At 47.7% G+C, this 144,179-nt stretch overlaps 1 long non-coding RNA gene and 1 other non-coding gene across 2 annotated transcripts; both read right to left on the bottom strand.

Moving 5' to 3' along the window:
- Nucleotides 1-33,543: 33,543 nt before the first annotated feature.
- Nucleotides 33,544-92,222, bottom strand: LOC125945947 (uncharacterized). The gene is made up of 3 exons (XR_007467252.1): nucleotides 92,124-92,222; nucleotides 65,804-65,915; nucleotides 33,544-33,666 (listed from the first exon to the last, which is right to left on the bottom strand). It is a non-coding gene; the product is annotated as an uncharacterized LOC125945947 (long non-coding RNA).
- Nucleotides 92,223-122,959: 30,737 nt separating this feature from the next.
- Trnap-cgg (transfer RNA proline (anticodon CGG)) lies at nucleotides 122,960-123,031 on the bottom strand. The gene has a single exon. It is a non-coding gene; the product is annotated as a tRNA-Pro (tRNA).
- Between the last annotated feature and the right edge of the window lie 21,148 nt (nucleotides 123,032-144,179).

Here is a 144,179-nt window from a genome sequence, read left to right on the forward strand (position 1 = left end):
CGCCGGCCGCCCCGCTCGGACGCGGCGCCCACGGTTCCTCGGCCTTGCATCTTGTCGGTACCGTGCCTCTCGTCCCTAGTCCTTAGGTCATGGATTCACGTCCCGTCTCTATGGAAACCACTTTGCCGTCAAGGGACGCTGTACACGCTCCCTCGGACGTGGATTCCACTGCCGCGACTCCAGCGCCTACTGCATCATCGGTGGACGCTCTTCGTAACCCCTCGACTGCGGCCTCCAGCGAGATCACTACATTCACACAGGCCATAGCAGCACTCTCCAAGCGCCTGGAGGACGTCACGGTATCCGTCACAGCAGCCCTTGCACGATGCGCACTTCCTTCACCATCGCCCCTGGAAGTTCCAGAGTTTCGTGGGTTCGAGGACGATCCAACCTTGTGGGTACACGCAATTAATTCAATGGCACGTAGATACGCCTGGCCGGAAAACGTGACGATGTCGCTCGCCGAAAGCCGGCTTCGTGATGCCGCCAAGGCGTGGCACAGATATGACGGCTCTGCGTACTCTTCCTGGTCCGACTGGAGTGCGGCTTTAGTGACTGCTTTCAGCCAGCTCCCTTCATCCTATGACGATCGCTTCATGCGCATGCGCTCACGCCGACAAGCACCAACCGAAGCGGTGGCTCTTTACGTGTATGAAAAGGTGAAGCTTCTCGAGGACTGCGGCATCACATGGATCTCTCCTGCTGCTCGCCAGTATGTGGTCGACGGGTTGCTCGACTCTACGCATGCTGCCATCCTTTCTGCTCAGCCTCCAGAGACGTCACCCTACGTTTTCGGTCGAAAGGCAGCTGAACTGCAGCAGCCCACTCGCCGTCGTATTGCTGTGGGTATGCCGGAGGCTGCACTTACACCGCCCGCTTCTACACGACGCGGCTGCTTCTCTTGCGCTCGTATTGGTCAAATGCCAAGGATCGCCCTCAGTCGACTAAAACCCGGATCCATTATCAGGCCTGCCAGTCTCCCGTGTTACCGGTCTTTGTGGAAGGGATAGGTGACCTGCTGGCGCTTGTGGATACCGGTGCTGCGAGGACGGCGCTACCCCAACGTCATGCTCCTGACACCATCCGCCCATGGACGCAACCCCCGCTCTACGGACTCGGAGGCAGCGCTATGCCAGTGAGCATGCTCGACATTCATGTCCGGAAAACGGCCGGGACAAAATTTCTCTCAGCAGTTCCTGTTTTCGAGGACCTATCTGCCGACATGATTCTGGGGACGGACTTCTTGCTGTCCGACGACATTCGCATCACCATCGACCACGGTTGTGTTGAGCTCTGCCCTTCTACAACCCTGGCCCAGGAAACCACGGCCACTTCTACGCCAGTCCCGACACCGACAGGTCCGCCTGCACATTCGCCTACCTTGCCCTCGGTACTCGCTCGCCACGCTTCATTGTTCGCCCAAAGCACGGCCGACCTCCCAGGCACTAATTTGTTGGTGCATCGTATACCTACGGGAGACCACTCGCCGATATGTGTGCCACTGAGGAGGTATGCGAAAGGGAGCGCACCGTGATCGCGGAACACGTGCGTGAAATGCTCGACGCGGGCACCATTCGGCCCTCTTCAAGCCCGTGGTCAGCGCCTGTGGTGCTTGTTCGGAAAAGAATGGTTCTTTAAGACTTTGTGTAGATTACAGGCAGCTCAACAAGTGTACGACGCCCTACGCGTACCCGCTACCTTGGATTGATGACGATATTGATACAATCCGTCATTCCAAGTTCTTTTCATCGCTTGATTTACGCGCGGGATACTGGCAAATCAACGTCGCCGAAGAAGATAAGTGCAAGACTGCCTTTCGGACTCCTTCAGGCTTGTACGAGTTTAACCGCATGCCGTTTGGGTTGCGCACGGCACCTAGTACCTTTCAGCGCACCATGAATAGTGTGCTAGGACCTCTTAAAAACCAAGCTTGTGTCGTATATCTGGACGACATCTTGGTCGTTGGCGCAACGGAAGAACAACATCTGCGCAATTTGGACGAAGTTCTACACAGGCTCTATGAGGCGGGGTTTCGGTTGAACCACGACAAGTGTCAGTTTTGTCTCTCCAAGATCTCATACCTAGGCCATACTATCTCTCCAAACGGCATCCAGCCACTCCTGGAGCGCATTGCTGCTGTGGCGGAATACCCTACACCAACTTGTCTGAAACAAATTCAGTCGTTTGTGGGTATGGCTTCGTATTTGCGCAGATTTATTCCCCACTTCGCGTCGACTGCCGCTCCCCTGACCAATTTACTTAAAAAGGGAGCTTCCTTTGAATGGGGCGCCCCACAAGAAATCGCTTTTTTAACTTTGAAGCAGCAGTTAACTCATTGCCCCGTACTTAATCGCTTCAATGACGACTGGAGTACGGAGGTGCACACAGATGCCACCCAGATGGGCCTTGGAGCAGTACTAGTGCAACGTGACCCTGATAGTATTGAACGTGTTGTCGCATATGCGAGCCGCAAACTTTCAGATACAGAGCGCCACTACCACTCCAATGAGCTGGAATGTCTAGCGGTGGTATGGAGCGTGGATGATAAATTCCGGCACTATCTTTTAGGCCGCAAGTTCACCGTTGTGACCGATAATGCTGCATTAACATGGATGTTTTCAAAGCAGCAGCTGAAGCATAAGTTTTCCCGATGGATTATTACGCTGCAAGAGTAGGATTTTGACGTGCGCCATCGTGCTGGGGGGCTCAACAACATCGCCGATGCCCTCTCAAAGAACCCCCTTGACCGCGTGTCCCAAAACGAGGAGAGTCGCATTTTCTTCTCGCAACAAGGCTTCTCCAAAGCCCAACAGGAGGATAAAGATTTAGCTTCAATCATTGCCTCAATCGCTGCTACGGGAAAGAATTACACACATGTATTACGTGATGACACACTGTATCGGCGGCAGTGGCACAAGGACCACGCAGAAGAACGTCACCTCCTAGTGATCCCCAGTCGTTTTAGGTCGGAAATATTACGAGCCATTCATGACACTCCGGAAGGAGGGCACATCGGCCAGCGAGCCACGCTCCGGAAAATACAAGAATGCTTCTGGTGGCCGAAGATGGAAAGCAATGTCCGCTCCTACGTCGCCAGTTGTGAAGTGTGTCAGCAATATAAACGACTGCCAGGATGCCAGCCTGGATTACTGACACCTATTCCGCTGCCAGAAACCATTTTTCACACTGTTGGCATTGACTACATCGGACCATTACTGATCACTACAGCAGGAAACCGCTACATCATTGTGGCCGTGGACTATTTGTCGAAGTACGTCGAAGTGGCCGCTGTTCCATCTGTCGCGTCCGGCCACCTAATCGATTTCCTGAAGCTACGATTTGAATGGAGACATGGCCTGCCAAAAATTAATATCAGACCGTGCCACGACATTCCGCAGTCGCGAACTAAGAAATTACCTAAGTACGGCAGGAGTGCAGCACCATTACACGTCCGCATTTCATCCCCAGGCAATGGCCTTACGGAGCGAACTAACCAAAGCTTCCAGGCATGACTCGCTCTGTATACGAAAATAGGGAAAAAAGGAGACGCCGACAGGGACATTCACCTTCAGTCAGCGGCGCACGCCGTTAACACGGCGCTGCAGACGTCTACCGGGACAACGCCATATGAAACCGTCTACGGGAAGGTGCCCCAGCTGAAAGCGGTCCTTAGCCTAGACACTCCAGTTACCATCGCCAGCTCCGCCGACCGAGCGTCCGCCTTTAAAAAGATTAGAACAGCAGCGATCAGAAGAGCTTCACAAGCGCAAGAAACGCAGAAATGACACTATGACCACCGACATCCACCTGCTCCGGTTTATAACGTCGGTGACGAGGTGTGGGTACAAATGGGAGTCAGCGCACCAGGCCAGACGTTACTACCGAGGTTTGAAGGGCCCTTCAAGATTACTGAACTCATAGGAGAGAACACCTGGCGCGTGAACACCGCAATTGCAGGTGCCAGCCTCGACAGGCGTAAAAGGAAATAACTTCGCCGTGCACGTGTCACGCCTCAAGAAAAGGTTCCCGCGCTTGAACTGAACTGTAAATTTTAAAATGAACCGTCGATCCTTTATTTTTAGGTCCGCAGCGTGGCCGAGTGTGAAGACAAAGATGCGCACTAGGGCTTGAGCGCTCGGACCGCGAGCGAGGAAGAAGAAGCAGAAGTAAACGAGGCGTTCTGGCGGACGGCCGATTGTCTGTGCTTCTCTTCATTACAATATATATATATATATATATATATATATATATATATATATATCATCATCGTATAACACTGATCATGTTATAGTTGTTGCTGTGGCGCTTTCAAATATTAAAACATCGAGCATGTGCTTCCATCTTGAACTTTGACGCTCTGGCAGATCTGTGGCTATGCGTGCTTCCCCAGCTTGAATTTATACAAGCAGATAAACCACATAGCGCTTGAAAGAGACCCCTGCACAGCGCGACTATATATACAGGGTGTTTCAGCGAACACTTTCAAAAATTCTTGAAGGCTGCCTGTGGCACATAGCACAATTCTTGTTCATGAGCTGGTGTCCTCGAAGAGGCGGACAACACTTGCACGAGAAAATGTAATGCATAATTGAATAATTAAAAAATGACTAATTATGTTTTAACTAATTACCCAATGGCCGATATTACAATTTACAAATTGTAGTCGTGGAGTTCGCAAGGCGGATCCACTTGGAACGAATTCTCGGGATGACACCAGTTTCGATATATTAATTCCCGAACTTTGCGGAGAAATGTATTGGCGTTCCAGTAAATTTCTTAAGAAAACGTTGCTTTACGCATTGAAGCACAAAATTAACTGGAACACCAATGCATTTTCCCGCAAAGTACGGAGATTAATATGTTCAAAATGGTGTCATCCAAAGAATTCATTCCAAGTGAATCCGTCTTGCGAACTCAACGACTATAATTTGTAAATTGCAATATGGGCCATCAGGTAATTAGTTATAAACTTAATTAGTGAATTTTTGTTGATTAGTCGAATATGCATTTCAATCCTTTGTGCAAGTAATGTACGCCTGTTCGAGTAGACTAGCTCAGTAATTAGAGTTGGGCTATCTGCTACAGGTAATCTTAAATAAATTTGAAAGTGTTCGCTAAACACCCTGTATATTGGCGCTGTGCAGTGGACTCTTTCAAGGGGCCCTCATCTATTAAGCTCATTCCTCCGTGATTAAGGTGCCGAATAAGTGAGATTTGGTAATAGTCAAGAAATTAAAGAGAGAGATGAATCCCGGACGGCGTCCTCTGAAACAGCTTTCCTTGACGCCAACATTCACCACTCTTTAGTTCCAGGGTCTGTATGCACTAATGATACAAGCTGTACAGGTTTTCTGTAGTGAGGTCACTCCTCGGAATAAATTGATCAATAATAATATGGAAACAGCAGTCGACTTGTGCAATGTTAACTTTTTGAATGCTGCTTGTGCTATATTCTCAGCGACGTTATCGAAATTGCTAAGCCCATATCTATAGAAAGATATGAGAAGGGAAAAATAAATAACAAAACTCAAGTTCTGTTCTCGGTATATATGGCATAGGTTAGGCCTGGCTGCATACTTCGAATACGTTTTCCATGCGGTGCTCTTCCCTTGTATGCTGTTTAGAGGGTACTTTAAATAATTCCCCAGAGAAGAAGAAATCGAAAATTCGGTGGAATCTCTATGTGCTTTTTATTGTGCCATCGAACCAGGCGTTCTGCGCATACCTGCATTGACAAAAAGCACTGTGAACAACTACAAAGCTCCGTCGCTTTACAGCGTGCTAGAAATTTTCACACACACACACACACACACACACACACACACACACACACACACACACACACACACACACACACACACACACACACACACACACACACACACACACACACACACACACACACACACACACACACACACATATATATATATATATATATATATATATAAAGGGTGTTTCAGCGAACACTTTCAACAAGTCTTAAAGGTTGCCTGTGGCAGATAGCACAATTCTTTCTAGTTCATGAGCTGGTCTACTCGAAGAGGCGGACATTACTTGCACAAGAAAGTGAAATGCGTAATCGCATAATTAACATAAATTCACTAATTAGGTTTTTTACTAATTACCTGATGGCCCATATTGCAATTTACTATTTGTTGCCGTGGAGTTCGCAAGGCGGATCCACTTAATTGGAACGAATTATCGGGATGACACCAGTTTCGGGATAATAATTTCCGAATATTGCGGAGAAATGCATTGGCGTTCCAGTTAGGTTCCAAACAAAACGTCACTTTTTGCATCGAAGCAAAAATTTAACTGGAACGCCAATGCCTTTCTCCGCAAAGTTCGGAAATTTTCCGCGGAATGGGGTGTGGCGACAACGCTCAGCCTTCGAAATGTCAACGTGGCACGCAGTTCAAATTTCCTTTCGGATGTTGACGGAGACACCACTGCTTCCGACTTTGACGCCTACGGCGCACAAACGTGAGCCAAACGCGGTTGTCCTCAGCGAGCCGCAGTGCGCTTAGCTGGACTCGTGGCGGCACACCGCGGTGGCCGCGGTGTAGCCGACCGCAGCGACCAATAGGTGACCCCTAAAACGAGCAATTGCAGGGAATTGTGGGGTGCGTCGTCTGCTAGCAGCTTCCGGTTCGACGGACGACGCGGCGGCATCGGCGGCATGCCCGGCGCACGTGTTTTTCTACGCGGTTTCAACTGTCAGTCGTGCGAAGCTTTCCGTCCGTTCCGGCCATAAATATCGTACCATTCATGCAGCTGATTTCTAGGTTTCGGTTCACTCTGGGCGCGACGTACGATGACGAGCCAAGAAAGTCAAGGATACGCTTTTATTCATAAAGGAACTCTGGTTTTCGTTTCGGCGGCCTTTTTTGTTACTGCCAGGTTTAGCTCTACGACATTTGCCGTTGCTTGGACGCACCGTCACTGACTGCTCCGCCTGCGGGCCAGTCAGACAGATGAAAAAGTTATCGTTATCCGATAATTTATCAAGCGTATAGAAGCTTTACTTAGAAAATCGGGTGCTGAGGCGATGGCTACACGGGTGCATGCTGTTCTGTGATCGTAGCTAGAAGCCGATATCGTCGGTATAACGACGCAGCTAACGCTGAAAATGATAACTTTGAGCTAGCGCTGAAAATGATAACGGCATTTCTTGGTCGAAACGCTAGGTTCATTTGAAGTGGTACGTAGTTAGACGTTCTCGCTTTTTTGTCAACAATGGCCGTATCGCCGTCATATTACGGCTGCGCATTATCTCTATCTGTGCTGAATGAGCTAAGGAGGCCTAGTTGGTTACGGGTATTATGTATGTATCTCGCTGCGTCCCGCCTAAATTCGCGCCGTAACACCTCGTTTCATAATACCTCTATATGTGCATGCGAGTACGGACATAGTTCTGGTTGTCTGAGTCAATGTTAGAGAAAGAAATATCTTGGGGAATCATTTCGTGTCGGCCCTTACACAGCTAATCGCCGCCTGATAAGTGGCACTGTACGTTCATTTTCTTTTTCTTCACGGATGGTCTCTGCCTTGTTACAGTTTTGGAAGCGGCAGCCATTCCTCTGTTGCTTGTGCACAAATGAATCAGCAAGGGTTGCTGCAAGGCAGTAGTTACATGCGATCACCTTTAACGCTTGAATTTGAGCAGCCAACGGCTGAACAGCCGACGATGGTTTTGCTAGGCACCTGCAACCGGATAATCTTCGAGTGGGACACACCGGACTGCAAGCGCAAGTGGCTCAGTCAGCTAAGGCGTTGCGCTGCTGAGCGCGAGCTCGCGGGATCTAATCCCGGCCGCGGGGGCCGCATTTCGATGCAGACGAAATGCAAAAACGGCCGTGTGCTTGCGTTGTAGTGCATGTTAAAGAACCCCAGGTGGTCAAAATTAATCCGGAGCCCTCTACTGCGGCGTGTCTCGTAGACAGAAGTGGTTTTGGCACGTAAAACGCCAGAAAGAAGAACGGACTGCAAGCGCATCAATGGAATTCAACGGCGAAGCGGTGGTGGCGGCTGTGCTAACTCGAACCGGAAGCAGCTAGCAGACGGCGCGTCCCACAATCCCTCGCTATTTTATGGGTCACCTATAGCAGCCACGTATGGGACTGCGCACAGAAAAGAGTCAGGATCATGGCTTCTGTTGTAAAGAGAACGTTTGAGATAAAGGTGATTCACGCTCCGCTTGCGAGCTCCACGCACAACGTACGACAGAAAAACTTGGCTGAGATGTTCACAGCAGCGTATGCTACCCGCTAACTATGTTTTTTCACCAAGACCGAGGGGTGGTTCAAGGCCCCTTTAAATACATACGTTTTGTTTACAGCCGGGCTCGTTCTTCTAGCGATGGACCTCGCAAACGTGCAAATCCTGTGAGCGGTATTGGCGTTGCCAAAACGCTGATTTTGAAAGATTTTTACGCCAAAATGTCTTAGTAAGTCCGCCTACTGCATTCCGCCTCTTAAGGATATAGTGTGGCAAAAATTTCATTTTCTTTACTTAAACAGAAACACTTGAAATATTTATGAAACCCTTGTTTGTACAAGGTATGTGTGATTCCAGGTTCACAGTACGTTTTTCCGTTGTCGTCGATGAACAAAAAAAGCGCATTGTATATATTTAGCTAAAATAAGGAACTCGTCTTTTATTTTTTTTTCATTACGGCCGCCATATTTCGCACACAGTGTCAACCTGGTATGCCATACGGCACCATTAGTGTGTTCGTCTGCTTGAAATGTTACTAAGAATGATAAGGAGCCCAATCAGTGCACACCACTTCATTTCGGCCATGCAAAAATACCGGCCAAAAACAGTCTCGTTGGTCCGTCAATAAGCAGCTGCCATCCGGGACTTTTTGAAAACTGCTTCCTAAGTTGGATGGACCATCCAGTGTCCTCCAGAAAACTTATCTCTAAAACGATATTCAGCCACTCACGTCACCTTGTGACTTCCGATAAAGAACCGAGTCGGCACGTGTCCAGCACGGCCAAAATAAAAACAAATCAGACGGTTGTCTTCCATGCGCCAATGGTCTTGAGGGCATGCATGCTGTACCACTAGCCGGGCGGGAGGGGATATAGGGGGCGCAAAGGCGGGTGAAGTGGCCCGTTGGTCTGCAGTACAGGCCTCGCAGCGACTTCGGCGTACGTCAGGGGAGCGGCAGTCGGAGCCTGATGGAGAAAAGGCGGAACATGGTTGGCTACCTGCTCCTTGATGACATGTTCCAGAGCGAGCGCCAATGGAGAATGCGACTGGCCGTGGGTAACCGGCATCAGCGAAACCTGACGAGCAACTTCTTCACGGGCGAACTCCTTGATCTGTACTAGCAGCGAAGTGTTATCCGGGGCAACAGCCAAGCTCGACAATGGAGCGGCCCGTGGACGCGTTGTTTGCGTAGTTCATCGAAGCTTTGGCAAATACTGATGAGTTGAGACACTGTTGCTGGATTTTTCGCCAACAGCATCTGGAAGGCGTCGTCTTCAATGCATTTTACGATATGCATAATATTCTCGGCCTCAGCCATAGCGACGTCAACGTGGTTACACAGGTCAACATGCCCTATATAACTGGTCTCCCCACTCTATTGCGCCCGAATACGCAAGCGTTGCTCGGCGCGAATCTTGCGAACGGTGGGGCTCCCGAATACCTCAGTTACGTTAGCTTTGAAGGCCGCCCACATCGTGCTATCACGTTCGTGGTTTCGGTGCCACACGCTGGCGACACCGCTTAAGTAAAACGACACGTAATTCAATTTTTGGGTGTCGTCCGAGTGGTTGTGAATGCTCACCCAGTCGTAGTCAGCGGGCCAGACTTCTACGTCATGGTCTTCTGTACCACTGAAGATGGGTTGGTCGGGTTGACGTAACGGTCCAGAACAGACCAAGGTAGTCATCGGGGCAGCGGGTTGTGGTTGGGGGGGTCATCCTTCCGGCATAATGAAGACGGGCGGTACTGTCCGGTTCATAAGTTCCACATTTCCTGTTGTACCCAGCGGCTGCAACAATTGTGAAGGTGGTTTATTCTTATCGCAGAGGAGCAACGGGGCTGTTCAACGTGCCGATCTTCGTCCTCTTACCAGGAAGAAAACGAAATGTATCCAAATACTATGTTCGGCTTTCGGGCTTTACTCTCTACTCAGGACGTTACGCTGTAAATCACGAAGCAAGTACTAAACGGTAAAACGAGGTCCACCAGATCTATATTAGGGTTGGACCTTAAAAAAGCATTCTAGAAAGCAGCACATTCAGCCATATTCAGTCGGGTCAGCATCCTAAACCTAGGAGAAAGAGACAAATACATCCGAAACTTCCTAACGAATAGGAAGGCTACCCTCACTATGGGGCAACTCAAGCCTGAGATGAGGAACATATCGCCCATGCTATTTAACCTCATTATGATAGGATTGCCGGAAAAGCTCGACGACATTGAAGGAATCAATCACTCGATCCTTGTACTCGGATGACATTAACATATGGATATTGCAAGGCAGTGATGGAGAGATAGAACCGAATTTAGAGAAAGTGGTAGTTAACGTGGAAAAATTCTTTACAGGCACGGGCTTCATTTCCTCCCAGACAAATCATCCCCTTTCTGGGGTTTTACGTGCCAAAATCAATTCTGATTATGCGGCACGCCGTAGTGGAGGGCTCCGGATTAATTTTGAAAACCTGGGGTTCTTTAACGTCCACTACAATGCAAGCAGACGGACGTTTTTCCATTTCGCCTCCATCAAAATGCGGCCGCCGCAGCCGGGATTCGATCACGCTATCTCGTAAAAGCTTATCCTTTACAGTCCCACCATCAAGGGCAGGCCCCCGAAGGGGTACATCAAGAAGATAGAGAACAAGGGAATACATATTCGTACGAAGAATGGCGGGGCCAGCCCCATCGTTGAACTAATTAGGGTCGTGGGTCTGAACATTGAGTCGAAGGGAACTAACGGCGAAACGGTTAGAAAGCTCGTTACCAAGGTCACTAACGCAACTACGCTGATCAGGAGAGTCGCGAACAAGTATCAGGGGGAATGAAGGAGGCTAGCAATGTTAGGCTCATTCACTCTTTTGCTATAAGCTGCATCATTTACGTAGCTGTGTACCTTAAGTGGTATGCAGCTACCAAGGCAGAAAAGGGCAAATTCAGTACACTAATAAGGAAAGATTTTAAGCAGTCCCTAGGCTCGACCGACAGCACCAGTACAGAGAGATTAATGCAGCTGGGCATGCATAACACCTTAGAATAACTGATTAAAGCTCAGGAGAAAGCTCAATCGGAAAGACTCGCCAGCACCAGGACTCGATAAATTACTAATAAATTAGCATAACCAGCAAAAACAAAAAGGTTAAGTTGGCCAGAGAGATCACAAGCAGGATTCAAATACCCAATTTACCCAAAAATATTGTTACGACGCGCGACAAACGGTGTTTATTGAACAGGCCTCAGGGTGAGCCTCCGACGAGCAAGAAGAGTTCTCTTCTTCGTCTTCTCCGCTAACACTCCTCCTCTTCTACTAATGCGGCTACATTGACTGTAATATTCCTCCCCTCCTAGACGAAGCCCGCCGGGCAAGTCAGCTAAGTTCTCGGTGTGAAGGGCTTGAGACGAGCGACATGCACAACCTCAGTCTTGGCGGAGCGCCGTCCAGTTGCGGTGAGACGCACCAGTCGATAATTCACTTCACTGAGTTGGTCAACAATAACGTACGGGCCAGTATAGTTGGCAAGAAGTTTATGACACAGGCCACGTTTGCGCACCGGACACCATAGCCAGACTAGATCCCCGAGAGAATAGGTGACATCCCGATGGTGCCTGTCGTACCGTGCTTTTGACCGCTCTTGCGAAGCCAGAGTACGTATGCGGGCCAAGCGTCGAGCTTCTTCAGCGAGACACAGAGTCTCGGCGATGGTGAGATCGTCGTGGGTGGAGAAAGAAAATATGGTGTCGAGTGTGTGACGCGGCGGACGAGCGTAGAGTAGGAAAAACGGGCTGTAGCCAGTAGTCTCGTGCTTTGCTGTGTTAAAAGCGTATGTAATGAATGGCAAAATGTCGTCCCAGTTTTTATGGTCCGATGCGACGTACATGGACAGCATGTTCACCAGTGTGCGGTTGGTACGCTCGGTCAGTCCATTTGCTTGCGGGTGATACGGTGTCGAGTGGCGAAAGCTGGAAGCGCATAATCGAAGAAGCTCTTCCACGACGCCAAATTCCACGAAATAGCCAAAAGTTGCTGCTAGAAGGCGATTGCGCCATAGAATGCCATTGGGCGTTGGGGGCTGGGGCAGCAAGTTGATCGTACGGATACCTTTGGCGTTGAGGACAAAAACGGGATATATGGCCAAGGACGCCGCAGACGTAGCATGTCGGAAGCGGACGGCTTCTGCGGTAGTCTTCAGAGCTGTCAGACACGTCTGCACGCCTAGGACGAATGACTGGGTCGTAACGCGGAGCATTACCAGTGGTGGGGCATCCAGAGGAACGTGCGTAACGAGGGTGAGTTTCAAATCGGGTATCCGAAGAGTAGTGGCCTCTCGATGCCGGTGCGTGTCGGTACTCTGACACATTCGCGACGCTGACCGACGGTTGCCATCCATTCAAAGGTGGTGAAGTCGCCGGGGCTTGCGAAAAGGAGGCATCAGAGACATCAGGCAGGCGACGTGTCGTCTCGGTGTGCCTGTCTAGCTCTTCGCGGACGATCTGTCGTATGGTCGACGCCAAGTCAAATGAAGAGCTCCTATCGATGCTGGCCACAGTGGTAACATTGGCCAATCGGCCAAACTTTGGCCTTATTCGGCGCATCTTCAGCGCCTCGAACGTACGGCAGTGCTTCATGACATCAGACACTGAAGCGAGACTGTCCTTACCGATCAGAAAATTGTAGACATCCGCTGCTATGCCCTTGAGCAAGTGCCCGACCTTGTCTTCCTCGGACATTCTTGCGTTCGCTTGCTTGCACAATTTCAAGATCTCTTCGATGTAGGCAGTGCAAGTCTCCCCTGGTAGCTGTGCTCTCTGTGCCAGGGTATGCTCTGCGCGTTTCTTTTTTGCGTCCGAGTCGCCAAAGCATTCCTTTAGGTCATGAACGAAACGTTCCCACGTTGTTAATAATTCTTCGTGGTTCTCAAACCACATCAGGGCAGTGTCAGTGAGAGCGAAGACAACGTTGGTTAGTTGGTCGGTGGTCTTCCAGTCGTTGGACTTGCTTACCCGTTGGTAATGTCTGAGCCATTCTTCTACATCTTCACCTGCTCTCCCGGCGAAAACCCGAGGTTCTCGGTAGTAGCGCCACGTACCAGCAGGCATTGATCCCAGAGCGGCAGGCATCGGTCCCCGAGCGTCTCCTTCGTTGGTCATGTTAACAGGCGCAGGGGGTAGTCCGGCGAGGCGACGACTCCGGCGAAGAATAAATGGCTCCGGGTCCGTCGTTACTTGAAGTACCCAGCACCTCCACCAAAAACTGTAACGACGCGCGACAAACGGTGTTTATTGAACAGGCCTCGGAGCGAGCCTCCGACGAGCAAGAAGAGTTCTCTTCGTCTTCTCCGCTAACACTCCTCCTCTTCTACTAATGCGGCTACATTTACTGTAATAATATGCACCCGGAATTCAATCAGGGCAGGAGAACGAGGAGAGCTAAAGCTCTACTCAAAGCCTATAGCAATGAAGAGGAAGTGCTATTCGTGGACGCCGCGGAATATTCATATCACCAAGCTTTTGCAATTATTACAAAGGAAGAAAGCGTACACACGTGCTCAATCAAAACCAGCGTCTCGGAGGCTGCGGCGGAGGTTGCCATCGCTCTGGCTGTCGCTTCTCCCTAGTATAGATACATTATTGGCGACTCTCAATCTGCTATACAAAATTACGCCAGAGGATGGATATCAATTAAAGCTGTAATAATCCTCAACAGTAAAACCCAACTCATATCATCTGAGGAATTTAAGAGAAGGAAATCATCTGGTTCCCAGCTCATACAGAGTGCCAATCCACCGCCATCCGCGACCGTAACGAGACTGCCCATCGTGTTGTGCGGGGACTCATTAACGGTGCTCTGGCCAAGGAGATGGAACGGAAGGATAGGGCTAGATTTTTCTCATTCAGCGACATTACTTAATTCTGTCCACAGTGGAGGTGTATATACACCTCCACTCTTTCGTAATAACTTCGTAACAATACGTAACAAACATCTCTCGTAACAATATCTACACCTCGACTATAAGTGGCATACATACGCTCTCATCTTTCTGTGACATTCAGTTGAGCAGTTTTAAGATTTGAAAGTGTAAAACAAAGAGTATCGCGCATTCTTTATCAAATTCAGACTCCCACTTACACCCTCAACGGCACACCGCTGGTAACGTTTTACTCTTATAGATATCTCGGGATGTACATCCCACACACCATTTTTGGAATATATATGTTGAGTTTTATCCAAACTTTTCTCCTTGGGAAGCTTATATTTTATAAACCCATGGTGAGGTAAATCTTTGAGTACATCAGTTCTCTCTGGAATGCAGCAACTACTATACCTGATCGCATGCTCTCGAAAGTGGCCAAAACTTTGCCTGTAGCCAGTGCGTCTTCTATAATATTGTTACGGGGAGTATTTAATTACCAGTGAACGGCTAGCGCTTGTCTAGTCAAGACTGCACAGAGCGCACAGGTTCCAGCAGGTTTCAGTCGGACAGAAGAGCCTCTGACCCAGGCCCACTACAACGTCTTTGTCTTTGCCATGGCTCGTGACATTATCCTCGGCCGATGAAGCACCGTCCCGGTGCTTGTTGTGGTCAAAATGGGTTATAACAGTTGTAGTGTTTGAGGCGGTAAACATGTACGATGTCACTTCGTGGGGCGGCAGTCGATGAGGTGGATGCCATGGGAGATATCTCATAGGTGACAGGAGTGACCTGGCGCAGCACGCGGTAGGGCCCGACGTACCTCGACATTAACTTTTCACAAAGGCCGACACGACGAGATGGGAGCCAGAGGAGGATGAGAGAGCCCGGTGGAAAATCAGTATCCCGGTGTCGACGATCGTAAGTGGCCTTTTGTGCGGTCTGCGATGACGAGAGTCATCGCAGACCGAGGCGACTGTGCGCGCGACGAGCGCACGCGTGATGGCATCTTGCGCATAGGAAGTCGTGGACGGGGAGGCTGGATCAGAAGGGAGCAAGGTGTCAAAGGGTAGTAAGGGATGACGTCCAAAGAGAAGATAGAAGGGTAAGTAGCCGGCAGTTTCATGACGCGATGAGTTGTATACAAATGTGACGAACGGGAGCGCAACGTCCCAATCGTGGTGGTCATCGGAAACGTACATGGAAAGCATGTCGGTCAGTGTACGGTTTAGGTGTTCGGTGAGTCCATTGGTTTGAGGGTGATATGAGGTCGTGAAGTTGTGGTGAGTAGCACATGATCGAAGTAGATCGTCAACCACACGAGAGAGGAAGCAGCGACCGCGATCTGTGAGCAGGTGACGTGGAGCACCATGTTGGAGGATGACGTCATACAGTAGGAAGTCGGCTACGTCTGTGGCGCAGCTGGTTGGCAACTCTCGAGTAATTGCATATCGAGTGGTATACTCCGTAGCGACTGCAATCCATTTGTTGCCTTTCGTGGAAATTGGAAAGGGACCGAGCAAGTCCAGGCCCACTCGATAAAACGGCTCGGTTGGAACGTCAATTGGCTGAAGTAGACCAGCAGGTTGGGTCGCAGGTTTCTTGCGACGCTGACACAGGTCACAAGATGTTACGTAGCGGCGAACGGACCGATAAAGGCCCTTCCAGAAAAAACGTCGTCGTATGCGATCATAAGTTCTCGAGACGCCTAAGTTCCCGGAAGTGGGGGCGTCATGAAACTGGACGAGGACGTACGTGCCTGCGCAGATGATGCGGGACAACGAGCAGGAGTTCTGCGCCGTCGGGGTGCACGTTGAGGCGGTAAAGAACGTTATCCTGAAGCAAGAACGCTTGGTCTACCTTGTCTCGAATCACGCCGTATGTGATATCGCTTGAGTTCGCTTATTAAGATTTACTTTATTACTTCCGCTCCTTAAAGGACAGTTTCTTCTACCTCCCACCAACGTTTGAAATGAAGGAGGGGCCCTTGGGCTCGCAGCGACCACGAATTCAAAGTGGTACATGCCGTACTAACAATTTCACCACACACGAGCAGAGACTGGAATCACCTCCCTCCGTCTTCAAAAAAGCTGCGTTTAAAGCTTTTTTGTTTATGAAAAAAAAACTGCCCACTTCTTTTATGTAAAGCTTTCGGGCTTTGACACTATACTAACATGAGTAAATTAATATGGCCAACTGGAACGAAATCCCTGTGCCCGCGTTTTGCGCATCACTTATACGTTATCCGCCGCGCAAGGTTTTGAGCGTCGTTGTCTTCTTCCACAACTGACTCGCTGGCGCCCCTCGGCGCTACCGCGCGAACGTGCCATGTGTCACTGCTCACGCGTTCGTCGTCTTCGTTCCGAGTGTCAGAAAGGCAAGCACCTTCAACATGCAGTTAAAATATAAACACTGCAACTGGCTATGCGCAAGAAATAAATACAGTTATACGTGCCCTAGTTTTAGCGCAATTTATATGCTGGAGTGTTTGTCTGGGTAGATCCTGTGCTAACGTGTTAGTGAGGGATACGTGTTTGTCTGTAACAGGCGAAGGGTGGTGGCCTGTGCTCTGTTTACCTTGTGATGAGGGATGGGGAAGGTTCTTCTTTCGAAATAGAATGATTTCGTAAGGTCGCTATAGCTGGTGAGGCGATCGCTTTCCGTGGGTGCACCTGCGCTGACTCCGGCACGGTTGACAAGGCCTCGTGCTATTTAGTGACAGACCTCGTTGAGGTTTGTGAGGTGCGGACGTACGTCGCCGGCGTGCGCTGGGAACGAGACGAGAGCGATTTGGTTTTCGGGTGACTGATGGGCTTGGTGTAGGATGCGTAGTGCTTGTTGTGAAATACGACCCTTGATGTAATTGCCGATTGCCTTGCGGGAATCGCTCACGATGGTGTGACAGTCGGGATCGAGGGTGGCCAGGGCGAAGCCCACTTCCTCGGCCGTCTCGGCGTTTTGGATTAGGATGCTGGCGGCATGTTGGGGAAATGACAGAGCCTTGTGGGGTTCCCGCGCATCCGAGAGTGAATTTCTCCGATTGAACATCTCCAACCCACAGAAACACCTGTCGGTTGGATCTAAGTCTCGTACTTAGTTGTAGGCGCTCTCGTCGAGCTTGAGCAGGGAAATGCGTTTCAGGATGGTAGAGTGCGCCACGTTATCGAAGGCGCGCTCGAGATCGAGGCCCAAGATCGACTTCGTGTGTCGGGATTTGTCGTCGAGGATTCGATGCTTGAGTTGGAGCATGGCGTCCTGGATTTAGAGATGCGCTCTAATGCCGATGATTGGTATGCGGACGGGTCTTCGAGGCGAGAGTTTACGCGGGTAAGGAGTGCATTCTCCATTACCTTGCCGACACACAAGGTTAACGATATGGGGCGGAGATTGGCAAGGCTAGATGGCTTGCCGGGTTTTGAAATAGGAATTACTTTGGCAGTTTTTCATGATGGGGGAATCGACCCTTGGCGCCAGCAGTCTCTGATGTACTCGGTGGGCTGTTCCTCCAAGGGGTCGTCTAGGTTTATCAGAGTTTTGTTGGTGACTCCGTCCGGGCCCGGGGCTGAACGGCTGTTCAATTTGCGCAGAGCAGCGTGTACCTCAGTACGAGGACCCCGCCTACGGTCCGGGAGGCTTTGAGGGCCCGGAGGGGATGTAGATTGGGCATAAGGTCTTGGTTACGTGGTCCTGGACGTGCGCCTTGGTTTCTGTGAATAGGAGTTTGGTGAGACGATCCTGTTGTTGTGAATGGGTGCTGGTATTGTCAAGATGTTTAACGATTGTCCACGAGCGGGAGTGATGGAGTTGCCCGTGTAGAGAATTACAAAGCTCCGCCCATTCCTGTTGATTAAGGACTCGGCAGTGTTCTTCGATATTCTTATTAAGTAGTGCAAACTTTTTCCTGAGCCGTTTGTTGAGTCGTTGACACTTCCACCAGGGTAAGAAGGACGTTTTGGTTTCAATGAGGTGGGCAAGCCGACTGTCCATGCGTTTAGTCGGGGTGTCGGTTTTGATAGTGCGAGTAGCTAATTGGGTATCTGATTGAAGGTCGCGCGACCAAGATTCTATATCGGTGATAGAGGTGTCTGTCGTTTCTGGCCTGTGATGTTTGCGAAAGGCGTCCCAGTTCACCCATAAGAATTACCATGAACGGTAAATTAACCAGACATCGCGCCGAAACCACAATTAAACTTCGCAAAGGTGTCGCACAGTATTTAAACCTGCCAGATGTCATTTTACAAGTGCTTATGCTTAAAATTCTGCACACTTTTCTTAGCAAGGACGCAGGAAATATGAATAATGTTTCCTTTCAAAGCCTGAACCACTTCAATCAACTGTATCAATGTTTCAGAGCAAGCTCTTGAATTTATTCTTTACATCAATGACACCAACATAACCAGAGACACACGTTCTTTGTGCTCGCTCCTATTGACGCACACAAACAGTTGCTCCCGGGTAAGAGAAATTTGTGACTGTCACTGCGCTTTTGTGGATTTCCATATTGGAAAAATGTTTCAGTATGGACAACGCCCAATGTGTCTTGTTTCCGCGGTCATTATTTCTTTATGACGGGCTGTGATTTGCCTATATTGATGGGCAATCATACAACATTGCAGGCAATTGTTTACGAATTTTTGCTCACCACACCCCTGCCCCATTTACGATACACTAGCTTGAACATTTCCACAAGTGCTGCTTCTTTGTTCTGGTCATTACACGGACAAGAAGACCTTTAAAAACAATACCCTAATATATCACAAGCTTACCCATATCCAGGGAGGAAGAGGGAGCGCATATGTTTTTCGCGAATCACTCTATTTCAGTCATCGGAGTTCCCACACTTTGCCAAAAAGGAATTAATCTATTGTTGTCATCCAGTAGGCCTTTACCCAAGCCGAATCTTCGCAGAGCAGAGAGGTTTGGCCATGGTAGAGACGAAGCTGCAGACACTTGTCTACTGCATGCACAGAATATTTCGCTTGTGAATATGCCTTCCTCATTATCTGTCATTGTTATTCTAAGTAACTGGAGTAAGAGGAGGACCGACATAAGATATAACAACGACAACTCACGGTGCTGTCCACCGTGGGAGGTTGTTATTACATTTGTTCTTTGGTTTTAGCGATCATCGGCTACGCTCACTGATCTGGTCAAAAAAGAAAAAGAAAAAAAAGGAGTAAGGGGGGGGGGGGGGAGGGACTGGATGTGTTCCTGCTTCACACTTATGACACCACACAAAGTAAGAAAGAAAGACTTTTCGCACTGGAAAACCTAAGGTTGTCGTGTACATGCGAAATTTCTCGCTTTCGTCCATGCTTCCCTACGTTTGAAAAGCTGACATGCATGTACTTCTATCTTTTCAGTTCGTCCAAGGTATTTAGAGTTTTCGTGAGCACACCAGTTCAGAAACATGCGCATTGTGAACTCCTTGAAAAGGCCAATTAAAGTTTTTTTTTATTTTTCTCGGTGGATAAAAGAAAAGACAGACTCGTAAGCATCTCAGAATCTTATACAATCAGCAAGGGCCGCTCTGCTTACACATAAACGACCAAGCTAAAAAAAAGACGCATTCACGTACGCAAATTCGAGCCCCCCATTTCCTGCCATCTAATTTCACATCAGCTAATGTTTGCCGCAAGCACACAAGACAGCTTAGAGGTAGCGTAGAATAAGTAGCTTAGAATGAAATAGACACACGTAGTGTAAAAAAAAAAAGATTTGTTTTACGATTTCAAAGCGAAACCGAAATCGCAATAACTATCACCGACAAGTGTCGCCACTGTCACGGCATAGTCTCGTCTTAAAGTTGTAATGTGTTTTTGGCTCTGTTTAGTTGCAGCATCTGGTTGTTTTCTGTACTTTTGCGCTCATCGACGCAATGTGAGCGTCAGGACTGAAGGCGACGCGACATGCGTGTGAAAAAAAGGCTGTAGTGGCCTACGACATCGGCGTGGTCGGTGTCTCTTTGTGACTGTGCGCCTACTATTCCTACGACGGCCGTGATTCGTGGCAAAGGAGAAAACCGCTTCCAATTGGCCTGAACAGTGAAGAAGTGCACGTGTTTTTCGGCGTAATCCATCCTTGACATCCTTCTCCACTACGTGATGAATAGGCGTGCACTGAGTATATATACACATCGTGAGAGCGCTTCGCCTTCACACCTAGGGACATTCGCAATGCGCATCGACTGCTCATATAAAAGGTACGTAGTACATTCGTTCAACGTCGCGTTTTTGTGGGGCGTCATTGGGGTAGTAATTCGCGTAATTTCTTTAAAGGACTTCACAAGGTGTTTTGGGTGTAAGTGAATTATGTGTAGGTACTTCCGACGGAGCCCACGGGTGCTAAATGTGAAAAAGAAAAATAAATGTAAATTTTCGGTGTTCACGTGTCCTCAACTAATCTGTAACCGCACGCAGAGTTGTAGAGCATTAAATTCTGCTATGCGCCAGTATTCGGTGCAGGCAGGTAAATAATACTTTGGTTTCGCTAGTTGATTCATTCTGTAACTAAAGATGGGCGCAGACTTAGTTTTATACCGGTGTCACACGGCCACTTCCGATTGCGATCGAGCCCGATCTGGATCGAAATTTTCTACCACGATTGGCTCTCTTCTGCAGATTGAGCAAGGAAGCCAATCGCGACCAGAAATTTGATGCCGGTCGGAATCGATCGCGATCAAAAGTCTGCCGTGTGACACCCGCATTAAATGGCCCGTGTGTATAGTTAACTAGAATATACTCTAGTTCACTATACCCGTGTGTATTCGCACTCTTAATTGTTTTTTAGGTCGGAGGTCAGGTGGTACGTAATGGCGCAGGTAGCTTGCAGCGCTTGTGCTTTCATCGCAATAACTAATACAGAACAAAAGGAACCACCACCATCCCGATTGTGTACTTATGCTTCGTTTTCAGTTTTGCTCGTTCGCTCTAGAAGCTGTCGCGCTGTTGCACATGAACTCGCGATTACGCGATTTCTTCATATATTTATCTTTATATAAGTACTCAGAGCCTAATCAAATGGTTTTCTTGTCCTTGATTTCGTGTCTTGGCTTCACGCAATTCTTATTACTACTACCATTTGTGTTTTCTTTTATGACCCACTCCTGACTAAGGCATCGTGTCAGAGGTCGGAAGTATTTCTGAAATAAATTTCAGTGAACGTGTTACGGCTACCGTATACGTTTCATGACTTTATTCTTATGTCTGGTGATATAAAGCTTGCGGTTATTGCAAATATTCTTGGCCTTTATACATTTATATCAAAGTGGGAAATGCTTAATTATATTTGTGGCTTAGAAAGGCTATTTTATTTCATGGTCAATGTCAGGTGGTATTAACGGAGAGTTGTTTTCCTAAACCCATGCAGTTACAATCAGAAGCAGCAATTGCATGGGAACCCACTGACCTCCTTGGATCTACGCATTGCTGAAAAGACAGTGAAGACATCTGAGCTGACAGGTATACATTTTTCAGCATAATCGGCCTATATTTTGTTTTCCACTGGAGGACGAAGCTTACGAATGCAACAAATTTTATTAAAATTGGCTCAGTGGTTATCTCAGAATAGCATTTCTGCGTTTTACATGTTTCTGAAAAGGCGGCATCGGAGTTGGACCCGAGATAAAGCTTCCGCTTAAAGATGTGCATGATGATCTGAGTCTTTTGGTGCTTGTGCCTTGAGAGATGTTGCTGCTGTTCCTCATTTGTTTCTCAGTAAATTTTATTTGGTGGGTCTGACTTTGTATCAGAAAAGTTCTGAAGAAACCATAATACCCGAGATACAGAATTGTCCTGCGGTTGAAGGTCAAGTTTCCTTTTATGAATAAGTTTTTTTTTCAGGCTGTACTAGTTCTTTCAATCAAATGCGATAAATTAGCGCCGTTGCTAACTTTTTACATAGCAAATTAGGCATCTTAAGTGCTTAATGAAATAGTTGAAATGCTTGTGGTTGATTACATGCTTTGACGCCACCATAACCTCATAAAATATCTTCATGCATGGAAAAAGTGCAGTTGCGCAAGTCATGTGCTGGCCTGACGGGGAGAACAAACCTCGCAAAAAGTAGAGCACATGCTCTAACTGGTTCTAAGCAAGACTCGCATAATTTATTTGCTTGGTAATTATCCCAGTATAGTCTGATATTTGCCTGCAGGAACATTAATCATCTCAGCTGCTAAAGATGCACTGGACACTGTGAGCAGTAAAATAATCTCTAATTGTGCAGTACCATTTTATTGAAGTCATGCGACATTGTGTTGCACGAATAGCACCAAACTGTCAGGGACGCTAGCTGTTATAAAAAAGACTAATTTCAAGAAAATTGTGCACTCCTAAATTTTGAAGCTAAATGCACTATGCTTATAAGCAACAAAATATTTTCAGAATGACCAGGCTAGCTACGCCGGCCATTGGCTGATGCAATAAAGCTCACTGAAACATGTCTTTTAAATTCAGTGTCTCTCTATAGGATGCCATTACTTTGCTAAACAGCCAGCAGCCTAATTATCACATTTCAGAATGTGGTAGCAACACTGATAAGTGCACCAGCAGTTTTCTGCATTGCGCAGGTCGGACATGTTGGCCACTAGCAAATTTGATCTAAACATAGCTCAAAATCGGATAACCAGCAAGGTCAACTGAAAGCACGTAATGGCAAATTTAATTGAGCTTCATACATCAAAGATTTTAACTGTTCTTTAGTTAAAACAGCTAAACTTTTGTTAAGCATGATATATTTATTTTTTACAGTTGAAAGCATCTAAATGATCAGATGCTAGACAGTTCTTGTTTGTAAGGTCCGTAGTGAAAACCTCAGTAATAAAATTACTAGCTGGGTTACGTGCTTGCTTAGTGGATATGTCTCTAAGATGATGTCAGCAGCTGTAGGCAGGGCTGCTTTGAAATAGAGATGCCAAATAGTTATGACAAAGCGGTTGTTACCAGCCACTGTGTTGGTCAGAGATTAAGAACTAAATTCAAGTCAGCTTAATGATGCTTTGCATAAAGAGAACAGAGAAAAATACAAAACAATGTACTGATAACTTGATTTGGGCGAGTTCGTTCATCTTGAGTATAACTCGAAGTAGCGAGAAGAAGACGACACGAATTGAAAATAAACACAACAGGACGAACGCTGCACTGCCAACTGGAAATTTTATTGAACGAACAACCATCTTTATAACATAGCAAAAAACACCAACAAAGCAAAGTTGAAAGGCAAGCGTACTGTTTACAAGTAGAGGTGCTTAACTACAAAAATGATCTCAAGTTTTGTTAGACTGAGTGATGCTGCACTTACACATTTATCTCCTGCTTTGATGATGTAGTAAGCTTCTACTATTTCTCTTTTTTTTCTCATTGCATGCTTCAGAAACCTAGTGTCACCGAACAATGTGGTACATGTGCATTTATTGCAATGCGCAGCTCAATTGGCTGCCGTACCTGTTTTTACATTGTTCTTATGCTGCCTAGCTAGCTCAATCATTAAAACATTGCCCGGTTTCCAGGCATTGTATAATCTTACATACACTCGTCCGGATTTTAACTGTAACTTGTAAACAACGTCAGAGGTGCACTTGAATTTTTTATCGTGATTGGTGGTGCATTGCTGGCGTTTCAAACTTTTCATAGCATTGCATAGCTTAAAGAGTTTGCTGGGAGTATAAAACATTAGGTTGCTTTGGTGCCTGTTGGCCACTTTCTCAAGATTCTGGGATAACTTGTGAACATATGGTATTACGTGAAAAGGTATCATTTGTTTTTCCTGCTTTTCAATTTTTCTTCCTGAGGACTTTATTTATTTTTTGCAGGAGTGTTTCACACACAGCTGCGATGATGAAAGATGGCTACCCGGCTGTTTTAAGGCGTTCTATCTGCTGTAATAGGCTGTTTTTCATCTGGTGCTCACAGGACTTGTTCGTTGCGGCTTGAATAAATGAGATAGCTATTCCCCTTTTCAAGAATTTTGAATGGGCACTGTCATAGGGACGCAATCCTTTCTTTGACCTGGGTTGATAAGTCCAGCAAACATGTTGATTTGATGAAAATGAAATATTAATATCCAAGAATGGAATACTACTATTATTTGGCATTTCAAAGGCGATCTTCCCCACCGTGCATACTACTAAATATTCTCACAATATTTTTCACTTCTTCGTCAGAATAATAGTCTGGTCAGTGGTTTAGAAGAACGGAGCCCCAACGAACAAGTCCTGTGAGCATCACATGAAAAACAGCCTCTTACAGCAGATCGAAAGCCTTAAAACAGCCGGCTACCCATCTTTCATCATCACAGCTGTGTGTGAAACACTTCTGCAAAAAATGAAGTGCTCAGGAAGAAAAATTGATAAGCAGGAAAAAGAAGAGACCTTTTCACGTAATACCATATGTTCACAAGTTATCCCATAATCTTAAGAAAGTGGCCAACAGGCACCAAATCAACCTAGTGTTTTCCAATCCCTGCAAACTCTTGAAGCTATGCAATGCTATGACAAATTTGAAACGCCAGCAATACACCACCAATCATGATAAAAAATTCGAGTGTACGTAGGACAAACGGGCCAATGTTTTAATGACAGAGCTACCTAGGCAGCATAAGAACAATGGAAAAACAGGTACGGCAGTCAATTAGGTGCGCATTGCAATATTTGCACATGTACCCCAATGTTCGATGACACAAGGTTTCTGAAGCATGCAATGAGAAAAAAAAAATAGACATATAGTGGAAGCTTACTACATCACCAAAGCAGGAGATAAATTTTTTAGTTAAGCACATCTACTTGTAGGCAGTATGCAAGCCTTTAAACCTTTTTTTTTGTTGGTGTTTTTTGACATGTTATAAAGGTGGTTGTTTGTTCAATAAAATTTCCAGTTGGTGGTGCAGCGCTCGTCCTGTTGTTTGTTTTCAGTTCTTGTCCTCGTCGCCTTCGCGCTGCTTCAAGTTATACTCAAAGTAATGCTTTCAACTAACATTTCTGTGTAAAACATTTTAAGGGAACCATGCTTGATAAGCATTTGTAGAGCAACCATAATGACAACCAAATGATCGAGAGCACATCTGTGAAGTGAATTTAAAGACCTAAGATCACTACGACAGAAACCAACAATAGCAGCAATGACAATCTGAGCCCTACCTTTTCATATAGTTTCTTACACTTTGTGGACAGTAGTGTCTTGGCTTTGTTTTCGTTATGTTAGTTTCCTACAAAACTGCTTTTCACATACTCTTTTTTGCAGGAGTGTTAAATTAGACTTGCTTGTTGGAAAAAGTTGCAATGAGCTGACGTGGCTTCTCATTGTCACCTTATTGTGCAAGAAAGGATTTATGTATTTGTAAGCGATTCATTGCGCTGAAAACGAGCATGTTTATTAGTCTACATGCTAAATTGTACTTTTGGTTTCTATGTCGGAAAGAAAAACACCGTCCAGTCCTATTGCTGTAATATAATCATGTAGGCTGTCTTTTTTGTATTTAATATGTGGCATTATTAAATGCTTTATCGTTTCCATATCACAATTTCTTGGAAGTAAACACTATCTGGGGGTGCATCCGTTCTCTCTATCCTTGTCTTCATGGGAACTTGAAATATTAAAGTGAATGATGCAGAGAACCCCTACTTGTATGTTGCATGTACTTTTCCTGACATAAGCTGCAACAAATCATTTCGCAGGTAGAAAAGAAGCAGACGGCTCAAGTGATCAATGAAGAAATGGCTTCATCAATGATGGCTCGTCTTTGGACATTGAAATCAAGCTACACAAAGGCATCACCACCATCACCTGTGCCCCGAAACATGGTTTTGGATGCAACTGTTCTTCGACGTGGCATGGCCAGAAGATTCGTCACCACATACAAGGCTTAGTTCAAAATCTAAAATTGCACAGGAGGCTAGAATAAATGACCTTCCGTGCAGTCCATCTTTCTGTATCTCTGGTAAAAGTGACCATGTCAGGCAAAAGACTCAAATGTGATTACGTGTATTCTCCGAAAGTTGTTAGGCTCTGCAATTGGAAACACATTACCTATAATATGCATGCCATACATAGCATTCCCGTGTGTTAGCCTGACAGTAGACTTACGAAACATACAATGAAGTGCATGTGTACCTGCTACAGCATGCCATACTTCAACACCCCCATAGCAAGGGTTATTATAATGCTCATTAAACCCGCTAGGTGAAGGGGTAATATATTGCTGATCACACCCTTACACCACATAGGTCAAAGGGCAATGAATTGTTCAAAACACCGTCGAGGGATAGGGTGTTATTGCAAATTCGAAGAACCATCATAAGGATGTAATTTCTTTTAAAACTCACCTTTTTCAAGGGTGCTAGGGGGTTAGTTATGGACACTCAAAAAAATCAAGCAGGACATAGATAATGTGGAATATCGTAGCCGGCGTCTAAAGGTCGAAATACATGGTATCCCTGCTAGGTAAAAATGAAAATCTCATGGCGAAAGTGAATGAAATAGCGATGAAACTTAAAGCGCTGACGGTGACTCGAAACGACATAAATCTACACAGGCTACGTGCCAAAGTAGGCAAGACGCCCAGTGTAATAGTGCGATTTCAGACCCAAGAAATGTGTGATAAATGGCTCTCAAAAAAGAAATTGCTGAACCACGGAACTGATAACTTATATGTATGCGAAAACAAGACGAGGCACTCCCGCAATCTACTCACCATGGCAAAGGAATGGGCAGCCGTGTCTGGCTATGCGTTTGTATGGCACGTTAATGGAAAACTGCAACTGAGGCGCGCAAATGATTCTCTAATGCATTCTGTAGCTGTCTTGGGCTGAGTTTCAGCATAATGAACCAAAAAAAGCAGTGATAAGTGTGCAGGTGCAAAGTATGTTGACTCCCACTTTTTGCACAAAAGGAGTATGGCAGCTGCCAGTCTGCACTTGAACTGACGTAGTCATGGCAAGTGCCCAAAATTATACTGGCACATCTGTGGTAAGGGAGTTGTGATAAAGCTCCCTTTAATTAAAGCTCGGGATGTTCATGTGAGAAGTAATTTTATTTGCTTGTCACTTGGCAAGTAGCGTGCGAAGAGTACTTTTCATAGTACTTTGTGTAAATTTGTATTTTATACAGCTTTCAGTTGTGTACTTCCAGCAGCTAATTTTTGTCATTGGGATGGGTTAGTCAATATCTATTTGCTATAACAATTTCTCAATTGTGTGTCTGCAGGCTCATTTGGCCAACAGGGTTTTCACACCAAAGACCACGTATGAACAGCTGATGGGTGTTCAAAAAGACTCTCACTTCATCAAAAGATCGCCGACGGCCGTAAGGCCGACAGAAGCAATGGAGCAGCGAAGTTTCACTGAGACATTGTCAAACCGATTTGTGGCGGAAGGTTACCAGAAGCCGACACAGCAGTCCTTGTCGCCTCACAAAGTGGACGCACTGAGGGGTCAGGTGCAAGGTTGCAGCACCTAGCTCATTATAAGTATGTCAACCACGTGTCGTGCATATTGTTTATAACATGTTACCAATTTAGTGACTATCATGTCCAGCTCCTGCGCACACCTTAAAGCTCAATTCGCAAGCGTAGTAGCTCCGTGCACGCAGTCGAAGTTCTGAAATTCTTCCGTACTTGCGTATACTGCGTACTAAAAGAGTTCAATATAGTTAAAATTGTCCTAGAGGGGTGTACTACTATGTCCTTCGTTGTCCAAAGCACAGTTTTTGGGACATTCAGCCTAAATAACTATCCAGCATGGTACTGGAATTCCAGCTGAGATAGGCCTTCCGAAATTTTGTGTGCTATGTTGCAGTGCTACGTGTGATGTTTCACAGAACTTGTTGCACTTTTGTTCAGTATACTTGTTCAGTTATCCATTGAGTAAGGACGAATTGGTGCGGCCTTTTTTGTAATGTGGCGCCTGCGAGCGTTGTGCCGATTATCCCGTGCATTTGTGTGTGCAGTCAAACCCACTTATAACAATATTGAAGTGCCACGAAAATTTCATTGTTATAACCGGGCTGCATGAAAAAATCAAATTAGGAGGATGGCAGAGCTGTTTTGAGAAAACCATACTAGTGGAGACGCCAGTGCTCCTCCCCACCACCTTCGCTGATTCTTGATTCTTTTGACCGTTATAACCAGCGGGTTGCGATCATTAACGATGTTCAGCTCAAGTGCCGCAGGGCCATCCATATTGTCCACATTGCGAATGACTCCTTTAACGTAGTGTGCGGGGCCATCTCGTGCGAACTGACTTAAAAATCCTCGCCCGCAACTGATTTAGCTGAGCCACGTATCATTCAGCTTTGCTCCTTTCTGGCGTACTAGCCACAAAGATATTTTGCATAAAGTCAGGGCAGATAGCATCTTCCTCAGTCTGCTCAATACTGAGGCCTGCCGCCTCTACGATAGCCCTGCCCACCGTTGGAGGGCTTTCTCCAAATTCAATGCACACCATAGGCGAATGTCTATTTTGATGTGTTCTTCTGTCATCGGTGGCATACGCAATGCATTCAAAATGCGATTTCTGATTACCATGTATCTGCGTGCAGACTGAAATTTGATATCATCGGATCTGTGAAGACGAGAGGATTCGGCGGATACCTAATTTTGAGGTGGGCCACCCTTTTTTGGACTTTAATGGAAATTTCGCGCTCACGCCACGCTGGCTGAGAGCTAGCGTCTGATAAACCTAGCGCAGCGGGACACGCGCGTCCGGCGTGACAGCAATGCAAATCGAAGGGGAAATGCTCCTGGCGAACCATTTTACTGAAGACCTGGGATGGCAGACAGTGTCCAGCCAAAAATCTAGAGTTATGACGAAGCCTGGATTGGGTGGTGGTGGTACAAGAAGCCAGATGCCTGAACGAAGGGGCACAGGTGATTGGCGTGGTTGCTTGGTAATAAAGAATCTTGGTGGCTAGTACGCCAGAAAGGAGCAAAGCTGATTGATATGTGGCTGAACTCAATCAGATTTGCGGACAAGGATTTTGAAGTCAGTGTGTAGGAGACGGCCCCACACACTACGTGTAAAGGAGTCATGCACAATGTTGACATTCTGGATGGCCCTGTGGAACTTGAGCGGAACATCGTTGATGATCGCAATATGCTGGTTATAACTGTCAAAATAATAAAAATACAGTATCGGTTATCATTGTTTTCGACTGGTTAAGAGTGCCCAATATTGCCAGATAAGGGTCACCCCTGGTCCGCTGTTTCCTGTATCGAAAGCAGGTGGGTATATGCTATGTGTGTGCAAGCTTGAGCGTATGTCTGTCTGTATGTCTGGCCGGCGCCCGATTGTCTTGAGTGCCGAGGATGCGGGGCTCGGAACCATGAAGAGGGTCATAACTGTGTGCCTTGTTGCATGCTTTGTGGCGACCGACACCTGACAGCGCATAAACAATGCAGACAATGGTACCAGCTTGCCTACGTGGCGCGTGTTCGACGACAAGAGCCAGGGCAGAGCTAGCGGCGGCGGCAGCCGAGGCGGCGCTAAAGCGGGGCAGCTGGCGAGCGCCTCCCAACGAAGCCCGAAGAGGCCCTCGCGCTCTCGGAGCCATTCAAGGTTGAGGCAGCGGCCCTCGTTTGGGACTCCACCCACCAGGAGCCGCTCCGTGTCTAGGGAGGCGAGGGTGCGCTTTCATGCAGCTGTTGGAGATGGCGGCGCCGACCACCTGGGTACCATCTGGGCTGACAAGGCATCAGCAACGGCCGAGCGCGTGAGCAGCCCCAGGAGCATGCGTGTGGTAATAGGGATAAAGATAAGATGGCTCAATTGGAGACAGATAATCATAGCTTAAACGCAGTCGTTGACGGGCTTATAAAAGAGCAAGCTGAACTTAGGAGGGGCTTACGGTCCGGTAACAGCGGTAGCTTAGGACAGGCTAGCAAAAATTATGACCCGGTTGACGTACCGAGGTCTGTGGAGGCTGCAGAACGGAACGTGGCTGACAAGGAGACGCCGGAGATCCGAAAAAGAGGGCCCTCTACCCGATGGCGCAGCCTCAGGGTAAGGTCCATTCCGAGCTTAAGGAAATGATGGCTACATTGGAAGAAAGTGTAAAACAGGTGATTAGTAGACTGGAGTGGATAGAAGAGCGGGAAAATACCACGGATCACAGATTAGGCAAAATTGAAGTATATCTGTTATGGATCATGACTCCTCTCGGACGCTGGCCGATGAAGGTATCGTCGAGTGGAATGAAGCTCAAATTAAGTAAACCGTATTTAGTTGGCGAAGATGCCTCTAATAAATAGTCTATTTAGTATTTGGCATTGGAATTGTAGGGTGTTCAATCAAAAGACGGCGTCCCTGGAGCAGTTTGTTCGAACGCATGGTTTGAAACCTCAAGCTATCATGTTACAGGAAACTCTGACGTCTAGCGTGACCTTCACGAGTTTCAAAGCAGAGGTTAAGGATAATGAACAGGGCAGAGGACTCGCCACTGTCATTAATAGGAGGTTGGTGTATGTTAGGCATGATCTTCACATGTCAGATTGCAGGATTGAATATATTATGTCTAATAACCGGCTGCGACAGGCAGCAGCACAACGAGACGCTAGCTGGTGGTGGAACAACATTTATTGAAGGCACCACTGCGATATATATGTCATAGTGGCGAAAGGGTTTGGGAAAGGGAACGCAGAGAATATCTCGGCACATGAGCTGGAGGGAAGGGGCACACGAACGAGAGGGGCATAATCCTGCGCGCGCACAGCTGGCTTGGCTGGTGCGCAGCAACGTCAACACACCAAACATAACATTCCTGCCCATTTAATTTAAAACCGCAGTATCACCTTTCGAGTTCTTGTCGCCGTAGTGGAGGCTGTGCAGGGTCAGCCATTTCCGTGGTCGCGTCGACGTCAGGAACTTGCTGCGTCGGTCGAATTGGTTCGTCAATGTGGCCTGTCGGTGGCTGTTCAGCCACGGTCGTTTCCTCGTCTACTGCGCGAGGCTCTGGTGCTGCCGGGACCGTGCTTGTCACGCCAGTCGAAGAGGCAGTGCCAGTTATGTCAAGTAGCCGTCCAAGTGTTGGCTTGCAATGGCGTCATAACCATTCTCTCCAGTGGTACCTTCATGACGGTGGCGGACTTGGTCGACATGGCGCCGCACTACTCCGGCTGGAGTTTCCACCTTTACCATCCTGGCTCCAGACGTATACTGCACGAGCCCTGGTGCCCACTTTGGGCCGGTGCCATAATTCCGCACATATATTCTGCTGCCTGGCGAGACAGTCCAGTCGTCCCTGCCTGTCGCTGAACATGTGGCACTGGGCGGCAAACACGTGTCCAGGCGCGAACGTAGTTGCTAACCCAGGAGCAACTCCGAGGGATACTTTCCTCCCCTTTGGGGGGTTCGCCTCTAATTGAACAACAGTCGCATGAGGTTATCTTCCAGCGCCCCTTGTGTCATCTTGCGCAACCCATCCTTTACGGTTCGAACCGCTCTTTCGGCGACTCCATTCGACTGAGAATGGAACGGCACTTTGCGCAGTTGCACAATATTATTTCTTCTTACAAACGTGGTGAACTCCTGACTTGTGAATTGAGTGTCATTATCAGACACGGTTGTGTGCGATACTCCGAAACGAAAAAACATGCTTCGCAAACAGCGAACAGTACAAGCTGTGTTCGCGTGCCTCATGGGAACCGCCTCAATCCATTCAGTATGCACATCCAGCGCCAAAAGTATCATCTTGCCTGCTATTGGCTCTGCAAAATCAATGTGGATCCTAGACGACTTGTCATATGTCTTGAGCCAACTTACTGGCTGGGCTGCTGCCGGCATGGGTTGATTCGGCACGCATTTTTCCCACTGTGCCGACACGTCCTCTATGTCCCTGTCAACACCCGGCCACCAGAATAACGACCGTGCAACCGATTTCATGGCCGATGAGCCCTGGTGCGTTTTATGTAGCAGCTGTAACATCCTTTTTTGTGACGCACACGGTATCACAACCCGACTTCCCCAGTAGACTAGCTTGTGGGCCCACGACAGCTCGAACTTTCGGTCGAACAACGGCAGCAGCGACTTCTCCATTCCTTAAGCCATTCGCGGCCACCCATGCAATATATAGCGTGCGACACGGACGAACACTGGATCCTGGGCGGTCAGCTCTTGTTCTTCGTGGGTCGTTACAATACATGACAAGACGTACGCGGGTGGGTGGCCATCCAACGCTAGCTCAGTCGCCTCTACTGGAAGTCTGCTGAGGGCATCTGTTGTCTGCAGTTCTTTCCCAGGCACGTACTGCAGCTTGTACTGGTAGCCGCCCAGGAACAGTGCCTACCGTTGAATGCGAGCTGCCGCCATTGTTGCTGTCTGGCGGTCAGGCCTCACTAGCTTGAGCAGCGGTTGATGGTCGGTGACCAGGGTAAACTGCCGACCTAGAAGATAATCCCGGAAACGAGATACGCCAAAAATATGCGTCAGTGCTTCCCTCTCCAACTGTGGATAATTCTATTCCGCCTTCGTTAGCGTTCTGGAGCGGAATCCAATTGGCCTATGATCATTTCCTTCCGAATGAAACAACACTGCTCCTACGCCGTAGGGAGGCGCGTCGCATTCTAGCTTCAGCTCTTTGTTGTGGCCGAAATAGACCAACAGTTGTGGATTCTTCAGGCTTTACTTGGCTTGTCCAAATGCAGCCTGATGCGTTGGCAGCCACTACCAGCGCGATTTCTTTTCCATTAGCCGGTACAATGGAGAGAGAAGCGAGGACATATTCGGCAAGAATCGTGCATAATAGGTGAGCATGCCCAAGAAGGAACGCAACTCTGTGACATTAGGAGGTTGTGGCGCTTGCAAGATAGCTTCTACGTTCTTCTTAATGGGATGTACTCCTTCACGATCTGTTCGATGCCCAAGATACGTAACTGAAGGTTGTCTGAACGTGCATTTGTCGGGCCTAAGTATCACGCTGGGGTTTTGGAATTGGTCTAATACATCCTCAAGCCTCCCTCCGCTGTCACCGCTACGCTCCGACATTAGCACGTCGTCAAGGTAGGCTTGGACGCCCGGTAACCCGCAATGTATCGCATCCATCTTCCATTGAAAGATAGCTGGCGCTGAAGCTATGCTGAACAGGAGTGCGTTATAACAATAAAAACCGCAATGGGTGTTAAGGACACACAACTTGCGGGATGCGTCGTTTAGCGGTACTTGGCTGTATGCGTCCTTCAAATCACCAGACCTCTCTTCACACTTTCTTTACAGCTGTTCCGCTCGACGGAAAGAAATGAAAGGTCAACGCCGACCTCAAGCTTCTCAAGCTAAAATAAAGTACTAAATCACGCTTTTCCAGCAGCAGGCTTGCAACAATATTGTTTAGTTGCCAGTTAAAGGGTTAATTATTAGTGAAATTTATTTGAACCAAATTCCAGCGCTGTATTTGAAGGGTACAAATGAACAAGACCAACACGCTGAAGCATGGCTGCGCAAAATTTATTTCAATTTACGTGCACTGACGACTTTTGTGCCCTGGTGTTGTCAGGGCAACAATATGGATACGAGTCGTTGCTTGTCCCGTTTGGCGGCGTGAAGTTCTTCGGAGGCGGGCAACTGCAATGTAAAGAAAATAATTGAAAGGCTGTTAGTCCAGTGACGTTTTTTATGAATCGGTCATTATTGTACTCTCACCCGCCGCGGTACCTCCGTGGCTATGGCACTGAGTTGCAGCGCCCGAGGTCGCGGGTTCCAACCAGGGTGCTGCAGCCGCATTTAGATGGCAGCGGACACATATACGTACACGCTTGTTCAAAGTGCATTCGGCGCACGGTATGGAACTAAGCCTGGTAAAAATTGATCCGAAGTACCTCACTACTGCAGTGCCTCAGAATCAGCTCATGGTTATGGCTCGTGAAACCGCTATTCCAAATAGTGTGCTATGGTCGAATGCTCTACGTACGCCTGACGCACATGTTTTTTTTTTCATTTCAGCATGCACTTTTCAGCTCCCTTTCGTTTTGTTGCCCTTTGAATGTCGCAATTAGGAGCATAAAGTAAAATTTCCTAACCAGGCTTGGTATTGTGGCTTGTTTCCCAGGTGCGTCTAGTATTCAAGCGTTTAACTGATAAACCAATAATGGCGCGGATATCAAATGAGATGATTCATTCTCTCCTTATAAATCGCGCAATGTGTTGTCACCTACCTTTTGTCCTTGACCACTGGCACTAAATATGCTTTCAGTTAACAACACGACCAACATATGGCAATGCTAAAATAGTAATAAAGTGAAAGCTAAGAAATCGAGAAAAATGTAAGCCTACGGATCACCTTATTTACATGCGGCGTAAGCTTTAAAAGAAATTCTCGAACTTTACGCAGCAAAACCACGAGTTGATTATAAGGCACGCCATAGTAGGGGACTACGGATTCATTCCGACCGCCGTGGATTCTTTAACATGCACCCAATGTGCGGTATGCAAGCGATTTTACATTTCGCTCCCATGGAAATGCGGTCGCCGCGGCCGGGATTTCATCCCACGTCCTAGGACTTAGCATCGTAATGCCGTAGCCACTACGGCACCACTGCAGGTGCAAGGGAAGGTAATTATAACCTTATCAATCAGTCCACCAAACGGTGTATTCCAGCTAATATGGCCCAAGCTATTTCAAAACAGGATAGGAGATGCGAAGATAGGACCAACGTTGCTCCATCGGTCCGCGTCCTTTTTGAACTGGTGCCTTTATGCGGTTATTGATAACTGAACTGTTATCCGATATTACCAAAATAATTATAACTGGTCTCATGTAGTAAGTTTAAATGCCAAATTGAACGTCGTATTTTAAAACGTGATATTTAGGAACGGGCAAAACATCATGCGGGCATATAGTTGGTTCATAATTACGGACTGATACTTACTGCGCGATGTAGAGCGCCCGCCTCGGCTGCAGGTTCGATTCCCAGTGCCGCCGAGCACACACACGCAGATTCACATATCCACAAGCGTACCTCGGCCTGACATTCGGCTTTCTGCAGTGTTGACACGCTTGGGAAATGAGACCGCGCTCTTAATTCCACAGAGATCCTAGTGAGCCCTCCCCCCGAAGCAACGCTTCCGAATGCCGTATAAAAAAAGTAACTTCACTAAATGGATGGCTCATCGACCTCCTGAACATGACAGGGCGTTCCTGCGAGGGTGGCCGCTGCTAAGCGCCATCGCACTTCTATTCACCGCCCTAAGCTGCCAGGCCGTGCTCTAGGTAACCGTGTCACGTGGCTTCATTTATTTAGCCGCAGCCGCAAGTTAAACTGCTGCTTTGTTAATTTTAAGCGGTTCCTGAAGTAGTCATTTAGTAAAGTGAGGTGTTTTAAACCCGCATCAAGAGGGCTGCTTTTGCGCACACGAAGCGCGCTCCTTTGATTGTTTTCCCTCCTTTTTTGTACAATCTTGAAACACGCCAAATTAGCTATCAATATGTTTCGCGCTATAAACGTTTTAATATGATGTTTTTGAATACTAAGAAAATTTTCTCACCATAATTTACTTGAATATACTAGTCAATTTTTCGCCCTAAACGATACCGGTTAAACGAGTAACAGAAAAATTACCCCGCTAGGCGAAAGACGTCTGCTGATGGAATAACTGTGTTCCCATCCTCATATCTTCTAGCTGTTTTTTTTAATCATATCAATCGTGGTAGCTTTCCTGTGCATGCATCTAAAGGTGAATTGAAGAGCAGGAGCAAAACGAACGCTGGACGACTTTTTACAGCGTAAGCTGTTATGGGCTCATTCCAATAGCCGTTTCGGTTTGCGATGATGCCGCCGCCACCGGCGTTTAGCCGCCGTAACCGCTAACGCTGGAAATGCGAAAAAAATACGCGTTTCCCACCTGGATCAAACCCGCGCCTGCTGCGTGGGAGCCAGATACTCTACCGCTGAGCCACGCAAGCGCTTGCTATCGGCCAGCTGAATTGCCCTATAAGGCAAGCGCGCAGGGGCAGATGACCCGAGCCTCCACCAGTATGGTGGCGTCATGTAGGTAAGGTGCCTGCAAACGCAGCAGGCGCAGACGACGATATGCGATTCAGTCGAGGCGCGCAATGAACTCGCTCCCCAGCTGCCGAGCCTCCACAATTATGGTGGCGCCATCTAGTTAGGGTGCCTGCAAACGCAGCGTGCCCGACAAGTAAGTTGGAATTGTAAGGCTTGATCGGGCTCAGCAGAATGGCGTGCAGAAAGCATTTCAAGCCGCAGCTCGCCGCCAACGCCGGGAGGACAGTTCAGATCGCTCTCGTCAAAACGAATCGAACAGACTGCCGCGAAGACCCTGTTGTGCGTTATGCCCAAATTGGAGCTGCTCTTGAGCCGCTCCACCAGCTTACGCTGTGACTGCGCCGCACACGCCTGTGACTTTTTCGTTTTCTTTCGTTTTTGAGCTAGATTCATCCACCTGACCCCACCGCCCCAACAGTCGTACACCAATATCCCACTTCGGTTTTAAGGGCAAGGAAATCAAAGGCATTGCCAAGGAGTGCAGGAAGCACACGGAATTACAAGAAAGTCTCCCTCCATTTCACCCTGTGTACGGCGAAGCTGGTGCGGACTGGCATGAGACATCACACAAGCACCGCCCCACAAGCGACAAACGTCACGCGCGCACGCACGCGTGCAGAAGTTCAGCATACATACTCATTCTTCTAGACCATCCGCCAAGCGCAAGTGCCTTATTGAGCTAAATTAATGTTTCAAAATAAGCTGCATCAGAAAATGCGTAAAGTACGACTTACACACAAGCTGTATACATGATAGCTTCTCATTCGTCCTTATTCCTGTTTATTCCTGTAGGCCCTCCGCTTGGCGCAAGTGCGTTATTGGACTAATTCAATTTGATAGGAAAGGAAGTTAACCAGATAGAAAGATTCGGTATGCTACCCTACGCTGAGGAGAGAGGGTAGGGGAGGTAAAGTGACAGGAAAGTAGAGATAGAGAAAGAAAGGAGCACAGACACACAATCACAGTCGGTCACTGTCACCGCATACTGTCACCGCACAGCACAGTAGCACTAGCAGCACTATAAATATCTGTTCAGGCTACAGCCGCTTGTCCAAGCCTGTAGCGCTTAAAAACTGCAACAGTGCCCTCGTTGCCCTCCGCTGCGATGGCTTGTGATGTCGGCATTCTAAAACAAGTTCCTCTGTTAGAGGTCTTTGGTCAAAGCACGCTATCGCGATTGCGAGGGATCGTCTCTGTAAATTATAGCAAGGACAGTCACAGAGAAGGTGTTGAAGTCTCCTCGCTACCAGAGTAATCACATGAGGCGTCGTCGGCCCATCCGATTAGGAAATCGTGTAGTGCCTTGGTAAAAACCACTCCCAGCCATATTCGGCAAAGCAGGGTAGCTTCGCGACGACACAGTCCAGCTGGGATGCGAAGGCGTAGAGAAGAGTATAGGTGGTGCAGCCGGTTGCTTTGAAAAGTTCCTGTGTTCCACATGGAGAACGTGATATCACGGGTGAGCATTCGAATATTTCTAGTGATATCTGTCCTCGATAACGGTATTGACTCCTCTTCGTCGCCTTGAAGGGGCGACTGAGCAGTGTTATGAGCGTGTTCGTTCCCTATGACGCCGCAGTGACTTGGAAGCCTCTGAAATGTCACGTGTTGTCCTTTCTCAGTCAAGGTATAGATGAGTTCTCTAATTTCGAATACCAGTTGTTCATGTGGCCAACGCCGCTGGGCTGAGAGCAAAGACTGCAGTGCTGCCTTCGAGTCACTAAATATTGACCATATTTGAGGCTGTTCTTGGCTGACGAGACTAAGTGCAGCGCGAAGAGCTGCAAGTTCCGCAGCAGTCTATGTCTTTGGGTGACACGTCTTGAAACGGATGGTCGTGGCTTTCGCTGGGAAGACCATGGCTCCAGAGGAACACTGGAGAGTTGCTGATCCATCAGTATAAAAATGTCGCAGTTTCGCCCGAAAGGCGAAGAATTAATTGCGATAGCAAATTAGTAGAGAACTATTCGGAGTAGGGATAGTAGTTTTATCGGCTGCATAAACTTGGGCACATTCGCTTACTAACTGAATTAACAAGCGTGGTGTCAGCGCGAAGCAAACATGAATAGATCACACTCAATGACCACAGACAACGACTGTCAAAACGCTGGCAGCAAGCGCAGCCGCCGCAGCGAGCGAAGGTTCGTGCGGTCTATCGCTTCAACGGAAACTGAGCGGCGAATGCACAGCGCATACAAAGATCAGAGCCGTGTGGAGATCGCTCTTAAGAGATGGTGCGGGTGACCGCCACAGCCGGGCAAAGTACAAGTACAGTTGCTTGCAGAGTAGAAGCTCCCCCCCTCCCTCCCGCGCTGCCTTCCCGCTTTCGTGTGGGAGATTGAGTTGCCAGTTCCCCTTGCGCCTGGTTGCAAGATACGCATTTGGAGCCGCAGTACAGCGTCGCCCCGCCTCCCTCCCTCCCATACCGCCACGGCCTTTCGCGCGACGGAAGTCGCGTTTGCTTTCCGCCGCGCGTTCGCTCTCCGTGATAGCGCGCATCCCACGCGCGCTTTCACTCGCGCATACGGTGCGCGGTGACGATTTTATTGCCCTTGGACTTTATACGGAACCTCATGGCGACGCCGACAGCAGAAATCCAGTTGAAGTGCCCATATAATTGCTATCGCAATAATATGTACGGGGTCAGCGCACCTCTCGTGCAAAAGGAGCAGAGTTAGTTGTTTAAGAGCAGGTGATGACAGCTCATATTTTTTCCTGATTCCTGGTACGGTTAAGTGCACTGCAGGTCGAGCCAAACACCACGGAGGAATCGCTGGCTTAGTTGCGGGGGTGAAGCCTGATGGAAGGCGGGTGTAATTATCCGAAACCATAACACAGAATGATGCCAGCGGCCTTTCTGACAGTAGTGTTGCGAGATGATGCGAACGGGCTCGGGCAAAATGTCTAATGTGCACTCTCAGCACTTCCACCGCAATGTGTGTTTGTATTGGTTGGTGACGGCGATTGCAAAAGTCACCACTGTTAATCTGCATTTTGGTAAACCCATACAAACCCTGACAGCCCTAGCTTGAATAGCCTGTATAGCATGAAGATTGTCTTGCAATTGTTGGTCAGTACGGGCAAACTGTATCTCAAAAAGCCCAAAAAAAAGAGCCCTGTAAAATTCCAACATTGCATGCACTGACATTCCCCAAGTCGTTTCGCCCAGAAACTTGAAAAACTAGGAGATTGCTGTCAGGTGCTGTTTCAAGTAGGTCACGTGCGGGCTCCATGAGACATCTCTATCAATGATTATGCCAAAAAATCTGTGAGTCGTCTCATAAGAAATTATCTGGGCATTTATAGAGATGGCATAGGGTGTCATTGGTTTGCGAGTGAATGACACCAGTGCACATTTGTCTGACGAGATCTCAACACCTTGGTTTCAGAGGTACACAGTTGTCAGAGTAGCAGCTTTTTGAAGTCTTGCACGTGTATGAGGACGTGTCACCCCTGAAGTCCATGTACATATCGCCTGCGTACATTGATATCTTGATCGCTGCTGGCAGACGTTCAACGAGACCAATGAGGGTGAGGTTGAATAGGGTGGGGCTTAGCAATCCGCCTTGAGGTGTAGGTGTAGTGCCGTTTGACCATTGTCGGTACACACAAAGAAGGATCTCATAAATAGGTAATGAGAAATCCATTAGAAAATTCGACCCCCTAGGCTAGCATCGAGGATAGTCTCGTGAGATATGTTATCGTATGCCCCCTTGACATCTAAAAACAAAGCTGCAGATAATCTTTTACTTGACTTTTGATGCTGAGTGATGCGTGATCTCGGCGAAAACCAGCCAACATGTTGTAGTGTTCCAGGTACCACTCCAAGCGGGCAAGGATCAACTTTTCCATTACCTTTCCCACACATCTGGCCAGCTCTACTGGGCAGTATGAGGTGAGTTCAAGTGGGACCTTGCCATGCTTCATGACGGCGACCAAGCGACTTGTCTTCCATTCTTCGGGAACCATGCCATCTTGCCAAGATACGTTGAAGATATCTAACAGTTCTCTCCGTGCGCATTCACTCAGGTTCTTCAGGGCGCGGTAGGATATTCCATCTGGTCCCGGGAATGAAGAACGCCTGCATAGAGCAAGAGCGCCGCTTCAAGTTCCTCAATTGTGAAAGAAAGATCCATGCGGCAGTCACGCGAAACGGGGATGTCACTGGGTGCTGTAGAGCCTGGACCGTGTGCTTGGCCAGCGATCGTTGCACACAAGTCTTCTGCAACATTAACATCCAGCCGCCTCTGGAAGAGAGCCAGCGCTTTGAACGGGAAGTTCAGGGAGGGAACGCAGACCACGTTGTGGGATGCGAGTCCACGTTGTGGAAAAGTGGCTTCCGGGGGTCTAGTGACTGGAAAAACATTGTCCAACGTCGAGATGCTAATCTATTCATGCGACATTGAATTTTGTTCTGTAGTTCTAAGGGTCATCGATGGATTTTGTACGCCGGTATCGCCGCTCCGCACGGCGACGGAGTGCACGAAGCCGCTCCAACTCAATATCGAAATCTGTGTGCTTCGACGAAACCGTGAACGTGCCTGCGGCGTCTCGCATTGCACACTTGATTGTTTTCTCTAAACCAGAGCACAAGCCCTCTCGACAAACAACGTCCATGGCAGAGGTAAAAGTAGTCCAGTGAATTAATCGAATGGTGTTCCTTGGGAAGGACCTGGACATCCCTTTGATGATAAGGTACGTGGGGATGTGATCACTTTCGTGGGTCTCGATATCCAAAAACCATTTAACACATCTTGTGAAAGCTGGAGACGAAAGCTAGGTGAAGACAGCTGCCATAATTGACGCCTCGTAGAAACGTTGGGCTGCCGTCATTCAGGAGTGAAAGGCTGTGGTTGTAGGCGAAATTTGCTAATCGTTGTCCTCTTGCATTTGTCCTTGTGCTTCCCCATGCCATATGGTGCGCATTAAAATATCCGATGATGACATATGGAGCAGGACACACCGACAAGATGGTCATTAATCTTTGCGAATGAAAATTACTTGAAGGCGATATATAGACGCCTACAAGTGTAAACATGACTTTGCCCTTTTTGATTGTTAGGCAAACATATTGATTGCCATCGTGAGGCGGAATCCGCTGGCGAACATAGGTGAGTTCTCGACGAATAAAAACGATTACTTTGCTGCATGACCAGTTGTTGTGGACATAACAGTATCGTATCCCGTTAATCTCACAGCTTTTGACACGTTAGGCAATATGACAATGATTGGGAAAAATTAGCGTATATAAACTCACGAAAGTCTGAAAGGCGTGACTTTAGTGCTCTTGCGTTCCACTGGATGATTGGCGCTGCCTTGACTTCTTCTCAAAAGGATGGCTGATGGTTGGCAATGTCTCTATTCGAGAGATTCAAGCACTGGGCTTAAGGCGTCGAGTACTCTCAGTGCACTTCAAACAGATGTGGTTCCAAAGTTCGACAAGATCACTCGAATGGCATCTATGAGCGGACGAAGCATTGAAATTACTTGACGATCTGCTTTGGGCGTGTCATCAGCGGCAGGAGCAGGCTCCCGAGTGGTCTTCACAATCCGATTCTTTGAGAAGTTGCTAACTCGGTAGCGCAGGCCGTTCTTCCGGAGAAAGATTCCTTTCGGCTGACTTTCTTGCACTGTTCTGCCCTCTTGTAGTCTGACTGGAGAATGTGGGTGCCACAATGGAAGGGCCGCGCTCCTTTTGTGCCGCTGCCTTTTTTGAGGACGTTTGGTGACGCGGACGCCGGATTGTTTCAGCAGCCTTCCTTTGTGACGAATTGTCCCGAACTATTTGCTTGAGAAGTGCAAGCTCTTTCTTGATGCGAGGGCAGGCCTTAGACGAGGCAGCATGACAACCATTACAGTTGCCGCACTTCAGGAGCATAGCCCGACAGGTGTCTTCCGCGTGAGGTTCAGCACACCGGAAACACAGTAACGAGTTTGAACAGACCCCCTTGACATGTCCAAGCCTAAAGCACTGATGACATTGAAGAGGCTTTTGTATGAATGGCGGAACAGGTTGTCGGAAGTGACCGACTTTGACGTGAGATGGTATGCAATCTCCTTTGAAAATTAGTTTGACGCAGCGCGAAGTTCCAAGGCGGCTCACATGAGTGATTACAACCCCCTCAATATCTGGTTTGACAAGGATAGGCAAGTGTGCGTTGGGAATGGCGACATCAATGTCATAGATTAACCCGCTGTGGGTGCATCGTCCATCGGGATATAGGAACGCACTTTGATGCGTCGTAGCTCTGAGATTTGTTGCAGTTTTTCGGTCACACTGCCGTTGAAAACATCGATTACGGGGACATTTTTCGAGTATTTACTTGAATGTCCCTAATATCATTCGGCTGACCCCTTCCAAGAAAACAGATAGTCCTTGCCTGTTGAGAAATCGCAGGTTGCTTGAAGATTCCTCGGGCACGAACACCATGGCGTGAGGCCAGCGCCCAGGCCTTAACTTCAGAGTCGCCGTGCTCACTCGCGTTGACGCATTTGCGTTGACATTTTTCCTTTTGGCCCTCTTTCTGCGGACAGAGATGAAGCTGTAATATGATGAGTCTTCGTCCGACACGGAGTACAGCTCACTGTCCTCGGTGGCGCAGAGCATGCTTCCTCTCTTCTTCGCGAAGGACGGCCGTGATGACTGCTGGCAGGAAGGCCTTTGGAAAGCTCCGCGTCCGTGGCCACAATACAGGGAGCCGAGGAACCACAACATTCAGAAGATTCGCCAGAAGCCAGAGAACACAAATAGAAGCACTCTACCAAGAAGCAAATGTGCCAGAAAATTCATACAGTAAGGCTTACACACAACCTACAGATATGATAGCATCGGACTGCAATTTAAATTAGCAAGAAAACATAATTTTGTTAGCCGGAAACTCAAACACAAACCCCGTTTTGAGCAGCCGTGGTGCTACTGTTGTGGGACAGTGTTTGCTATAATGTTGATTACGGTCGCAGCGCACGCTGTGCGACAGATGCAACGGCCAGAACACCCGCTCATCAAAGACTGATACATTGTTTGCACCAGTTCGTCACACACGCATGCACGTGTGCGGAAGAGCTGCATAAATTATCATTCTTGTAGGGCCTTCGCCTGCGCAATTGCGTTATTAAACTAGTTGAATTTCTGAAAGTAAACTGTGTACAAAATTAGTAAATTACGACTTATTCACAACCTAAACACAGGGTATCACCGGGTTGTAATTTGAATATTGGAGAAAACAGTTATTTAACGCGGGAACTCAGCCCTTTTGCCTGTTTTTGATGAGCACGCCATGAAAAATCCCAACCAAGTAGGCACCAACAACTAGGGTGTAAGAAAAGACAGATGCTTGCATTAAGATGCAGGCTTGAAATAAAAAGCAGGAGGTCGAACAGTGGGCACCTCAGACGCAAACTAGCGTTTAGGCCAGGGGATACACCTACCGGAATATCTTATAATTCCCCAGCGAACAACAAATTCCACAGAAAAAAAATCGTTGGCCTTTTCCCTACCATAAAATATGGGTAAGCGAAGCTTGTCCTGTGTGTAACTTGTGTTTCACCGTTATGTTTCTTGTCAGTAACTTGACCGTGACTAAGGGAAGGTCAGGTGATCTGCTCGGCGTTGGCGGAGTGCCGCAGTTTCAGCGGCTCGCACGGTAGGATCGGGCCGTCGACGACGCGCCCTTTCACGGGTGATCTCCCGTCGGCACTAGGCGAGAGCTGCCTGTTGTTCGGGGCTACGCACAATGCACGACCGTCCCATCGGTTTTCCGAGACTGAACTGAACAGAAACGAAGCGGGCGCAGCGCGCGCGATACCCTTTCCTGCCCTTCCCAGCGCGTGAGCCGCCGCAGGAGCCACGTCGCCGGCGCAGACTAGCGTATACAAGCTTCGCTTGAAAAACAGACAAATGCCACTGAAGAAGGGCATAGGTCAAGGAAACATAGTTTCTCCATTATTATCATCATATATGCTAGGAATATTCAAGATGACTCTTTGGTAATAGAGACTTTTAGTATTGCGGAAAATGCTTGCGTTAGCGTTAGCGTGTTACGCACGCTAATCTTTGCGGAACGCTGTTCGATAGAGTTTTAGTATAGCGTAAGACAACGATGCGCCGCTAAGCGCAAAACCATCTAGCTGCGAGTAGTAAAAGCAGCAAACTGAGCAGCTCGACAACCAAACTAGCCGTGTGGATCCACGCCAAGCCATGAAATGAGCCTGCATGTGAAGCGCTCGGGCCGAGGGTGCCACCATGTTTGCAACCCTAAAAACTTAGCGAGCGTTTAGCGTCTCCGCTATATTTCAAAAATAGCGGACTCACGCTACCCACAAAACTGAAATAGCGTTCTGAGCATGCGCAGTCTGACCCCGCTATTCTTTTGCGTTTAGCGTGGTGCCATTTCCGCAATACTAAAACTGTCTAATGTTAAGCTGTAAGGATCAATCGGGAAAACAGCAGCACACATTGGTTTCCAAATTACATTGTCTTCAAAATTAGCAGTACGGAGAGCGATCTGTAAGCAATTATTCAGCAGTTCACTAGAGAGTGTAAGGGCAGGTTTTAGTATTATTGTGCAATGTGCTGAATTTGAATACCCCATGTCAATACCGTTGCCAGGAAGAGAGACCATGCCCATTAGTAGTCAGCCTCCTTTAGATCCCCAGGAGAACTTTTGTTTAGGCTAAAGAGTAAAAATCAGTCAATTGTATTGTGTCTTGTGCCTTACATGAGTATGTTTCATTTTATTGTGCTTGTCTTACAGTGGATGCCATGTACATATTTTAAATAATATTGTACCGCCTTACTCTTTCTCCTTTACTTTTCTGAATGTCTCGATGTATTCGCGCCAACCTTGCTTGAATGTCCGCACTGCTAAGTATTGTTTCATTTATAACGTAAAACATTACGCGGATGCCACGTGATGTGGCTGTATATTTTCATCATCATTATCATCATCAGCCTATACTTACATCCACTGCAGGACGAAGGCCCTGCGATCTCCAATTACCCCTGTCTTGCCCTAGCGTATTCCAACTTGCGCATGCAAATTTCCTAACTTCATCACTCCACAAAGTTTTCTGCCGTCCTCGATTGCGCTTCCCTTCTCTTGGTATCCATTCTCTAACTCTAATGATCCACCGGTTATCCATCCTACGCATTACATGGCCTGCCCAGCTCCACTTTTGCCGCCTAATGTGAACTAGAATATCAGCTATCCCCATTTGTTCTCTGATCCACATCACTCTCTTCCTGTCTCTTAACGTTAGGATTAACATTTTTGCTTCGATCGCTCTTTGTGCGGCGCTTAACTTGTTCTAGAGATTCTTGGTTAACCTCAAGTTTCTGCCCCATATGTTAGCACCGGTAGAATGCAATGATTGTACACTTTTCTTTTCAACGACAGTCGTAATCTCCCAGTCAGGATTTGATAATGCCTGCCGTGTGCACTCCAACCCAATTTTATTCTTCTGTAAATTTCTTTCTCATGATCAGGGTGCCCTGTGAGTAATTGACTTAGATCAACGTACTCCTTCACTGACTCTAGAGGCTGACTGGCGCTCCTCAATTCTTGTTCCCTTGCCAGGCTATCGATCATTATCTTTGCGTTCTGCATATTAATCTTCAACCCAACTCTTACACTTTCTCGGTTAAGGTCCTCAATCATTTGCTGTAATTCGTCCCCATTCTTGCTGAATCGGACAATGTCATCGGCAAACCGAAGGTTGCTGAGATATTCGCCATTAATCCTCACTCTTAAGCCTTCCCAGTCTAAGAGCTTGAATACTTCTTCTAAGTATGCAGTGAATAGCATTGGAGAGACTGTGTCTCCTTGCCTGACCTCCTTCTTGATAGGTAACTTTCAGTTTTCTTGTGGAGAACCAAGGTTGCTGTGCAATACTTGTAGATATTTGCCAATATATTCACGTATGCATCCTGTACTCCTTGGTTACGTAATGCCTCCATGACTGCTGGTATCTCTACTGAATCAAATGCTTTTTCATAATCTATGAAAGCCATATGGAGAGGTTGATTGTACTCCGCAGATTTCTGTATTACCTGGTTGATGACATGGATATGATCCATCGTCGAATATCCCTTCCTGAAGCCAGCCTGTTCTCTTGGTTGGGTGAAGTCAAGTATTGCCCTAATTCTATTTGAAATTACCTTGGTGAATATTTTGTACAATACTGACAGCAAGCTAATGGGTCTATAATTCTTCAATTCTATAACGTCTCCCTTCTTATGGATGAGTATAATGTTGGGGTTCTTCCCTCTTTCTGGTACACTTGAAGTCATGAGGCATTGCGTATAAAGGGCCGCAAGCTTTTCAAGTATGATATCTCCTCCATCCTTGATTAAATCGACTGTTATTCCATCTTCCTTCTTCTCCATCTCTGCCGGGTAGCAGGTCTGACCACCGCCTTGGTCAGGTGCTCCGCAGCTGCTGGGGACTGAGGGCCATGGGCTAATTGTAGGAGTCATGAGGGAGGTAGTGACCGAATACTGCACCAGGGAGGCCAATTCCTGTTCTGATGAGGGAGAGACATTACTGAAGCCTAGTGGGCCTTCCTAATTTAGTGAAGATTCATTTGATGTTTACGACGAACGTCGTTCTTGTTCAGCAAACATCATCAAATATAGAGCACGCAACCATGTTGTACACAGTTTCACCTGAAATCGCCTTGCTGGATTAGCACTTTAGGCGGTCAAACACGCGGATTGCACGCATGACGTGGAAGTAATGACAAAGATGAAATGGCAGAAAAAGTATAACGTAGCCGTAAGACGACGGCATGATTCTGGAATAAGGACGGTGGTACGATGTCGATGGCATAACGTCGATGGCATGACTATAGAATGACGATGGCGCTGCAAAGATTACGGCGGGATGACAGTGACAAGACGACTTGAGGAAAAACGATGATGAAATGAACGCGGTGAAATAATAAAGATGGAGTGCTAGAGCCGATGTACAAAGATTTATGGTGAGCCGTCAGCGTCTCGACGACGACGACGATGTTGCGCCTCGGCTGCTCCGCACGTTCGAGCTGAGCGCGAGAGTAGAACGGCGACAAGACGGCAAGAACGGCGGCAAGGGCAACAGCGTCTGTGATAGTGCAGTGTCGCCCCTACCAGGGGAGACGCTGCGAGCGCGCGACCACATCGGTCGTGCAGCACACCGGCTCCGTCGATTTTCGATCGGAACCCCGGACTACCAATTCGGACCACCACGGAAATCTCACCACCGTCACCGGAATGTGATCCGGTTCATCTGGATACCTTATTCCGGCAAGTGGCCCACTTCTACGTCTTTTACGGGCGATCTACGTCTTGACGCCGGAGGCGACACCGCTAGGCTTAACGGCCATGGCACCTCCCGGCAAAACGGGCGGCCGGCCCCGCACCGCGACCGCAATCGTGGCGGACACCCAAGTTGGATATGACCCTCACAGCATGATGTGGACCACCGTCCCGTCCTCGGACAGCAGACCGGAGCTGCCCCAACCCTTCAAGAGCGCCGCGCTCGCTGCCGCGGTCGCTCGCGGAGAGCAAGCGAGCAACGCATTAACGGCGGCTTCCGCCAACGCGGCGTCCCCGGACGCCGCTGCTGACGCCAAAGCTCGCACATACTCCCAACGCTCGCGCCGCCTGCGCCGCGCTCCGCGGGCCCGCAGCAGGGGAAGAAGCGGCCTTTGTGGCAACCTCAACCCCTACCGAAGCCGAAAGCAAGACTTGGTCGTTGTACTCAAACCCTGGACACAGTTATCCCTCGCCACCGTTTTCCCTGAGAACGGGGCTGGTCGCGCGCTCATCGCCCACCTTGGAGCGACCGCGACTCGGCTGGTCACAGTTGTGATGGTGCGGGAACAAAATCTCATTTTGACTTACACTTCGAACCCGCAAATTGCGGACAAACTTATCGGTGAATTTGCGGTTCCATCACTCGTCGGACCAGTGCCCCTGTTCGGGTACCTGCGTGCGGACACTCAAGACTGCTGTTATGGAGTAGTGACGGTGCGCAGCTCCGACACCAAAGCCACTCTTCTTGAAAGCCTCTACTGGCCTGAAGGCGAAATCTTACACGTCCGGCGATTGGGCACCTCGAATAAGGTGCGTCTCACCTTTTCCGGCAAGGTGAAGCCCTGGTACGTCTCTTACGACGCCCTGCTGATCCCCGTGCAGCCGTACAGGAAAACTGTACCAGCCTGCGGTCGGTGCGGTTCTGTTGGGCATCGGCCCGACGCCTGCCCCGGCCCCAAACCAGACCTCTGCGGCATCTCGGAAAAGCGGTGCCGCTCACGGATAGCGCCCGCGCCACTCACGAGTGTACGCCCAGGTGGGCTTTATGTGCTGGACCCCACGTCACCGCGGACCAGTACTGTAAGGAGCGCTACAGGACGCCGCCACCCAAATCGCCCACTCCTCCACCGGAGGTGAAGCCGGCCCCAAAAAGCGAAAACGTCGACGCCCACGGAAACCGAGGAAGACGGGCCGTCGGGCTTCACCGCAGAGGGCTCAGCCCCCTGCCACCAACCCTACCCCACCCCCGCAGTCTGACACGGGGGCTATCGATCCTTCCCTGCGAGGCCAAACTCCGGATGGACCGCCAACCAGGAAGTCCACTACGAGGCAGGTTTCGCCCACCTCACCCAAACCACACCCGCCGTCACCTGAACCCAAACCTACTGCCCAGGGGGATCTCTCGTGGGCGTCCCGCGTCCGGCAAGGACCCCTAGTGAGTGCCTCGGACGGGGCAGCCTCTCCGCCCCCACTATCCATGATCCCTCACCCCAAGCCGCCGACCCCTTCCACTCCCAGCCGGGAACAAATTGGAATCCGTCAGCTACAGGCCCAGGTTGCCTCGTTAACGCAGGCGGTGGAAGAGCTCGTGAACCGCTTGACCTCAGCTAACCCGACACCGTCCGGGCAGGCGCCTGAGGCGATGGATAGTGTCCCCTCTGAACACAGGGACACCACAGTACTCCTCGCCCCGATTGAGGTGCGTGTTAGCAGCTTAGAGGCCCATGTGGCATCCATAGTGACCACGATTGAGGACCGATTGGCCGCCGCCCTCCAAACCGTTGTCGACCGCATCCTGGGCATGATAGCTGCCCAGTTGCCCCAACACGCTTTCAGCGCCCTCCGCCCCAAACTTAAACGGATATCTAAGTCACGAGCACCCCGACCCACCCCCCCCCCTCCCAAGGTGGCCGCGGTTGACAGACAGTCCAAAGTTTCGATCGCAACCTCGGATGTAAGCACCGGATCGAGCAGCGGAGCTCCTATGGACCTCTCTGCTCTCCTGGAGGCCCCCCAAATTTCTAGCTCCCATGATGGCGGCCAACGGCTCTAGATCGCGCCGCGGCCGCGCAAATTCGGATCCATTTACAATCCTACAATGGAACTGCCGGGGATTTAAAGCACGCACTAAGCGGGCTGCTCTCCGGCTCCACTTGGAAAGCTATTCACATCTGCCCGCGGTAGTGGCTCTTCAGGAGCCGGGCGAGCACGTCGCCCTCACAAATTATACGGTATACCAAAGGGATGCGCGAACCGCACTACGTGTGCATCGAAATTACACCGCCAATTCGGTGGATCTCGACTGCGATCCGGTTTACTCGTGTGTTATGGTGACCCTCCTCCTGCTTAGGAAACAGGACCTGTCCATACACATCCTCAACATCTACAGTTCACCTAAACAGCCTACGTTACGCCGACGTTTTTAGCAACGCCCGAACAGTGGCAGGCAGGGAGCCGCTCGTCATAGTAGGCGATTTTAGTGCCCCTAGTCCCCACTGGGGTTACCGTAAGGAGGAACGACGTGGTAGGAAACTGGCGGAACTTATTTCCACCATGGGCCTCACCATGCAAACGGACCCTGCACATCCGACCCGCATTGGTAACTCCGTGACTCGATACACATGTTCCGATCTCACACTCACCAAAAACATCAGACATGCAAAGTGGCTCAATACCGAGGAAACCCTCGGCAGTGACCCCTCCATTCTTCTCATCACAATCCGAACGCACCCCCTTACCCGTCCCCACCACCAAGCGAAACTTTCGGACTGAACCAAATTCCGTTCGCATTACACGAATTCGACTTCCATAGCTCACCAGGGCTACGTCACTTGGTCTCAACACCTCGTGACGTCACTTCATCAAACCCAGCAGACGGTTCAGCTCTCAGAGGCCACGCCGGCGATGGATAACCATCTCCTGCATCTCTGGGAGGCTCGCCATAGCCTAGTCCGCCGATGGCGCCGACAAAAGCATAATCGTCAGCTCAAAATCCGCATCGCAGCCCTCACCCAGGAAGCGGATGAGTACGCGGCCCAGCTCGCCGACTCTAATTGGGTAGAACGCTGTAACACTGCCGCCAAGCAGATATCAAACCGCAACACGTGGCGTCTCTTCAGGGCCCTCATCGACCCTAGCCAAACGCGCACAGAAACGCAAAAACATCTTCAACGCGCGTTTCACGCCTATGCGGGTGACGCGGATAAACTAGCAAAGGCTCCTAGAGATAGATATCTCTGCAGCCAACAGGACCCCCTCGGACTGGCGTACTCCTATGCAGGCTCGGAGAACGCATACTTGGATCGTTATTTTCAACTCCCCGATCTGAAGGCGGCCCTGTCCAAAATGAAGCGAGGAACGGTGCCGGGTCGGGATCGATTGACTGTTAAGCTTCTAGCCAACCTCCCAGACCCGGCATACTTTCGCCTTCTCTACTACTTCAATCAAATCTGGGAGGGGCGCGAGCCACTACCGATTGATTGAAAAAATGGCCTTAGTCACTTTCATTCCCAAACCAGGCAAGTTTATAAACATCGAAAATCTCCGACCCATTTCCTTAACCTCGTGTGTGGGGAAGCTTATGGAAACAATGGTTAGAGATAGGCTCTCCGATTAGCTCGAGGCCCGCCACACCTTTGCTGACACTATGTACGGCTTTCGTCCACATCGCTCTGCTCAGAACATCCTCTTGCAACTCCATTGTGACGTTATAGAACCGATCGAACATCCCAGTGACGACAAGGTAGTCCTCGCCTTAGATCTCAAGGGAGCCTTCGATAACGTCACTGACGACATCATTCTCACCCACCTGTCCCAAACGGACTGTGGCCACAATGCTTTCAGGTACGTCCGTCAGTTCCTGATGGAACGGCAGGCGTACCTCCTCATTCAAGACAAGGAGCATGGCCCGTACCCTCTGGGTACACGAGGAACACCACAAGGAGCGGTCCTCTCTCCTCTCCTGTTTAATCTCGCCATGGCTCACCTCCTCCCATTGCTAAAGGATGTACCAGGAGTGCAGCACGCTCTGTACGCCGACGACATCACGCCATGGGCAACCCAGGGTTCCCTTGGTAGTATTGAGGCCTGCCTGCAACAAGCAGCATCGGTCGTGGATGACTACCTTCGACGTTGCGGTCTCGAATGCTCGCCTACTAAATCAGAGTACGTGCATCTTCGCCCAAAACCAAAAGACACGAACTCAAATTGTACTCTCACTGCATACCGGGTCTATTCCGGAACGCGACGAAATGCGCATCCTGGGGCTCTTCAGACACGAGAGTCGAAAAGTCGATACAACCCTGCGCAAGTTACGTACAGTCAGGGATTAGGTGGGCCGCATGGTCCGCCGGGTCTCGAACAAGCGGGGGGGGGGGGGGGGGGGGGGTCTTAGAAGTCAAGATTCTCTGCGCCTCGCCAACGCTTTCGTGACCAGTCGAATCCTCTATTCGACACCCTACCTGCGTTTGCGCAAGTGCGATGAGAACATGCTAGAATGTATTCTCCGCAAAATCTACAAACGCGCCCTAGACCTCCCGATCTCGACTTCTAACCAGCGTCTTGCAGACTTGGGTATGACCAACAAGTATGGGGAGCTCAAAGAGGCCCATCTCAACAACCAGTACCTGCGACTTACTAAGTCACACGCTTGGAGAAACCTCTTACACCACCGCCTCCATATCTCTCAAACCTATCAGACAGAAGAGCGAACCACAATCCCTGAGGACTGGCGTGGTGCTTTGATCATCCAGTCTCTGCCCTACAACATGGCTAGGGGGACTTACGAAGGCATGCGAACTGCGCGGGTTACCGCCTTGCAGGGACGCTATGGGTCCCGCCCTGGAGTCTTCTACACGGACGCGTCCGGCCCTAACCACGGCGGGTGGTACATGGCAGCCGTAGTTCATCAAAACGTACCCGTTCAAGGGCTCAGCTTCCGAGCGCCACACATTACTCACGCGGAAGAAGTCGCCATAGCCCTCGCCGCTGCGGACCCCGCATCTCGGATTATCATCACCGATTCGCGGAATGCGTGTCAAAATCTTAATAAAGGTCGCACCATTATTCGCGCTGCTCCTATCCTCAAGCGCTGTGAACATTTAGACCATCCAAATCCACGTGTCGTCACCTGGACTCCCGCCCACGCAGGGCTAGGTGGCAACGAGGCTGCCGATGCCTCAGCCCGAGCGCTTAATTCCCGGGACCCGCCTCGCCCTCAATCGCCTGACGTTCCAGAACCTAATCCGGTAACTTCCTTTCGAGACATCACGGATATGTACAAAACGAATAGGCTCCGATTTCCGCCACCGGCACCGGGCCTGACTAAGACGGAGGAGCGCTGGCTCTTACGTCTATACACCAACACAATATTGTGCCCGGCGATACTTGAGCATTTCAATCCGGCCTTCTCCTGCGAATGCCCGCACTGTGATCATCCGTTCGCGGATCCTTTCCACATGGTGTGGGCATGTACCTCAAACCCGGCGGTCCCGCCAATCCCCTCCCCCCCCCCCCTCCTTTCGAGACATTACGGATATGTACAAAACGAATAGGCTCCGATTTCCGCCACCGGCACCGGGCCTGACTAAGACGGAGGAGCGCTGGCTCTTACGTCTATACACCAACACAATATTGTGCCCGGCGATACTTGAGCATTTCAATCCGGCTTCTCCTGGGAATGCCCGCACTGTGATCATCCGTTCGCGGATCCTTTCCACATGGTGTGGGCATGTACCTCAAACCCGGCGGTCCCGCCAATCCCCTCCCCCCCTCCTTTCGAGACATTACGGATATGTACAAAACGAATAGGCTCCGATTTCCGCCACCGGCACCGGGCCTGACTAAGACGGAGGAGCGCTGGCTCTTACGTCTATACACCAACACAATATTGTGCCCGGCGATACTTGAGCATTTCAATCCGGCCTTCTCCTGGGAATGCCCGCACTGTGATCATCCGTTCGCGGATCCTTTCCACATGGTTTGGGCATGTACCTCAAACCCGGCGGTCCCGCCAACCCCCCCCCCCCCCCCCCCCCCCCCCGCTACCCGAGAAAGCTGGGAGGCTGCCCTGCTCGGCTGCTCGACCTTGGAGGGCCAGAGAGCCCTCGTGTCCAGGGCACGCGCCGCTGCGGAAGCCACAGGGGTCACCGACTAGGGACTCCTCCTAGAGTTTGTAAAGGGTCGGCCCTTAAGGCTGTCCCTATCTCTCACCTGTAAATACAGCAAATAAATGTTTTTCACCACCACCACCCTACCAGCTGCTCACAGAGATCGCTCCTTCGCACACTCGCTACCTCGCTAAACGGGGGGGGGGGGGGGGGGGGGGGCCTTATGGCGAGCCGTCAGCGTCTCGACGACGACGACGATGTTACGCCTCGGCTGCTCCGCACGTTCGAGCTGAGCGCGAGAGTAGAACAGCGAAAAGACGGCAAGAGCAACATCGTCTGTGATAGTGCATAAATGAATGTGGGCAACCAAACGCCATCACGTCTTCTCACAGATTCATGATTGTGATGGCGTCACGGTGACTCCACAGCGACGTGTAAATGAACACGACGGAATTACGACGACTGAGGTAATATCATGGCGTGATAACGACGACAGTGTAGTATCAAAAGAACGAAGATGGCAGCTTGAAACTACCTTTCAAGCTGCCATCTTCGTTCTGTTGATACTATTGCGGACGATGGAAAAAAAGGCGATGAAATAACGATGACGGAAAAACGACTAAGGCAAGACTGCGACGGTGTGCTTGTGTTAAAGGTGACTTCTGCGCTTACGCATATACCCTCTCGCCCTTGTGCGCCTCGCGTTTTCGGGTTGCACGACATCCGGTGTCGCTTTGCCTATTAATGGGAAGAGACCATTATGAAAGACAGCCGCAGCGAGCCTCCGTAATGTGGGCAAGGGTACATAAACTTTGCATTAAGAAAGTCGGCCTCCAGTAGTTTCCATGGACCTGAAGTAATTACTATCGTAGAAGCTGCTGTAACAAAGAATTTCACTCTGTAGCGCGTCAAAGACACTTCAACCTAGAATGTTCAACATCTCCGTGAGTCCTACTGCCACGGACAAGGACGACGCGGCGAGTTGAATAAACAATGTATATTTTTCTTATGATAATATTTGTTTATTAACAGCAAAGCTGTTCTAACTAACCATAAAAAGTGGCGCCTGCTGTCGCAAAACCTCGCCGAGCTATGATGTCACTACGCTGCCTAGCAACCATCTCGCGGAGCGGCGTGTGTCTCGCCTGCTCTCCGTGCCCTGCAAATGTTTCCTTGACATGGGACGTTAAAGAGAGAGAAAGAGAGCACGCGCGCGGCGCGCGCAATGCTCGGGAGACGGAAAGAGAAAATGAGAGTGAGATAGAGAGAGAAAAAGAAATTGTAGTAGCACCAACGAGGCAACGCGCAGAGCTGCTGCGGACGCCGCCCGCGTTGCCTAGACGCGCATGCAATGAAGCAGTAGCGATGACGTCACCTCGCGCTGCCTAGTAACTGCCGGCGCAGGTGCGCGCTCACTTCGCCCGACACACACACGGCTTCTGTCTGCCTGCCTGCGTTTGTGCCATGCCAGGATCGCTGTCGCTCGTAGGCGACGACGCGTCCAGTGCTAGTCATGCGAAATGTCGCGAAAGGGAAGGTACCTCCGAAAATGATCGCCCGAGAATACTTTCCCTACATGCGTAGTTGTGTTAAACCAAGTTAAGACCTTGCAGCAACCAAGTTAATACCTAGCAGTAACAGCCAGTAAGGCTTGAGTATTGACACTTTCGCTGTGCCTAAGCTTTGCACGACCGAGTGCAAACTTGCCCACTTTTTTATTATTGCGAAGTTGTAGTCACGGTGAAAAATGGCATAACGAAAGGCTTAGTCAAAGACTGAGGTGTTTATTGAGTGAACTTGAGCTCGGAAAAACAAACACTCAAAGCACAACGACCGCGGCGCGCCCAGTCGTCGGTCATATAAATGTGATCTAATTGTTCAAAGTGTAGTGGAGAAGAAGAACAGGGAGCAAGCAGTAGTGGGGCGCTTTCATAGATGTAGGGCGTAGCGCAGATCACGAGCTCTTGGCGCCGAGACCGTTGTTCTCTTGAGATTGTACTGGTTTTTCGCCTGCCGCTGCCGTCAGTAAATCTCCGCATCAAAGTGGTGGAGGCGCTGGGTATACCTCTTCAAACCTGGAACTCGGAAGCCGGACGTTGCCCACCTCTGCTCCGACAATGCCTGATGACGCCACCCAGCAAGACGCGGCCCAAGCTCCATCGGTCATCGTGTCAAGCATGCTGCGCCAGCGCGATCCCGCTTTCTTTAGCGGCACCGATGACCGTGACGTAAAAGATTGGCTATCGTCGTTTGAAAGGGTGAGCGCGCACAACAAGTGGGACGACGCTACCAAACTACGCAACGTCCTGTTCTACCTAACACACGTAGCAAACCTCTTGTTTCGTAACCATGAGTCAGACTTCGCCAATTGGACGACTTTCAAGACGAGCTTCGCGGAAGTGTTCGGTCGCCCCGCAGTGCGCAAGCTTCGCGCTGAACAGCGTCTACGCGGACGTACGCACCAGCAGGGCGAGAACTTCACGAGCTATATTGAAGACGTCATTGACTTGTGCAAGCGCCTGAATCCTTCTATGATTGAGCAAGACAGGATAAAGCACATCATGAAAGGCATAGACGACTACGCTTTTCAGATGTTGCTGGCCAAGGACCCACGCACCATGTCTAAACTCGTGACCTTGTGCCAGAGCTTCGACTAACTACGTAAGCAGCGCGTCCTAGCTCGGCGGCAGACGTCAACAGACGATTCCCTCGCTGCGTTGACCATCGGCGGTGACCACACGGCGCTCCTGTCACAGATTAAGGAGCTTGTGCGTGATGAAGTTGCTCGACAGCTTAAAACTTTTCCGACCACGCAAGTGCCTACGCCTAGGCTGACTCCAACCGGTGATAAAGGAGCAGGTCACCGAGGCTTTGCCGTCTCCCTTTCAGCCGACTGCTGTCACCGCGCCGCTATCCTTTGTGGTGCCGTCTGCTGCTCCTCCGACTCCTGTTGCCGCGCCTCTGACGTATGCGGATGCCGTCATGAAGCCACGTCCTCAACCAGTACTGACCCCTCAACCACCAATTCGACCCCCAGCGACGGCGCTTTTCGGGGCGCAGCCATAGTGCGCAAATCCTTGGCACACTGCAGACAACCCGCCCGATCTGCTATGCTTGCGGAATTCCGGGTCATGTTGCGCGCTTCTGTCGCCGACGCTTCGCGGCGACTATTCCTTCCGACCTCCTATCGCACGCAGCCAGAACGAGAGCCTGAAACATGTGCCCGTGATCACCAGCCCACTTCCGATGCCCAACCTTTTGCGGCTCGTCGGTCCCCCTCACTGCGCCGCCGTTCTCTTTCGCCTATGCGTCGCCGGTCCAATACTGGTGAGGCGGAAAACTGACTACCGCAGCTTCTGAGGCACGAGCTGCGCCGTCGTCAACCTGCCTAAGTCCTCGCTTGTCCCCCGCCAATGTTATTGAAGTGTTTGTTGACGGTGTACGAACTCATGCGCTTGTGGACAACGGCGCCGCTATTTCTGTAATGAGCCATACGTTTTGCCGTTCTATCCGTAAAGTTACGACGCCACCTTCAGGATTTTCTCCCCGTACTGCGAGCGCACAATATATTCAACCCGTTGCAGCATGTACGGCCAGGGTGCTCATACAAGACGTGATCTACAGCGTTGAGTTCCTTGTGCTGGCCTCGTGTTCCCATGACCTGATCCTCGGGTGGGATTTTTTGTCCCGTAACCACGCTGTTATCGACTACGCTCGTGCTCAGGTAGAGCTTGCTGTGTTTCCTGACACGCTTTCCACCGATGTGGCCGGTCCTGAGGATAGAAAGCTTGTCGTCACCGCCGATATTGACCTGCCACCTGAGAGTGCCGTCATTGTTCCCGTTTCCTGTGCCGCCCATTCCGACGCCACCGTTCTGTTCACGCCATCTTGCTTGTTTCATCGCCGCCACAATACGTCACTGCCTTTTGCCATCGTCACGCTTCATCAGGGCAATACCGGACTACTTGTTTGCAACCCCAACTCAGGCCCTCTGACTTTGTACCGAAATGAAATGCTTGGCCACATTCAGCCTGTAGACGCTGCTGTTATCGTACCCCTTGACCCCTCTGAGCCTGAGACTCAGTATCCGCTGAACGCCCTGACCCCTCACCTTGCGTCCGACGCCGTGCTCCCGGATTCTTTTCACCGTTCCATCGACAGCGACCTCGATACGGCTACACGGACGCAGCTTAATCTTGCCCTTCTACACGAGTTCCGCACTTCGTTTGACTTACCGCAATTGCGACTAGGCCGAACTAATGCGGTTGTTCACACGATTGACACTGGGCCTCACGCTCCTTTGCGACAGCGCCCCTACCGTGTGTCACCTGCGGAACGTCGTGTCATTACGGAGCAGTTTGACGACATGCTTCAGCGCGGAGTCATTACGCCTTCTTGCAGCCCCTGTTCCTCTTCTGTTGTACTGGTCAAGAAGAAAGATGGCTCTATTAGATTCTGTGTGGACTACCGACGCCTCAACAAGATTACAAGCAAAGACGTCTATCCTCTTCCTCGAATAGACGACGCCCTCGATTGCCTTCAAGGTGCCGAATTTTTTTCTTCCCTCGACTTGCGATCGGGATATTGGCAGGTCCCTATAGCGGAGTGTGATCGTCCCAAGACGGCGTTCGTCACACCGGATGGCCTGTATGAATTTACCGTGATGCCTTTCGGACTTTGTAATGCCCTCGCAACATTCTAACGGATGATGGAGGGTATTTTACGCGGTCTGAAATGGAAGATATGTCTGTGCTATCTGGATGACGTCGTCGTGTTCTCTGCCGATTTCGCTACACATCTCTGTCGTTTACGCACAATTCTACGCTGCCTTACAAACGCACGCCTTCAACTGAACCTGAAGAAATGACACTTTGGGGCTCGCCGGCTAACCATCCTCGGCCACGTCGTCTCCAAAGATGGCATTCTCCCTGACCCGGAAAAACTATGTGCTGTTGACGAGTTTGCGAAGCCTTCTACCCTCAAAGAACTTTGAAGCTTTGTCGGCTTGGCCTCGTATTTTCGTCGCTTCGTCCGAAATTTCGCCTCCATCATCGCGCCGCTTACGAAGCTTACACCGAAGCTTACACCGGCCGGCGACGACGCATTTGCGACACTGCGCCGCCTACTTACTTCGCCCCCCGTGCTACGCCATTATGACCCTGCTGCGCCAACAGAAATACATACTGACGCCAGTGGTATCGGTCTTGGTGCAGTTCTCGCGCAACGCAAGCCCGGCTTCCCTGAGTATGTTGTGGCCAATGCAAGCCGCGCCCTCACCAAGGCGGAAGCGAATTATTCGGTCACCGAAAAAGAGTACCTCGCGATTGTATGGGCGTTAGGAAAATTCCGCCCCTATTTGTACGGCAGGCCTTTCGACGTTGTAACCGACCATCATGCACTCTGCTGGCTGGCTTCCCTCAAAGATCCCTCTGGTCATGTAGGTCGATGGGCTCTTCGTATTCAAGAATTCGACATTCACGTCGTTTACCGATCCGGGCGCAAGCATTCTGACGTGGATGCGCTCTCTCGTTCTCCCGTCAAATCCGAAGCAGGGCCTCCTTCAGCGGTCGACTTTTCCCTGGATGCTCTGGCCATCACCGACATGCCTTCGGAACAGCGCAAGGACCCATGGATCGCGTCCCTCTTGAAAGTTCTCTGCGCCTCTTCACCCGCTAGCCAACCCAATGCCCTTCGTCGACAAGCCAAGTATTTCGCAATACGCGATTCACTTTTGTACCGCCGCAACTACCTGGAGGACGGACGTAAATGGCTGCTGGTCATACCCAAGCACTTGAGAGCCGATGTGTGTGCATACTTCCATGCTGATCCGCAACATGCCCATGCTGGCGGGCTGAAAACGTATCAACGGCTCCGCCAATGCTACTACTGGCGTGGGATGTACACATTTGTCCGTAAATATATACGGTCTTGTTCCGCATGTCAACAACGGAAGACGTTTAACCATACACCCGGTCAGCTGCAGCCTTTACCATGTCCTGCCCGCGCTTTTGAACGCATTGGAATCGATCTTTATGGACCGCTTCCGTGCTCTGTTGCTGGCAATCGCTGGATAATTGTCGCGGTGGACCATCTCACGCGATACGCAGAAACCGCTCCACTCCCTGCGGCTGGTGCTCGTGATGTCGCTTCCTTCATATTGCGCCATTTGATACTCCGTCATGGAGCCCCACGGGAACTGCTGAGCGACAGAGACCGTGTGTTTTTGTCCAACGTGAAACAAGAGCTGCTCCGCTCGTGTCGTATTGTTCATCGCACATCAACTGCGTACCATCCTCAAACAAATGGGCTCACGGAACGTTTCAACCACACGCTCGGTGACATGCTGTCGATGTACATTGATTGTGATCATGCCAATTGGGACGTCGTTCTCCCCTTCGTGACTTATGCGTATAACACCGCGACACAGTCTACGACGGGCTTTTCACCATTCTTTCTTTTATATGGCCGTGAACCATCCTCCACGCTCGACACAATTTTACCGTACCGCCCGGACGCCTCCGAATTCAGTGCAATTTCTGCCGTCGCCCAGCATGTAGAGGAATGTCGTCAGCTGGCCCGCTCGTTCACTTCCGACAGCCAAGCCCTCCAGAAAGATCGCCGCGACACCGATGAGCGGGTGCAGAGTTTTGCCGTTGGATCCCTCGTCTGGCTCCGAATACCTTTAAACTCTCCTGGCCTCACTCCCAAGTTTGCTGCCAAGTACCACGGGCTATACCGCGTCATCGAGCGCCGGTCTCCCGTCACTTATGAGCCGGTCAACCCGTCCTCGGACAAGCGCCGTCTCGTTCACGACACGGTCCACGTCAGCTGCCTCAAGCCGCATCACGACCCTCTCATCTTTGCGTCCCCTTGAGTCACCAGGATGGCTCTCCTTCGCCGCCGGGGCTATTGTCGTGAAGAAGAAGAAGAGGGAGCAAGCAGTAATGGGGCGCTCTCATAGATGTAGGGCGTGAGCGCAGATCACTTGCTCTTGGCGCCGAGACCGTTGCGCTCCTGCGACTGTACTGGTTTTTCGCCTGCCGCTGCCGTCAGTAAATCTCCGAATTAAAAGGACCAGCTATTTACACAGGTCCCATATTACATTCAAGCTTGATTGCTGATGCTCACATAGTTCCAGAATGTGCAATACCATTTTTGTGGAGCACGAAATATCATTAGGCACGATTCTCTGCTATAGAGTCGGCGACAACACTTGAGAAAGTTCTCATATTTGAAGGCGCGGCTTGGGCCGAGCGACGAGATCATACATATGTTAGCCGGTGGAAGACAATGTACCTGTGTCAAATACTTAGCAGAATCAACTCGCGTGACATGACGCATGAAGAGTTGCGTGACACAACGACTGTGTCACGCGACTCAGTCAAACCATGACCAATTTTGACCCCTGAGCACAGGCACGTTGGATCGCGTTCGAGTCTGATCCGGATCTGGTGTCTCTACAGGAGCACTTTAGACTACGTTTTGCTGGGGACCCAGATGATCCGGACCCAGATGATGTTAGTTGTAGGATGTCGTCGGTATCTCATGCTCGGTGAGTTCAACCAACTCGATACGGACTGTTGAAGCATGCGGCAGCGACCCTTATTGATTGCGATAAAAAGATTTTCTCCGCATCTGGCTTGATCGGAGTTGAAAGTACTCGTTTTACGCTGGTATTAAAGTGCAACTGAAAGCCAAAGCGATTCAACCGCCTCCTGCCCTTCTCTTGCAACACAACTCGTCGCGTCAAGGTGTCACACAGTATAGGGACCGCATTCTTTTAGGAAATGGGCTACCATAATCATACCCCTCAATCATAACCTAAAGCGCTCAACTGCATACAACTTGGTACACCAGAAACGTTACCAATCAAGACGCTTGTCCAAACAGCCCCTGCGCGCTGTTAAGCAAACGCAAGAAAGCACAATGTGCTTTATATTAAAATTATATTATGGGGTTTTATGTGCCACACCCACGATCTGATTATGAGGCACGCCGTAGGGAGGACTCCGGAATAATTTGGACCACATTGGGTTCTTCAACGTGCACCTAAATCGAAGTACGTAGTTGTAACGTGCGCTTAAATCTAAGTACATTTTTTTGTGGACGGTGGTAAGTGAGACTTTATTTACCCTCTGGAAATGTGAGGTATACTTGATGACTGCTGAAACATATGTCCCTGTGTCCGAATGCAGATGTCGCGACGAAGATACAGGGTAAAACGAAGCTTGGCAGATTCTCGACGACACCATTGAATGCTACATTGAAAAGCGCTAAGGCTCTGTATTCCGCCCCGGCGGTGTCCATGGGTACTGTAATACTGGGGAATTGTACTATCCTTGATGAAATCGTTGAAGGATCTCTTCTGTGCGTAGCTATAAATCTAAAGATAAACCTTGTCTCTTTTCGGCTGCCTCCACGGTGAACGCTACCTTCTTCAATCGCGGCGTCCCGACAACTGACAGGCGTTGCCGCATACCTTAAAAACATGCACTTTATATTTACCTGAAAAATAAGAAGAAATTGGTCGACTTTTTTACCCAGGCAAAGAAAATATACTTAACAGAGTTTTTGTTAGCACGGAAAAAATGCATATTTTTTATTCTACAACGTGCCATCTTCGAAACTGTATAACAAAATACAATGATGTACAGCAATTATGACTTGATGCATGCTTTGAAGAAATACATGACGCATAAGAAATTCAAAACAGTTTCAGAAGGGCCTTAGGTGACATCTAAAAATACGCATATCGCTCGTTACACGCGCACAGTAAAAGTAGATTGCGCTTACCGCTAACTATTAGAAAGGTTGTACATTTCGCAGAAAAAAGAAAAACAAGCACAAAATATAGATAAAGTAGCTATTAGTGCTATTGTTTTTCTGGAACACAGCAATAATTTGTGGATTGAGTCGGTAAATGTTTAAATTAAATCAGTAGATCTATTCACACATCAGCTGTGTAGCAACACTGCCTAAACTAACGTGGTGCGAGGCGGTTACTTGATAGCATATTTATTGGCTGACCGCAGCGAGAAGCTCGCGTGACCTTGCACATTGAGCAGAGGTTGGGCGTACGCGAGCGTCGCCGCCGTCAGAGTCCAGTGACGTCAGCGAGCACACCAAGTCACCTTCTAAGGTGCAGCGTCTGTCTAGGCCACGGTGTAAGAAGATAGGTGCTCCGACGGCGCGCCCACGGCGGCCACTTCGTGTGACCGGAAGTGAGCGCCGCCGCTAGCGGCAGCACGTGTTCAGGAGGCCTTGCAGCAGCGGCGCAAGAGTGGATAATTTACGACCTCCGTCAGCATTTAAACACCCATACCTAAACATGTGTAAATTTTCGTTAATCAGACGCCAAATCCTGAGCAGGTAGAAGGTTTCATGCCACTTACTGTCAAAATACCGTCATTTCCAACACGAGAGAGACGCGTCGTCTGTTCGAGCAGACGGCGCGCTGCACTTGCCGGTGCTCGCCGCATCGGAGTCAATCGGAATGTCGGCAGAAATATAAAGGGACGTTCCTCCAACCGAATAGAGTCGTTTTAAGCAGTCTAACGACATATATGCATCGAAATAAAGAACCTCTGCTGCGCGTGCCCATAAAAGCGCCAGCAAAGTGAGCGAGAAAGTGGCCCCCAGAACAGGTGCTGCCCCTTGCGGCAGCCGCGTGCATAGAGTCACACTAAATGGCCGCGCCTCGCGCCGCCGTCGGATCACCTATCTTCTCCACCGTGGTCTAGGCGTACCTATCAGTCACGGCGCACACTATTGGTCTAGTCCGTCATCGTACACAGTAGTAGAACAAAATGCCTTCACGAAGGTGACCCTGTTCACTTCGGTGCGGCGTTCCCGGTATGTATCCCCACCCGTCCACTTTGTTTATCCTTCCGCAAGACTGTACTTGCACAATGTTGTCCTCAACTATCGCCGTTGTCCCTCGTAACCGAGCAAACGAACACAGCGAGCGTTGAAAGAGCGAGCACGGAGCGCAGCGGTGGATGAAAGCCGGCGGTAGCGACGAGAGAGCTCGGAGGAAAGTGGAGGAGCATGGTGCAGAGGGACCATGAGGCGGAAAGCGGAGGACGAGGGTATGGCGAAAGCGTGAGAAGGAGAGCATAGTGCCACGCAAGACCGGATTTGTGGCGATGATGACTGCGAGATGGCGCCGAGTAGCGCGCGTCTTCTGTATGGAAACAAAGCGCTCCATGAGCGGAGGTCCTTCTGCGGTGGCTGTTGTCAATCGCGCCCACGCGTCACCCACGCGCCGCGCCTCGCGATCTCCCGATTAGCGAGGCATTCGCGCCCACACTTCGCTCTGCTTACAACATGCCCCACAAGGCAGATTGTCCGCGTCAGCCATTATATCGCGAAATGGAAACACCTATACAGCTGCGGTCAAATTTCGCATTAGGTAGTATCGTAATCGTCGGTGAATGTTTTAATACTACCAGCATGACGCAATGGAAGATAAAAATCAAGGGAAGCGAGGGGCGCTCGGTGCTCACTGTAGATCAGTTGCCAAAGCAGCTCAGAGCATCGCACGCTCCTTGCGGTGGATGTGGGTTCGGCGCAAACTCGTGGCATATTATTGTGGGCTTTTTTGCCGTTGTATTTCCCTTTACCGCTTTGCTTCGACATTTAAATTACAAGCACAGTTAACGCCCCCTCAGCTTTCGCTTGCTTAATTATCTGTTGGCTTCCCCAATACTGTACGAAACGTCACAATCACCAATAACTAAAAGAAATGAACGGCATATTAGTATTTAAAAAAATTAAATTATGGGGTTTTACGTGCCAAAACCAGTTCTGATTATGAGGCACGCCGTAGTGGAGGACTCCGGAAATTTGGACCACCTGGGGTTCTTTAACGTGCACCTAAACCTAAGTACACGGGTGTTTTCGCATTTCGCCCCCATCGAAATGCGGCCGCCGTGGCCGGGATTTGATCCCGCGACCTCGTGCTCAGCAGCCCAACACCATAGCCACTGAGCAACCACGGCGGGTATTAGTATTTCCCCAATGACGATAGTTTAGTAGACTGCAGGCTTTAGATTTACATTATTCCTGCGATAAATTTACTCCTTAAGCATAAGACAGAAGAAATTTTACCTGACATTTCAGAAATATTCTAACATCCTGCAGTCACCTCCCCGCTCAATCGCGCTTCGGTCACAACCCTGTTGGTAAAAGCCCCTCATCAGGTCCGGCCATTTCGAACTGACTAACGCAATACATACAACGCGCGCTAACGATCGTGCCTGCAAAGTATTACAGCATTACGCGTCGTGAAAAGAGCTTAAATTTCAAACCAAACGCCGTTTGCACGTCTCCCGGGCGCCGCCCTCCCAGCCGGAGAGTGACGTATATGCCGCAGGTGCGCTATTTACATCGCCATGCTGTGACGCAACTCTCAGTGACTCGTGACTTCAAGAATTAATCAAGGCAACATCAGTTATTTGTTTAATCTGTTGCTTCAATAGACGAATTAAAGTTTGGAGAAGTAAAGAAAGCATACATAGCGAATGTCGGCGCGTTCTTGTTTTACTTCATACCGCTTAGCAAGAGAGATGTATACTTCCCTTTTGTAGGCTTGTAAACACGTCGTGCAACTGCGCCCGCAGACCACGAAACTATGTAATTTTCTACCGTGTTCCAGCGCGCGATCATGCTCTGTGACCCGCTTGCGTCTGCCTCAGCGTTCGTGTAGCACTCACTTATACCGCTAGTCAGGTTTTCTCGCACCCAGCGCGCAAAATCGTGGGTAGCGCGAAAGTATACAAACGCAACAGCTTGCATCGAGACCGTCAGCGGGAATGTGCCACGAAGCAAAAAAGCTAAAAAAAAAAGACGGCGACGCCCGTGACGTATGTGTCATGCGATCCTCCAGCTCCGGTTTGGGAGAACGCCGGGAAGAAATTTTACTTGCGGAAGCTAGTGGGGGGCAATTGTAGAGAGTGTATATATAGGCGGGGACGCTTGCCTCCTGAAATCATGGGTTCGTGGCACTGAAATATTTATATCTCGGCTGTTATTGAACTAATTTGAAACATTCTTACGGTAGAGCGCTCCCTAGAGCGCACGTAACAACTTCCAGCGTATAAACAAAATTTGCTATGCGACTTCGTGAGGGCCCATGTAATATCACTGACAGTTGGCTCTGGACCAGTTTTCAGGATCGACAGTTCCTCAACACATTTAAATAGATCTTTTAAACTCCTAGGTACATCTGACTGTGCTGTGAACGTTACTCGGAAAGTTCAAATAAGATTATGATTTTGGATGCCCTTAATTCTCACCTCATAATAAAAAGCACCTTATTGTCCCCGTCGCAGTAGACCTTTACACAAGGCTCTTGCATCATCCCTTCGGTGCCATTGCAAATTGTTTGATTCTGATAGATGCAATGACCTGTAGAGAACAAAAGCACAAGCCATAATTTGGATCATTTCCTTGCCGGTGCTCTATTGTAGCAGAAAGTATACGCACAATGTAGCGAACTTGCTGCGATATGGACATGGTAGCTATCTCTGTAAGCTATCTCCACTTCCCAAAACGTACAGCCCGTTGTGGTCCGGATCAAATAAAGAAGACGCTACCAAAACGTGCTGCAATGCTCGTCACTACCGTAAAACTCAACATGCACACGGGCACGCACACGTATATAGAGGGGGTCGTTTCTCTCTCAACAGATTTTTACAGAATTGCAACGGACATGACGAGAATGGTGTCTTTGTTGAGAAATAGTGAGGCGAAGTCGAGAAGCTTCGTGCTAATACCTTGAGTTTCAGAAGACTAAATCAAACAAGTACGTTCAGAACTTTTTTTGGAACCCTGAGGCAGTCCTTTAAAGACAAATTTGGAGGTAGTTTCATTTAAACGCACCAATATTTTTGGAAACTATTGAATACCGCACCTAAATGAACGTGTTCGTCATCGCATTTCAAAGTAAAGTCCAGCCAGTATTGACACCGAGCGTTCTGGGAGCGCAAGAAAGGCCGCCCCGCTATAACGTCAGAAACGTGCCACGACAAAATGTTTGATGAAGTTTCGACGGCCTGTCCCTGTCATGGCAAATACTGATACTGCCCGTCGCGGCTGATGGTTGCCAGACAACATGTGCTTTGTCGGTACTTGCCGCAACGTTCACTTTTAAGCTTCGTTTGCTCCATATCACGGGGCATTTCTGTCTTATCTAGTATTGCGGATGCCTCTCCTGAGCTCCCAGCGCGCTAATTTGAAATATTTTTCTTGATAGAGCATTAAATTTTCATGAACATTGCCTTGAATGAAGCGTGATTTTCAAGATTTTCAACAAAAGGTGAGTGCATAAGCGTCCAATATATATAAGCCTCCAAATATGGCATAAAAACTATCGACTATTTCTTTTGGATGAACTGCATCAGGGGCATCCGGGAATCGTGAGAACACACTTAAGGCTTTATATAAAAATCACCAATATTTTTATGGCAATTAGTCGTCTAATTCCCACGTTACTCGCGGCAAAATATGTTTACCACGCCTTAACTCCGCAGGAACGCCACATTTACTGCAGTGATTGTTGTCGTAAAAAAAATGTATAGCCCGAGAAAAGCACCCACGAAATGCAGCAAACCCAGATATGCATTCAAATGCAGATATACTTTAACATGATCTGACCTGAAAGAAGTCGGTTTAGTAACCTGCAACGTACCAAGGTGCTAAGTGTTGTTTTAGATTATGCTTTGAAGTATTTATTTTTTATATCCCTGCTATTTGCGCGGTGCAGCTCATAGTAGTAATGATTGATTGAATGAGAAAAAAAAGAAAACTGAATAACCTGCAACGTTGAATGATTTTGTATAGCTAAGGTAATGTGTAATAGACGCACCAACTTCTGGGAGCAGAAGAGCCCACAGTGATGTTGAAAGTGAAATCCAACATGGTGTCAGTGGTCAAAGGGCTCCGAGACTACATGGCAGCGCCGGCGTGCTCAAAATTGGTTTGCTAAATACCAAGTAACCAGCAACATGTAACGGTGTTTAGTTTTTCAATTGTTCGTTTGGCGGCGTTGCGGTGACGCATTGGAGCCCCTTCGACCATGGGCACCTTTTTGCAACTCGTATTGGACTTGCATGTTGGACATAACACATACAATTTCATTGGTTCTGCGGAAACATCGGAAGCTCCGAAAAGTTACGTGCACCTTATATGCATGCGCCCCCAGAGCCTACTGAAAATGGCAGCAAACTTCAGCGAGTGCTTTGGTCCCGAACTAATTTATTGCGACAGCAGCATTATCCCACTGTTAAGACAATTATCTCCTTGTTCCATGCCTGCTTCATTCTCAAGTAGTGGTGGTCACCCAACCTGATATTGGACAAGAAGCCCCAGGCGATTGGCTGTTTGTTTGGGGTGCGATCGTCTAAAATGAATGAACCTATATGAAAAGTCTAGAGGATGCGCTCTAAGGAAAATTGCACCCATAATGCTGCTTTTTGGTGTCTAAACACACTTCCCTAGATCATTAGAAAGGGCGTTTGAATGGACTAATAGTTTGTCTTCTTCTCGCTGGGGTTTTACGTGCCAAAACCAGTTCTCATTATGAAGCATGCCGTAGCGGAGGGCTCCGGAATAATTTTGGTCACCTGGGGTTCTCTATCGTGCACTACAACGCGAGCACACGGCGTTTTTGCATTTCGCCTCCGTCGAAATGCGGCCGCCCCGGCCGGGATTCAATCCCGCGACCTCGTGCTCAGCAGCGCAACGCCTTAGCTGACTGTGCCACCGTGGTGGGTCTAATATTTCGGAATAGCACCCTTTCGACGAATGTGTGTTTTTCGAAAACGCAAACATCGTTTTATTTTTACAGCAATATCGTTTACTCTACCAATGCCCTAATATTTCAAACATCTGCCGAAGTAACCGCGAGGTGTTCATACAAAAAATAAAGCAAAGTAATAGAGCAACCCAGCCTGGATTTGAACGACAGACCGGAATGTTGGCAGTGAGAAGCGTTACCTCTAGACCACTTCACCAACACAAACACGACGAATGATAGAGCCCCTTCAGAGCACAGCAGCGCCTTTAGCTGCTCTGATAGGCTGATGTCACGCTTTTAAGTGCTTCGGTTTGTTTATAAATCAGCACCAAAGTGAAACTATTTAGGAGAAGCTAGCAGTGAAAGGCAGGAAGGAGAGAAGACGTCAAAGTAGTAGTGCCTTTCCACTTTAGGACCGGAGTTCACCAGATCCACAATACATGCTGTGCTTCTATCGGCAATCTATTACTCGGAATGCATCTGCGAATGTTTATTGAAACGTTTACTGCACCAAACAGTGAAAGACTTACTGCGCATAGTATTGCGTGGGTGCCGATGCTATACGGCCTGTTCTTTCGAACAGGCATCTGAAGAGCTACGATTGGTTGACGCACTGATTCGCTGACGCTTGACAGCTGATCTATAAACGCTGCGAGCCCAAACAATTTAACGAAGTCCGTGGTAACAAGGCCTCAGGCAGGATAGGAAATAAAATAAACAGCTCGGTATCTCCATATCACTGCCGGGAGCATCATTTACATGACGTAATAGGCTGACATGCTGGGCGCCTGTTATCGCCGGGACATGAGTTGGCCGCGCCAAATGCATTGCAAGACAGGCGAGTCGGCATTCCTGTACATTTTACTTCGTGATCACTACATTGGCTCATGACAATCGTGTTAACATCAACATTCATCGTGAGATTGGTTCTGTCGGAATAATTCCTCTTTTGCGTTTACCATTGAGCAGACGGCTTCATGAATAATTTTCTTTTTTCATAATTTCTAATATAAACCTCAAATATCATTGCTGACCATTGACAAAGCAGCACGCCTCTTTGATAAGCACCAATTTGGTTCTCGTACATAAAGTTCTCAACATATTCGAGGTTCACAGAATTCGCGTTCTCACGCCACACTCAGATGAGAGCGATAATGAAACCCTAAGAATAAATGCCAGGCTTGCGCGAAACACGCAGCACAGTCACAGCGTAAGATGCAGGAGCTGCTTCCTCGTAACTCGTCTTATACCTGTGTCACACGGGCATATTTGGAAGGCCTTCCAGTCAACGGCCTTCGAAACGCCACAACTCTATCGACTCAAAGGAGTTGTCGCGCTGCTACACGGCACATTTGAAAGGCCGCTGAGTGGTTCAGGCGTTTCTCGCAAAATTGTGTGGCGCTGCGGATCTTTATTTTCGTTTTCATGTCATCAAAAGTTAAACAACATTAAAACCACTTAAAAGCACTATAATTTCTTTTATGTTTGTTTATACGGCGAAATGGCGGCGATATGACGGCAGCCGGCAGCACATTGAGTAGAGGGAGAGTGTACTAGACAACATGGAGAAAGGAATGAACACAAACACGTCGCTGTTGTCGAGAGTATGTACAGTTTGCACATGTCAAGTGGTAAAAATAGTTTATTGAATAATTAATAACACTCATATATAGTGTTTTTAGAGCATTTTGGTTCGATTTGTTCTTTCTAACCATGATTACGAGCACACTGAACGAGAGGGCATGTTCGCGCAGTTTCCGCTTCCGTAGCTCAAAGGCCATCGAGATTTCGATAGGGTTGTGGAGTGCTCCGTTGACTCGATAGACTATTGACTCGACGGCCTTCGAAACCGCTCGTGTAGCAGTTCGAACTTGACCTTTGAGTCAACTGACTATCGGTTGGAAGGCCTTCGAAACGCCCGTGTGACACGGGTATAAAACTATTTCAGGATGCCTACCGCAAATAGTGATCATGGAAGTAAGCGGGGTAATGTGCCCACATATATCGTAACACAGCGATACGTCAGCACTCAACAGGTGGTTGTTCGCGGCGGTGTCATTTGGTGTCGCTTTGTAGAATTTGAACCGCACTGTCGGCCCGGCTTCGACGGCGAGCTACTGATAATGTTGCTTTCTACACAGCGGTCTGTTATCCCCAACGTTGCCTGGCTGTTGGCGCACGCATAGCGCTACGCTTCTCTTCTTCAGCAGCAGTTTGCACTTTGCGAGCAGGCGCCATTATGTAGATCGAAGAGTCAAGGCAGTCTGCGCAGTGCTATCGAAGCTATGAAAGCGCCCGCGCTAGCCAGGCCGCGCTGCCAGTGTACGCAGTTGACATGGCATGACACCTGGTGCCAAAGACCAGAATTTTCAGCGCCTTTAGGCGGCCTTCATGCTTTGGTTGTGGTGATGATGGTGATTGTGAGAAGACTGCGGCAACGGAGCGGGCCACAGCGCATTTGCAGTTGCCAGTCGGCTGCGATGGTTGGTCTGAAAGTGCTGCAACCGTCTTGGTCGTCTCTGAGTGCCGGTAAGTGTGTCTTGTTTAATGCGACCTCATTTCGAAGGATATATATACAACAGAGACAATTTAGCGACAGCATCCTACGGCACGGTGTGCTTCAACGGAACTGCAGCGTTGTCTACTTCACTGCTATAGCAGCGTCGTGCAATTACCCAAGTTTGTATTGCGATAGCACTTATACGGGCACTCAAGGCGCATTCCTGCCGTTGCCGCGAGGTTCCGTGTAAAGTGCAAGGACGATAACACCATCGCCGCGCCCTACGATGTGTGTGCGAGTAAAAGCCTGTGGTGGGAGCCGACGATCGCGGCTTAATCTCGCCTGCGCGAAAGGGGGGAAAGTGGGCAGGAAGCGCCCGTTCTTCCATCACGCGCGAGGCACACAACGTTGCGAAACATCGGGGCCAGGGGAGGGGGGCGGGATTCTACTGCGGCCAAGGTGGATCTAAAGGGGTGGCGAAGGCTGGGTCCAAAAGCGGTTCAGCGCGACTGCAGCACAGCCACAGGTTGGGGGTTAAAACAATCATATAAAGAAATATTAAACTACAAATTGGCATTGTATGGATTAACAGAAAGGCTATAAATATTTTAGAATCTGGTTTTATGAAAAGGTAAATAATTTTATCAAAACATGCCAAATTAATTTTTTCAACACTCTTGTTGCGCCTGCTGTTTATGAGTGTGTGGTGCATTGGCAGCGCGACCTTGCAGGTCTTGTTTCGGTTTCCGGCCACAGTGGCGGGAACTTACGAAGCGATTTCTTATAGCCAGCTGTCTGCTACGGCGAGCCTAGGAACGTGTAAAAATAAAGCTCGCCGGTCTCAAAATGTCCCTTTTGTGAAGTTTTTGTCGTGTTTGCTTGTCGCTTCTCCGTCACCGTTTGGTAAGATGTGCACAGAGCTGCACCGCTGCAGCATATTTCGTGCTCCTGTCATTTCCTTCGGCGTGCGGCTGGTGCGAAGTTTTTTTCCATCGTTGTATCACGCTTCACGCTGTTCGTTTGAAGAGCTTAGCGCTTCATTTCAAGATGAGCTTGTGGCATATGAAGAAACCATTGAAGAAACGATGGTCCGTGGCACATTGCGACAGCGTGGACTGTACCGTCGGTGCCTCACTGCACCGTTTCCTCCTAAGGACGTGTCTCGGTCTTCCGAAGTGTGCGTCTACGGCGGCAACGATTGTCATAGCGCGAGATCACTCAATATCAGCGTACTTAGCCACCGACGCCCTCAGGGCGCATATTCGGCACGTTGCCCGACTACCTTCCCACCATCTTGCATCTTTACTTACAGAAAGGCCACACACAACTTTCAGTCGTACAATTGCTCCCAATCGTATCTCGTTGCCATCGAATTACATGCCTGCAGCAAGACCATCCTCACCGTTATGGTGCCTGCACAAACCTGACATACGCCTCACCATCCCAGGAATCACGAAGAAAGCTCACATGCCGTCATTTGCCCTGAAACAGGCCACGTTAGGCCTTTTACATGAGGTTCACAGTGGCCGCGTACATGTTTATGTCGATGGCTCAGTCACACCTACAAGTTCAGCTGCCGCAGTGTTGATTCCAGCAAGATCCGTCAAGATACATCAAAAGACGTCAGATGTTTCATCAATGACAGCTGCTGAACTGGTAGCCCTCCGTGCGGCTTTTCATTTAATTCTGGAATAACCACCCAATCCATGGTAAATCTTCTGCGACTCCAAGGCAGCCCTCCAGAGTTTACTCTCAGTACTGCGCCATGCATCACATGAGCAGCTCGTCGCAGAGATAAGACAAGTACACCATCGCATAGTTGATGAAGGGCACGATATAATATATCAGTGGTTGCCTAGTCACTGTGGCATACATGGCAATGATCGAGCGGACGCAGCGGCCCGATCTGCCCATGATGGAGTCCACAGCGCTGTCATTCATCTTTCGAGAGCCGACGCAGCAAAAAAAAAAAAAAAAGAAAAATGAAAAACTTTCCGCGCTTGCGCGTGAGCTAAAATTGATGCAATGGAATTCATCCGATTTCGCAAGTGCACGCCTTCATGCCCTGGACCCTAATTTACAGCACCGTATTCCGTTCAACCTTCCACGACGGGACTGCACACTTCTAGTCGGTCTATGGCTTCGGGTAGCATTTTCAAATGCGTACTCCTTTGTTTTTGGAATGGCCAATAGCCCACTTTGTGAATTCTGCGGGTGTAATGAAACAATCGCACACCTTCTTTGTGAGTGCCCTCGTTTCAACCCGCAGAGAGCAGCTCTCTCAGCGACGATAGATCAACTGGACAAACGCCCAATAACAGAAAAGAACATCCTTGGAAACTGGCCTACACAAACAACGGGGGGAGCCGCCCTGAAAGCACTGCGCGTTACTTGAAAGACACCGAACTCAGTGACAAATTCTGACTCTTCACTGTCTTACGTAGGATGGAACGTTCACACTATGCAACACGCGAACGCCTTCGCAGACTGCGTGACAGTGCCCACAGAAACAGTTCTGTTTTGTGTGCGTGTGTGATTTTGTTTTCTTTCCTTCCTTTTTTTATTCTTTATTTTACTGATTTTTTTTCTCTCTCTCATTTCGCATCCCTTTACCCCTCCCCCGGTACAGGGTAGCCAACCGGAGATAACCTCTGGTTAACCTCACCTGTCTTTCCTTTACCTTTCTCTCTCCCCCCCCCCCCCCCCTGCACTTTCACAGGTGAGCTCTTGTCAGTGTCGTCTGCGCTAGGTATGCGCAATAGCCTCCGATATGCTTTTGTCGGGCTGCTCGCGCCTGTTTCATAGCTGTAGCCATTTCGTGCGTACTTGACTTCCTGTTTTCGGGGATATTTATGTAAACTGCAGGGCACACACTTGCAGTCCTAAGGTGCATAGGAGGCCTACCATTGCTCTTATTTATAGTGAGTTTCGTGCAGCCGACTGTCACCAACGTGAACTTGATACCAGGCTCTCAGGAGCAACCACGTGCCTGCTACTGACCGCAAGGCCAATTTAGAACCAACTGTTCTGCCTGACAGCTCTGAGTGCGACATTATTTGATTTTCGAACACCGTGAAGCCGTTTTGTGGATCCCCTTGCAACCGAGAGTATCGAAACTCAGCCACGTGTATGTCCGAAGGCCTTGACTGAATACGCTCGGCAGGAGTATTGCCTACTTTCTACATATACATGACCATCAAGGTGATTTTAAAGGCACTTCGCTGCTTCGCTCTCGTGACTCTTTGAGAATAGAAAAGCAGCTAGTCGCGTGGCTTAAGGACGAGTGTAACCGCCCTCTGAGGAGCAGAGGCTTGGCGCCAGCATTTACTGCCCTAGTTCAGATATAATGTACTGCAGTTAGCAGTGAGTTTGGAGTACTTGGTATTAATTTCGGTGCTGTTAGATAACGCGCATGTTGCATCATGTCCAGGTGCAAAACGTGGGTGCAGTTCTGCCACAACGTCAACCTGGAGAAGAAGGCGCTATGACAGCTATGAGACCCGAGGGTTTGTTCCAAGCACATCGAATCGTCTGCGTATCTGCGGTCAGGACGGCTGCGCCACGATGCTTTGCCTACTCGAGGAAGCATTGACGGTATATTTTTTTAATCAAAACTTTAAGATATACGCCGCTCTTGAAATGCCGAGTTGTGTCAAGAAATTACCTTTTTTTTACTTTTTTTCGTATCCCTAAACACTTCAGCGTCTTTTGTAAAAAGTATTATTCACAAAATATTTTAATGTATGGCCTAACGAATCCCGGTGGTAAACAGAATTTTATTTGATTAGATAAGCATTTTTTCAAGAGTAATGTCATATAATGGTATTGTTGTTTGGAAATTGTTAGCCATGAAGGTACTGCGTTCTCTTTTCTCTTCGCAATAATGCTGCCATTTCAGACACCTCAGGTGAACGCAGCAGCCCCATGCACTTTGCACCATCTTCGAGCAAAACTTCGGCCTCAGTGCGCCGTGCTGGAGAACCAGGTGAGCATGGTTGCATGCATACTGGCATACGTCTTTCACAAACGGTGAAAACTGAAAGCCAATTGGACTGCTTCCTATGATAGCTGCTGCCTCCGGTGAACCTGTTGCCAAACGGTACATCCACAGCCAACCGTCCCAGTCACTGCAAGTCTTCCAAGGTGAGTGTTATTTCGAACATGTTGGAGTGTTATTTCGAACAGCCCGATATGAATGGCTCAGAAATATGCTACAATTCTTTGACTCTTTGCTGTGCAGATTCAGATGGTGCTAGTTCTACGGAGAACGAAGCTCGCTCCCACGCCAGTGGCTTGATGATGGCTCAATGTAAGTGTTAAGTCAGGTTGTGGGGCTTAGTTATTTGTTGGGTTTCTGGCTTCCCTTTCAGAACTGTGGTGTCACTGTATTTTGTTCTCTCTATACTGTGGTCGCAGCTGACCACACGTATGCACGAACAAGCTTTGAAGCAAGCACTTTATCTCTGAAACCTCACATGGCAGGAGAGGTCACAGCACTGTCACCAGGAGCTCCGCTCAGCACTTCGCCTCTTTCTTATGAAGGTTAGTGATGTTGAAACACTTTCTCAATATTGCGCACGTTTTGGTGCTGCAAAATTACATGGCGCTATGACTAAACCAGACGCAGAAACGTATTTCTATTCTGTCGGTTTTCTACCCTTCAGGTTCTTTCACCAGCCCCATCAACGAAAGGTGGCCTCTTCAGAAATATCGAATCGAGCCAAGCTGAGGTGGCTCCGTGACCGCAACAAGAGGCTACAAGGACTGCTGCTTCAACGCCGTCGCACGAAGACCACTGCCGAACTGGTAGAGAGTCTGCGTGAGCATTTAACTCCAGCTGTTGCTGCTTTTGTCGAAGCTCAGCTGAAGATAGGTAATGTCAGCCGGGTTGGTCATCGATGGTGCAGTCAAAACAAAGGCTTTGCTTTAGGTTTATACTTCCACGGTCCAAAAGGTTACAGATATTGTAGGACACTCCTAAGACTTCCATCGGTTAGGTCTCTGCAGCTGTGGCTTGCACGCCTACTGCAGAGGGTTGTGTTTTACCTTGAAATTTTTGATTTGATCAACAAATGAGTAGCGTCTTTTCCAAGGCAAGACGGCGCTTGCACTATAATTTTTGAAAGAAGGAAGGAAGGAAAATAAGAGGCGAAAGGCAGAGAGAAGAGATGCAGGTTGCAAAGGAGGTGTCATATAACCCAGTGTCCGACAGATTTGAAGGCCTTGAAGAACACAGTGGAGTACAAGGTCCAAATCTCGCACCCAAGTCCCTTGTCTTCATGTCTAAAGGGATATGCACGCCGTGGAAGCAGCCTCTTGGCTATTTCATTGCAGATACCTGCGACTGTTCTGCATGACCTTCTTTTCAAATGCCACAAAACGTTGGCTTGAGCTCGATTGCGGCCTGTGGCTGTGGTTTGTGATCAGGTGAACCAAAATCTTTCTTTACTTTGAAACCTTGCAACCCCTGAAAAGTCGTACCTAAGTGTCAATAGTGCATCACTTTTCTTTATTTTTGATCCGCCACATTTGCTCAAATATTTACTTAATATGTTCTTCAAGTACGACTTCAGGGTAGGCAGTGACACAATTAAAAGGTCGTACATACGACAGGCTTATGATGGGGATCGAGAAATGCAAATTCGCTCCATTCCCAAGCTGAGTGCCCGGCACTTTAATTTGACTTTTGCTTCCAAGATGTCGGTGAAACCCACAACACAATTATTCAGCAATGATTATGCTGCTGCATTGTGCACGCAGGTAACATTCCAGCAATTGGCAGAACAGGCTATCCACACGGCCACATTTATTCAGAGGATCGACTGGATTTTTGATAGTTTAAATATTTCACAGAAGTGGGGAAAATCTCCGTATGTATCTGCTATGTGTGCAGGATCTGTGCCTGAAGAGTTTTTGGAGAAGTGCATTGCCGTTTTCGAGAATAGCAAATTTCTAGGCTGTGCATGGCAGCCTCTTTGCATCCGTAGCTTCTGCCAAACTATGAGGGCTTTCCTGCTGTTATGAAACCACCTGGCCGCTATGGTTTGGCATACCTCCTTACCAGACACCTGAACCAGGATGCGCTTAAGAACACCTTTGCAATAGTTAGGTCAAAATCTGAAACAAACAGCAATTCGTCTTGCCGGCAGTTTCTGGCGGCATTTAGACATCTTTTAGTTAGAAACCTTTTCAAACTGTCGGAAAGCAGCAACTGGGCTGAAGACATGTCTAGTCTTCGGGCCACTTTCCAAGCTTGTTTTTCTAAATTTGCTCATTTTCTCTGTACACCTACCACATCGTTGCCAGTTGCAGTAGAATTTCTGCCTTATCATTATCCATCTCCAATTGTAGAGCACAACGTTGTCTATTTTGTGGGCTGGCTTACGTATAAGTTTAGGAATGGCCACAGGTGTGCTACAAAGTCGCATAAGTGTGAGTTGAGGCAACAGAGCGCAACCTTTACCGATCAAAGCCACGTTCTCTTGTACTTGAGCGTGAAAAACCCAAGAGAAGGTGACTTTGGGAGCCTGTCAGTTCCTGCATCCTGCTTTGCCGCATTCATCAATGCTTGCTAGCAGCTTTTTCTCGTATCTGCCTCCGATATTGTGGAATAAGAACATGTAGGACATGATCTGTGCTTGTTGGTTCATGCCAAGGTAGAAAAATCGCTAACTTTGTGTGGTGATGATGTTTATGATGGTTTCTTTTCCCTGTTCGTTAGGGTGAGGCTGCATTGGCTTGCGCGCAGAAAAAAATCTTCAACTCCACAGTGAAAGCACTAAACGGAAAGCTACGAAGCAAGCACTGAGGATACGCATTTGAAAAGGATGCAATTCTCGAGGACAAGTTGCAAGCTATTTTACAGTGTGTGCAACATATCTGTTTAGGCCAGTTTAAGGGCTGCAAATGGTTTTTCTGGTTCACAGCCTGGCTATATTCTATTTTATTTTTTTCTTGTGGATTTTGCTTTGGTAGGACGTGACATGGTTGCTCACAGAGGCAATGGTTTAACAATGCGGCATCTTTCATCTTTCATTCCACCATGTCACTCTTTTACGGTACTTTTATGCAATGTACAGCCTGTTCAAGTGTCCCCTATGTACTTGTGCACTATTGTATATAACTTAGGTCCGATAAATCAAATGCGTCTCAAAGGAGACCCTCCTGGCAATGGGTTAAACTGGTTTCCGTGATGTTGGGGTCAATCTTTCCACCCTCCCGCCCCCTACGGTTTCGTGCTGACAGGTATAGCTAAATTAACCGCGTTTTCATAACTACCACTTAGCACCATTGGCTACAAAGCCACCTTTAAACAGGCTTGCTGCGTCTCCTTCGAGTTTTTAGCAGGACCTTTTGCAGCACAACGAGATGGCAGAAAAAAACGCAGAACAGCGCTTGAACTTTATCTGGCTATATTGTAACGTACATTACGGTGATATACGCTTTACTGCCATGTGAATGTCCTTGCATTTCACTGTAAGGTGTACTTTATGTATGCTTTAGTTGGATTAGAATTGCTTCAAAATACTCTGTTTGCCGACCATAAGCAGGTCTGGAGGTCGTACGTAGGCTCAGTGTATGGTTTAATGCTAATGCATTAAGCAGGCTTGTTGATGCTAAAACTAGCTTTAACAATGTCTTGCTCGTGTAATCATAGCTGCTATATTCTTTCAGATGAAGGAATGAAATGTGAAGAGTAATCCCAGTGCCCTACGCTCCATGTGTGTCTTGATGCACCTACTTATTTCATGTCATTTTTGCCTCAATTGAAGCTGTCGTAGCATTGTTTTCTGCACATTTAAATTTCCTACCTGGCAACGTGTGTGGCACTTCAGGGCTTTTTCCTTGTGCACTTTGACCCTTGGGTTGATTAGCCAGCTTAAACAGTGCTACTGTTTGTGCTGCCTGTGACATGCAATTTCTGGTGTGCTTTATCACTGTATTTGTTTGGCTGATGTAATAAACCATGATAATAAGCCTTATCCTTAATAACCCTCTTCTTGTTGACTGGATCCGTAGTTTTCTTTATAATCGTTCACAGTATGTTTCCTTTAATTTATCAAACTCCCCTGACGCATCAGTATCTTCCGGAGTACCCCAAGGTTCTATTTTAGGGCCTTTGCTTTTTTTGCTTTACATTAACGACATTCCAAACTCTGTTTCGGTAAAAATTCGGCTTTACGCAGACGACTGCGTTCTTTACAACGTCATTTCTACACCTAATCATCATAACACTCTGAATCAATCTTTTATAAACTTTTGTGAATGGTGTGTACGCTGGCAAATGAACATCAACTTTAAAAAAACAGTCGTCATGTCCTTTCACAAGCATGCTAATTGCTCATTTTTTAATTACTCCTATAAATCCACTTTTGTGCCGCGCGCATATGAATATAAGTATTTAGGCATCCTTTTCACTCCAAGGTTATCCTGGTCAGATCATATTCTAACAACTTGCAACAAAGCATTGAAAAAACTTGGTTACCTGACCCGAACCCTACGTGTTGCCCCGAAAGAAACTAAACTCCTTACATACAAATCACTTGTAAGACCTATTCTTGAATATGCGGCTACCATATGGAACCCTTACAAAATTTTGGACAATCAGAAAATTGAATCTGTTCAGAAAAAGGCGGTTCGTTTCATATACCGCCGCTACGACAGAATGTTTTCACCCTCATCCCATCTGCATATGCTTGGTTTAACCCCTCTCTCCCACCGGCGTCACATCAATTCCCTGAAACTTGTGCACTCTTTATTTCACTCTCCGTATTATGCCTCCCCTAACACATATCTGACCCGTGCAAAGCCCCTGAATACGAGAAACAGCAATAAATTAAACTTATCAGTCTTTTTTGCTCGCACCAACACTTTTAAATACAGTTTCTTTCCTAGGACTATTGAACTCTGGAATGATCTGCCTGGTTCTATCCGTTGTTTACCACATAAAGAATTTGGAGATGCTATTGAGAACTCCCTTTAACCATGTTTTCATATGTGCTTCTTTTTGTGATTTGTATTTAATTTGTCACATTGTATTCATCCACTCCTGCAATAGCCCTCCAGGGCTGCAGTATTTGTAAATAAATAAATAAATAAATAAATAAAATGAAAACCATACTTGCCGTACACTCTATCGCGAACTTTTCACTTGAGCCAGTGCTTTGTGGATCATACCTTGCTCTACTCAGAGACAAAGTACTTGCACGAGTATTTGCGCTACCAATTATGCATGCTAAGCCCATGTTTGTGCTGCCTTCTTTGCCAGTCACTTTCATTGGGTTCACAATAGCACATAAACGCATAAGCAAGGACATAACTAGCAGGAACTCGAGCACATTTGACTGGCAAAGGTTGGTACGCGCCGAAAGGCAGCAACCTTCAACACGGGCTCGAAAATGCGGATTCTATGAAAAGACTGGTTTATAATTCGCGCCAAAGCATACGTTTGCAAAGCATACCCTTGCAGAACATGAATTTATGCGAACCATATGATCGCATTCGAGCGTCGTCGTCTTCGTCCACAACTTGCGCGTTTGCATGCTCGTGGTCTGCGAGGTGAAGAAGAGTTTTTGCGCGCTACGATCGGGACAGAGATAAAGAAAATGAGAGCGGGAGAGAGAGAGACGCATTCACGGCAGCGGACCGGCTGCAGAAGATAGCGTCAACCTTTCCCTTTCCCTCAATAACCACTTACTACTGCTGGAACGCATTGCCGGTATTGGAACGTGGTATAACGTGGTGTCGTCATTGCAACGCGGTGTCGGTGTTGCATGCTGCGCTATGGAACGCGCAGTGACGGCCGTAAGCCCGAGACGCGCGAAAAGAAATTATCACCAGCATGAGTTATTAATAAGATGAAAAGTTCACGCGCTCTTCTGGAAAATGCTGGGCTACGATCGCCCAGATTTGCTGTTTAAAACGTTGAGCGGCCGAGTGCAAGGTTAAGCGTTTTTCTTTTTTTTTTTCACAGGAATCGAACCTGGGTACTCGGGTTCGGGTAGCGTACCATTGAACTACGCAAGTGCTTTCAAGCAACCTTGAAAGGAGGCCTTTAGAGGTGCCCTACCAAGCGAGGTGCCGCGCAGAGTGACACCTCGTAGCTAGTTGCATAATACAGGCAAGATTTCTTATAGACGATTTGCAGCAGCCGGTTTGTGCAACTGAAATCAGATGGCGCCACCGGAGCGCCGCGCGTGTTGGACATCTCTGGCCTTGGGCGCGCAAACGAAACTACGATTGCTCAGTCGCGAAAGCGTAGCCAGCGGCGTTTAACAAGCGCAGTTTGTCAAACGTCGAACAATATTCTGCTCCATGTGGAGATTAAGAGGGAAAACGTGTGCTGTAGTCGGATGCAAAAACTGTGATGGCGACACTAAGCTGTGTAACACGTCGGTGTGTGAAATAAACGCGCCACAGCTGCATCAAGACTGCCCGTGCCCGAGGCCATTTTCCATGCACCGATTTCCTCAAGGAGAGAAAAACAAGCTCACCCGACAATGCTGGATAACGAACCTACAGAGAAAGAACTTCAATTAAGGCACATCGGCAAGAGTTAGTGGCAGATCATAGTACCGAATAAGCGAACGCGCTCGGCTTGCGGAATAGTGTATAAACATTTCCCATCTTGCGCTTGCTGTGCATTAAGGTCACCGTGCGGTGTTTCCGTGGCAGAACACAAGCATTAGCGATACCGTATTGGAACAGTCACTTGCTATCAGTGATGTTTATCCTTAAGCGAAATTACACGCCACGTACGTATATGCGCCGGGATCGGTGCCAATTAAGGCGTACTAGTTGTCGCGGTGAGAACTCCTGCAGAAAAGAGTGGAAAAGTGCTATCTGAATCGCATTTTTAAATCGTTAAGCTTGACGAATTCCTGCCTGCGCGTCTGATTTTACATATGTTGGTTTCGCTGCTGTATAGGATGCACGGTGTGATCAGAACGTAGACCTGGCGTTGTTTGTGGCCAGCAACAGGTGCGCGAAAGCTAGCTGTGTTAACGCTGTAGCGCAAAATTATTGTTTCAAACAACGCTAGAAGCGTTGGTTCCGTGTTTATCGTAAAGTGATATACAATAATGTCACAATTTCGTGATGTTAAGAGAAACCATGAAAATAAACGTAAATAATTTCAAACTCACCAGTTTGACATTATTTGATTAGCTGCGTTTTAAAGTAGTGGTAACTACAAATCAGCTGTTTTCTTCTGCCTTGTGTCTTTCAGGGTTCCCCCAAAGCGCATGCTGAATATATATATTATTTACCTTAATTTTCATAGCCTCTATTGACATCGCGAAATTGTGGCATTATTTGAAACTATGAAATTATGACATTATTTGTGATTATGGAAGAGACATTGGCAGCACATTGCTATTCTCTTTTTTTTGTCACATTTGTGGCAGTTTTCTGAGAACTGCATGCGTTACCCATGTGCGTGCTTTTTTATTTATGTGGACTCCTCGATTCTTGCGTTCAAATAAAAGCAAACTATTGTAAATATTACATGAATCACCCGTTTCTTTCAGGTATGTTCTATTCACTTTGTTGATGGGCGTCCAACCAAGGACTATCCCTACCCAACACTGCAGCTTGGAACACAGCTTTATGCTGCAGATGCCATCCTTGGATTGACACAAAGCTTTCCCAACATTGCCACTGTCAAAAAGGTTGATGCCCTCTGCAAACCCCCTGTAGTCCTGTGCAGGCTTCCCATCTTCGCCGATTGCCTTGACCATGTAGTCGTAGACAACTGAAATAGAGGAGAAACATTTGTATGTACTGCGGGAATGAAAAAAAATGACAATGAAAGAAAGCTGATTTTTTTTATTTACTCCTCAAGACATCTGCAGATGTTTGAAAGAACTAAAATAACACGATACAGTCTGATATTAAACTGATCGTTTGGATTTATAAATTATAGTTCTGGAATTTCAATAATTAATACATATTTGATTACTCAGCTGGTGTTGCTCTCCTATGAAGAGTTTGAAAAGTTGAAACGGGAGCTCTCATTTATAAAACGCTTGAGTTACAGCTAGCCAAAGTTATGCCCCTGTCACATGGCCACTTTCGATCGCGATCGAGCCTCGATCCGGCTCGGACTTCTGATCGCAATCGAAAATGATCGCTACTACACAGTCCAAGGATCAGTATCGTGTTGTTTGGGCTCTAACACTTTAAGTGTAATTAAGTCCGAAGCAAATAATAAACGTGCCTAATAGGCAGTAAGGGTACGTACAAATCAATTTTAAAAAAGATTACTTTTTCATTCGGTATTTTAGGTAATGATGATTATTGTGGTTTATTCGCGCAAGGGCCAGATGTGGCCAAAGAGCGCCAAGACGATGGTAATGACTTGTTTCTGGTATATGAATAGTCAATTACATGAACATTCGATGTGGCATGGCTGTAAAGGGGCCTAAAAACAGTCGCTGTAAAGAGCGTAAAATCTATACGTAATAAGATTATGGCAATGACTAATGATGTGTACTATAGACATGAATATACATTGCAAAAGAATGATATGACTTACAAACATATTACAGATGCAGGAATTGGCCAGAAGCACAAGTACCTAAACAGAGCCCTTGAGACACAAGAGCTTGTAGGCATGTGCTATAAAAAAGCAATCACAGCAACATCCTCTTGAGAGAGGATGTGCTACGAACTTACTGGGCTAATAACATGTAGCACAACATCTTTCAAGTATGCGAGGACTGCTTTGGTGTTAAAGAGCGGTTCTTTACCAAGAAACATGGCGGCATGCAGAGGAACACAAGAGCGATATGCTAGAGGAAAGTGTTTCTTTCTTTCTCTTTCGGCTTCCCGACACTCCAGGAGGACGTGGAGGACGGTGAGCCTGTCGCCACATCTACCACAGGTTGGAGGATCATCACCATTCAATACAAAATTGTGGGTGCCGTAGGTGTGTCCTATTCTGAGACGACAGAATAGGACATCAGTTCGTCGTGTTTTTGTTACGGAGGGCCAGTAACCTAACTGTGGCTTAATCAAATGAAGCTTATTACTTGTTTCGGCGTCCCACAAGCGTTGCCAGTGGCTTCGCAGTTTCTTTCGCAAGAAAGGTTTCAAATCTGTTGCAGGAACAGCAGCTGTAGGGTTAATAGCGGGTGTTGTGACTGATGTGGCCATTTGGTCGGCAAGAACATTGCCCTCGATGCCTCGATGCCCAGGCACCCAGCATATAATGACATGTTGGTTAGTTGCGTATGCTCTACAAGGAACAGAATAGAGCTCAATGAGAATAGGGTTTTTCTGTTTACAGGGTGACTTCAAGGCTTTTACGACGCTTTGAGAGTCTGTAAATATAATAGTTTCTTGAAGTTTTGATTTCTTTATATGCTTTACAGCTGACAATATTGCGTAGGCCTCAGCCGTAAAGATACTTGTTTCTTGGTGAAGCACGCCGGATTCCGAGAAGGACGGGCCGACGGCTGCATAGGATACTCCGGCATGTGATTTAGAAGCGTCTGTGTAAAATTCTGTGCACGGGTACTTGGACTGTAATTCTAGGAAATGCATTCGGATTTCAACCTCTGAAGCGTGCTTTGTAACCTCTACAAAGGACATATCACATGCTACCACCTGCCACTCCCAAGGTGGTAACAGCTTGGCTGAAGGCATTAAGCGATGTTCGTGGAGTGGGATATCCATTTCTTCGCTAAGCTCCCTGACACGCAGTGAGAAAGGCTGTCTTATAGACGGACGATTACCAAAAAGTGTAGCACACGTCCTATCGTTAACGGTATTAAAACATGGATGCTGATGATTAGAGCGGACTTTAAGGAAATATGTGAGGCTGGTGTATGTTCTCTGCAGATGGAGTGACCACTCATTTGATTCCACGTATAAACTTTCAATGGGACTTGTTCTGAAAGCGCCAGTGGCCAGGCGGATACCTTGATGGTGGACGGGATCCAGCATCTTCAGCGCACTAGGGGCGGCAGAGTGATATACCGCGCTACCGTAGTCCAGTCGTGATGAAATGAGACTCTTGTAGATTCATTAAACACTTCCTGTCACTACCCCAGGATGTGTGAGATAAAATTTTTAGTAAGTTCATTGTTTTTAGACATTTCACCTTGAGATATTTTATATGTGGAATGAAAGTAAGTTTACAATCAAGTATGATGCCTAGGAACTTGTGCTCTTTGTTGACAGGTATTAGTTGTCCATACATTTCGATAGTGGGATCTGCAACAAGCCCTTTCTTCCTGGTGAAAAGAACACAAGAGCTTTTGTCGGGGTTCACCTTGAATCCGTTTTCGTCTGCCCACTTGGACACTTTGTTCAAGCCCTGTTGTACTTGTCTCTCACAGACTGTGAGGTTGCAGGATTTGAAACCTATTTGTATGTCGTCTACGTAGACAGAATAAAAAATAGCTGGCGGTACTGAGGCACGAAGCGTGTTCATCTTCACGATAAACAGTGTGCAGCTGAGCACACCTCCTTGGGGTACACCAGTTTCCTGTATAAATGGACGCGACATTGCATTGCCTATTTTAACCCGGAATGTGCGGTTGTGTAGGTAGCTTTCAATAATAATTAACATATTACCGCGGATGCCCATTGCCGACAGATCGCGTAGGATTCCGTAACGCCAGGTCGTATCGTACGCCTTTTCCATATCGAGAAACACGGATACGAAGTATTGTTTATGTATGAAGGCATCACGAATGTTTGCTTCGATGCGCACGAGATGGTCCGTTGTAGACCGTCCTTCTCTGAAGCCGCACTGATATGGATCAAGGATTGTAAAAGGCGACGATTGATCATTTTTTCAAAGAGTTTGCAGATACAACTTGTGAGGGCTATTGGGCGGTAACTTGTTACTAATTTGGGGTCTTTACCTTGTTTCAGAATCGGAACGACAAGGGATTCTTTCCATGCAGTAGGTAGGTACCCGGCAGCCCATATAGCATTGAAAAGTGCGAGTAACGTTATTTGGGTATCACTGTGAATGTGTTTGATCATGTCGTACATGATCCTGTCGGGTCCAGGTGCAGAGCTCCGACATGCAGCCAAGGAGGCTCTCAATTCGGCGATGTTAAAAGGCATGTTATAGGGTTCGTTCTGTCTGCATTTGCGGTCAATAGCCTTGCGTTCTGCGATTTGTTTGTGCTTAAGGAATGCCTCGGAATAATTATTTGAACTAGACACGCGCTCGAAGTGTTCACCAAGAGCGTCAGCTTGGTCTTCCAGGCTGTTCGCTTCGTCGTTCACTAGCGGCAACGGATGGATTTCTTTTCCCTTTAGCCTCATTAGCCTGTCCCATACTTTTGCCTCTTGAGTATACGAGTTGATACCTGAGAGAAACCTTTCCCAGCTTGCCCTCTTAGCCTGTCTTCGCGTCCTTCTTCCCTGGGATTTAACATGTTTAAATTCTATGAGGTTTTCAGCTGTAGGACATTCACGTAGTTTGCCCCAAGCTTGATTTTGTCTCCTTCGTGCCTGTCTACAATCGTTATTCCACCAGGGGACCCGTCTTTTAAATGAAGTGCCACATGTTTGAGGGATGAACTTCTCAGCGGCGTCAATGATAAAAGCAGTAAAATATGATACGGCATGATCTATAGTAAAATTATTTATAAAATCTCGTGATAAGTACGTGGATTCCCTAAAGCATTCCCAGTCAGCTGAGGCCAGTTTCCAGCGAGGGACATGGGGAAGAGAGTCATGTTCAGTTACTAAGTTTAGGGTTACTGGGAAATGATCACTTCCGAATGGGTTTTTAATTACATGCCATTCTAAGTCAGGGAAAAGTGAGGCAGAGCCAATTGACAGGTCTATTGATGAATATGAACTATGATGGATATTGTAATATGTTGGTTCCTTCTTATTGAAGAGGCACGCACCGGAGTTAACAAGGAAGTTTTCAATGAGTCGACCTCTCGCGTCGCATCGCGAATCTCCCCAAAGGGTATGATGAGCATTAAAATCACCAGTGATAATGTATGGTTCTGGGAGCTGGTCGATGAGGCTGTAAAATTCCGTTTTAGTGAGGTGACGGTTGGGTGGTATGTAAATGGAGCAGATCGTTATAAGCTTGTTGAATAAAATTGCTCGCACAGATACAGCCTCGAGAGGCGTGTGAAGGGCAAACTGTTGGCAAGCAACAGACTTATTTACAACTATGGCTACACCTCCGGACAAGGCAGAAGCGTTGTCACGATCTTTACGGAAAATGGCATATTGCTTGAGAAAGTTGGACTGTGTAGGTTTTAAGTGTGTTTCTTGGACACACAGCACCTTCGGATTAAATTTATGTATGAGTTCTGTGATGTCGTCGAGGTTACGAAGTAGTCCTCTGACGTTCCACTGTAGTATCTGTGTGGCCATGTTGCAAACGATGTTTGTGATGTGTGTCTCGTGTAAAAACACTAACTTAACTTACAGAGCCCTTGTCGGGCCCTGTGATGCGGGCTTTTTCTTTTTTGGAGCGGTCGAGAGATTCTCGCCGCTCCTTTGGCGCTGGCTGCGCCGTCTGGCTGGAAGATGTGTCCATCGGCTCTTGCGGAGCGCTGGACACCCGCTCTTGAGAGCGGTTTGTTCGCAGTGAAGGCCTCGTCTCGAGAGACAAGACCTTGGAGGCCACCAGCCCAGAGGTGGATGGCCCCTTCTGCTGGGGTGGCGGAGCAGCGCTAGCTGCAGTCGCCGAGGGGGCAGATGGCTTCACCGCCGGCTCACTACGCATGGGCCGGACAGCAGCCGGAAGCCGCTGCGACGCTGCCCCCTAACGCGTCACATCGGCAAAGCTGGTTTTAGACAGGTAAGTAACCCGCCTTCGTGCCTCTTTGAAAGTTATGTTTTATTTTACCTTAATTGTCACTATTTCCTTTTCTTTTTTCCAAGATGGGCACGACCGCGAGTATGCGGCGTGCTCCCCATCACAGTTAACACAATGTAGAGAACCTTCACAAGACTCGGAGGAGTGTTCGTGAGCACTGCATTTCGCACAGGTTTGGCGGCCTCGGCAGTTCTGCGAACTATGGCCGAACCGCTGGCATTTGAAACGTCGAAGGGGATTTGGCACGTATGGCCTAACACGAAGCTTGATGTACCCGGCCTCGATGGACTCGGGCAGGACACTTGAGTTGAAAGTAAGTATTAGGTGTTTGGTCAGGAGTTCTTTGCCATCTCGCCTCATTTTAATCCGTTTAACATTGATGACATTCTGATCACTGAAACCCTCAAGGAGTTCAGCCTCACTCAGCTGCAACAGGTCATCATCTGAGACAACGCCACGGGTGGTATTCATAGTACGGTGTGGGGTTACTGTTAATTGGGCATCTCCAAATGACACTAGATTGGGCAGTTTCTCGTATTGTTTGAGATCACGGAGTTCCAAGAGGAGATCCCCGCTTGCCATCCTGGATGCTTTGTAGCCTGTTCCAAAAATATCAGTCAAAGACTTTGAGACAAGGAAAGGTGAAATTTTACGTACTGATGTGTCTGACTTTTCAGAGTGAATTACATGAAATCGGGGGAAATTCTGTGTTTGGCGTCCAAAAAACTGGAACACATCTTCGGTGCGCCCTCTTTTCAGACGGCGATCAGGGAGTGGCGGGAATTGTTCAGCCATAGGTATAGAATTTTTCGGCAGCGACGCCAGCCACCCACCATGGAGCCCAACGAGGGGGCGCTGCAGGACCTGGAAAAGACAGGTCCTACAAAACGCCAGCTGTACGCCACTACTATAACCAAATATGTACAGCCAAGGTTGGTTGCACCACACAAGGTTAACCCTCGCTGCCTGGAAAGTTGGAAGTAAATAGAAGAGAGGAGAAGACAGGAAAGATTGAAAGTGAGAGAGAAAGACGAAGATTGAAGAGAAGGATAGGAAAAGGCAACTACCGATTTCCCCCGGGTGGGCCAGTCCGGGGGTGCCGTCTACGTGAAGCCGAGGCCAAAGGGGTGTGTTGCCTCCGCCGGGGGGCCGTAAAGGTCCAAACACCCGGAATTGGCTCAACCCCCAGGATCCCCTTTTCCCCGGACACGGCTAAGCCGCGCACGGTTAGACGCCGGAGGGGCCAACCCTCGTGTGCTCGGGTCCGTGGTGTCGCAACACACCAAACGCCTGCTGACGCAGACGCCCCTGCGGGGGGTATTTTAGGTAAACGACGTGCCTGGTCCGCCGATTCTGATCGTCTGCAAATCTCAGAACTACGTGCATGGCGTCGACGCAGCACACAGATTTTCAAAATTATACGTGCATAAAAAATAAAACGGCCTTTTTAGAGGGTTATTTCTTCGGATCTCTTTCTTTCTCGTTGTACCTCGTTTTCTGTCACACTGAGCTTGAAGCTGCTTACGTCGGTCTCCGATCGAAATCGGACACTTAGATTACGATTTGCGGATCACGACCGACTCGATTCGGATCGAGGCTCAATTGCGATCGAACGTGCCCGCGTGACAAGGGTTTTACTATGAAACAACACCCGTTCGGGGGCATTCACTTAGTGAGTGAGTGAGTGAAATAACTTTATTGAGGTCCAGAGAAGACGCAGGGGACACCCCGCGCCATCCGGCTAGTCCCACGGCATACCGTCGGCATTCACTTAGTACATCCAACAAACACAATCTGCAGCTCTGAAGTCAACTATGCGAAACTATTGCGTGCCTGCCGCACTAGTGAATTCTGCAGAAATCAGTGCACCGGTATCGAGGCAAACGCTTACCTCAACGTATGTGGGAAGCTAAAATACCAGCGAGCGAGACGTCAACACACAAGCGGACACGGATTTTTCACTCGGCGCTCCAGCATACACATTCGAGGCCGTCAAGCAAAGCGCGAGAGGCTGGGCAACCACTTCAAACAGCTCAGATCGTAGCTTAAGTACACCGCACTAACCACAAAAAGAAAAAGAACTAGCGAACTGACGTGAACGCCGCACAAGAAGCCTCCATGAGCTCGAATCGCTCGGCGCCAACGAGCGACGCGCATGCACGATGATCGAGCGCCAGAGCGCTCCGGCGCGAGCACATACAACGTTAAAATAACAAACAATGGTTCACTTACATGATCGTTGAACCATGGGACAAAGCTTTGTGTCGTCGATCCAGCCGCTGTCCATCGGTGGACCCGAAACAACGCCGCTTGCCGCACCGTCGCCCGCGACTACAGCAATACGGCTCCTTCGCTGGCCTTCAACCCAAGGCCAGTCATGCCGGCGCAATCACGTGATCAAACATGGCCGCGCCCGTGCGCCGCTGCTGAAAACCGTCTATAGCTTTGTAGCGCGAGTGCCAGGTGCGCCACTGCTCTCGACTCAAGGTGCTGCCTTTTCCTGATCACGGTGGGACACGATAGAAAACGGCTGTACTTGCAGTGCGTGTTCGCCTGTCGTGTTTTTAGATGTGTTCTTTCGACATTTTGTTAGCGGGATGTACTTGTATAAGGGTTATTCGTCCGGGCGGCACTGTATTGGCCGTGCCTACAACCAAAATGAAAAGCCAGCGAAAAGCTACAGTAACTGCCAGGAAGAATATTCCAAATGAGTGCTGCTTAAATAATGCTGAAAATTTTGCCTCTAGTGTGCTTAAAACTCTACAATTCACGACTGCGCACTGAAACAAGATTTCCAGGGAAGGCTGTTTTCGCGGCAGAGAGAATATTTGATTGAACTTCATCGTACTGATAGGATAAATACAATTTCGAATGTTGCCTGGCCTACGTATTCATTGTTAGCAAGATTTTAATAGTAACATCCACTCATTACAGTAGTAATATTTTAAAGCAGGAGAAGGTGCAATAACAGTCGATTTAATCAAAGATGGAGGAGATATGATGCTTGAAAAGCTTGCAGCGCTTTATACGCAATGTCTCACAACTTGAAGTGTACCAGACAACTGGAAGAATCACAACATTAAACTGATCCATAAGAAAGGAGATGTTAGAGAACTGAAAAATTATGGACCCATTAGCTTGCTTTCAGTACTGTATAAAATATTCACCAAGATAATTTCCAATAGAATGAGGGCAACACTTGACTTCAAGCAGCCACGATAACAGGCTGGCTTTAGGAAGGGATATTCTACAATGGATCATATACATGTCATCAATCAGGTAATCGAGAAATCTGCGGAGTACAATCAAACTATCTATATGGCTTTCATATAATATGAAAACCCATTTGATTCAGTAGAGATACCAGCAGTCATGGAGGCATTGCGTAATCAAGGAGTACAGGAGGCATACGTGAATATCTTGGCAAATATCTACAAGGATTGCAGAGCTACCTTGGTTCTCCACAAGTAGAACGTTACCTGTCAAGAAAGGTGTCAGGCAAGGATACACAATCTCTCCAATGCTATTCACTGCGTGTTTAGAAGAAGTATTCAAGCTCTTAGACTGGGAAGGCTTAGGAGGGAGGATCAACGGTGAATATCTCAGTTACCTTCGGTTTGGAGATTCTCCTATTGAGAAACAATGGAGACGAATTACAACAAATGATTGAGGACCTTAATCGAGAAAATGCAAGAATTGGGTTGAAGATGAATATGCAGAAGACAAAGATAATGTTCAAGAGCCTGGCAAGGGAACAAGAATTCAGGATCGCCAGTCAGCCTCTAGAGTCTGTAAAGGAGTACGTTTACCTAGGTCAATTACTCACAGGGGACCCTGATCATGAGAAAGAAATTCACAGGAGATTAAAATTGGGTTGGAGTGCACACGGTAGGCATCGCCAAATCGTGACTGGGAGCTTACCACTTTTGTTTAAAAGGAAAGTGTACAATCATTGCATTCTACCGGTGTAAACATATGGGGCATAAACTTGGAGGTTAACAAAGAAGCTCGAAAACAAGTTGAGGACCGCACTAAGAGCGTAGGAATGAAGCATGTTAGGCTTAACTTAGCCTAACCTTAGGGATGAGACTTGCTGAGGTGTTAATTTTCTTCCTTCCATATCTGATACCTGATAACGCCTAGCGCTTTCCCATCTGTATATTTTCTGTCATCACTATAAGTTTTTTTAATGGTAGAGTTACCATTGCCTGTAACGTCACCGCCTCTATTTATTCCCTGCTGTTTTTCCGAGAATACTGGTAGTGCCTTCTACTCGCCTGAAAAACAATATCTCACACAATTTTTTTACAGCCACGCCAGCACTGCCAAAGACGAAAAACTGGCCCCAGTGTCCGGGGCTTGACGCAGCTTAAGTGATTTCGTAGTTACGAAATTATTAAGAAAGCAGTTCACACCTAACAAAAAGACATTTACTTGAAAACTTGCTTTACCTGAACTGCATGGTAATATATAATGCCTTTTTTAATTTGTCAGGCTGTGCATACTTACCATCCTGAAATTGTGCAGCATACAAGTTGGAAGATGAATAAACAAAATTTGTATCTTGCGCAAATAGTATTGTGCAAAGAATCCATAAAGCCGTCCACAATGTGTTCATCGTTGATGTAGTTCAATCGCTAAGACTTTTCAAGAAAAGTAAAAAAGAAAACAAATGCATGAGCAATGGCACGAGATTCCCCTTGCCACACCAAGGCTAGGTTGTTTAAAATGAAGTATTTATTTCGGCGTGGTATTTTTATTTATTTATTCAATACTGCGGACTCAACGTCCAAGCAGGGTGTACAATATAAATACAAAGAAAGTAGTAAAAGCCAAAATAAATAGCGACAAAACAACAATACCGATGAAGAATCGAAAATGGTAACTCTCCATCTGATCACTTGCCTCAGTAAGGCAATTACAATCATGTATGGTCCTAGGAAAATAAGAAAATTGCAACAGGTCAGTGTGAGCAAAATATGGCGTCAGCCATGTTTTGTTGATGGTGCTGGGTGGGTCTGTTAGTTAAGAGTGATAAATACGGTGACAGACCTAGAGCTAGCTTATTCATAAGTATTTCATCAAGGTTCGTTGTGGTGCTATAAATAGGGGATGAAGAGGAAGAGCATCCCGTTGCATATGGAAATCGTAAGCTGACTTTTTCGCGAACAGGCTTATAGCGCTGCGGAGAAATAGTGTGCGTACATTGTCTGGGCTGTTCTGAAATAGCCATGCTCGATATTCTCCAATCAGATGAATCACTGCCATTTCGAAGCGGTGCTAGCAGTACACTCAAGAAATGAGATGATTGCACTGGAGCCCCGTTAGCAGCAATGCTTGTTCAATGTATGCTATTAAAAAAAGGAAGTATCAACGCCAATGCTGATTGCTTAAGTCGAAGCCCATAAAGCCGCAAGTGGTGCCCATAGTTTCGATTTCATTTGTTGCTTTTTTCCCGACTTAGGATTTTGAATATCTTTACTTTTAGAAAATGCTCGGTCTTTTGACAATTTTATAGGTGTTTATTGCTAATGGGTTATTGTCGTGAAAAAGTTTGACTTTTTCACTACAGCAGTGAAAAAGTTTGACTTCTTTACTACAGTAACTACAGTAGCAAAAAAAAAGTTGCAGTTTCGCCTGAAAGGCGCACAATCGATTGCGATAGAAAATTAGTAGACAGCTATACGAATTAAGGATACTAGCTTTATCGGCTGTATAAACTTGAAAACATTCGCCTACTAACTAAATTGAAAAGCACGGTGTCACGCGAGCACAGGTAAACATGAACACATCTCGCTCGATGACCGCGGAAATCGCTGTCAAAACGCGGCACTCAGGAAACGCGGCAGCAGCAGGGAGAGAATTGACCTTCGTGCTGTATCTCGATTCAAGGCGGACTGAATGTAGAAAGCACAGCGCACACGAAGCTAAAGGCACTGGGCGCACTTGTTCCACATCGCAGATTGCTGTCAAGATACGGCACCCACGCGGCATCGGCGTAAGCAGCAGCCACCGGAGTAGAATTGCCAATGCCTAACCTGGGCATTAGAAGCTTCTATAAAGAGTGGGTAAATCAAATAGTAAACCTTATAACAGTAGCCAAGTAATAAAAGACGATGGCAGGCTTAGAAAAAAGCCTACGTGCTGGCGTCTTATGTGTCCTAGTAACTGAGTCGTACTTAACTGCCGTCGACGTCTATTGAGTGTGTGTTTATTATTGGGTAAGAATTATGTTCCACAGCCAATACGTACCTGTAGTTCTTGAAGCACCCGCAATGAAGAATGAACTATCTTGAATGCGCTGGCTTAACTAAGCAGGCACAAATTACGATGAACAGTTTGGAAGGATTCTTCTGGCGTATATACAGCACCTTTTAGTGAAAAGCTTGTCCGAGAAGGCCATTACACGTCACATACGTTGCATTTCGAAATGTAGATGATGACATCCAAAAGATATGACCTGCACTTTTGTAGCGTACACAGCGACGAGGCCGATGCCACTGGCACATGAATGGCCTGAATGGTATGCCGTTTCTCTGTAGCTCAATAACTCAAGAACTCTAGCGTCATGATCACCATAACTAGCATATTATTTTCATCACATAAGGACATGACGTTCGCACGGGGTCGTTCATGTTGCTTCTGCTGATGGGCGAAATAGCGGTCTGCTAGAAATTAAAGGAATTCTCTCGCACAAGTAGAGAAATACTTCAGCAATTGTTTTTAAGTTCTCTCACCCGACCGTTGACAAGGTGAAATATTTTATGCAGGTTCATTAACCGCCGCTGCAAAAGTCGTGAGAGAGTTTAATATTATAATGCGTGAATTCATTGACGTCATTGGGCAGCGTTACAAAAAGTGAGTTTAATAAGTACTAATGATAATCTAAATGCATGGTTGTGGCCGATAAAATAGTCGCAGACACACGAGACTTCTCTTAACATTAAAATAAGGTTTGAAGCTCATCTATGACACACTGCATAATAATACGTCGTCGGCTGGTTCACTCGATGACGCGGATATTACTCTGCGAGAAATGAAAACTGACTGTTGAACCATACACAGGAATCGACTAATGTAATTTAAAAGTATTAACTTTCAAGCTCATATCGCATATTCGCAAGGCTTTTTTATCCAGAAATGAATACAGTATTATAAGTGCTATTAGGATATCTGTTTCCATTACGTTCAACCAAACAAATAAATAGAACTGCATTTGCATTTCTCAGTACGTGGTGGCATTTGAAAATTTTCCATAATTTCAAGTCGCATGCACGCACCATCTTGAAATCATGCATGGCAGCTCTCACTTGCAGCACAGCTAGTTTTTCAGGAAGGCTCGTATACAGTGTGAAAGAAAGTGTAGCACAATCCATTATTATTCCTGCAGGACTGAGTCGCACGCGATGACACATCTGTCACGGAAAGAGACGCTCAAGTGGAGCTATTGCTCGCCATGCAGGGCTGCCAGACTGATGCGGTGTGTATCCCAATAACCGCAACTGCTACCAGCTTTATCATTTTGATTATCTATCGCCCTTGGTGAACTATTAGAGACCGGTACATTACAATGCTTCACCCGCACCCGTCCTCAGTCTGTATATGTAAAAATAGCAATGCTGCTTTTGCATTTTTAAAACAGCTATACGGTCTTATAAGGAACTCTGCACGATGCAAGCGGCGCAAGCTGAAACTTCAGCGGCCATATTCTGAGCAATGCAGGCGTGCAAACCGCCTTGCACGCATCATCTGGTAAAGCACGTTGAGGTGAAGCGCGAAATAGAATCCAAGCATGTTGATACGTCACAAAAAAGCATTACTTACGTGTCTGCTATTTTGTAAGAATACTTGCCCTAAGCTGTTGTTTTGTTGAATTTGCCAACGTCCAGCCGACAATTCATGCTATAAGAAAAAGAAGGGAGAGGGGGGGGGCTCTGTTAAGATCGCCTATATTATTGGTGTTGGTTGGCGAAGAACACAGCGAGAAATTTATATGTGTATTTCAGAGATGCTAGGTTAGTGAAGTAGCTTGACCCTTGAAAGCAAATATAAACCATGCTGGATTTTATTTAGAATGCGCATCGCGCTTGGTCACAGAAGGGTGGCGTCTTTGGTATGGTCCTGAATGACGCTTGCTTTGAACGAAAACAGCACCTCACAAAGAAATGCGGCAGCGTTCATGGGGTTGGACGGAACGTGGCATGGAAAATGGCCTTAGACTGTCTTTCCAACTCAGCAAAGCTCAAGGTCAGCACCTCTGGCTTCGAGCAAGCATCCCTGTCAGGCTTCAGTACAGGGGATGCAGTTGCCTTCCTCTTTGTGTCTTCCTATCCTGAACAGGGGAAGGAAGCTATGTAATTAAAGGCCGTCTTTTATTCTGTTCGCATTATGAGAGTACTTCCTGCACATTCCCGGAGCTATGGATGTAGGTATGTACGTAAGCATGTGTGTGTATATGTGTGAGTGTGTATGTATGTATGTATGTATGTATGTATGTATGTATGTATGTATGTATGTATGTATGTATGTATGTATGTATGTATGTATGTATGTATGTATGTATGTATGTATGTATGTGTGTGTGTGTGTGTATGTATGCATGTATGTGTGTATGTATGTATGTGTATGTGTGTGTATGCATGCATGATTGCATGTACGTATGTATGTGTGTGTATGTATGAATGTATGTATGTATGCACGCATGCATGTATGTGTGTGTGTATGTATTACGTATGTATGTGTATGTATGTATGTATATGTATGTATGCATGTATGTGTGTGCATGTATGTATGTGTATGTATGTATGTATGTGCATGTGTGTGTATGCATGCATGATTGCATGTACGTATGTATGTGTGTGTATGTATGTATGTTTGTATGTATGTACCCTATTGCAAAAACCAGCGTCTTCCGGTGCATTCCAGTGTGAAACCAGCGCGTTTTTTGACACTGGGTGGCACTGGGGACGCTGGCGCACGCTGGGAGTCACTGGGAGTCACTGCGACACTGGTGACATCGCTGGAGAACTGCTGGGTCACACTGGGCGAGACGCTGGTTTCACTGCTATGACGCTAGGGCGTACAGGTGTGCGCTGTACACGCGCTGGTTGTCGCTGGAGTTCGCTGGCTCATACTGGAAACTGCGCTGGTTTCGTTTGTGCCGCACTGCCGGAGTATAGGCGCTGTTGAATATTAAATGCTTGATACAATTTTATGGGCATCTCCTGTCCAAAAAAACAGACTCCTGTCCTAAATATAGCGCTAATGGTTGGGATCATAAATGTCTATTTCGTGTCGGTGGTGTTGCGGCTTGGAATAAAGGTGCGGGATATGCTAGCCCATGCATATGCGACACTTAAGATCACTTTCGCTTTGTACATTTCCCTTTTGACTGTGCGGATAGCTGTATTCGTGAACGAAATTACGCAAACGCAGATAACGCCTCGTTTTCCAGTAGTTTGTACGCAATCGATGACTGGGAGTTGTCGCAGTGTTGTACAGTCGACACTAAACCGAGCAGCCGTTCAGACGCGTTCAAACGGACCTCAGAAAACCTGCCGCTGATTGATATTGTCGCACCGACAACAAAGCTGCGGTGATTCGTGCGCTTCCACTTTCCCTGCTGTACTAAAATTAATAGTTAAAGTGTTCTGAAGCTCAAATACAAATATTTTCGCATCCACCCGGTAGCCACACCGAGATCGTTCGCTTCAACCGAAGGTTAAGCCTACCGTACGTACCCGCCGAGTTCGTCTACACTCTATCGGCCCATCTGGGCTGAGGAAACAAGTCTAACGAGGATAAAACACTCTGTAGTTGACCTTTCCCAACGATGTTTTTAAACAGACCATTCTTTCGTGTGTGCAGTGTCAGCATAACAAGCGATGAGCGCCGATAGGACGTTATAAACATACCTATATGTGCTGTCGCCGAAGGCTGTCAGCAGCATTAACCGACCGCTTCTCTTACGGAGATATGTGTTTAAACATACGTGTCGATTGAAAAGCATTGTCGAGCTATGGAAATGTTGCATTACCTTTGCGCGAAGTATAAGAAACGGCTGTCAAAATCGGCAGTAACGGCCCATACAACATTCCGGGTCGGCGGTTCATTTAAGGCTTTTTTCGGTGTTAATATACCAATCGCAAAAGCAAATCAGTGTTGCAGCACTTCCAGGCATACTATGCAATACGGACAACAACTTTTTCGTTCTGATAGAGGCGTAAGCTTTAGTTGAAGGCGATATCGCATCTACCATGTCTGTGCGAGACGTCTGTGCAACGCTACACTATGTCTGCGCGTTGACATGGCAAAATATGCACTGCTAATCCTAGATCGGCGTGGCTTAGTGGTAAGATGCTGGGATTGCGATCTGAAGGGCAGAGGTTCGAATCCTCGCAGATTTTTTTTCTTTTTTTTTATTGCATTACAACGTTCTCCGTTTCTTTGTGTATTTGAAGAAATATATAAGGTAGCTAGGCACCACGTATTTCTCGCTCTAGAGCTGCATTTCGCACCAGTATCCCGCGCCCAGCGCCTCCCAGTATGCCGCGCCTTGCCAGCGTCCCAGTATCCAGCGCGCGACACTGGGCCCATAATCAGGCATGGCACTAGGCGCTGGATACTGGGTTTTGCAATAGGGTATGTATGTATGTATGTATGTATGTATGTATGTATGTGTGTGTGTGTGTGTGTGTGTGTGTGTGTGTGTGTGTGTGTATGTATGAATGTATGTATGCATGCGTGCATGTATGTATGTATGTATGTATGAATGTATGTATGTATGCACACATGCATGTATGTGTGTATGTATGTATGCATGCTTGCATGTATGTATGTATGTATGCATGCATGCATGCATGTATGTAGGTAGGTATGTGTATGTATGTGTTGTGTCTGGCGGTCCCTCGGGACAAAGGAGGCCGGCGCCGACTCAGACGCGCCAACCTAGCGCCCTTTCTCGCGGCCGAGAATTGTCACCTGGGACTGAGGGATTAGCAGTTGGTCTCCAGGCTACCTCATGCGTCGCTAAACGGCAGCGTCGCCCCTTTGGTGCGGTTCCGTGAATTACCCGCGCCGCCCGAAGCACGACGAGGCCTGGCGCCCTTTCGAGACAGCCACCGCCCTCCCTGGTTCCGCGAACTGACCGCTATGGAGAGGCGAATCTTGAAGGGGGCCAGTGTCTGGCAATCCCGGGGGAACGACATCAACGTTCGGTTCCCGAGGTGTCAACCGCTGCCTGTGTTCGGGGGCGACCTAGCAAGATTGGAGGCGGCGCCCGGAGGGAAACTACGACACATCACGTGCGGGATATGGCCACCTGATCCAAGATGCTGATTGGCTAAAAGAACTACAGTGTATTCCCTCGTTGAATGAAAGAGGGAAACGAAGGGGATAAAACAGGGGACTTGAGTGTTGTGAGAGAGGCTTGACTATGGGGAATTGACCATGTAGAGACGCTCGACCATAGAGAACGCTCGGAGATGTAAACGCTACTACATGCAAAGATGTTAGCAGTAGACGGCTCCAATATCATGGAGCCTTTCTTGTAAAATACCAAGTACAGTGTATATAAAACAGTTTTCTAATCTCCCTGGATATCTCCTCTTCTCGGCACCTGGCACGGCACCATACATGGAACCTTCGTGGCCGTTCGGACCGTCGACAGTCGCAACAGTGTGTATGTATGTATGTATGTATGTATGTATGTATGTATGTATGTATGTATGTATGTATGTATGTATGCATGCATGCATGCATGCATGTATGTACGTATGTATGTATGTGTGTATGTATGTATGCATGTATGTAAGTATGTATGTATGTGTGTATGCCTGCATGCACGCATGTATGTACGTATGTATGTGTGTGTATGTATGTATGCGTATGTATGTATGCATGCATGCATGTATGTTTATGTATGTATGTATGTATGTATGTATGTATGTATGTATGTATGTATGTATGTATGCATGCATGCATGCATGCATGCATGCATGTATGTATGTATGTATGTACGTACGTACGCATGTATGTATGTATGTATGTATGTATGTATGTATGTATGTATTGCCACCTGTAGGTAGTGGGTCGAGGGCAAGAGTGGGTCGAGCCCAAGAGAAGAAAGAAGACCGCGCGCTCCTTCTCTGCTCGAGCCAGCCCCGACGGTCGCGTCTTCCAAGAGCCAGCTGCTCTACGTTTATTAAACCTTCAGGGCTACTTCTCGAGGCTCGTGACAAACTGGTGGAGGTGCTGGGTAAGCGTCTTCACGGATGTTGCAGACCCCTCCAAGGATCCGCGCTACGAATCCAGTGCCTGTCGACACTCCCGTGCATCGGGCCAGCCGCAGGATCAGGGGACTGTCTCCAGAAGTCGTCAACGCTACAGTTCCCACCACATCAACCGGTATGACCAGCGCTTCTCTTCAAACCGCCCCAACCGGTACGGGAAGCACGATGTCGAACCGTTACACACTTGAGAGCCCACGGATCCCGAAGACGTTTCATGGCACAGTGTTCGAAGACGTCGAAGACTGGATGGTCGAATACGAGCGCGTGGCCTCCGTGAACGAATGGAACGACACGGAGAAACTCCGACACGTCTACTTCTACCTGGAGGATGGCGCGCGTACGTGGTTTCAGAACCGCGAGGGGCAACTGACGTCGTGGCGTGAGTTTTGTCGTCAGCTTTTGGAGACATACACCAGTCCTGATCGCCACGAACGAGCGGAACGTGCGATTCAGGCCCGCGTCCAGTTGCCAAACGAAACTGTGACCACTTACGTCGAAGACATGACGCGCCTCTTCCGACGGGCCGATCCAAGAATGACGGAGGAGAAGAAGTTACGTCATCTGATGCGCGGGGTCAAGGAGCAACTCTTCGCTAGCCTCGTACGGAGCCCTCCGCAGACGGTCGCGGAGTTCTTGTCCGAGGCCGTGACTATGGAAAAGATGCTTCTGCATCGCTCGAACATGTATGAGCGGCAAGCGAACAGCATGTCTGCTGCTGACATTTTCACGGCCATAGGAAGCAACAGTGACTGTCTGCGAGAACTCATCCGCTCTGTCGTGCGTGAAGAGTTGCAAAAGGCCGCCGTAACACCGCACCCTACGGTAAGCTCCATAGCGAGCATTATCAAGGACGAAGTGCACCAGGCGCTCCGTGACACCTCGCCTCCTGCTAACGCTGCGGCAGTACCTGTTGAATATCCGCGTGCGACCTACGCGGAAGCCCTGAAGCGCCCTTCTCCCTCTCCACCGCGGTTCGTTCGTGCACCTCCTACGGTGTCAATTCAGTCGGCGCAGCCGATGTCGTACTACGACGCTGGGTATACACCGCCGCCGGTTGTTCATGCCGCTCCATTTGCCCACCATTCGGAGCAAGCTGTTCGCTACGTCGACGAAAGACGCCCGCCCCCTCGGAAGTCGGATGTTTGGCGCACACCCGATCATCGGCCTCTGTGCTTCCACTGCGGTGAAGCTGACCACCTGTACCGCCAGTGCCCATACCGGCGCCTTGGGATTCGCGGCTTTTCCGCATACTCGCCGCCACCCCGATACGGCCAGCGACCCCGGGCCATTGAGGACTACCTCTCTCAGCAGCGCTTGCCACCGCCTGCCAGGCGGCAGTCGCGATCGCCGTCTCCCAGACGATTTTCACCTCCGCCCCAGCGCTATTCTCCCGAGCGGTCGACCAGTCCCCGCCGGGAAAACTAACTGAGGCGATCTTTGGGGGCGAGGTCGCTGACGGTCGAAGCGCTGAAGACCTCCGACGGACGCAGTTACGGAAACATACCGATCCGCCATCACCTGCAGCTGAACGAGACGACCGGCTTTCGCTCGATATACCAGTGACCATTGACGGTTATGCCGTGAGTGCTTTAGTGGACACCGGCGCAGACTACACCATACTAAGCAGGAAAATAGCAACGCAGCTGAAGAAAGTGATCACGCCCTGGCATAACTCGCAGATTCGGACGGCTGGCGGCCACGTCGTTACTCCGCTGTGCGCCTGCACGACTAGAGTTGAGATTCAAGGATCTACATTCGTTGCGAGCTGCCTTGTCTTACGCGAATGCTCCCGCGACGTTATTCTTGGGGTTGACTTCCTGCAGGAGTACGGCGCGATTATCGATCTGCAAGAGCGTCGTATCACTTTCTCTGCCGCACGAGCAATCGACGTGCAAGACGGCCAACGGCGCGACGACGTACTTCGTGTTTCGGCAGACAGTGTCACGCTTCCTCCACGAGCCAGTGTCCTCGTCGACGTTACATGCTGTGGCTTACGCGATGGCGAAGCGGTGGCCGAAAGTAACTTGGAACACCTACTGAAGCAAGGTGTTTGTGTGCCTCGAAGTGTTATACAGATTCGTGCTGGTCATTCGCAATTGCTTGTTACCAACTTAGCTACGAGCACCGACACCTGTTCCGCGGCACTTCGTTAGCGTTTGCTGACGCAGTAGCAAACGTTAACAACTGCTTCACGTCAGAAGTAGTGGAGACAGCAGACACGTCTCTGGGCGATCTCGACATCAATTCTGAACTGTCCACCGATAGCCAGACAGCACTGCGCAAGCTCTTGCTTGAATTCAGGACCTGCTTCGCACATTCTTCCAAGGTACGCCAGACTTCGATCACTAAACACAGGATCATCACGTACGAAGACGCACGCCCGATACACCAGCAGCCTTACCGCGTGTCGGCAAAACAACGCGAAGCCATACGTACGCAAGTCCGCGAGATGCTTGACGATGGCGTCATCGAACCTTCCAACAGCCCGTGGTCGTCTCCGGTCGTTCTTGTCAAAAAGAAAGACGGAACGCTACGCTTCTGTGTCGACTACCGCAAGCTCAACAACGTGACTAAAAAGGACGTGTACCCGCTGCCGCGTATCGACGACTCGTTAGATAGACTACGGCGTGCCCACTATTTTTCTTCTCTCGATTTAAAAAGCGGGTACTGGCAAATCGAGGTAGACGAACGCGACCGCGAGAAAACAGCCTTTGTGACTCCAGATGGGCTCTATGAATTTCGAGTGCTTCCTTTTGGCTTGTGTTCAGCCCCGGCTACTTTCCAGCGAATGATGGACACTGTCCTTACTGGACTGAAGTGGCAGACCTGTCTTGTGTACCTGGATGATGTGGTCATCTTCTCTGAAACGTTCGAGCAGCATCTTCACCGCCTACGGAGTGTGCTAGAAGCCATCCGATCGGCAGACCTCACACTTAAGCCCGAAAAGTGTCACTTTGGTTACGAAGAGCTCAAGTTCCTCGGGCATGTAGTAAGCGCCAAAGGGGTCCGACCCGATCCCGACAAGCTTGCCGCTGTGGCCGCGTTTCCAGCTCCTGCCGATAAGAAGGCCGTCCGGCGCTTCCTGGGTTTGTGCGCCTACTATCGCCGGTTTATTAAAGGCTTTTCGAAGATAGCGGAACCCCTGACACGCCTTACGAGGGACGATACGCCATTTGTGTGGCATAATGAGCAACAGGCGGCTTTTGCTGAATTACGACAGCGCCTGCAGTCAGCACCCGTTCTTGCACATTTTGACGATGATGCTGATACTGAGGTGCATACCGACGCCAGCAGCATTGGCCTTGGCGCAGTGCTCGTCCAGCTTCAGGATGGAGTGGAAAGAGTTATAGCGTATGCCAGCCGCTCCCTGTCCCGTGCCGAGGCGAATTATTCGACTACGGAGAAAAAGTGCCTCGCGGTCGTGTGGGCGATCATCAAGTTTCGCCCCTATCTGTATGGTCGTCCCTTCAAAGTAGTGACGGACCACCATGCCCTCTGTTGGTTGGCAAGCATGCGCGACCCTTCAGGACGACTGGCACGGTGGAGCTTGCGGCTACAGGAATTTGACATCACCATCGTTTATAAGTCTGGCCGTAAGCATGAAGACGCTGACACGCTGTCCCGCGCACCCATTGATCCTGCCAGTCAGGAAACAGAGGATGATGACGGCTTCCTGGGCGCCATTAGTTCGTCGGACTTGAGCAGATGGCAGCGTGACGACGCTGAGATTAGACCGATCATCGATCATTTAGAGGGCCGCGACACAACCATACCACGCCATCTGTCCCGCTCGCTGACGTCCTTCTGTCTGCGAGACAACGTGCTTTATAAGAAGAATGCTCGTTCGACCAGCCGTGCTTACCTCCTGGTGGTTCCAAGGGACATGCGCGACGACATCCTCTTCGCTTGCCATGACGAACCGACATCTGGTCATTTAGGCTTTTCACGAGCACTCGCCAGAGTAAGCGAAATGTACTATTGGCCCGGGCTTTCAGCAAGCGTCAAACAGTACGTTAAAGGCTGCCGTGAATGCCAGCGCCGCAAGACACCATCCGTTAAACCGGCTGGCTTACTTCAGCCAATTGAAGCACCTCACACGCCTTTCGACCAAGTCGGCATGGACATTCTCGGACCGTTTCCTCTCTCGGCCGACGGTAACAAATGGGTGATCGTCGCGACTGATTATTTAACACGCTATGCTGAGACGCAGGCGATCCCAAGAGCCACGGCCTCAGAGGTAGCACAGTTCTTCATGCGCCACATCGTCTTGCGTCACGGTGCTCCCTCCACTGTAATAACCGACAGAGGGACAGCTTTCACAGCGCAGCTTATGGACGAAGTTTTTGAATTGAGCAACACCAGGCATCGCAAGACGACCGCGTACCATCCGCAGACCAACGGACTTACCGAGCGACTGAATAAGACTGTCACAGACATGCTCGCAATGTACATCGACGTTCAACACAAAACATGGGATCGGATCTTGCCTTACGTGACCTTCGCGTATAACACCGCCGTGCAAGAGACGACGCGCTTCACGCCCTTTCGCCTTCTCTACGGTCGCGAAGTCCAGACGATGCTGGACGCTATGCTGCCGTGTCAAGACGCTGACCAATTGACAACTGACGCCGAGGAATTTGCAGAGCGTGCTGAGGAAGCTCGGCAGCTCGCGCGGCTGCAGCTCGCGCAGCAGCAGGCAGACGCACGACGCTACAACATCCGCCACAGGGACGTGTCCTACAACCCCGGAGACCAAGTTTGGGTGTGGACCCCCGTTCGCCGTCGTGGCCTCTGTGAAAAGCTTCTGAGCCGGTATTTCGGTCCGTATAAAGTGCTCCGCCGCGTCAGTGACGTAAACTACGAAGTTGTTCCGGACACAACATCGCAGACACGGAGTAGGACACAAAGACAACCGACCTCAGACATAGTTCATGTTGTGCGCATGAAGCCGTACATTGCGCGTCCGTAATTTTTTTTGTTTTCATTTTTTTCTCTCATTCTCTTCTTTGTTTCTACTTTTCATTTATCTTTGGGAGCTTGCTTCTTCGTTCTTCGACTGTGCCGGCGTGACGGCTACATTTTTTTTGTGTACTTTCGCTTTGCCTGTCTTCCTCTTCTTTGTCTTCTACGCCTATTTTTTATTTTTTTTTAGCATCGAGGCGATGCTTTTGTTCGGAAGGGGGGATAGTGCCACCTGTAGGTAGTGGGTCGAGGGCAAGAGTGGGTCGAGCCCAAGAGAAGAAAGAAGACCGCGCGCTCCTTCTCTGCTCGAGCCAGCCCCGACGGTCGCGTCTTCCAAGAGCCAGCTGCTCTACGTTTATTAAACCTTCAGGGCTACTTCTCGAGGCTCGTGACAGTATGTATGTATGTATGTATGTATGTATGTATGTATGTATGTATGTATGTATGTATGTATGTATGTATGTATGTATGTATGTATACGTATGTACATACCCCGCCTACATGGGCCACTGGGAGCCCGTGTTCGAATGGGTAGCACATCGGGCTGTTGTGCTGAGGAAACAGGACTCAAAACTATCGATGTGACTAACTTGGGTCGCTGAGTATGTGCTAATGCGTGCATGCGAACCGCTCATCAACGAATATCTTTCATTACGACATGGGTCACTCTATATGCGGGACAGGGTAGGTGCCAGTGTTCGATTAAACTATTTGACGCCGACTTGGAGCACTGCGTATGTGCCACTCGGTCTGTGCTGGTCTTCAGAGAACCTCTTTGATGTTAACTGAGGCTACCGGGTATTTGCGAGTTAGTATAAGTGTAAGTAAGTATAAGTTCATGTGTGCCGCCCTTTATCGAACGTCTTTGACGCCAGTTTAGGTAACCAGGTAAGCGTTTCTGGGAGTGTGCCGCTATACAAACGCAAAACGCTATAGACGAAAAACATGCCGTAAATTTCCCTGATGGTGAGCGGCGGAATTGAGAGTACGTCCCAAGGGCTACTCAAGAACAGAAACACGATACTTTACCTAGCTGCGCCATGATTGCAATGGATACTTGCCGCCCTTTAATGAACCTCTCGCCAACTTGGGTTACTGAGCATGTGCCACTTAGTGTGCAGCAAGTGACGCAACAATATGCAGCGTTCACACGCAGCGATGCGCCGTGCACATGCCCCAGGCCACGAGCAGGCTTCGCGGTGGTGGCGATAGACGGCACCGAGTGTTCTTAGGAAAGCGTGAAAGACCAGTGCCGCTGCAATACACGCTCCATTCATAGCTCGTTTCGACGGATGCAATACGTTGCATAACTATATTGATTCAATGATTCAGTTATTTTCTTGAAGACGAAATGCAACCTACAATACATTTTCACTGCGAGTCGCAAAGAGATTTTTGCTGCAGTAGTAGACGCACTTATCCCCGATCCCTTCTGTCGGGCACCTTATTTAGCTAGGCCATATCAGGATGTGCTTCAGATGGTTGCCCAGATGGTTCGCCAAAAAGTAGGTTCGCCAAAACCCATCGTGCCCTCTGACTCTGTGCAATCGTGGTACAGCTCAAGAACCTTTCGTACCAACGTAGCGGAAACATGAAACTTTCCTCCTATGGGCCTCAATTGCTCTGTACCTTCACACATTTTGAGCGAGTTCACACTTTTCTCGTTCCCACAGCTATGATTACTGGAAGCCGAGAAAGTGCGTCAGCATCTGACAATTCCTGTCCACTTCTGTGTGCCATTTCAAAGTCAAACTGTTGAATTTCGCTGATCCCGCGAGCAACGGTTCCATTTGGTTGAGAATTGTTTAGCAAACGCGTAAGCGGCTGATGGTTAATGAATATTTTGAATTTTGTGCCTTTGAGGTATGACCGAAAATACATAATTGCTAGCACAACCGCCAATGCCTCCATCACTATTTTGCTGTAGGTATGTTCTGCCTTCGTAAATGTACATGAAAAGTATAGCCAACAGTTCCGGCTCTTCTTTCGCTGGTACTTGCGCGTTTTCGCTGGTATAAAACAGCACCTGCGCCGAAGTTAGAAGCACTTGTCAGTTCAAAGGGAATGGCGTTATCCGGGAGCTTGAGAACCAGGTCTGACGATATGGCTGATATACTACGTCGTTATACTCCTTTTCACATTCATCGGTCCAAATAAAATTTCTGTTCTTCTGAAGCAAGTCATTCAGCGGCTTCGCTCATGCTGCGAAGACCTTCATGAAGTTTCTAAAACGTCCGGCGAGCCCAATGAAAACACTGAGCGCGTACATATTATCTGCCTTCTTTATTTGTCGTACACGTTCGACGGGCTCTTCCTTAGTGCCTCTTAGACCGTCCAGAACGCGTCCAAGGAATGTAATTTATGCCTTGAACAACTAAATCTTTTTTAAATTCACTTAAGGTTTGGCTTCGCTCAGTGCAATCAAAATAGCAATCAAATGTTCAGCGTGTGAAGCTTGATGTTTAGTCTAGACTAAGATATCGTCAACCTAGACGTTACAAAGTACTCCGAGAAAGCGTTTCAAAGCGCCATTCATCATCTTTTGGAACCAGGCAGCACTATTCTTCTACCCGAAAGGTAAGTGGTTATACTCTTTAACGTTTATGGTTGATTACCATGACAGGTCGTGAACTTTATGTTACCCTCACGAAGGTCAGATACACACACGACAAACTTCGCGTACCCCCCTTTTCTCGACAGGAAAAGGGCTGGTGAATTTTTTTCCACTGCTCCTGTATGCGAAAAAGCGACAGGCTCTGGGTCATTACTGGCATCGGACATTAGATTGACCGCTGGCTTTTGTCTATGCCAGTTCTCAAGGTCGCCTGACTTCCATGGTACTTTTTCGGGATGGTAATTGAATGACGCGGATTATGTCTAGTCGAATCAATGGAGATGCTTATGAAACCACCTAGTAGTTTCTGCACAGTTTTGGGCACTTTTATTTGCACTTGTCTCTGGATATCCTTAGGAAGATCGCGAATAATAAGTGGCACGACCGCAGACTCCGGAAGCTTCGGTCTTGACATCTGAGGAAGCCGCATCTTCTGAAAATGCTCTAGTGGCTTTTTTGATCGATATTTCTTAAAAATCGCGTGGTCCCACGTTTCACCTGGGTTTTCGTCGAAAGCTACCAGCAAGTTAGTTTTCCACTTGTCCCATGCATCCGTGTAGTGTCTAGCGAAATGGAACTCTTAGCACTTCTTAGCCAGTCCGGTCAGAGACAGACGCATGTTCTTCATGCGCTCATCAGGCTCTTGCCATGAGTTGCCCTCACATGCTTGCTCGTAGAATTTGATCCAAATCTCTGGGCTTGAGCTTCCCCATCGAATGGTTCAGGCTTTAAAATCTCTTTGTTGGGTCTTTGCTGGGCTTGGACGACGGCAAGAAGACTCTCCATGAGCTGCTGTTGCCGCTGTGCGTGCTGCTGCTGACGATGGAGCCTTTCTAGGAGGCACGAGTCAACGGAACAGTCTTCTTTGCTTGGCGAAACCCTTGACGGCGTTTGCAAAAGTGGTAGCACGATATATTCTTTAAACTCTGATTGCTTCAGTCTCAGCTTCACTGCTGTTTGAAGGTCAAGCTCCTGCAGCGTCTTCCCGGCTTCTTCAGCGACGAAATCGGGCAATTAGGAAGTCGTGATGATTTCAGGCAAATCATACCTGATGTCTTCATCCACCTCACACTTTCAAAAATATGTCTGGTCACGTGAACTTCCGGATATAGTCAACGTTATCCACGCAGTAGCCGTCTCTATCCTCCCCTAAACTGCATCAAAGTAACATTGCAAGACTGACAGCAAGAAAACCTTGTTTTAATAATATTATTACTATTATTGTTGTCCATTTCCCAGTAAAAGCAGTCACCACCATGCAAGTGTGCCATCCTGTCGTTGTCAGGCCATCTAGGATGTATCATCTTCATCATACATGTGTCGATTGACATTTCGACCTGAAATGTGAAATGATTCACGCCTGCTCTAAGAGGATGCCAATGCCTTCAAAGCCGATGACCATTGCTGCAGCAGTCTCTTCCGGGAGCGTAAAGGTGGGAGAGCGATCGTGCAGATGTCTCAGTATCAAAATATATGGTAAACTTAGGCATCTCTGAAAGCCTCGCTTGAAATCGGAATTGAATTTTACCATGGCTTCTTGGAGTGAAAGTGACGTCTGGACAAATAGTAGGCACTTTCCTCCCTTTATTACCTTGCCACTGTATCCTGGCTAATCTCTGAATTCGACAACTCTTAAGGTCGTTTGAAACAAATAATTGCCGCATATTTCCAGTCTTCTTGTTCCAGTGCTTAAAGACTGTTTATTCTGTGATTTTGAGAAAAGTTCAATATCGGGCTTAAATGACGATTTGATGCTTCAAAAAGTCACTCTTCGCAAAAACACAAATTTTCACGCAATTTCTGCAGCTTTCTGTTCGCGTTAAAGTAACCGTATTGAGCACAATATTTTACCGTAATAAGGTATTGCAACCAATGAAGTTACAATGAGCTACATCTTACCACCTAGAAGATATAATTTTTTTATGTAGCAAAATTTAAGAATTATGATTTCGGTAAAAGTTGAAGATCGGGATTAAATGATAATTTGATGCTTTAAAAAGTAACATGTTGCAAAAACAGCAAATTTCCCGCAGTTTCTGCAGGTGTCTGTTCTCGTGAAGGTAACCATATTGAGCACAATATTTTCCATAATAAAGTCTCCCAACCGATGTGTTACAATGAGCTGCATCTTACCGCCTAGAAGATGTAGCAAGATTTAAGAATTGTGGCCAAATTGAAAGGTTTTGAAGTACACTTCTTTTGTTTTGCATAATTTGCCCACTATCTTAGCTAACTCTGCTTCATGTATACAGTTGATAGAAAAGAAGAAGCATATACTTCATACCCAATTCATTTTGTATTTTGCATGACGGCGTAGTTGTAAGATCGCCTAGGACGTAATAGTAGCATCTGCATTGTGCAGGCCTCCATGACCTTTACCGCCTCAAAATACACAATTAATGAAAAAAAACTAAGATTACGTTCCTGGTATTGAATGATGTGAGTACAAAATATAAATTATTCTACGAAATGAAATTTATGAGGTTTAGGTCGCATTTTCATTTCTCGTAAAATTAACCGACAGGAACTGGCACCAACTGTCAAAGCCAGAATTTTCAAAATAAACACAAGTCTTGAAATTTAACAGACATCAAATTCTCGAATCGCACCATCTCTTCTGCCACTAAATGTTTTTGTGAACCAGCCAAGTTTTCAGCGCATACTTAGAAATGTATAAGCAGCTCTTGGAATTTCGCGCTCCCTGTTTATGCATCGGGCACACGCATATTTTCACGATTGATGCGTTCGCGCTACCTTCCCAAGAGCACGGTCAGGTAGTTTATGTTATTTTTGGTACAATCCTTCTTTTCCGCCACAGTCTAACCTTTCAGTTGGTGACGTTTGTATTGTCCTATTCGTTCCTCTCCCCTCTGTTACTTCTACGCCTAACATTTTAGACGATGAACCCTTTAGTGCTGTCGTCAGCACATGCACTACGCCAAAAACCTTGTTGCGAAATTACACCTGCATACGTCTTTCCGTGTTCCTGAGACGGTCGCTTGGAATGCCGCCTCCCCCCCCCCCCCCCCCCCCCGTTTTTCCGCTCCTCAAGCGTCAGTGAGGTCTCATCAACCGTTTCTTCTCCTTGTCGTGCAATTGTGCCACGTAGATACCTTACATACAACTGGCTAGCATGACACGAAGAGGAAAGCATAGGCTCTCGCTGGAACATTGACAACACAAACAAGAATATTTATTTTAAATATCATCATCATAATCACTATCATCGTCAATTTTATCTTTCTACTACCAGAGTAAACACATAAAAGCATGACTACCAGATCCTACTCAGGCTACCGAATAAGACAGTTCCCAAATTCATGGTGATTTGAACACGATCGATAGCCAACGAAGTTATTGAAACTCGAGCCTAGAGCGAGCGTTTCGCCAAGGTGGCTAATCGTTGTCAGTAGGAACCACTGGGTTCCTTGGCAACGTTTATACTGGATGTTTCTGCAAATATCACCTGTGGCGTATAACACAATTGTAATTCTTCAACTAGATGGCTAAAACAGGTGGACATTATGTGCACGAAAAATCTAACTGCATAATAGATGAATAACAAACGTGCACTAATCACGTTTTGAACCGCCATGGAAGCCGGAGTACTGTAATCCCCACTTTATCATAGGAATACTTACTTGATAACATTCCTCTGAACAAAATAGAAAAAAAGAATGTTTTTTTTTCTTTTTTCATGCGTTGTACGCGTGAAGGGTTAACTCCCGTCTAAATTTCGAGGAATCGGTAGTTACAGATAGCTCGAGGAATCGGTAGTTAAACAGATAGTTAGGTCTCAGATCAAGAACGGCAAAGAAGTTTACGAATGTCAACTTCATTGTTCTTCGGTTTTCTTCTTTTGTGCGCACCAAGTTAGAGTTTAGTTCTGTGGTATGGAACTGTATTATATTTGAGCAATGTGGCAAAAATTGAATGTCTTCAGCGACGTTTCACTCGCATCCTGTACGATCGTTATCTGGGAAGCCGTGTATATTATGCCTATGAGCATGTACCGCGCATGTCTAATATTTGACCTCTGGAAATAAGGCGAAAATACCATGAATACTTATTCTTTGACAAACTAATTCACAACCACTTCTCCTGTCCATGGTTACTCTCAGCTGTAACGTTCTGCGTTCCTCGCCCACACTTACGTAATCGCAGCATATTCTATGTGAACTCATCTTGCACCTCCAACGCTATAGCACATCTTCTAACACAGCAAAATACCTTACGTTATGACCTTGATATTTTCAGCTCCTGTAATTGCTCATTATCTTAATTTTATCCTTGATTTTATTCAATATTTTGTTGCATTTTGTGCCACTGTTGTTTCAGGGTTTCTGTTTTGTATTTCTGTTTTTTGTTTATTGTGTAATACGAGTGCACCTGTACTAAGACGTAGAGCTGTTCTTGGGCACATTCAGAAATAAGTGAAATGAAATGATGCGAGGCTGCAGGACAAAGCGCACGGGGCCACACGCCACGTCAGTGCGAGCCTCCCCACTCCATGGTGCAATTATGCGAATCAGGTGAACTGTTTTTGCTGATGTATTGCTTATCTTCTTGACCCACGTGACGCTAGACCGCGACTGGTGAACTTCCAGGCACAGAACTCGCAGCTCTTCAGTCTCTGGAATCAGCGATGAGTCAATCTCGAGATGGAAGTCGCTATCGGAAACTGACTTTCTGCCCCATTTGTTGCCAACGTGTGTATGTAACGAGATTTCTGTGCCGATATCTGGCACCCAGAGCACTTCACATACTCGTCTTTTTGCAGCCCTTTACATTGTATCTCAAGGTATCCTTGAGTGGACCACAGTGTGACGTCGTCGGCATAAGAGAGAAATCTATTATCAACGTCCTATTATTTTTACGCTAGAGCCATGAATAATAACGGTTCCAGAACGTTAAATAATAACGGTTCCAGAACGGAGCCTCGTGGTATCCCATGGTTTCAGCGTAAAGGAACCGAATTCCTGCCCGTGCACACGTATCGAAAATGTTCGGCGAGTTAAGAACGAGTGCACTAATTTATTCACCTGAAGCAGCAAGCCATGTCCATGTTTCGTAGAATGGTCTCGTGATTTACATTATCGTACGCTTTGGTTATGTAAGAAGCCCCCACTAGAGCACTGCACGGGCCGATTTTTTTTTAGTCCGGGCCGGGCCCGGGCCCGTTTTTACGTTTGGCTGCCCGCCCGAGCCCGACCAAAAGTTTTATGGGGAGACCCGGGCCCGGCCCGGGCCCGGAAATAATCTATGGTACCCACCCGGTCCGGCCCGCCACCCCTTTATCTTAGGCCCGAGCTGGGCCCGAGCCCGGCTCAAAACCGGCCCGAACCCGGCCCGAGACCGTAAAAGACCACCGAGCGGCAATAAACAATTAAACATTTGCAGATCGTTGGTTTTAAACAGTTTGGATGGAGAGTTTCAAAGCTTGTTGGCGGCTTTCCTGGTTTAGGCATGGGCACCACTACGGAGTGTTTCCACTGAAGTTGAAGTTGAAGTTTACTTCTTTCTTTGGTACAGAAAGAGGAACAAGAGCTGAAGGCCATGTGGCCTGACAGAGGCTCTTGCTCCTAAGCGCGTTCGGCAAACATATTCAAAGCAAATACAGCACAAAAAACGAGTAGTACAATGTAGAAATACAAACAAACGAGATAGATTTATACAATTATTAAATAAATATACATTCTATGCTTGAAAAAAATATTGGTATGTACTTTCACATTACAGTGCAGATAGAAACATACATATACAGTGCATAACAAAATGTTAGTGCAATAACATTTTATTTATAATGAATTTGAGAATGTAAGAGAAAGGTTTTTATACATTCTTTAAAGTGGGGTGCATAAAAATCAATTTTTGTTCAACGATGTTTAGTAGCTTGGGTATTTGATAGTTTAGATCCTGCCATCCATAGTTAGTACGCGTGAATGGCGTTGTTCTGATTTGATTGTGTAATGGATATCGATGAGGAGAGATGGGTAGGCTGACAATATGTAGTCTGTGTTTTTTATATGTAACAGTAATCTATAATAGAAAACTTGATTTGCTCGGATCAATGAATGTTTGTTAAAAATGGTCGCAGTTTCACCCGAAAGGCGAAGCATCAATTGCGATAGTAAATTAGTAGAGAACTATACGGAGTTAGAATAATAGTTTTATAAGCTGTATAAACTTGGACATGCAGCAGCACCAGCAACGCGCAGAACTGTTGTCGACGCCGTCGGCGTTTTGCCCGCGTTCGCAGCGAACGCGCGCGGCGTTGGTGACTGCTGCAGTGCCTCTGGGGCGGCTCGGAGGTTTTCGGCGAGATCAGAATGGGACACTCGTCGAGCAGCGTCGGAAATCTTACCCACCTTCCCGCCTTGCAACGTTTTTATATAACTACGCATTTGGTGCCGCAGCTAAACGTCGCCTCTCCTCCCTCCCTCCCGTCCCCCCACGATCTTTCGCGCGACGGAAAAAGTCGCGTTTGCGACTAGTTTGATATATGGGGATTGTAAAGGAGGAACGAGATGCTTATTTATGTAGCCCTTCAGGGAGCACGGCGCAGAAGGCGCGTTTACTCTCCGACGTGCGTTCACTCCCCGTGAAAGCGCGCGTCCCTCGCGCCCTTTCACTCGCACATACAGCGTCCGGAGCGCGGCGACGATTTCATCGCCGTTGACGTCATGCGGAACCTCACGGCGACGGCAACGGCGGCGACGACGCCGATGGGAGAAATCTGTTTTCAAGTGTCCATATAATTGCTATCGCAATAAAAGATTCTGTGTTGGTAAGTCTCGCAACCTGCCATGGTAGTTTTCAAAAATTCGGACAACTCGTTTTTGCAAGTTTATTAACTTCTAATAGTTTTTTCGATCGTTGTTCCCCATATCAAGGAGCAATAAGTTAGCTTCGAATAAAAAAGGGCGTAATACATTACTGTCTTTAGCCATAATGGTATCAGATCATCAGTTTTACACATACAGCCTAATAATTTTACTAAGATCATTGCTCAGCTTGTTGAAATGATTCTCCCAGGCGAGGTTCTCCTGAAACCATACCCCCAAGAACTTTTGCGTAGTTACTTGTTCATTCCTCTTTGTTGGAAATAGAACATTGATATTAACAAGCAATGGTTATTTATTGGTTTAAATATAATATATTTAGTTTTGTTGCCATTCAATTTAAGTTTGTTTATGTACAGCCATTTAGATAATAAATTCAAGTAATCATTCATTTCTTTTCTATGCATTGCAGGGAAGAGTTTGCAAAGAAAAGTTTAGTGTCATCCGCGTACATTATGATCTTAGGTGAGGAAGAAATGCATGGAAGGTCATTAATATAAAGATTAAATAATACAGGGCCAAGTATGGATCCCTGTGGTACGCCAGTCTGTATTTTTAGAAGTGAGGACGGGCCTGATTAAATGAAACATACTGGTAACGATCCGTTAAGTAACTCCTCATCAGATCTAATACCGTACCACGTATACCGTAATCATAAAGTTTGGACAGAAGCATAACATAATTTACACTGTCAAACGCATTATGCATGTCCAGAAATAAACCTACAGTGTATAAACGTTTTTCAATATTCTGCAGTATTTAATGTTTTATGTTTAAAAGCGCATCCTCTGATGATTTATTTTTTTGCAATCCATATTGTGCCGTACTGATAATACCATATTTCCTTAAGAAACCTTCCAGTCATGAATTTCGAACAGTTTCAAAAAGTTTCGACAGTAGAGGTAGTATCGATATAGGTCGGAAATTGTTTACGCTATGGTCAGCGCCACCTTTATGAATCGGGCAAACTCTGGCTATTTTAAGTTTGGTGGGGAAAATTCCGGATTCAAAGATTTTATTGATATGTGAGCTAAGACATTAGAGATGATGTCAGACACATATTTCATAGGGGATGCCATGATACCGTCGACACATGCAGCAGTGTTGCACTTAAAGTTAGTGATCACGCTTTCAACTTCGCCTGGTGTCACCGAAAATAACAATAACGAATTTAGTACAGTCTGTTTCGTAACCATATGTCCTATCTGTTCTGGATCTTCTGCAGAAATATTGGTACAGCATTGAACAAAGTGAGCATTTAGGACAGTGACTGCTTCATCATCTGCAAGAGTACCGTTTACAGAAGGTATTTGTAGTCTTGAGGGCTAGCCTTTCCTACAGATTGCTTCTTAATTTCCAGCCAAACTTTTCTTGGATTCGTATAGATGCGCGAGAATACCTACTCATAATATTTTTATTTTGCCTTTTTAAATTCTGAATTTACTCGGTTTCGGTACTCCTTGAATTTGGCTAATTGATTTATGTCTCGCGTTTAAGAGATCCATCGATTCATACGCTGACGATAGCCTGTCGATGGCGTCACCTTCCAAGTTCTTAAAAACCTCACAAGGTAGACGGTCATGTACAGGCGTTGAATGTTGCTTTGTGCCTTTGATTGCAGCGAGTATCTCGGTATTTGTGAAAGCATCGTAATGCGCTAAGTATCATCCTCAGCAATTCAAAAAGGATTTGCCGGTGGTTGGTAGTTACAAGGAAAAACGTTGGCTGAGGTTTAACACTTGTAAAATTAGTTATCAAGAGCGAAAGGTCTGTTTGGCTTGGTTTTTCAAAGACTATGCGCAGTGTTTCATTATTTCACGCTTCTGCTCTTGGTAAGCTCCTCTTTAACGTGCTAATCTGTCCTCCCTTTGTTCCGGTTTTTCAGCATACAATTTTGCCTTTGCTTGAGATTTCGCAGAATGCCGTCTAGCTATATCTACTGGATGATTTCATTCAGCCTTCCGCTTGCGCTGAAGCACACGCACACGGCCAAGCCAGCGCGCCATCCATGGGGAGGACTAAGTGATCAAGCGCCCATGAAGCAGCCCTTAAACCCTCGCCTAGTCACGCGGTACCGCAGCGGCGAGGCGCCGAGCAAGCGCAGCTGCGACGCCTCTTCACAGCGGATCATGTGGCTTGACGTCACACGTGCCACACTTGCGCTCCGGTGAATCAAGGTCATTGCGATGCGATGAATGACCCTGCGATGCATGGCGTAGTAGAGCTTTCGCTCTAAAAGCTGACAGCTGCTTGCTTGCCAAAATATTCCGGCATAAGGTTGACAGCCAGTCCGATTCCTGATGACTGGTCTTAATGATAACCACCACGCTCCACGGCTCGATAAGTGCGCTATATTATCATGTTTTCTGCCCCGGAGCCTCGGTGCTCACACCAATCACCCCAGCGGTTTCGTGACAGTTGCTTTTCGTAGCGCCGAGCACGCGCAGTGTAGCCAAAGCGCGGGCTTCGTGTTGCAAAGGGTTATGACTCGCCACATGTTCCAACTGGTGGCGCTGCGCCCATAGGTTGAAGAGGTTTAGGTCAGGGGTCGGTTAGTCCTAATTTACTGTCGTCGGAAGGATTCAGTCGTCTAAGATGGTTTGTAGGGTGGAGATGGCAGTCGTTGCATGAAATGTTTTTGCTCTGTACGTCGCGGACCTTGCTCCAATCGGTTACCCGCAGTTTGCGACCAAATTTCTGCATGACGCTCTGCCAAGGGCGGAATAATCACGATTGAATGAGGAGAGCATGATCGCAACAGAATGACGATGAAAATAGACGTTGATGGACCAACGGTGGCGGCATGACGATAATAAGATGATGTTGCTAAAGTTATGACGATCATCAAACGGCAGCGTCACGACGATAGCACGACGAAGACTGTGTTGACGATGGCATCACGAGAGTCGGCTGACCAAGCTGTATTGGACGACGATGCAACGAGCACGACGTCATCACGACGCCGAACACGTACCTCGAGCTCCAAGATATTAGATAACTTGAACCGCCGGGTCGCAGAACAAGGCAGAACGAAAACAGCAGAATGAGAGTCAGACCACGAAGCAGGAAAGACGACGATTGAAAGACCACGATGACATCAGGAAGACAACGAATGCATGACGTCTGTATGACGGCGATGGCGTTAGGACGACGGGTCGACGACAGTTGGATGACTTTTGAGCGGTGCCAATTCACCTTCTTCTTGGCAGCCTGCTGTCAGAATCCCGATAGCTTCAAAAGTTTACACTGGGAGGGTAGTGTCTCTTTCGCCCGGCGGAGCGAGCAGCCGAGTCGTGCTTTGTCACACGTCACAGAATGGCCCACGCACACAACTCCCTTAGCTCAATCTTGTGTGCTCATCGCAATTCCGACAAATCTTGTAAGCTCATCGCAATTCCGGCAATGCGCTGGACAAAAGTGTGCGTATTTAGCAGGCACTAAAGCACGAGAGGACGCACATGGGCAATGTCGTGTCTTGACACCAGGCACACGCTTCATCAAAGGGCGCTGAAATCCCATCGACCACGTGCCCGTATCCTCACGTAATATTTTGTCCCGGCCCAAAGGCGCATCAGCCATGGTGGCAGCCTCCCCCCCCCCCCCCCCCCCCGTTGGTTTAAAAGGGGGGGGGGGTGCAATGTCGGCGCTTTACCCCCCTCGCTCCTTAAGGATGGGCACAGTTGGCTTCACACTGGCAAATTCAACAAAACATCTGAAGCAAAGTTCTGTTTCAAAATGACGCGCACATAAGTGCGACTTTCTTTCGGAACTCGCCGCCTCGCGCAGTAGCATGTGGCGCTCGGCCAGCCGCGCTAACTAGTTAAGGGTTACCGCTGTTCTCTATACGGGCCACTTACGGGCCGCCACTTACACGCCACCATTGTAGAGGTGACTGTCGGCGAGCACTCAAAAACAAATTCCACGTTTCACCACATGCTGCATCATCCCATGTTCCTTAGGTCCGTCTTGGCTAACCATCTTTGAATACACAGAATGAGTTTTGGTTTTTGTAATTTACAGGCCTCTAATCAGTGTTGCCATTTTTGCCGTTTTGTCACTAAATTTGGCGTCTTTCTTGTTAGTTTAGCGACAAAAATTGCTGTCTGTCGACCAAGCCTGTCTTTTTTTTTCTGACTGAATGACCAGTTCAGACACTTGAGCGACATCGAAATTAGGAAAATTGCTTCGAAAACAGATTGTGAAAACACAAGAAATCATTAAAAAGCTACATGTAAGCGGCCGAAGCGCGCAGTATGGCACAGTGAGCATGAAGCAACGGACCTACATTGATAGCTTCCACAGTCTTATTGTGCTTCACAGCACATTCACAGCACAGCGGACGTCAGAGATATCATATTTTGCTAGAAAACTGATTTTTTTTTTCATTTCTTGCAAAACTGATTTGAGGGAGTTTAAGCTCTGTGAGTTTTGAGGTACCCCTATGTGCATTCGATTGGTTGACGTTCGCAAGTGTAGCAGCAAATTTTTATAAATTGTATGTTCCGATTTAGAACACAGCAGATGAATAAGACATATCCACCGTATGAAAAGCCATACAACTATGACAACTGAGCGGCCGAGCTCGCTCAGGCGAATTTGAACAAATCGCTTCGTTTTTTCCCGGCTTTCGTAATAATTCTTACTTCACGGTGGCTTTCATGTGGATGTGTGGCGGGAGTGTAGTATTTGACCTGTGTAACGCTCGGGTATATGTCATCATGCTGTTAACAACATGCGGCCAAGCGTTTTCCGCCGAAATTTCGGAGATCACGAACCTCTAGAATCAGAAAACAAAACAATGATAAATGCAGCCTAAGTGCCTTTTCGTTCTATAAAACCTAGGTTATCTTTCGTTTCTTCAATCAAACTGACTTTGAAACCTTAAAATCTGAAGGGTAAAAGTAGAATTTAAGCTCTTATTATCCATAACGTAAGTATATTAGCAAAGTGAAATGTTTTCTGCACCCTGCTAGAAAATTCCCATTGATCTGTCACCTTCGCAGATATTAAAGAAACATAACACGTCTACCAATGCAGCCGGGAAATGTCCAGTAAAAACAACGGCGTATTTGTTCAGCGTATGCGCAGGTTTGCTCTCTTCTAGGTGAGCTGAAGTTGAACTTGGCTTCTGCGGTATGCCATTTGTGCATAATTTATAGGGAAGTGACGCACTTAAAGGCCTGTGACGCACTTCAACTGTGACGCACTTGAAGGCCGCAGAAAAAAAATACACCGTCTCGGATCACGGCGATAGGATATAAAAAAAAAATAACAATGAAAGCAGAAGATTCTATTTCATGGAACTTCGAAAAACAAATCTATGACATGCTGGCGACCTATTTTTATATACACTTTCGACACTTCTCAGAAAAGAAATCTTAAAAACACCAAGTTTCATTTCCAAGCACAGCGCTACAAGCTCGTTATCACATTAATACAGTGACAGATACTGCCGGGTGCATGTGAAACTTAATTCTACTGACAAATGTATCATCTTATGCAGACACTCTGGTAAGATATGAAAAATGCACGCCGATAACCAGTATTCTACGACATTCATTCGTTGCCCATACCTTAATCGACCATACGTTGAGAATTTTTATTAGAAATGAAATAGAGCGCTGGGTAAAATTTTACGGACTAGTGATTGTGCGACAAAAGCGATTTTCTTCTCCGCCTATAAATAAAATTTGAAATGACAAATTTAGGCCAATCCGGTCATTGCGACCTTTCCAGTGCCCCCGTCATTTGATATATGTGCATTTATATTACAAGGAAATGCACTTTTTTCCTTGTGCTTCTAGTTCATATATTATTGCTCACTATCTTAAACGTTGAAAGCATTTCCCTATAATAGCATGCAATGCTGCGGACATTTTGTTTAAGGGCGCGACGTGCATAAACTAGTCAATCTGGTGCTTGCGGTAAGAAAATAGTCTGATGAGCCACTTCAGCAGCGACACACTTGCGAAAAAGTTTACGTGCTTCCCACGTACCACATGGCACTTGGGTGTAGAACAAGAGAGTCAACATTATAGGTGCGGGAACGGCTGGCGTAAGAATTTGCGATATACAGGTATCGTTCATAGAAGAATAAGAGATCGTGCTTAGTATAGCCTAGAGTACCAAAATATATGTCAAAGATGTAGGTTGCTGTGCCGTTTTTACGCCCCTTGGCTTGTTAGGCGTGACGCAGAAGCATCGTGATTGGTTAGATATGAAATCCCATAGTGACACACCGATATTAGGTATTCAGCCTGTGTAGCTTTCAGGGGTGCCAGAGTGTATATATACAGCTGTCATACGCTCAATTGTGAGCATATGATATGAGCGTATCCACAACACAAGTGCTTGAGGCTGAGACAAGCATCCACCTGCAAAAAAACATTGATTCTGTCAAACATGCCTGTATCATACAATCAGGTTGAAAACGTGCCAAATTCTCAGGAGACAGTCAAGAATATGACATCCGCTTGACTAGCACTGAATTAAACAAGCCCCGGCAGGACATGGCAGCACTGGTCTACATTGCCGGCTACTGTGCACGCGCAGCTCCTAAGCGCAAACCATGTGATGATTGCCTAGATATATTGACTGTCGCGGAACGAGAGCTGGAAGAAAGTGACTATGTGCTGATTTACAGCATCAGTCGAGGTGGATTGAACTTTCTACAGCGAGCTGTTATCCACGCTCTCCTCTGCGCGAAGGTTGTTTTCGACTGTGTCACTAGCAAAATTCATGAGCCCTGTTTCGTGCTGACACTAACCAGCGAGTGACGCTACTAAGTGCGCTTATGTATTTGCTGAGCGATAGCGAAGTAGGCCACACTCCATATTCCACAGTGAAAAATGTTTGGCTTCCAGCAATAAACATCCTGCTTAAGAACTATGCTGCTCTGCGAAATGAAGAACTAAACAAAAAGAAATCAAATGGAAGGAAGAGAAAGTTACTTACTCTGAAATGATGTCTGTGGTTATGTTGTTTGTATATATAAGTTGACATGTATTCAGTCAGACAATAAAATGTATTCCTTGTTCTGAATCTATCTTCTCGTTGGTATCACTCTGATTGAAGATGTGGATAGCGTATACATTTGAATACTGGTGATAACAAAATCCTCCTAGCTGCTGCCATATTTATGTCTCGTAAATTGGTGCGCCTCCGGGCGACGAGAACCTGCAAATCACAACACATATACCGCCCTGTAAACCAAACTGTTCAGTTGCCTAACGCAACACAAAAGATTGGAAAACTGTCACGTGTCTTGAAACAAAAGCGTGACGTCCCTAGTATTCGACGACAAGCGCCAGCTGTCATGTTCTCCACGCCGGTAACAAAGAAAGGGAAAAAACACGATAGCGTGCACTACGTATATATGTGCAAAATATAAGGTCGAAACAAAACGCAAATTTATCGCGGACTGCCATTAAACATGAAGTGTATTGCTTCAGCCTTGTGGCGTCGGTAGTGACTTCTTTAATGGTCATTAAATGTAGTTATAAGTTTCCTTCACGCCACAAAAAAAAAAAAAAAAAAAAAAAAAAAACTGCGTAGCTAAAGTGGCCGCAAAGTCATCTGCTAAACGATCGCGAAGGGCCGCGTACGGCCTGAGTTTGGTGACGTCACGGAGGAGTGCATAGGCCTTTTTAGTCTACGCGGCGTTGACAGAGCTGGCGAAAGGGCGCACCAGCTGCCGCAGTTGCGCTCTAAGTGTGGCGTGAGGGGAGAGCGCATCGCCGCGAAGCCACGTCACCCTCGTTCTCGCAAGCCCGTGTTATCCGCGCGTTCCTAGTCCGCTGAAGCCCTCGCCTGCGTTATAATTGCGCATCGGTAAGGCCAAATCAAAACGCGCAATAAGTCTCAACGCGCTCGCTTGCATGGTGCAAACACTAAGAAATCAAAGCCACCTACGCAGATGAAGCCAACTGTGAGCTAGTTTGTGCATCCAGAGAACTGTAGAAACTTCCTGCATTTTTTGTATCGTTGTTTATTATATAGTTTTCGTTAATGATATAGGTAACACTTATTACAACATTTGCCGCACATATGTGAACAGTATTCATAAGCACACATTAAAAAGTACCAATTTCAAATGTTTGTTGCGCGCTATATTTTGCGTGGATCTGTATTTTCGTGTTTGAAAAGCCACAGAAATCAAATAAAGCATACGCAGCTTCCTGATTTACCGTCATAAAGTCAGCTTTCCAGCACACCGTGAACAATTTCTGTCCACTTATTTGCCCGTTTCAGGCATAAGCATGACATGTCGCCTTTATTTGAGGTTGCTACTACATAAACGAAATGCTTACATCAGTGTTATCCAGAATCTCATAATTTGAGGCTAAAAGCTGATTAAGTGAGCTTCAGCATAAATCCTTACATTTGGTAGGAAAATAAATGGTCAATATTTCAAACTTTTCGATAATACATCACATGCAGTGGTTGTGGCTAACCTGGATTTCTGGTTCTTTTGGCATCCACGCCACGGGTGCAACGACCAAATGATACTATTATCTTTATTTTAAGAAGAAAACAAACAATGACACCAAGGACAACATAGGGGAAATTGCTTGCACTTACTACTTGAATGAAAGACATGATAAATTAATGGAAATGAAAACGGATGGAAAAACAACTGTCCGCAGGTGGGGAACGAACCCACGTCTTCGCATTCCGCGTGCGATGCTCCCACCATTGAGCTACCGCGGAGCCGTCTTCCCATCCACTTTCTGGGGTATTTATGTTTATGTTTATGTTTATGTGTTATTTATGTTTACTAAGTTTGTGAGTGGTGGCGCTGGCTAACACTCCCAGGGTTAGTTCTAGTTGTAAAACATAAATGCCCCAGAAAGTGGATGGGAAGACGGCTCCGCGTTAGAACAATGGTGAGAGCATCGCACGCGGAATGCGTAGTTAGAACGGAGGCGAGGGCTTGAGCGGACTCTTGCGAGAACGAGGGTGACGTGGCTTCGCGGCGATGCGCTCGCCCCTCACGCCACACTTAGAGCGCAACTGCGGGAGCTGGTGCGCCCTTTCGCCCGCTCTGTCAACGCCACGTAGACTAAAAAGGTCTATGCACTCCTCCGTGACGTCACCAAACTCAGGCCGTACGCGGCCCTTCGCGATCGTTTAGCAGATGACTTTGCGGCCACTTTAGCTACGCAGTTTTTTTTTTTTTTTGTGGCGTGAAGGAAACGTATAACTACATTTAATGACCGTTAAAGAAGTCACTACAGACGCCACGGGGCTGAAGCAATACACTTCATGTTTAATGGCAGTCCGCGAAAAATTTGCGTTTTGTTTCGACCTTATAATTCGCACATATATACGTAGTGCGCGCTGTCGTGTTTTTTTCCCTTTCTTTGTTACCGGCGTGGAGAACATGACAGCTGGCGCTTGTCGTCGAATACTACGCACGTCACGCTTTTGTTTCAAGACACGTGACAGTTTTCCAATATTTTGTCTTGCGTTAGACAACTGAACAGTTCGGTTTACAGGGCGGAATATATGTTGTGATTGCCAGGTTCTCGTCGCCCGGGGGCGCACCAATTTACGAAACATAAATATTGCAGCTAGGAGGATTTTGTTATCACCATTCTTCAAATGTATACGCTATTGACATTTTCAAGCAGAGTGATACCAACGGGAAACTAGATTCAGAGCAAGGAATACATTTTATTGTCGGACTGAATACATCTCAGCTTATATATGCAAACAACATAACCACACACATTATCATTTCAGAGTAAGTAACTTTCTCTTCGTTCCATTTGATTTCTTTTTGTTTAGTTCTTCATTTCGCAGAGCAGCATAGTTCTTAAGCAGGATGTTTATTGCTGGAAGCGAAACATTTTTCACTATGGAATCTGGAGTGTGGCCAACTGCACATGCATGAAATTCTTCGCTATCGCTCAGCAAATACATAAGCGCATTCAGTAGCGTCAGTCGCTGGTTAGTTTCAGCAAGAAACAGGGGCTCATGATCTTTGCTAGTGACACAGTCGAAGACAACTTTCGTGCAGACGACAGCGTGGATAACAGCTCGCTGTAGAAACTTCAATCCACCTCGACTGATGCTGTCAATCAGCACATAGTCACTTTCTTCTAGCTCTCGTTCCGCGACAGTCAATATATCTAGGCAATCATCCCATGGTTTGCGCTTAGGAGCTCCGTGTGCACAGTAGCCGGCAATGTAGACCAGTGCTGCCATGTCCTGCCGGGGCTTGTTTAATTCAGTGCTGGTCAAGTGGATGTTATACTCTTGACTGGCTCCTGATGATTTGGCACGTTTTTTAAACTGATTGTATGAGAAAGGCATGTTTTACAGAATCAATGTGTTTTTCAGGCGGATGCTTGCCTCAGCCGCAAGCACTTGTGTTATCGATACGTTATAATCCGAAACACATAGCCGCCTATATCTCCCAAAGCGATCCTCAAGTGAATCAGTTTGGAATTTGCCGAGGAGAACAGGGCACCCTGATCACGAGAAAGAATTTTACAGAAGAATAAAATTTGGTTGGAGTGCATACGGCAGGCATTGCCAAATCCTGACTGGGAGCTTAATACTGTCGTTGAAAAGAAAAGTGTAAAATCATTGCATTCTACCGGTACTAACATATGGGACAGAAACTTGGAGGTTAACAAACAAGCTCGACAACAAGCCCGGCAGCCTAAAACCGCTTGATGTTGGAAAGTAGCGGCGCTCTCTGATCTACGCCGCGCGCTCTCGCCGGCGCTGTTAACCCCTCTTTTTCTCGGCCTCTTTCGCCGATCCAGAGCCACGCTGAATTGCTGCGTCGCGCGATCCCACCCTGCCAGGTGACCCTGACGCCACGAAAGTGGCGTGAAACTTGCTTTCGCGCGCTTTTAGTTTCTAATGCCTGCCATGCGCCTTCCAAGCGGTAGTCGCTCTGCCGCTCCGAAGGTTCGTTTCCTAAGTTTTTCCGTGTTTCCGTAGGAATCTGGGCTTAATTCTGCGTGGAAATGCCTTGCTGCTGTGCGTTTCAATGCAGCACGTCAAAGAAAGGGCTAGCATTATTTTCTATCCCACGAGGAGAACGAAATGTCGTGCGCCAGAAGTAGTGCATGGCTCCATAACATCGGGCGAAAGGATTTCGTCCTGTCTAAGCACGTCGTTCATTGCGAGGTAATTGTTTCAGCTTTCATTATATTGGTAGGTGAAGTTCCATGGAGATTTTAATGCCGTTTGATTTATTGATTTCCATTTACACACACGCACAAGTACATAGGAATGGTACATGGAGGTGGATGAGGGAAGAAAGCCGCAGAGACGCGGCTTTAGGTAACCTCTCCCCCTTAGGTGCAATATGGCTGCATGGGGTAACACATCAAGCACGATATATATTGTATTTATATTGTGGCCATAAAACATTGCAGTTATACAATATATGAAAAACAATGAAATATTCTCACACGTAATAACAATGCAAACACGCTGCGGCCTTGAAATAATTAAATGATATTGTCACGTAGTAGTGACGCTGAAGAAAACAGAGTGAGAGAGGCATAAAGGAGAGATTCCTCGACCTGCACCACTACTGTAGAAAACAGTCGCAAAACTGTGAATGACGAAGCGGACTTTATTGGGTGAACCTGCGCCCACAAAAGCAACTTGCACTTGAAGCACAACAATAGCGGCGAACACAGTTGGCGATCGTCGAAATCTGATCAGCGGCGAAACGCGTGGGCTTTTATAGATGAGTCATAGAAGGTTCCAGATTATTCTCTGGTACTCGCGTGTCTTCTACAAAGTTCTGGTGAATTCGCGTCGCTCATACAATCAGATTACATGAGCGTCGGTGACAAGAGACAACGGATAGAAGCATTGATAACGTTCGAGAAGCTTCCGATACATGCAGGCGCGTCTTGTGCCTAGCGATAACGTTTACCATTTATTAGCCGGTGAAAAGCGGCCAGCGATGAAAGATAAAAATGTATACGTGTCAATACCCTCCCCTTAAAAAGCATCGTCCCGATGCTACAAATACGAAAGCGAAAACAAAACTATGCGTACAGACACAGAAAAAAGAAACAATAACAAAGCAACAAAGTATACCTAAGTTCGTCAACGGGCGTAGAAAGGCTTAAGGCGCACCACGTGGATGACTTCAGGTCGTGCCCGGCGCCACTGTGATTGCGAAATGCCGTCTGGCACGACCTCATAGTCCATTGTGCCAATACGTCGGTTGATCCTATATGATCCCAAATAGCGGCGTAACAGTTTCTTGCTAAGTTCTCTTCGGAGTATCGGAGTCCAGACCCAAACACGGTCGCGTTTGGGTCTCGACGTAGCGTCGTCGAAGATTGTAGTGTCGGCTGTTGGTCCTCTGCTAGTTCTTGATGCGCAGGTGGGCGAGCTGTCGACCTTCTTCGGCCCGCTGCAAATAGGTGGCAACGTCGAGATTTTCTTCGTCGGTGACGTCCGGTAGCATGGCGTCAAGCGTCGTTGCCGGCTTCCTTCCGTAGACCAGGTTGAATGGCGCCATGTGCGTCGTTTCTTGCACGGTCGTGTTGTATGCGAAGGTTACGTACGGAAGGATGGCATCCCACGTCTTGTGTTCGACGTCGACGTACATTGCCAGCATGTCGGCGATCGTCTCTTTTAGGCGCTCGGTGAGGCTATTCGTCTGCAGGTGGTAGGCGGTGGTCCGACGATGGCTTGTCTGGCTGTATCGCAGGGTGGCTTGAGTTAGTTCTGCCGTAAAGGTCGTGCCTCTGTCGGTGATGATGACTTCTGGGGCAACGTGACGCAAGAGGTTGTTGTGAACGAGGAATCGGGCTACTTCGGTGGCACTGCCTTTGGGCAAGGCTTTTGTTTCGGCGTAGCGGGTGAGGTAGTCCGTAGCAGGGGCGTAGCCAGGGGGGGGGGGGGTTGGGGGGGTTCAACCCCCCCCCCGAAATTTTTTCCGCCCCCCCCCCCACTTACCCACCCTTTTTTCTCGTCGCTTCGCGCTGACATACTTCATGAAACCGGAGCTACTATCACAATTTCATTCCTGGGCGCTTCCGTTTGGGTTGGTAATTTACAGAGAATCATGTCTCAATATGGAAAAAATTGTCACAGTGTTTGTTAACTCTTTGACCCTCTGTGAAGTTTTGGGCGAGAATGTGGCGGCCGCATTCTGAAGCAACAAATGTGCAACAAATGAAGCAACAAATGCGGCAGCCGCATTTTAGATGATGGCGAGAACGCTCGAGGCCCGTTTACTTAGATTTAGGTGCACGTTAAAAGACCCCAGGTGGCCAAAATCTCCGGTATACATTTCCGCCGCTTCCCTTCAGGTGCCGGTTAGGCTGCGCTCCTGCAGGATCTTAGGCTACGTTCACACTTGGTCTGGAAGCTGTCGGAAGCGGCAAAATCTAGGAAAAATCCGCCCGCCTAGGTGGCAAAACAGGCAGAAAAACAGGCTGCGAGCCAAATTGGTCTCGGGCCGATTTTTTCGCCATGGCGAAGCGGAAACGCGGCGGAAAGTCGTTCTGCTTCACTGGAAGCTGCACTAGCATGTAAACAACAGGTCGTAAAATTGAACATGGCACCAAAAGTGTAGGCTGTAATGCTGATCGACGCGATAAAGAACCAGCCCTTGCTCTACGACAAGAGTGGAACTAAAACGTACTGTCAGCAATACTCGCGATAGTATTCAACGTCGCGCGACTGGAGGTGCGGCAACGAAGCCTTGGCGTGACCCAACTTCTCGCGCTTTTGCAAAGCCAGGCGAACCCACCACCGCCGTTTCCGAGGTGTCCGCGTCTTTCGTTTATTCATTGTCAATTTCTAGAAAACAAGTAGGTTGAAGTATAAAAGCCATTTCTTCTTCCACTTCCATGGCAGACAATAGTTAGGCAGATTCCTCGTTGGCGCTCCATAATTCTCCTCGCACGTGTACGGTATGTTGCACAAGTCGCGGGGTGCTTTTCTCGTCGCGACGATAGATTGGGAGCGTAGGTCTCACGTAGGACGCGCAGGCTTTGGCGAGCCCCAACACAAGGGCCAGCCCGGGTTTTAGCCGTGGTGTTTCCGTTGGCCCTTTGGTGTCCTGGAGGCGCCGACAATACGAAATGATGAAATGTTATTACAACTTGTAAATAAAAGCTATTAAAGAAATATTATCACGCCTAGGCACCAACCTGTGACTCAGCGCTACCGCGCCCGTGTGAGGAGAATTACGGAACGCCAACGAGGAATTTACCGAAGGTCGCAGATGACACGAGAAGTTGCGTAAAATGATCACTTTTGATGACGGTACGTGGGTCAATGAATGAACATACCGGTCGAAATAATGCGATAATGAGCGCCACCACGCCGACAAACGTACGCAGACTAGATGGATCTGGACGAAAACGGCAGCGGCGGCCGCGGCGGTAGCAATACAAATGTGAACAACTTGGACAGGCACGGAAAAAAATTTCCGGCCGCTTTGGCCTTTCCGCCCACTTTGGCCTTTCCGCCCGCTTGCCGCTTCCCAAGTGTGAACGTAGGCATAGTATGCGCGAGAAACGTCTCTTGTTTGCGATTGCGCCCCTACGGAAGGCTGGTAATTACTGTTGTGTTGTTGAATCCGAAACCAGCTATTACGGAAGTCTGGTAGTTGCTGTTTTGTTGTGGAATCCCAAACCAGCAATGTACACTCGAAGGGGTTGATGACAGCTGTGAAATTCCACCGACTCGCAACAGAATGCATGAAACAGACAGCCGACAAGCATGAATTACTGCTGTGCGCAGTACAGCGTGAGTAAATTCTTGTTGCAGGCGCTGACAGTTCTCGTCGGAGTTCACGCGTCCTGAGAAATTGATTATGTGCACTATGCACTGAACAAGAACAAGAACAAGTTCATTCCTGCATCAGTAGTACACCAATCAGTCGAGATTCTGTGAGGTACAAGGCCGCTTCCTGTTTGCACCGGCGTAAGTGAAGCAGAAATGAGTTGCACGCACTACTTAAAATGCGTACACATGCCATATCTATGCTGTGCGGTGAAATATTCTTTACAATTCTGAATCTGTTGACATAAAGGCAATGACGGCTGCACGCTCGAACAAAGCGGAAGACACAGCGGCCCATGCACTTGCCGCAGGAAATGCAACCCTCTCGTATGAGGGAGCAGGGCGACGAAAGCTTCGAAAAAAAAATCCTTACGCGTTTTTGCGCGTATTTAAATTTTCTAGCGCAAAGACGCAGCGAACAAGCTATTGCTATGGGAGTAGGTATAGCCTGGTCACACGTGCATTTTCACGCGTATAGCCGTCCTTGACTTGTGAAATGCACTTCGCCCCGACGAGGACGACGCCATCTATGCTTAACGGAAATTAACAATTAATGATGTCTTCTCCGATCGCACGGGTCGTCTCAATGATGCGTTTTCGAAGACCGGTCCATTCAGTGGCGCGATGAGAGACCGTTGCTCCAAACGCCCACTGTACCTGTCGTCCTTACTGTATTTACTGAGCTTACTTTACTTTTTACTTAATTTCTTCGCAAGCACACACACACGTGAAGGGGGGGGGGGGGGCGGTCCCATGTCTTTGATATACATGTATAGCGTTCGCTTAAACTACCGATATTTATTATCGATCACGTGACGTAGAGGAAAGCAAAAGCTTCGCCCCCCCCCGGTCGGGCCGGTGAAACCCCCCCCCCCCCCGAAAAAATTTCTGGCTACGCCCATGGTCCGTAGCTACGACGATCCATTTATTGTCGGACGTCGACGTCGGAAAAGGCCCCCGTAAGTCCATCCCGACCTGCTGGAATGGTCGGCGAGGTGGCTTGATCGGCTGTAGAAGTCCGGCTAGCCTTGTCGGCGGTGTTTTGCGTCGCTGACAGTCTCGGCATGTCCTTACGTGATGGGTGACGTCGGCCGAGACGCGAAGCCAGTAGTATTTTTCTTGTATCTTCCCGAGCGTGCGGGAAAAACCGAGATGTCCAGCCATTGGGTCGTCATGGAGAGCTTGCAAAACTTCTGGACGCAATGCTGAGGGTGCCACGAGAAGGTAGTTGGCTCGGAGAGGCGAGAAGTTATTCTTTAGGAGAATGTCGTTTTGCAAGAAAAATGACGCCAATCCTCGCCTGAATACCTTCTGCACAATGACGGTCTTGTCTTCCAGGTAGTCTACAAGGCTCCTTAGTTCCGGGTTGGCTCGCTGTTCGGCGAATTCGTCGGCACTGATGGGTCCCAAGATAGTGTCGTCATCCTGGTCGTCCTGTGGTGGTGGTTCGACGCGGGCGTGAGACAAGCAGTCGGCGTGAGAGTGCTTTCGCCCGAACTTGAAAACGACGGTGATGTCGAATGCTTGAACTCCCAGACTCCATCATGCGAGGGGACCTGAAGGATCCTTCAAGTTAGCTAGCCAACACAAGGCGTGGTGATCGCTCACAACTTGGAAGGGCCTGCCGTAGAGCTAGGGGCGAAACTTTGATGTAGCCCACATGATGGCGAGGCACTCCTTTTATCTTGTGGAATAATTTGCTTCCGCCCTCGATAGCCACCGGCTAGCGTAACTTACGACCCTTTCTAGTCCGTCAGTCCTCTACACAAGTACGGCACCGAGTTATACGCTGCTTGCATCGGTGTGGACTGCGGTATCGGCGTTATCGTCGAAATGCGTAGAGCGTCATCACCCCGCGTGGAGATACAGGTTTGCGCAGGTTAAAGGGGAGGATTTATGGAATAACATACAGCAGAACGGTCTGACTCTTTTGACGGATCCCTTGAGGCCAACTCGACAGGGTAACAGTGTCTCGCAACACACCACGCCGGACCTAACTCTGGTTGGAGGCAGGATCTCGGCTACGTGGTGTAACACGGGTGAAGATCTGGGTAGCGACCACATAATAATTGAGATAGTCATAGAGGACGGTCCTTCACTAGCTCGCACGAAGAAGCTAGAAACTGAATTGGCATGCTTTCAGGGAAAGTCGGTCCGGCCAGGATGGCATAGAAGACATAGATGAATGGAGCAGGGGAGTTATTCAATTGGTCCACGATGCAACTGAGGAAATCGAGGTGGATGAGAACCAAGAACGCGTTGACAGACACATGATAAACCTGTGGCGCAAAAGCGAGATCTCAACTTGAGGCTCACGGAGAAAAGAGGCGATAGAAATATCCGCAGGCAGTTGGCTGTGTTGAATAAGGAGATAGAAGAATACGCTTCGACCCTCACCAAGCAGAACTGGAGCAGCATTTGTTACGAAGTGGATCACAAAATTGGTAGTGCAAGGACCTGGCATCTGCTGCGGCACTTGCTAGACCCGGACAAATCCAAGCTAGAGGCATAGCAGCCGCTACAAAAGCTCGTTTACAAATACGAAGGAGCAACTGATGAGCTCATCGCCGAGGTCAGGGATAGATATCTCAGCTGTGCGGGTTCTGGTTCCCTGCCCGAGTATTCGGGTTTAGAGAACGTAGATCTTGACAGCCCGATCGCGGTAGGTGAGGTCAGGGCCGAGATAAACAGTCTGAGGACGAAGACAGCTGCATGGCCGGATAGGATAAGTAATAAGATGCTCAGAAATCTGGACGATGTGTCGGTCAGAAATTTGACAGCGTACATGCAGGACTGCTGGGACAGAGGGCAGCTTCCGCCGGCGTGGAAGGATGCCAACCTTGTCTTCATTCCAAAGCCTGGAAAGAAACCTAGTTTTGAACATCTAAGGGCCATTTCACTTACTTCGTGCGTGGGCAAATTAATGGAACATGTTATTCAGAGCAGGCTGAATAGGTTTCTCGAATATCAGGGACTGTACCCCGACACCATGATTGGTTTTAGGTCTCATCTATCGGCATGCGACGTCATGCTCCAGCTCAAAGAAGAGGTGATAGACAACAAAACGGTAGACACGAGGGTAGTCGTGGAATTAGATGTTTCTAAAGCTTTCGATAATGTGAAGCATTTGGCCATATTGGAGAGTCTCAGACCTCTAAATGTGGGCATGAAGACTTAGATTTATGTAAGGTATTTTATTATGAATAGAACGGCAAAGATCAGCTTGGGAGGGCAGTCATTGGAAGGTAATAAACAGGGAAGCAAGGGTACGCCGCAGGGATCAGTTCTGCCGCCCACCTTGTGTAACGTCGCGGTGATGGGTCTCCCCGGGAAGCTGGCAGGCATAGAAGAACTGAACCATACGCTCTACGCGGACGATCTGACGCTATGGATGAGCAGAGGCAGTGACGGGAACATCGAGAAGACGCTGCAGAGGGCAATCAAAGCCATCGAGGAATATTTGGAGCCGATAGGCCTCAGGTGCTCGCCGGAGAAGTTGGAGGTCCTTTTCCTAACATCGCAGGCGCGGCGACGGGGGGGGGGGGAGGGGACAAGACCCGGGGCACGGCATTGAGCTGAGGGTAAACGCTAACATTATTCGCACTGTCGACAGTATCAGGGTCTTGGGTTTGCGGATTCAAACGAACGGCACAAACGCCGAGACGATCCAACGACTGGAAGCGAGTACCAGCCATACGTGCCAATTACTCATACGAATAGCAAACAAACACGCGGGTATGAAGGAAGCGAACCTCCTAAGGTTACTGCAATCTTTCGTAATTAGGAGGGTCGTATATGTAGCCCCCTACCTGAAATTCACCAAAGCAGAGAAAGACCCGGTCGAGATCATTATTTGGAAGTGGATCAAGACGGCTCTCTTTCTTCCTCCGAACACATCAACCAACAAAATCTTAAGTTTAGGGGTGTCCAACAGCTCAGCGAGCTCATTGAAGCGGCGACAGTATCGCAATATCAGATACTGCTGCGCACACAGACTAGTGGAAGGATCCTGGAGCGGCTGGGGCTCGAGGCCCAGGCATGTTCCAAGCAGACAGGCAAAGTCCCACCGCGAGTCAGGGACAGGCTGAGAATACTCCCGTTGCCCAAGAATATACACCCGGTGCATCATGAGGGCAGGCGAAGGGAAAAAGCTGAGGCGCTGCAGAAAAGTTAGAAAGCAGGCAGGATGTGATATACACGGACGCGGCCGAATACAAGCAAGGCAAAGTATACGCAGCCGTAATTGCACGCAAGAACGGAGGCCCTGCCTCGTGCTGCAGCGTCAGCCATTTAGGAGCAACGGAGGCGGAAGAAGTCGCCATTGCGCTGGCTTTGACTCAAAATAATGTGAGAGTTATTGTTAGTGATTCAAAATCTGCAATCAGAAATTTTGATGCGGGCAGGATCTCCGCCGCAGCTATACACATATTAGCCGTCGGACAGCCCCCGGCAGAGCAGGTTTCGCTAATCTGGACCGCGGCTCATCAGGGTTTGTGAGGGAACGAGAAGGCGCACGCGCTGGCCCGAGGTCTCACTTTCCGGGATTTCAGCGCTGTCTCGACAACACCCCCAAACGAGGAACCCCTACAGACCGCCGACGAACTGAACACTTTTCAAGAAATTCTTAACCATTATAAGCTGGGGCGTAAGACTTACCCGAGAGCGGATAAGAACCTTACCAAAAGCGAGGAAGTTATGTGGAGGAAGCTGCAAACGGGGGTATTTCCGAACCCACAACTGTTGATCAAATGGCATCCCTCAGTGTATAGCCCTCGGTGTAGGCATTGTGATGGACTTAGTGCACATGGTTTGGACCTGTCCTAACTTTGATGAGCCAGATAGATGCAGATAATCTAGGGAGTCCTTGCTACTCAACGAAGAAGAAAATGCTCAACGGCAAGTCATCGGTCTCGCCCTGACCGACGCCGTGTCCCAAGGGATCCCGGTCGACGGTTAGGGAGGATGAGTGTGGGTTCAGGCTGAAGCCTCTACCCCCTCATCTATTTGACGGGTGCTAATAAAGTCACCTCTCTCGCTCTCTCTCGTCGAAATGCGTAAGTATTGGCGATGATTGCAAGCATCGCTTCAGTTCTTCAAATGCTTCGACTTGCGGCGTCTCCCACTTGAACTCGACGTCGGCCTTCGTGAGGTACGTCAATGGCTCGGCAATCCGTAAAAAGGCCTTAACGAAGCACCTGTAATAGGCGCACAGTCCAAGAAATCTACGCACTGCCTTCTTGTCGGCGGGCGGAGGAAAGTCCGTGATGGCCGCCGTTTTCTGTGAGTCATGGCACACTCCAGACTTACTGATGACGTGGCCGAAGAACAAGAGCTCCTCATATGCGAAGTGGCACTTTTCTGGCTTCAGCGTGAGTCCGGAGGTCTTGATTGCTTGGAGAACTGTTTCAAGGCGCCGGAGGTGTTCCTCGAAGCTTGAGGCAAACACTAGCACGTCGTCCAAATAGACGAGACAAGTTTGTCACTTCAAGCCTGCCAGTACAACGGCATGACCTTGAACTAGAACAGTCCGTCTGGTGTTATAAAGGCAGTCTTCTCCCGGTCGCTCTCGTCGACTTCGATTTGCCAGTAGCCGGTTTTGAGGTCCACACTAGTATCGTCTGCATATATGACAAATTTTCCCTTCAGATAGATCAGAACAACATCGTTTATATATAAATTAAAAAGCAGCGGACCAAGAGTACTTCCTTGTGGGACTCCGGTTTTTATTTCGACATGAAAAGATTTATATTTATTTATGCGCACATTTTGCTGTCTTTTTTCTAAATATGACTTCATTAACTGCAGTGGGAGGCCCCTGATACCATACTTCTCAAGCTTTGACAAGTAATGGTTATTATGATCGAAGGCCTGAGTAAAGTCTATAAATATACCTATTGTCAGTGGCTTCCTTTCAAAATTTTGCAGTATAGGGTCTTTCTCGTCTAGAAGCGCTAACTGTGCTGATTTGTTTTTTGAAAGCCATACTGAGCCTTCGTGATAATGTAATTTTTTCATAGAAGAATGATAACTGAATCAATATTTTTTTTCAAGTCCCTTACAAAAGTGCGGCAAAAGTGATATGGGGCGATAATTTTGTATATTGAGCCTGTCTGCCTTCTTGTATATTGGAATGACTTTAGCAATGTTCATTTATGACGGAAAGATGCCTTCAACAATAGAGATATTAGAGATATGGAATAGAATGGGGTCTATATTGTGCATCACATATTTTATGGGTCTTATCTGCAGGTCGTCCGAATCACAGTTTTTAGAGTTTTTCATTGCCATAAATACAGAGCAACCTCGTCAACATTAGTTGGATGGAAAAAGATTGTGTTTGAGTTTCCAGGTAGGGAGAGAGTTGTTTTAGGGCGCGTATGCGTTTGTGTCTCTCTGTTCATGAGTTATTCGCTTAACGCATTCACCATGTCTGTTTCGGACAGTAAACGACCTTCTAGCCCAATATTTTTCAATAGGTTCTGTGCGTTGTGACCGCTCCATTATAACGTTAAGGTTCCTCAAAAATTTTTCCGAGTTTCCTTCACACGATAAAAAAGATTCTAGATAACAGTTATCTCTGGTTTTCCTTATTTCCTTGTTTACACTGTTCCTGTAAATCTTAAATTCTTTAAGGTCAGCAATTTGAGAAGTTTTAATGAACCTGGCGTACAACTTTTCTCGTTTCTTGATTTTCTTTAATAGCTCTCTTGTTATCCATGGTATTCGGCACGACTTGGATTTATCCTGTTTGACGGTGAAATGGTTCTTATACACAATTAGGAATTTTTCAATGAAAATGTTGCAGGCTATTTATGCATTATTTTTCTATAGTATATCCTCCCAGCTTACTCGTTGTAACTCTGTTTGAAACGCTGCCATTGTACGCTCATTGATGTTCTGAAATGACCTAGTTGTATTTTTGTTAAACTTTTTTAATGCATATTGGATTATGATCACCATCTGGGCCGCTTAAAACAGCGATATTTACATCTGAAGGATCATAATTTCTAAAAAATAGATCTAATGCAGTCTCAGAGGACATTGTGATTCTAGTGCTCGATTCTATAACATTTATGCAACCGTTCGACAACATTATATTTAATAAGGCATGTTGTCTAGCACTACATGCACTCATGTCAATGTTACAATCGCCACCAAGGATCACTTTTTGCTTGTTTTCGCATGCATACGCCAACAGACGATCTGAAAAAGTGAGGAACTCCTGCACGATACCGTCTCGTGGACGATAGCACAAACCAAATATAACACCATCAGCCTAAATACACAATGACTCTACATTATGCGTCGTTATTGTAAAATATTCCAATATACCACAGGGCATGGAATTTTTCACGAGCAGAGAGACACCGCCGCCACGTCGAGTTGTTCTGTTCAAGCAAAATGTTTTCTTTTGTGGTAGTCGAAGAATATTAACATCATTTGAGTACCAGGTTTCAGATAACATAATGACGTCACAGAGGTCATTTATTTCGTCGAAAAAGGTTTAAAGTTCAGTGGTGGTGAGGGGTTGTAGCTACAGGCGGGTTTAGCCTGGCGATCAAGGCCGGCAATTGCTCCACCTGAGCGTCTCTTACAATATCGCTGAAGGGTTTCACCATATGTCCATCAAACCAGTCTCTCTTAAGAATTCCATAAGGAGACGTGAAGTTTCTGTGCGGGCTATAACTGATCCCTCGGGAAATACAACGTGTTGCAGGCACGCATGCGGAAGGTCCTTTTTTGTAGATTCTCCAGGAGAGCGTCCCTTTCAACTTGGAATTTCGGGCACGACCACAGAAAGTGTTCAATATCTCCTGTCTCGTCGCATGTCGTACAGTTCGGAGTGTTGATTCGTCCCGTCTTAAATAACCAGGTCGGTGTACTAGCAGATCCTGTCCTGATTTGATATAAAAGTGAGGCTTCCTCTCGATGAAATCTCTTGGTTACTCAGGGCAAATGTGGTGGAACCGAAAGCGACCCAAAGTGATTTCTAAAGTCAAATTTTTTCACTTGATTACACTTTGGAGCATTGACTTTGGAAGGATGATGGAGCGCTGCGTAAGGAAGCGCATCAGCTTTTTCGTTGCCAGTAATACCAATGTGGGCGGGAATCCACTGAAACTTTACCGTGAAGCCTTTGTTGTTGAGTGCTTTCACAAGGGCTAATAATTTGCGTGGGAACTTGATGCACGGCAGACCATGGTATAGTTGTTGTAATGCGGCCTTTGAGTCCGTAAGGACAACCACATTCTGCGAAGGCAGAGTCTTTAGTTTGCGCAGAGCAGAAGGTATTGCTACGCTTTCCACAACTCTCGACGAGGCCTACAGTCCAGACGGCCAGACCATGTACTTCTCAGAGATGGAATATAGAATGCAACTGCGCAGCGGTCTTCGTCTACTTTGACAGAGCCATCTGTGTAGACGTGTAGGTGATTAGGGTGCGTCGTGTGCAAATGTTCTAGGACTAGTTACTTGGCTTCTGCAGATGGAATGCAGCTCTTTGACTGCAATTGTGCTATTCTTAAGTCGCATGTGATGTCCTCGAACGTCCAGGGTGGTTCTATCTTTTCCCTCTGTCTCGAGTAGCGCATTCCTAAGAAGCGACGTGTGTTCAGTGCTGCATAAAAATGTGAGCGCGGCCTGTTGCTTATACGTCTTAACAGGGCTTTGCCGGGCTTAGACTCACTCAATCGTAGTAACTGGATCATGAGAGTCTGGGAAGCCTGAAGTCGCAGAGGGCGTGACTCAGCTTTGTAGAGCCCTTTCTTGTTCGACGCTGGCTGAGGGACTCCAAGGCAAAGTCGAATACGTTTTCTCTGGATGGCTTCTAAGCACTCGTATTGGCTATCTGAGGGGGACATTAGGGGTAACTGGTATAGGATGCGACTGGTAACCAACGCTGTATGTAGCCGTAACATCGTAGCGAAATATACCTATTTCATCGCTCAAAGTGTCACTATGACGGACTCTAATGCGACGATCATTGAGAAACGTATGTATGAAGTGCGAGAGATGACCTGTGATGCCTATAGCTTGTAACTGGCTGATGATGGCTGCTGAAGACACGTAGTCGTAAGCCTTGGAAACATCCATAAAAAGAGCAAGTCTCGACGGGCCATCCGCACTGTAATGTTCTATGTGGCTTAGCAGGTCTAGCACATTGTCTTGAGCGCTTAGACGCTGGCGAAACCCAGTCATGAACGGCGGTAGTTTTCGAATCTGCTCGACATACTAAGTGAGTCTTGTGCACGCCATCTTCTCCATTAGCTTCGCTGCACAGGAGGTCAGCGATACCGGTCTGTATGAGTCCAGAGGTGCAGGATTCTTTCCAGGCTTCATAACCGGTACCAGCCATCCTACCTTCCATACATGTGGGATATCCCCTCTGTCACACACTTGGTTAAAAAATGCCAGCAAGTCACATCGTGGCTCAATCGTTGGGTTCGTCAGCATCTGATTACTGATACGGTCAGGTCCCACCGCACAGCGACGTCGGAGGCTGCTCATAGCTAGTTCTGACTCTCTCAGTGTAAAAGGAGCATCCATCGGAGGCGACGATAGCGGCGGAGGCGGGTTGGTTGTGCCGGCTGACATTCCAGAAGAGTATACTTGGGCAAAGGCATTCGCAAGACAAGCGAGCGTCTTGGCTAACTTCAATGCTAGGGCTTCAAATGGCTTGTTTGGTCGAAAGTTTCCAGCAAGGTTTTTAACGACCCACCATATCCCTGGAACTGGCGTGAAGACCGATAGGCTTGCACAAAATGCTGCCTATTGATCTGTTAGTTTTTTCGTGCAACGTCGAATCACCGCATTAATTCTGTTATATACTGTCTTTATTGGTGGGTCACCCTTCGTCCTCATCAGCCTCCCTTCCGCTCTTCTACGCGCAGCGCATAGATTCTTTAGCTTTTGATCCGGAGCAGGAAAGTGGTCGGGTAGGTTCAACTCAGCGGTAGCTAATCTCTTGCTACGTAGCATGTCCGCGAACAGGTCTCCAGATGAATCACTTAGGCCGTCCCTGTATGTATCCCAATGCGTCCCAGGACAGGATTTTCGGCCGTTGGTTCTATATCCAGCAATGTTGACGAATACAGGAAAATGTTTACTACCCATTCTATCTTTACTCGTCGTTGACGATGCGAGGTTGTTCGCTGAGTGTAATGTCAAGTCAATGACACTGTAAGAGGCTGGTGGTCGAAAAAACGTTGGCTGTTTGTCATTCACCACGCAGAGTCCCTCAGTGTCTAAAGCACTAACAATTTGCTTCCCACGTGCATCAATCACCTTGTCGCCCCAAAGAGTATGGTGTGCGTTAAAGTCCTCACATATAATCCTCGGAGCCGGGCAGCGGCTTCAGAGGTCTCTTATGATTTCTCCCATCGTAACCTTCTGGCGAGAGCCCCCATATACGGACGCCACGCTGAGGCTTCGGTTTCCCAGCCGTACTTCTACAGCCGTGACCTGCAAAACACTGCTGCAAAGGTCTTGAACTGGTAGAACGTAATGTGGTATTTCACGTCTGATATATAGCGTGGCGCTTCCATTCGAAAATGTCGGAATACTTTGGGTTTCATGTGCGACATAACCATCAATTGATCTGGAACTTGGAAGACCAGCCTCGGACAGGATCAATATTGGCACAGGCATGTTGCGTAAGAAAAGCGACAGTTCAGGTAAATGGCACGCAAGACCCGCACAGTCCATTGCACAATAAGTGACACCTTTGGGCGAGATGTTCAACATTGTGTCCTGACCGCATCCATATTGTTAGGTGCTTTAAAAACAGGCAGAGCTTAGAATCACCGACTCGAGAGCCAGGACTACTTCGAGCAAGTCCTTCATCGAGCTCGCCGGCATCTTCTCTATGTATGATCGCAGGGCCTTGAAGAGAGCCCGTAGAACCTGTTGGCAGTCCTCCTGTGGTGTTTTTTTATCGCAACGCGATTGGGGTCCCTGCAGTGTAGACACATAGCTTCGCTGTACCGGTTGTTCAGCAGTCTTCTTTTCTATGGGGTCTCTGTTCATTGATTTGACTGCTTTAGCCGGTCCGCTGCGCGATGGCACCACTGTGTCTTGGGTTCCTGAAGGAGGCTTCAGGCTTGGGAAATCAGTTTCACTCCATTTGATGTCGTTTGACTCTCTGCGGCTCTCTGTCTTTTTCTTCGTCTTATTCGTCTCAGCCTTTGCTGTTGGCCCCAAGATAAACGTTTTCTTTCGCTTTATTGACGCTGCCCACGTAGGACACTTGCTATAACTAGCTGGATGACCACCACTACAGTTTGCACAAAGAAAGTTCTCGCTGCAGGTGCATGTTTTGAAATCATGCAGTCCTCCCAATCTCTTACAAGGTTGATCACCACGGCAGTACTTGGCCACATGTCCATAGCGCTGACACTTGAAGCACCGCGGTGGTGTCTCAACGTAGTCAATGGTCTCGTGTCTTGTGAATACCAAGTTGATCTTCTCTGGGTGGTCTGTGTTTGGAGCGAACGTTAGAACCACGGTGCTGGTTCGCCTAGACTCCCATTCGGATTCGGAAGTTTGGACGCATCGCGTGACTCTCCTTGCATGATAAACACCTTGTGGTTTTAGGTAGTACAACAGTTCCTCGTCAGTGTACCACTTCAGCACTCCTCTAATGATGCAAGTGTTTTGCAGGTACGAATTAGGCACTCGTGCTGAGATTGCAGTCCCTGAGATTGACTTGCAACTGAGAAGGGCGTTCACATGTTCTTCTGTCTGTACATCTAGAAGTACTGCTCCTTGAGCAGTAAATCGGCTCCTAACTGGCGATGCGTCAAGAATTTCCTCAATTTCCGTAGACAGAGCAATGGGATTCACTTTTTTCAGGTCGGCTCCTTCTGTGACAGGTGTAATAATCACTGGAATTCCAACGGTCCTCTCCTTGCGGTGACGCACAAGCCTGAAGCCTTCACCGTCCAGATCTGTGATGTCAGCTATGTCACAACCACGAATAAGCGTAGACTCGTCGTCTATTTCTGTAGCCTTATATCGCTTACGTTCACGGTTGCTCTCAGGGTCAGTCGGTTGCCTCTGTCCCGGTGTCATGTCAGGAGTAGTCATGTTTAAAGTTCACCAAGTTTCTTACAAGCAGATTGTACATTCATATGTAAACAGCTCACGCCTGTAACTGCAGCAAAAGAATAAAACCATTTATGTTTATCGATATGACCGAGCTGCTCCATCGTAATGAGATCTGTAACAAAAGAAAGGAAGACTGAGGTGCTAATGGCCATGAGTTCATTCACGTCTTTCACTACAGTCACTGGTTCATCACTCCATGTGCGCTTCAGTACCTTGCCGTTTGCATGGCAAACAAACTGATAGTCCGCATCCTTCGCACATTCTTTATTGGCAGCTACAAGATTTTTGGTCCGCGAGGTTAGGTTTTCATTAATGAAAGCTCTGTTTCTCTCTTCTGTCAAAACTTTTCGTTTGGCAATCCAAGCATTTGTAGTCTCCTGGCGCAAGAAGCGCAAGATGATCCCGCGCACTTTCCCTGTCTTAGCCGGCAATCTGTGAACAGCAACTACGTCTTGGGATGTGATAGGTTGCATTGCCAGTTGTGCAGCTAGGTTATTAACCTTCTCGAGTAGATTCTCACCCTCGGTTTCCGCAATCCCATGTATTTCAATGTTTAGTCTTCTACTCCGCCACTCAAGCGCTTCAAGGTCAGACTCAAGTCGACAGAGTTGTCCTGGAGCGCCACTACTCTCAATCTTTTCTACCTTACGTTTCACTTCCTTGATTTCCTTCTCTTGTACATCTTGACCATCCTGAATTTTGTCAAATTGGTCGGATAGCATTTGCACCAATTTCTTGATTTCAGTCATTTTGTTTGGTATCACAAGGAGTGAACTAAGCTTACGCTCCATTTCTGCTAGTTTTGTAAGAATCTCCGAGTCTGTCCTTGGCGCCGGCGCGCTGGTGCCACTTTTACCTCGGCCAGCCCTGCACGCCTCACATTTCCAACTCTTCCCGTACTGCTCCCGTTTACCCTTCAGCGTGTTTTCGCTTACTCCTGAGCATTCACTGCAATGAAAAGAGAACTGAGAAAATACCTGAGAAAATAGAACCTGAGAAAATAGAAGAGCGAGGTAAGACCGTTGCGTCCAGCGCGCTCCGCCGCTGCCACCGAATGTGGCAGCGGCATGTGGCAGCGGCGGAGCGCGCTACACTCTAAAAAAAAAAAGAGGGAGTGAGAATGGAGCAACGGGCTCTGTTCCTCCTTCAGGCCAGCGAGTTCCTCCTTCGAGCAAGGTTCACGCGCTGCGCCCTCTTGCGGCAATCGTAAATGGAGGAACTTTCCTCCCTTAGCGCGAGCACCCCGGGACCTGAAAATGAGTTGCGCCGTGATCCCGTGTAGCGCATTGCGATTTCATCGGCTGCGACCGATCTGTTCCATCTCTACGAGCACCATAGGCGATCACTTCACCCACTGACTGTGTTTGAGTGCCTTCAATGTGCTGCATGGATACTTCATCGCGCAACGATGCGCATGCGATATCATGAACGTCGGTGGAGGAAGGTTGATCGCAAAACAGGCAAGTTATTTTATTCTCGATCATTGGTATGCGCATACGAATTGCTCTCAGCAATAGGCTATACGTTTTAGACGCAGTCCTCTTAGACAGTATTTACTGCACCAAGATGCAAGCAAGACCTTAAAATGTATTGGTAATCTAGGTCTTCTTGCTCATGTAGGGGATAATGCTTAAGGATATTTCTTTTCTTTATTCTCGCGGTACATGCGGCTGTCGTGCGATTATTATTAGTGCGAAAGTGCCTATTAAGTTGCGTTAACAAAAAACAAATATGTGGAAACGCGTACGTGTAATGAAAGCGGTGCAGAAAGTGACCAATAGTATGCCGAAATCGATCGCCACTGAAATTTATGGTCGCAGTGGCTATGATGCTTTATTTCCTTATGGTCGCGTTTTCAACTCCGGTTCCTGTGGCCGATTGCGGTAGGGGCGGAATTTGAAAGCAACTGTAGTCTCTTGTCAAGTGTTTATGCAAATCGTAACATATTATTCTACAGCTATTTTAACTATGCTGTTTACGTGGGTAAAAACAAACAAGGCCAAGTGATCTGATTTGTTTTTCATGCACCATGCTACATCTTATTCGGTTTGAAAAAAGCTTTGTCCACTTTTTTCAGTGTCATGCGTTATTGCATTTGAGAATGACATTTTCACAATTGAATTTTTTATTCCTTTTAGAATACATGGCTAACTGGAACAAGCACTGGACCTTTATATGTACGTCATCGAAGTGGAAGTTCAGCACACCAAAAGACGCGACTTAATTGCTTCTATGACCTGCATGGCTTCTGAAAAGAAATACAGACGCCAGAGCCAACCATAAATGACACAATTGCCGATATTGTTGTGTTTGCAGCTTTGATGAGATGGCTTGCAATAATTACTTGTTTCATGAACTTCCATCAATGCTGTTGAATGCCACCAATCTTGATTGCTTAAAAATTACCGAGATTGCTGGCAAAGGTGTGTGATAAAGCAATCTTGCCTTGCTGTAATAAAGTGTGCATTTATTTACTCATGTCCCTTCACTATCTTGACTTAAATTGCTTTCAAACGAAAGCAAACTTCACGTGTTGTCAGCCAAACTGGCAAGCTTTACAGGTGAGATGTCGCATGTTCAGATGTCACGAGCATTAGGCGTTATGCATAAAAATGCTTTCGAATCGCTGTTGTCCTGAATTAGTTTTTAGCTACTCCTTCATGAAATCCCTCTTTCCCACCAGGCCACATAATTATCAGCCTTACTTTGCCGTGCCAGTCCTTAAAAGCCTATACATAGTTGTGCTATACATCTACTGCTTGTAATAAATTATCAACGAGCCCAAATTGCCATTTAAGAGGCTGTCACCTTTTACTAGCTAATAACATAATAAATCTGCACAATTCAAAAGTACTGCCATCCAATGATTCTTAAAGAATCACACTACAATGAATAAAAGTGAAAGTAATGTAAATAACATATTGTCACGAAGATAGCAATCGAGACCTTGGCAAAACGGTGTTCTTTG

This window comes from Dermacentor silvarum, chromosome 5 (genome assembly GCF_013339745.2).
Source record: "Dermacentor silvarum isolate Dsil-2018 chromosome 5, BIME_Dsil_1.4, whole genome shotgun sequence".
Lineage (NCBI taxonomy): Eukaryota > Metazoa > Arthropoda > Arachnida > Ixodida > Ixodidae > Dermacentor > Dermacentor silvarum.